Source organism: Prionailurus bengalensis, chromosome A3, assembly GCF_016509475.1.
Source record: "Prionailurus bengalensis isolate Pbe53 chromosome A3, Fcat_Pben_1.1_paternal_pri, whole genome shotgun sequence".
NCBI lineage: Eukaryota > Metazoa > Chordata > Mammalia > Carnivora > Felidae > Prionailurus > Prionailurus bengalensis.
Window position 1 is genome coordinate 109,388,421 of NC_057354.1, and position 140,610 is coordinate 109,529,030.

Below are 140,610 nucleotides of genomic sequence, written 5' to 3' on the forward strand. Positions count from 1 at the left end.
AAATGCAAGTTGTTCTTTGCCATTCTTCTGCGTAGACCTATCTCAGTGTTTCACCATCATTTTGGGGTAATCCCCAAGCCTTAGAATGTCTTGTATCATAAGGCCCTTTGGGATCCAGCCCCTGCCTGCTCCCTAGCTCTGTATCCACTGCTCCCACCTGGCACCCTGCTTTAGATACACCCAACTACATGGGCTGTGTCGCCTCATGCCTTCAGGCCTTTGCACATGCTGTTCCCTCTCCCTGGAAAACCCTTCCACATCTTGTCCTCTCAGCAAACTCCTATTCATCCTTTAACGTGGACTCAGATACCACCTCCTCAGCCTTCCCATGAAGACTTAATCATTGCCATTACTCATCTCTATTTATATTGTTACTCTTATCAACTCTGTGGCTGGAATGAGCCCCTCACAATAGGATCTTCTGCCAGACGCTGAACATCTTTAGGGCAAGAACTGAGTCTGATGCCTTTTCCCAGCTCGGGCCCCTAGCACAGGGCTGGACTCATCCTGGAACAAAATGGAACAGATTGCTGAGTCAAGTTACACTGGGGTGCAGGGGCCCTCTGCTGTGGGTGCACTGCCTATCACCTGAGGAACTGTAAAATGCCCATGTCCTGGCCCCATCCCATCCCGCAACCAGGATCTCTGGGCGGGGGGGGGGGGGGGGGAGAGCGTGGTTTGGTTTTCTGTTTTTTTAAAGCTCCCGTGAAGCCAAGCTTGAGAGCTACCGGTGAGGCAAAGAGGAGGAATCTGGGGATCAGGGGACCGGAAGCCCAGACCACCACTGAGTCATCCTATGATCTTGGGCAAGTCAGTTATTCCTCTGGCCTCGTTTTCTCATCTGTAAATTGGGAGTTCCAAAGCAAAAGCTTCCCAAGACCCATTCCACATCACTGACGTTTCCTGAAACATCATTAGGCCTTCGCAGGTTAGGGCGCGTGCTGGGCACCTGGCTTGGTTCTGCTCTTCTCCTGACCGGTGAGGGGAAGACTGCTCATCCCTCAGCCTTTCCCGTTCTTCCCTCCACCACGTGTCCTTCTGCCCTTCCTTTCCGGCGGTCTCCAGCCTCAGGAAGCAGCTAGGAGCAGTTGGGGACGCAGGTGGGCTCCCAGCCCATTTGACACCGCTGAGCTGAAGCGGGATTTCAGGAGCCATGGGCTGGGGCCACTTTCAAATCACCGGAGATGATTTCTTTCAGGAATAAGTGTGCTTCACACACCACTTTTTCTTTTCAAAATCTCAGGCTTCTCTTTGGAGAGCACATGTACAAGGATATAATTAACAGTGAACTAGAAATATAAATGGTGTTTCCCTGGTACTTAGCTGAGGGATCAGGAGAAGCGGGACTCTGGGTGGGGAAGGTCACTGATTGTGAAACTCGGGCTTCTCTGCTGGGCGTACGGAGATTCTCCAACAGTTAGTCCCTGAGCATAAGAACGGCTTCTTGCAGCCCCTGCAAACAATTTCTATCATCGGCAATCCAGTGTGTCCCGATCACAGACGAGACTGTGTCGTGTGGTAATAAGCAAAGACCGAGCCCACGACGCCTCCATTTTCATTAGAAATAAATCTTGTCAGCCTGTCCTCACAGTCAGTATGAATTTGATGTCTTGCAAATAAAAGCAGCTCTAACTTGAGCAGACACCATCCATTATCCTGCCATCTGTTGTGTCCCGGTTTCCATTTCGGGATAACAGAAAGATAGGGCTTTCTTGAAAGCTTGGCACTGTGGGTGCGGAGGAAAACACACTGCCTTCAAAGGATTTTATACTGGGTCTCCCGGATTGCATACCATGAAATCAGCCTTGGGTCTGTATAGTCCCCAAATTGCCGGGTTTTCCCATTTTGACTATTTTGTGTCCTTCGTGATGATTAGGGAGGAGGAATAAAATCACTTTTCCTTTCTCACTTATCTGCCCCTTTTAAGGGTCATCAGTTCCTAACCCTGGCTGTGCATTAATTTTCTGGGGAGCTTTGGGAATGTCCTGATGCCAGGGCGGCCCCCATCTTTCCAAGATTTGGATTTAATTGCCTAGGGTGGGCTCCGGGCTCCTATAACTTTGAAAAGTTCCCTAAGTGATCCTAATGCACAGTCACGGTGAGGACCACTGGGCTGAGCAGTGTGGAGCTTGGTCTGCCCTTGTTGTACAAAAATAATTCACAGATGTTGAATATGCTCTCATGAATCTTTTTTTTTTCAGATTCAACACTTATTACACCATGGAGGGCAGACACTATGTGTCATATGGTTCTACCTTATGCTTTGGAGTTGACCTCTCTCCAGCCCATCAGTCTCCAAAACCTGTTTCTATTCTATTTATTCGTCTATCTGTCTCATAAGTACGTATTGTGCGCCTACTTTGTGTGAAAGGGTCTTGGCTGCCATGTGTCTTTACTAGTCTCCTTTTCAGTGTTTTGCCCAAGTGAGTGCTTACAGACTCTATGTGCCCCCAAATTACCAGGGAGAGATTCCTGGTCTCTCCATTGAGTTTGAATTTAGTAGATAGAGGACGCAGCTAAACTGATGCTATTCATTCTAAATAAGCCTCCGGGGTGTTCTGAGACAGGCAGGGTGTTTGTCTTCCATAGCGCTGGCAGAGCGATCTTTCTAAAATGTAATTCTGTGTCACTCCCCAGTTTAAGATACCGGAATGTCCTCCCATGGACTGTACGATGGAGCCATATTCCTCAGTTAACAGGAATCACCCGTTGTGATCAGCTCTGCCCCGCTTTTTGGGTTGTGCTTCTGCCTGTTCACGTCTCCAGGAACCTGTGTTTCTGTTCTGCTGAGTACTCGCCGTTCCCCAAACACCCACCTCTGTGCCTGGAAACTTGTCTGTTCTAGTCCCCTTTTTTTTTTTTTAACTTTTATTTTATTTTATTTATTTATTTTTTTAGTTTATTTTGAAAGAGAGAGAGAAAGGGAGAGAGAGAGAGAGAGTGAGAGAGAGAGTGAGCAGGGCAGGGGCAGAGAGAGAGAGGGGCACAGAGAATCTGAAGCTGGCTCTGTGCTGACAGCCAAGAGCCCGACACGGGGCTTGAACTCATGAACCACGAGATCATGACCTGAGCTGAAGTCAGACGCTTAAAGGACTAAGCCAACCAGGCACCCCTAGTCCCTCACTTTTAAACCAGACCACCCCACCTCGCGGCTGCCTCCAATAAACAGGAAGCTCTGTCTCTTCTCCATCTCCTCTCTCCCTCTGTTCTGACAGCTTCTGACCCTTTGACTCTGTTGTCAACTGACGTGGCCTTTGTCAGTGATAACCTCCCAGTTCTCTAACGGGCTTGGCTGGCCCTCCTCTCTGGCTCTCCCTTCTCCTTGTTTCGCTTGACTCTTAGGTTCACGGCCAGCTTGCCTGGCCCATGCCCTGGAGGGGCCCATTTTGGCTCGGGTGAGCAGGGATTCAAACACATTTGCTTTTCACCTGGAATGCCCTTTCCTCACTTCTTGGCCAGCGGAGCTTCTCAAGACTTCGCTCCAAAGCCACATCCGCATAGATACGCTTTCCAGTGTTCCCAGGAAGAATGAGTGGCTTCTTTCTCTGGACTCTCCGGGGACTCTGGGCACACTTGGAACTATCCTTATCACACTCTTGCTGACCTACCACTCCTTGAGGCCGGGAACTTATCTTAATGGACCCGCTGCTGTGCCAGATCTTCAGTGAGTGCTTCTTAAATATTTGCACAATGAACAAAGGCTTTCTGACTTCTCCTCTGCCTCAGGTTTACATTCTGGGCTCCAGGTGCTGGCTGCCTAGGGAATGCTAACCACAAATTGCACATCAGTAACAACAAAGTATAGAAATGCGCCGATCCTAATCGGGCTGTGCGTCTTCCTTCCTGGGCTGGGTCATTCAGATCTCTTAGGTGAATTTATGGCCTTATTGCTCCAGGATTAATTGCTCTATGTCCTGCACACTTTGACACTCCTGCTCCACATCACCCAACCTTAGGAATTAGTTCACCTTCTGAGAGTTGTGCACTGAGTGGTAATCCCAGATGAAAATTAACCCGAGTCCCTCTGCAACTTGTTAATAATTAGAAGCAGGGAGAAGCTTAGCAATGCTTCATATATGTATTGTTAAAACCAAGTACGTAATCCTAACAGATAAATAATGCCACCCTTATTCTCACAGTGAATTTCAGCTTTTTCGTTTTATTACTCACCTCACTGGAGGCTGACCTGTGAAAGTATAGATCTGTGTTAGGACAGGTTATAGTTTATCCGAGGGTTGTTTTTGCTGGCTGGGCTGGGAAGAGCTCATTATAGGAGTTTTGCTGTGACCTGGTCCCACAGCATGGCCTCTAAGGACAGTGCTGGGCTATAGCCAGGCTCCAGTGGATTCTGTAAACTTTTAAAAGTCATGAGGGGTGGGGGTGGCTGGGTGGCTCAGTGGGTTAAGCAGCCGACTCCTGATTTCATCTCAGGTCGATCCCAGGGTTGTGAGATCAAGCCCCGAGTTGGGCTCACCTCGGGGCATGGAGCCTACTTGGGATTCTCTCTCTCTACCTCTCTCTCTGCCCCCTCCCTGCCTCTCTCTCTCTCTCTTTCTCAAAATAAATAAACTTAAAAAAAAAAAGTCATGAGGGGTGTAAAATGTATGCCCACCTCTCCACTTGAGATGCAGTACAAACATGAGAAAAACACAAATGATGACCAGCATTATCTGGTACCAGACAATAACTGGATATTTAGTGACAAGGACTAACTGTTGCTTAGAAATTGGAATATTCTCCATTAAACAAATGTTTACTTATTTATTTTGGAAGAGAGACAGAGTGTGCACGAGCAGGGGAGGGGCAAAGAGAGAGGGAGAGGGAGAATCCTAAGCAGGCTCCACCCTCCACGATCCTGGGATCGTGACCTGAGCTGAAATCAAGAGTCAGACACTTAACCAACTGAGCTGACCAGGTGCCACTATTCCCCATTTCTTTAAAGTAAGCACAATTCCATGCAGAAACAACTTTAATGATACCTTTTCATTTTATAGGCATTGTCTGATTGAATCTCTATAGCCAGGTATTATAAACTCTGTTGGTAGGCAACGAAAATAAAGTTAAGCATTTTGGCCAAGATCACAAGAAACGTGGATGTTGCAAGTAGGTTTCCAGCTCTAAACTTTAATATTTTCTACACAGTGTGGGATTCTGTTGGTGGAGCAGCCAGAAGTGCCAAGCGAACTGCTGTGGCCAAGGTCATGGGCTATATGCCCAACTGGTTCACTTAGCCACATGGAAAAAAGGACTATATGTTTCATCATCCCTTCCAGTACATGTGGCTTCAAAAATATTTCATTGGTGTTTCAGGTGTTTCAGGCAATCAAACTTTACTGAATGTCTCTTTTATGCTAAGCTCTGTGCTTGGTGCCAGAAATGCAGTCTTGCCCTCAAGAAACTCAGACTTTTTTCTTTTTTCTCTTCTTTTCTTTCTTTCTTTCTTTCTTTCTTTCTTTCTTTCTTTCTTTCTTTTTTGACAGAGATCATGTGTGGGCACCCAGTGCAGAGCCCAACACAGGGCTGGATCTCACAACCATGAGATCATGACCTGAGCCCAAATCAAGAGTTGGATGCTTAACCTACTGAGCCACCCAGGCGCCCCCAAACTCAAACTTTAATAGCAAAGACAAACAAGTAAATACAATGTGATAAGGACTTTGATAGAGCCAGGTGAAGCATCTCTAATTCAGAATGGGGGTTGGTGTCGGCAAGAGTTTCCAGGAATCTTCTGACCGCACAAATCTTAGACACTAGTTAGCTAGCCTAGTTGGAGGCAGCCGGGGAAAGGCATGACAAGAAGAGGGGACAGCTCGTGCAGATGTGCATTGTAGTGAAACAGCATGGCATATCTGGGCAACAGCAAATGTTCTAGCATGGTGAGAACTTGGCATAGACAAGGTGAGGTGGGAGAGGTGGGCGGGGTCCAAACTGAGAGTGGCCTTGGGGCCCTGATAAACAGTTCAACTTTGTCTTGACTGTTTTAATCAGTCATGAAGGATTTTAAATTCAGATGGGGTGTATATTTCATAAAGTCCCCTTGGGAAATCATACGGAGGAGGAAGAGTTGGGGAGCAAGCCTGGATAAAGAGCCCTGGATGACCCAGGGTGCAGGCAGGAGGGGGAAATGGGGAAGGCATTGCAAAGGGACATCACGGAAGACAAAGTTGAGCCAGCATCATGACAAGGCCTCTGTGTGCCATACTAGGTGCTCATCATGCATTGTCTCAAATCATTGTCACGTTAACACCAGGAAGTGCGTGTCAACTACCCTCGTTTACAGATGGTAAACCTGAGGCTGCATGTCACACAGCTATCAATATTGAAGCAGGTGTTTGATCTCAGCCCTTAATTAACTCCAGAAACTGTGAGCCTAACTCCTCCATGATAACTGCCTTTTGTTGAGGACTGGCCTCATCCAGAATACCGAACGAGGTCTTTGTCTAAGACACAGGGCCTCTTCAGACAGGGCAGCTCAATTGTTTTTTTCTCTATTGTACAGTGACAGAAAAGGGATCTTCTGTAACACAAGGCAATAATTGGTAAGGATTCCACAAGTGGCTGATCTAAAACAGACTGCCGCCTCTATCTTTTGACACGGCTGGGATGCACCAGGGAAATGCTTGTTTTGCTAAGTGGGACTGGGAGATTGGTAGAGCTCAGGAACAAGACAGGGTGACAACCCCTACTTCATCTGACCAACTGTGAGAATTCCCTTCTTGGGGGGCTGGCATGTCTTCCTGTGACGCGCCATGCCCTCACCCGCATCAAAGGGCCGCAGTGGAAGCCGCCATGTCACAAAGTGGACCAATGAGCGCCTTCTGAAGATTTAGAGTGCAGTGAGGTGGACGTCTTCCTTCCAGTGGGTGAAGCTGCAAAATGAAATAGTCCGTGTGGGCAGCCACACATAAAGTCACAGATAGGTGCATATGGTCTCTCTTAGCCAGAGCACATGTTTATACCAGGTCTGCAGCTGTTTTCAAAAGGCAGCCCTGCCTCAGTGTGGCTTCTTAGTCTCTGAGACCTGACAGGTAAAACAGGTTGGCTACTTCTGGTTCTCTGTTATAGTTGGATATCTGAACAAGCTGGGATTCTAGGAAAGGTCCAGTAACTGTTCTTTCTGGTTGTCATAACTGACTCGTCTTCCATTTCTGTCCAACCCTCTATGTAAGAAACTAGAACCTGCCCAGTGGAGGGGCTCAGTGGTGCCCAAATGCTGGGTGTGGTACAGGGAAGCTTCAGGATTAGTGCATGCCCAGTGCCGACAGTCAAAAGCAAGGAAGAAATTAGATTGTGTTCTCCAGGGGCCCAAGAACAAGGCACAAAACCCAAGAGATCTCAGTTTGTTTGTTTGTTTATTTATGTATTATTATTTTTTAATGTTTATTTTATTTAGAGAAGGAGAGAGAGAGAGAGCACGAGCAGTGGAGGGGCAGAGAGAGGGAGACACAGAACCCCAGCAGGTTTTTGGTACTGACATTACAGAGGCTGATGTGGGTCTCTACCCCATGAACTGTGAGATCGTGACCTGAGCTGAAATCAAGAGTCGGAGGCCCTACCAACTGAGCCATCCAGGTGCCCCTCAAACAGTTTAGAAACCAAAATTGAGCAAGGGGTCAGAGCCAGATAGAAAACAAAGGCAGACAATCTAAGGAAGTGGCTGCCAATGGGACCAGCGTGCCCAACTCCCATTTATTGGTCTCTGACTTGTGTGCGTACGTCCATTTAGATGAAAACACTGGTTACAGATGGGCAATTCTAGCAACCATTCAAAGATTAGGTTACCTGATGTACAAGAACCATGGGTTTAGGGGAGGACCTTAGGTGTGTCCGCACAGGGGAGGCACAGAGGAGTGTCAGGTTAAGCAGGATCCTTAGCCCCAGGAAGCTCTCTGCTTCTCCTTTCCTTGGCTTTGGAAGATGCCCAGCCATGAAATGGAACACAATCGAATACTGTTCCATTCTATGTCAACTTGTGTTGAAGTGACAGGGAATTTCATACAACATCTTTATTTATCCAAACATTTGACTAGTGTGGGTGAAGATAAATAGCATTATCTGGGCTCTCTGCAGAGGTTCACCAAACATGAATAGACACAGTTGCCTAAAAGCATGATTTTTGTTCTAATAGCTGTCTGGCACTCACTAATCAAGCCGGTTGAATAAATAATGCCTCTCTCTGACACTCACTTTATCAAGCGTGATGTCTGCGTGCCTGTGTCTTCTCACAAAGAACTGTTTGGTTTTTTTTCATGACCTGAGCAAATAAAGTACAGAAATGGTTGTCGAACCAACAAGCCTAGGGGCCCCGTGCTGCTTTCTTGTGGGGAAGGAGCCAGCCGGTTCCCCCAAACAGTGATGGGAGTCACTCTGGGGGTCTAGAGAAATGGGTGTGGCCATCAAAGGAGAGTCAAAGTGAGCCAGTGGGAGGTGGGTGAGGAACTCACTTAGTGAGCCCTCACTTCCTATGTGGGAAGCAGACCCTTGAAGTTCAAAGCCTAGCTCCTTTTGTTTTACCATTGCTGTCAAGATAGTTATTTAATAACTTGAATCAGAGGGAAAAAAGGTAAGGTGTTTGCAGTGCCTAGAAGTTGAAAGACATCCTTTGTTTTATAGTCGTGAGTAGCAGAGAATGCAACGGAGACCATGGCCGACTCCCCTTTCAGCTATGGAGAAGTAGCGGCCGGTCAATGATTCGACAGACACCCGCTTCTCATTTCCTTTCCTCCAAAAGGAGGATATGGAACAGGTAGCAAGGAACACCTCTAGATCCTCCCTCGAAGCCTTTCCCCTACCTGGCAACAGGGCCACCCGGCCGCTGGGCGGACCTTTCCACACGTTGGATTACACCACGATCTTGAGTAGAATTCTTTGGGGGCCCTCATCCCCTACGAGACAAGGTCCACACTCAGGCTGGTGTATGCTTTGCTCACATCCGAATATAGTCCTACCTGCCTCTTAGCCTCAGATCTCTGGTCCATCCGTAGATGGTTCTGAGATCACAGTAGGCTCTTGCCCCATATGCCTATGAGCATGCTGTCCCTTATCTGGATTGTTTCTTAGTCCAGTTGACTGATGTCTACTCATCCTTTAAGACCCAATTCAGAGGGTGTTACTGAGAGGCTTTCCCTGACCCTCCTGACCCTGTGCCCAGGAAGACCGCTCTCTTCTGGGCTTCGCCTTGCCCACACACAGTCCTTTATTATCTCATGCAGTACTTAAGTGCCACTTGAATGTCTCCAACTCACCCTCACAGTCCCCTAGGCCTCACTAGGTTGTGTGCACAAGTGAGGTCGCATTAATACTTAAAGCCAAATCTGACTGGCTGTTTATCCCTACCAGGATGGTGGCAGGACCTCAAGTCCCCTTTCTGGGTCCCCTTCCATCTAATCTTTGGGTGAGGTCTCAGGTGAGGTCCCGCAGTTCTGGGGGAGGCCACAACTACCCTGGCTCCTGGAGATGCTGGCGTCTGGGTACCACACCAGCCCAGAGGTTGGTCACACACTTGTCCTTAATTCTACCCCACTGACAGCTCTGGGAAAACAGGAAGGAAAATAGAGACTCCTCTGCTTGGCTTCTAGCCAGCCCACAGACACAGATCTGTTCCCGGGTTTCCTTTTCTGTTCCCGTTTCTAGGGGCTTGCCCTGTCAAATGACAGAGGCACCTCCTAGCCCACCCCTCGTGAGCCAGCTTCCCTCATCGCCACTGGCAAGGCTACCTATGCACACAGCTCTAGCAGGCAGTGTTTTTGTAAAAAGTACAGCATGAATGGCACCCCCTGGAGTTGTCCAATAGCTCTGAGTGGATCTGCTTCCCAGGCTTCTTGGGAAACTCGGTCTACAGTAAAGCCAGAAAGGCTACAAAGTTCCTGCCTCTCTCCTGTCAAGGCCCTCCTTGCAAACTCTCACTGAATATTTTGGCTTTTGCCTCTTCCCAGCATGCTTGACAGTGGGGGAGCCTACCCCGCACCCACAGATTGGGGTGCCCTCTGGGGCCTAGTTATCGAATGCATATAGAGTCCACGTCTGACTTCTGTTACACAATTTACGTGCCTGTCTCCCAACTAGGCTGTGTACTAGGTTCTGCGTCGTTTTCATCTTTATATCCCTGGAATCCAGCCACCGTCAGTAACTGGTGAGTGAGCGGATGAATGAAAAGCTTTAGTTCTATAAGGCATCAGTAGGTGATTTCTGAAAACTTGCCAGCTCCCCATGTGTTGGGCTTTTCCTTTCATCTCCCTGTGGCTTCCCTGAGACCCTGACCATGACCCCGTCCATTCCCTCCCACCACCCCCGCACCTGAGCCAGGTGCGGCTTAGTCTGGTGGTTCTCAACCATTGGATGCACATTAGAATCACCTGGGGAGATAGAAAAATATTCCGATGCTCAGCCCCCAACCCAGACCAGTCAAATCCAGCGTGCAGCTGGGGTTGAGAAACTCCACTACCAGCCTCCCAGAAAGTCCCCGATGATGTTCTCTGAGGTGGCAATGTGTTCAAAAGCAACGCTTGGTGTTCACAGCACTTGGCCTCCACAGTGCACATGGAAAGTCCAGAAGAGAGCAAACAAAAAAGCAGGAAGGGAATAAAATAATGTTTATGCTCCGGATAAGAGCTCTGTCGTAATACACGGGGCAGCTATCCTGGGAATCTACTGTGAGGTCGACAGAAGTAGAAGTAACCAGACATTGCTTCTGCCCTGGGACTTTGGTCCTGCAATCAACCGTTGCCCAATCTTCCATGGATCTTTCAACCACCGTGTGACGAACGTATGCCTTCCCTACTGGTTACAGCACAGTAGCATCCACTGTTCACTTACCCCCCATCGAAGCCCAGGCTGGCCACCATCCTTGTCAGACCCAGGTGACCTCTAGCTTAATTGGCACTGGTGTCCTCCCAAGAGGTGGAGCTGAGGTCGCAGCTGATTCCTCACGGCCTTGCACCCACTTTGGGGGCAGCTGGGTAATTGTGTAACCATTAGGGCAAGGAGGCCATTCCCTGGGGCTGCGCCCACTGACTTCAGAGCCAGTGAAGCAACTTAATTGTGAATTTTCAGCCACCACTGTGGCTGTGAGCCCCTGGAGCAGTTTCTACTTGAAAAAGTACTCACCGGCTCTGTCATCATGACCCCCTTTTCCTCGACTTCCTTTTGTCAGGAGCCAGAGACTTAATTAAAAACGCTTCACCTTTTTTGGAAAAACTTGCGGTCATTTTAATGGGAGCTCCTGAGTTGGGTTCTGTCCAGAGACGCAGGTCAAAAAACAGTTACCTATTATTTCTCGGGATCATAGAATGTCAGAGGTGGAGTTAGAGCTCACCTGTCACGGAAGTTCTCAAGCGTGGTAACACATTGGAAGCACCCGAGGGGTTTTAAGAAGTACGGCTGACTGGGTCGGACTAATTAAACAGCACCTCCAGGGACCGGGTCGCAGGCACCGGTGTTTTTAAAGCCCCCTTGGATACTAATATGTAGTCAGGGTTGAGAACCATTCGCTGATTAAAATTCCTACATTTTTCATTTGGGAAAATGAGGGCTGGGGTGTTGGGAGGCAAGTCTGAGCTCTTAGCCCTGCTTGGATGTCCAGTGTGGCCAACGAGTCAGAGTAATAAACAACCATCAGGCAAGTTCTGCTCTTTTCTGCCAAGTAGATCTCTCTGGACCACTTGCCTGCTCTCCCTTTACTTTCCCCTCACTGACTTTACATTTCGAAGTCAGAAATCTCAGAAGTTCTAGAATCTCTCTTCTTTCTACAGCAGAGGCTGCCTGGTCCAGGACCACCCAGCAAGTGGCTGTGTCCGGGGTCCCATTTGCTGTCCTCATTCGGGAAACTGCGGAACTTGAGCCCTCACCAGGGGGCTGTCGGAAGGACTGTTCATATTTAGTCCTGTTTCAAAGCTGGAGGTTGTGACATTTAAAACTGTAGTGGTTGTAACTTGAGGAAAGCTCGAAATGTGGGGGTTTTGTTGACCCCTTTTTACTCTGTAGGTGTGAAATCATTGTGACGATACCGCAGGGGTGGGGTAGTAGATGGGGAGGTGGTAACTGGGCTGGGACTGGGGTGAGGCAAGCAAAGGGCCCAGGGGGCAAAAGTGAGGGAGGTGTTTATTCTCAAGGTTGTGTAAAGGCCTCCTTCAAAAGTGTGCCCTACGCCCCTCATTTACCTCATTTGCGACACCCTAGACCTGGCTCTGAGGCAGGAACGGTGAGGGCAACGGAAGAGGGAAATTGTGTCTTAGCCAAAGAGCTCATTCGAGAATCTATTTCACATTAAATATAATTGGAATGCTAGTCAGTCAGTCCTAGCCTGCCTTAGGCACCGAGTCCAGCTTCCCTACTCTCCAGGTAGAGAAGCGGAGCTGAGAGGCACCCGAGGATACTGGGGTTCTGCTGAGGAAAGCCCACCTCGGCTCCCTTCTGGCTGTGGTTCGCTCAGTCTAGCACCTGCTGCACCAGCCCTATGTAGCCTCTGGGCCAAGGTGGCCCCTGGAGAAGCCAAGCAAAGAGACTCCTCAGAAGCAGCAAGCCTGAATATTTAATTTGTTATTTTCGTTCCTTTGACTTGGGAAGTAACTTCAGAAATAAGCCTGGATCTGGAGGCTTTGCACCTCTGCCAGAGTGCAGCACAAAACAGTCACACTGATCAGGGCGTGGGAAAGTCTCTCCTCTCATGCATAGAAATGCTCAACCTCTTGTTCCTCTCTGGTCCCAGGGTCTGTGGTTGGAGGCTTATACTCTCTGTCCAATGTGAGCTGCAAATTCCTCAGGCATTTAGCACACTGAGGCCTATGGAACATTCCTGAGAGCTGGATGCCTGCCCTACCCCTGGAACACATCCCATCCAGGCACATCGGGGATCCCACCAGTTCTGAGATATGTGCCTAGACCTCTCTCATCCAGAGAGGATGCTCTTTTTATTGTCTGCATTTGATAACTACTCATCCCGTGACTTTTCCTGTATTATTAAATGCATTAGTGCTCAGCATGGAATCACTGGTGAAATCTGGATAAAGTCTGGAGTTAATAATAAAAATGTAGCAATGTCGATGTGTTGGTTTGGACAGAAGCACCCTGGCTAGGCAAGACGTTAACATTAGGGGAAGCTGGGTGAGGGATTGTGCAGGAGCTCTTTGTGCTATCTCTGCAAATTTTCTATCAGTTGGAAATTATTCTGAAATCCAAAAAATATTTTAAAAAATGCGTTAGACGTTTTATCCTGTAGCACAGTGGAAAGACTGAAGCTTTAGAGTGAGAATCTCGACCCGCCCACTCAGTAGCGGAGAGCTCTTGGCCAAGCAAACTACCCTGGGTCTGTTTGGCCATGAAAGGCAGGTAGGTATGTGCTATGTGGTCAGGATTGGACTTGCCCACTGAAACTGATCCTCTTCCTCTTGTACAGTAATAGAACCTGGCTGGCCACCTTGAAGTTCATTATGGTCAGGTAGCTGTTCTGCCCGGAGCCAAATACCTGATCAGATTCTGGAAGCCGGCAATGGGACTGACTAATGCTGAACACACCTGGCTAGGGGAACCCACATCAGTGGGGCTGCAGGGGAGTTTGGGTACTAGTGGTTGTGGCTACGGTGTTCCATGGTAAATCACCTGGGAGCCGTGAGGAAACCCACATGCCTAGGCCACACCCTGGACCAGGAAACTCAGAGGCTCTGAGGGTAGGACCTGGGCTTTAATATTTTTTCAAGTTCTCCAGGCAACTCCAACACACATCAAAATTGAGCACTAGTGAACAAAGTCCACTCTTGAGTTTCTGAATAGTACGCAAACCATGCTTTTGGACTTTAGAAGGTGTTTCCATATCAATCAATAATGGGTGTGTTTGGGAATGCAAAACACGCTGAATGAAGTCTGGAATCTCACACCGAAGGGCCTGATGTAAGAGGATTTAGGAAGTTAAATTTCCTCATTCTGACCCCCTTCCAACCCTGCTTCACCCTCTTCTCGTTGTCTAGAACCAGCGTGACTTTTCCAACAGATGAAATCACCATTCTTTGAATCACTGTTTTCTGGATCAGAAAATTAAGTGGGCTTTGGTAAGGCCTTAGAGAGAGAGTAGAATTTGTGGAGTCAAGAAATAACTTTTACCCAAACAAATGTGACCATTTAGAAAAGTACTCATACGACTTGTATGTGTCCATACTAGTTGGAAAAATACAGCAAAGTGCAAAGAATAACGTTTCAATCACTCGTATCAATTTCAGAGATATAGATCATTAACATTTTGGTAGATTTAGTTCCCCTTTTTTATTTACATAAAAGTGGGATAATGGTGAATACAAAGTATTGTACCCTACCTTACCACTTATTATTACTGTTTTGCACTAAATATTGTTGAAATCCTGATTTGAGTGGCTACATAATATTTTATCAAATGATTGTTTCATATTTTATGTAACTGTTTTTTTTTTTTTATAAGTGCCATTCCATATTTTCCCTTTTAAAATTTCCTTTTAAATTTCCAACTGGGTGGCTCAGGTGGTTAAGCGTCTGACTTCACCTCAGGTCATGATCTCATGGTTCATGAATTCGAGTCCTGCACGGGGCTCTGCACTGACAGTGTGGAGCCTGCTTGGGATTTTCTCTCTGCTCCTTTACCACGCTCTCTCTGTCTCTTTAAATATATAAAAAACTTAAAAAATCCCTTTAATAAATTTATGTGTTAAATGGCTACCTTTGGCCAAATGTCTTTAAGATTTCCTGTGTGTGTGTGTGTGTGTGTGTGTGTGTGTGTGTGTGTTTGAGGCTGCTGCAATCATCTGAGCACTTGCTTCCTTGCACAGCAAAAATCTGCTCAAGCATATTGTTTGGGAAAGTCTTGCTTGTTTTCTTAAAGAGGTCTGGAGGCCCTAACAAATACCTACGGCTTCCTTCTATTCATTTCACATATTTTGGTTCAAAGATTTCATAACTCCATTCTCACCCTAACTATTCCCTAGGGCATAAGAGAAAAAGGAAAATATTTTTTAAAGGGCAAGGATCGTAGTCTTTTGTTGGCATGTTCCCCAACAAAGCCCTGTGTACACTTAAGGCTCTGTATAAATAAATGACATAAATATAGAGCTTGTAGGGGAGGGTTCTTGCCTGCTGTTTTTCTGGGGCCCAATGAAACTGTTTCGTTCATATGTTCATGAACTGAGGCTGCTTGTGTTTTGAGTTGGGACCAAGCAGAGACGTATTTGAGTGTTTGAATTAGACCAAGTCGAGACATGCAGATATTGATTTTCACACATGACCTCATTTGAGAATTGGGGGAAGAAGATGATGAAAGATGAAGGGGAGAAGAAGAAGAACAAATACAAGGAGGGGATGAAGTTGCAAGGGCCATAGAAATACCATGGCTTAATTTCCTGTGCATCCAGTTCCCTGGAGATCCTGTTAAAATGCAGGTTCTGATTTAGTAGGTCTGTGTGGGGCCTGGGCCTCTGCATTTCTAACAAGTTCCAGGTGAGGCTGGTGCAGCCACGCGGCCCTCACTTGAGAAGCTCGGTCTTCATGCGGGTTGTATCATTTTAGGACCAGTGCAAAGGCGCTCTCTTTCATTGTCGCTATTCCTATGTGCTGGTTCTCTCTCACTTCTGCTACCTCCTTAATCACTGATGATGCTCTTTCGTGTTCATGTTTTACAAAGGTGCCTCAACGCCGAATGGGACTTGTCTTCACTCTCCCTCTTTCCAGCAGCTTCTCCTTCCCATCCACCATGATTTTCGATTTCTCCATCTCATATCCAGCCCTTTCTTGGCTTGAATCACTCATTCAATTCTTCCGTCCTCACTCTACCAAACCTGGGTTTATTTCTCTAGAGATTTTCATGCACAGTCTTTGCCCCAAGAACGCCTTCCACCTTTTCTTTCTCGTCCTATCTCAGAACAAAATTGCAAATGGAATTTCCTAGCGGTGGATGAGTTTAGAGTAGACCAAACTTGTAGCCTTAGTGGACAGCTTTTGTTCAGCTCCCAGTTCACTTCTTTATGAAGTAATGTTCACCACAATATATGGTTTCTAGAAAGTCTGCAGGAAGACCGGTGTTTTCCCTAGAATGCAGTTCCTAGTCACCGTGGTAAATAGGCATATCCAGACTTGCAGTCAATGAAGGTCTTTAAGATTCCCTTTGGATGAGACTAATCCCAAAGGCTGCCTAACCTCCCTATAAATAAGAATTTTACAAGGCTTATTGCCCAAATGTTTGATTCTCCTGGCTGAAAACAGTGGTTTGAGTGTGAGTCACTGACCACACATCGAAATGCCTGACACCATCCCTCCAAACCCACTCGGGGCCAGTAAACCGTGATTAAGCTTACAGAGCTGAAACAATCCTTTCCAGACCTAACTATGCATTTCACTCACAAAAACTTATAGCTGTTTTGGCAGTAACCTCATTATATTGTTCCATGGTGTGTCCGTTCAGAAACAATACAATATTATTTAAAGGTTGGCTTATACACCATTCTAGCAAATGGAACTATTAACTGGTATTTCCACAAAGTTATGATATAATGGTAAATGACACTTGTAACGAAGAGCCCAGAGCACTTGCTGCAGTGTCTTCTGAATCTTCAAAAAAAAAAAAAAATTTTGACTTTTGCTCAATAATTTTGGGGGTTAAATATATTTGGAGTTTACTCTTGGGGAATTGGCCAGGTATACCTAATGATATCTTATATTGGCAGATCAATTTGCCGTTTACCCAGTATTTTAAACAAGAAAACTTTATAATCCACAGTCTAAAGTGGAAGGAATTGAGACGAAGTGACTTGCTCAGAGTCCACAGAAGGTAGTAAGTGGAAAAGCCAGGACCCGGGATCCAGGTCTCCTGTTTTCTTTTACGGTGGTTCTTTATCTGATTAATCAGAACACCCACTTCTCTTTGCAACCACTGATGAATCAAGTTAACTGAATGTTATCCTGAGTCTAGAGCAAGACTGTAAACTAAGGAGACAAATTTGGTTTTACCTCCATGTACACTTTGATAGAATTTGTATATCCAAAGTTCACATAGGACTTGTTCTCTAAAGTAATTTATTTAAAGCTGATATGCACCTATTACTTTATCTTTTCTTCTCACATTGTTTGTGAGTTGAACAAGAAAAAGAAAATGGCTTGTTATGTCAGAGCCATAGTCAATGTCAATTCAATTTGATTCAACAAACATTGGTGAAGTATCTGGTGTATGTCATGCAGAGTGCTGGGCACTGGAAGTAGGGAGGCGGACAAGACACGGTCACCCCCACCTGGAGGGATTTACAGACTTATAAAATCAGTGAGTCTAATAAAGTGGTGAGGAGACTACCGTAGTGGCCCAAGGAGGGAATGGTCAACTGGGGAAGGCAGGTTGCTGGGGGGCGGGGGGATCTGATTCTTTTTTTCGTGGGGGGATCTGATTCTTAAGGATGAAGAAGCAATTCCTAGGCACCGGTGTGGGCAGAGATTATTCCAGCATGAGGAAAGCTGACACATGGTCAAATAGTTGCTAGATCAACCCAGTCGCTAGCAATCTAGATGCCTGAAGTTGAATGTCTAGAGGTCTTGTCAAGAGATAGGGCCCAGCCAGGTCCTGTGTGTCACCCTAATGGACAATGGTGATTGGCGTTTACCCTTCAACAAGGGAAAGCCGCAGAAGGGTTTTAAGTTGAGGAGTAACCAAGAGCACAATACTTGGCAATTCTGGCTTTTGACTCTCATGAGGGCCCTTCCTCCTCTTTTCTCATTGGTTACCTTTGCTCTCTGCAGAAATGTCCTTTCTGCTGTGTAGTTAGAGAGCAGGCATTTCCAGCAAAGCTCCTAAGAGCCATCTTAGTCAGGGGCTCACCTGCTCACACTGCCATTTGGGGTCCCAGATTGTATATACCTGTTTTATTTACCAGACTTGACCTAAACAGTCAACCACATTACTTGATAATCAAGATAAAAGAAGTAGAGACTTCCCACTAAACGAGACGAAGTGGGAATCCCTGTTGCAGATGCTTAGATATTCTAAGCTTGAGACTGTGCCCATCTTTGGTGCTGCAAGATCGGTGAATTTCAGAGGTGAGTAGATTAAGTTTGACTTCAGGAGAAAGTCATGATCTGCTTTCTGACCAGCTGCGGAACAGCAGGTGAAGTAGCATCAAAAACAGAAATGTCTTGGGGCACCTGGGTGGCTCAGTCACTTAAGCGTCCGACTTTGACTCAGGTCATGGTCTCACAGTTCATTTGTTTGAGCCCCTTGTGGGGCTCTGTGCTGACAGTGCAGAGCCTGCTTTGGATTCTCTCTCTCCCTCTCTCTTTACCTCTCCCCTGTTCCCACTCTCTCTCTCAAAAATAAATAAATAAACATTAAAAAAGAAAACCCCAAACAAATAGAAATGTCTTCAGTCTTTCTCTACAACCAGGGACCTAGCCTTCTCGCACAGGCTCCTAGAGGAAGAGAAGCATCCGGACCCACCCGATGCCTAAATGGCTCCCTCCCTGGCCATCCCAAAGCTACAGAGGCTTTATCAAAAGCAGCTCCAGGCTCTTTCCCAAGTAGGCAATTTCATATCTCTGCTTCCATCTCTGTCTTCCTACTTTGTCTTCTGAGTGTCCAATCCAGGCCCCCGAGGTCACTTCTTACCAACTGCCACTTGGTTCCAATCAGTGTGTGTGGTTCAGCAGTGTGTGGGGGGGGGGGGGGGGGAGAGGAGGCAGTTAAAGATGAAGCCACTGGGAGTACCCTCCTCTGCTCGAGGGACAGCACTGAGGGCCACTCTACCCTCACTCAGCCACCCACAGTCCACTCCTGCCTGGTCCAGCAGAGGAACAGTCATCACATGTCATATTTGCAAACTGTTAGATGAGTAATGAAAGCAACCTCACTCTGTTTGGCCTGATAGTTTAATGTCTTTTTTCCACTTATTTGAGGATTATCCGGAACATCAACGCAGTGCATACAATATACAATCATCGATGGTGTGTGCAGTACCTACAAGGTACATTTATTTCACAGGCAATCAGGGTTCTACAAATTTCATAACTTCAATTACTTAAGTTGTTTAAGTGGAAAAAACTTTTTTAAAGGGATAGCACCTTAATTTATAATTTAAAGAATTTGCAAATATAACTCATCTACCTGTGCTTCCCTCACTAATATTTTAATTATCTTTGATTCTTCCTTTGAAGGATGAACATTTTGGAAGTACATGCTTATCTCTTTTGAGCCTTTTATCTTGTGCCTTTCTTGTCTTTGCTGAAATTTTTGGAGAAGGATATTAAAATTTGTCATTACCAGTACTGTGGGCTCTCAATGGGGCGGAGGGAGAAAATTGCAACTGATGCTGATTACGGGTGAGGGGGAAATAGCTGGGGTATAGGGGAATGGCAACAGACTCCCCCTCCCCCAGGAGTAGAACCCATGGTTCAAACCACTAAGCTTGGGGAGTGGTACTAAGTGTGATCTGGACAGGGCTAGTCCATGGGAGAATTGTATCCAAGTTAAGCAGGTAGAGCAGAGGGTAGGATATCTAAGGAGAGTTTGGGTGTACTATGTATATCCAACATGTTTATCCAACATGTCCATCTGTCCTGGGGAAGAGACAGGAATGAGCAGGGCCCCAGCCAATTGGACCGGAGCTCAGGAATGGGCCCTAGTCCCAACAGGGAGCTGGAGAGGAAATTGGAACCAGAAATCATGGCAGAGAACAGTCAGACAGATGGACCATATGTGGTTGCTTGGGATAGGGAGACTGCAGCTCCCATTTCTGTGGACACCCAAAGGCAGATTCATTCTTGCCAGGAGCACTGGACACTGGGCATGGGGCTCTTTCCAGCTCCCCGTCAACAGCAGAGAAAGCTGCAACCCTGCATTGCAAGCCTGCCTTTGCATGGGCTCAGAGACCAGGCTAAATGAGCCTACAGATCTTGGAGCTCCTTTCTTCCTATTCTGAAAAGCTTTCTTTTCTCTTTCCCTCCTTATCTAACCATAGATATTACCATCTTACATTTACAGTTGGCACTTTACCAGTTACAAAGCAATTTCATACATACTGCCTCAGACAGAATCTAATACCAGCCTGAAAGATGAATCAAGGAGGAATTACTACATATGAGGAAAGGGAAGTCAAGTAAGTGCCCAAGGTCACACAGTGAATCCTGTTATTATGCACCCCCACTCAAGTACAGGACTGCCCACATTCTGAGATGAATTCTGAGGATGTCTATAGGAAGCCACTGGCCCAGAAAATCTATGATTCTGATGAGTTGCGTGTTGGGCACTGGGAGCCTTACCTGAGTGAGTTCCCTGGGCCCTTGCTTCTTGGGTCTTTAGTCCTCTAACTGGGCTTTTCCATCCTGTAGTAGCTGTTTCTGAGATGTACCTGCCTAAGCTCATCGGGCTTACTTGCTCCCCTCTCCCTTGAATGATGCCCCTGGAGTTGGACCTAGGTCCTCATAATTTGCCTGCAAAGCCTATACCTGTCTCTTGTAAGGAAGTGGTAGGCTAGTTATCTCTAGATCCTTTAGGGCTAAGGGCCTGGGGGAGCAAACACTTGGGTACATCCTGCCCCACATTTTATTCCCTTTCATGAGGAATGTCTTGTGTGTCCTTTTTGATGGTTTAAAAAGTATGCCTCTTTTATAGACGGTGGTCTTGCTATTATGATGATCTCTCTCCAAGAATCTTTGCTCTTTGTGGGGTATGACAGTAAGTGTTGATGCCACACGTGCAAGTGCTGAAAGGTGACAATTAATTCATTTAAGGTCACAAACCAAGTCAGAGATGAGACAGAAACAGCCTCTAAATCTTCTCTTTCCTCCTAAATTCTGTCTTTCTCCAAAATGACAGGCAACACTGGAGAGTCCAGATTCCTCTTCTATTCAGCTGGGACAAAGAACGAGTTATAAATCTCCTGCAGTAAAAAATGCCATGAAAATGATCAAAAGAGACATGATGTTAGCAGTCATTCTTTTCTCATTGTTTGGTCTCCTTCTTAACATCTAAAGCAAGCGCTCAGAGAAGATACTAAGGGTGGGGCGGGCACAGTTCAGAGTTTTACCAAATGCTCAACATCACTACCTCCACCCTCCCACTGCCTGGTTCCAAAGGTCCTTATAACTCTGGATCTCTGGACTTTGTTAGGGGCCCAGGATGGGCCTCAGACAGGGATGCTAGTCACGGAATTAGTAAGCACTTCTGTGCAGTAGTCTGAGCATTGGCTGCAGTGGGTCTCAGGGGCTTTTTGACTATGTTTGAAAGTGGACCGGACGGGCTTTGGCATGGAAATAATGAGGAAGAAGCTAAGCCAGGATGTCATCCCAGCTGCAGTCTAGCTTTGATATGATCCCAAAGGAGCACGGATGGTATCACAGAGCTGGTTCCACCTTGAGATAGGGCTGCAACTGTTTGTATAAGGGGCTACTCCATGTCAATCAGACATTGGCCCACTGCCCCAAACGGAAGGGATGGTGCGATCGCCAGGACAAGGGACTCCCATGCAGTGAAAAGCAATTCTCCAGAGATGAGGCCAGCAGTGAGCCCTTCACAGCTATCCAGGAGGGGGACCAACAAAGTCCATCTGGTACAGGGGGATGAATGGTGATCATCAGAGGCCATTTGGCAGAGCTGAAGCCATAGAAATACCTATCATATTTTGGCTTTCTGGTACTAGACTGAGCAGGTCTTATTGGGGGACTGATCTAGGTTTTGTGAGTCCTGAAGCTTATTACAATTTGGGGAGCCTTCTCTAAGAAAAAGGACACAAACTATGTCAAAATTAGGTTCCCAGCCTGTGCAGATGGTAGGTCCTGAAGCTAAAGCTGTGTAGTCCCATCCATCTCTGAGTGTTTTTGCTTCTTTGTGCAGAAGAGAAGACTGAGGATCAGAGTTTAAGGAAAATTGCCCAAGGACATCAGTCAAGGAAGTGGCTGGAGCTGGAGCCCTATCCTTCTGGCTCATAGTCCAGAGCCTGCTCTGTGATAACACCAGTCAAGCCCACAGCAGAAGGCTGCTAGGAAGGTCAGGAGATAACAAACGGGAACATGCTTTGTAAGCTCTCCCTGAAGGGTCATGTGGCTATAAGGCATTATGATTAAACGGACAATTGATCTGGGAGACGGGATGTTGCCAAAATGAATAACTTGGTCAAAGACTATATATATATATATATATTCTCTCCTCCTGCGTTTTCCACACTGGTTTGCTAGGTTTATACAATAGCAAGTATCTCTGGCTTGATTCAAACCTGCGAGCTCCCAAAATTGGCATGAGTAATAAATTGATAAATCTCCCAAGCTTGTGGCTCCTTGCCTGAGCATGAACACAGAACACAAAAACTTTATCATAGAAAACAAGAGCATACCTCCTTATCACTCTGCCAGAATGAATAGTTGATGAGCCCTCAACGGTTCTTAAGAGGCTGAGGAGATAAGAGAAGTAAGGGGGAGGGGGGTGGTCTCCTGAATGTTAGAGTAGCTTCCTAAAAACATTTTCTCTGTCCAAAAACTGCTGCCAATGGGCACAGATAACTCTAGGTCTTGGATACTCTAGTTTATGCCCCATTAGTTTTTCTTCACCCAAGTTTCATCAGCAATGAGTCAAAAGGGCCCACCAATCCCCTGAAGGTAACTGAGGGTCAATAAACTGGGATTCTGTTGAGCCCAACCTAGCTCATTTGCATATAGTCATTTGCACTATATAGAGAATTAAGGCATGAGGGCTTGAAAATTTGCCCTTTTCTATTTTTAAATCACTGATCTGGGCTCCTTGCATGAGTAGAACTTACTAGTGGCATGCTCTTTCTCCATCCTCTCCTAGCCTTTCTTGGTTTTCGTACAGCAAGGCCATTTCCTTTAAGTGTGTCTCAACTTCTGGGGCCCTGGTGCTGGGGATGGGCCTTGTGGGTATTCCCTGTCACCACTTTGTTTATAGAGCTACTCTCTGCTGGAGAGTGGAGGAAGGGGTGTGGGTAGGAGCTGATGGGTACAATGAGACTGTTTTCAAAATCTTGGGAGTTTAGAATCTTGCTGCTTTGAAATGCAACTTTAATTGCCCAGATTGTATGTTGCAGACCAATCCCTTGAAACAGAAGTGAGCCATTCAGTGAAGCTAACATGTGGGCCAAAGAGGGAACCACATCTTTGGAATTTCCCTAACTTTTTTGCATCCCAGAATTCTAGGTCAAGGGCTGCAACCAGCAGGCACTTAGATGTTACATTTAAGGAGGTATTTGACTATTTACTTTAGAGAAGCAATAACCCCAAAGCCAATTGTAAGGAACTCCGAAATTAGAATGTACGCTGCTTAGACCTTTGTCTGTATCATGTGACCCTGCTTGCTATTGCGCCAAAGGAACAAAGAAGAAAACAAATTGATTTCCTCTTTCCCTCGGAACAGAAAATGCACAAACATGGGATATGGGGTAGAAGGTCTACACTTTCTTTCTGTGCTAACTTTCTAAATTTGGCCAAGATCAATAAAACGGAAACCGCTCTCGTCAGTAAAATGGAAGGGACAATGGGAGTCACTGTACCTGAAAAGAGGGAAGTTATGAGGATTGTGATTAGAAATTGTTGAAGTGTAAGAGAAAAAAATAGCTTCTACTGGAACGAATAGGACTTCAGGTGACATCACGGACATGACCCCTTCATTGTCCCCACCTTTCCATTTCTAACACTAATCCTGCTGGAACAGGTCACGTGGCCACAAAGCCCATGCCAACAGCCCTTCTCCTCTCAGCACTCCTTGGATAGTAGTAAAAGTAACTGCAGCCAGTGTTTATTAAGTATGTGCAATGAGCTTTATCATCTCACTTATTTTTCACTATAAGCCTTTGTGGTATCATCCTTTTTCAGATGGGAGCCCAGGGGTGAAGTCACTTGCCTAAGATTACACAGCTAACAGAAATATAGTTCTTTCACTTTTTCTAAGTGTCCTCATTCACTCTGGCTCAGATCATCTTTTTGTTGTTGTTATTTTGGTCTTCTGGTCTTTTTCTGAGGTTTCCACCTTAAGCTGCCTGTTAATTTCATTGACATATCTCCAAATTCAAGGAGATCCAGTGAGGTGAATCCTACCAGATTGCATACTCTATGAGAATAAGGAACTGTGCCCGCCATGTTCATGCCTATATCCTCTGACACATAATAGGTGCTCCATACATATATGTCATATGAAATATTTGTTAGTGAAAGAATATGTCCATGGGGATTTGCTTTTGGGCTGAGGTCAGTCTTCTTGAAGCTCTGGGTCTGGGTTGACTGTTCCTGGGAAGTAGTCTCTGGGATTTGAAAGGTCTGGGCAGGCAGATCCCTCCCCTCCACACCCCCCAGAGCAGCCCTGATAGAACTACAGAGACAGGATCCATCCAGAATATATGGCTGGGTTCTGAAGACTGTTTGGAAGAATGCATAAAACACCATAAGGTGGAGTAATTGTTCAAAAGACATATGTATGTCTGTGGTATTAAGGCCAGAATGAAATTTCTGCTGAGAATCCTCATAAAGAGATGATGATTATACCACGTCTTCGATGACATCCATGCAGGAGACACCATGGAGATATTCTATGGCTCTTTCCTGTGGCTATACTCAGTGGAGGTGGATGGTAGTTTCCAGAAGTGCAGTCAGAAGTCAACAGGCCCACCTCTTGGATGCCACTGAAGAGGCAGCCTTCTCCCTGTTTCTACTCATCCCAGTCCCCCTGATTGATTCCTTGTAGGGGCTTTGCCCCCTGGAACCAGTTTGGCACCCTGGAGGAGGCTTCACTCTTAGATTGTTCTAAAAGCAGCCCTAAAAATCCAAACACATGCCTTCATACACCCTGTGCCTTCTCTCTGACCCCTTACTAATCCTGAAATATGCTGAACCCAAAAGACCATTTTGCTTGGAGGGAGACAAAATAAGGAATAGTAATATTTGCTTTCTAAATAAGATGATGGAAAAAATGCAAAACAACCCAGCAATAGCCGCCCATTTTGCAGCTGGTGTCCTTTGTTTTGATGCAAATTTAAGACAGACCCTGGTTGGTAAAGAGAAAGTGGCAGCACAGGATCTGGTTCCCCAGAAATGTGAGTTTTCATTCTCTTTGGTGTGCTTTGCTGATGCCAAAGGCTTTTGGAAGAGCCACTTATTCAAAATCAACACTTACAAAATTTTCCAGCCCACGGGGAGTCTTACAATTTTCTTTGGAGCAGCAAAATAAATTCCAGACCTTATCATTTTGTCATTTAAAGTCCCCAAATCTAGAGCCAGTGTGATTAGGGACGCTGGCAGAGTCAAAGGGAAAAAGCTCTCTCCCAAGACCTCGCGTCCCAGTGAGTTTGCCAGTTCTGCCTGTCTGTCCAGCAAGAGATTGTGTAATCCCAACGCTCCTGGGAGCCTACCAGTGCTGAAAGAGCCTGCCTGGTACTTTAATCTAGCCCAGCAGGTACCCCAAACAAAGAACTTCTTCATTGTCCCTCCCCAGAACCAGCTTGGACCACATCGTGCTGGATTTAAAGCTATAAACCAGCCACCAACCAGCACAGGAGGCTCAGAGACAAACCTCTTCTTATTTGCGGAAGTCAGGACTTGTGAGCTGACTACTGTTGCACATCCCCAATGAGGATGGCACCTGAGGGTGTGACCTCCGAGTACAGCATGGCAAATGTAGGATCCACTGAAGGAAGAGCCTCTGGCTGGAGCAGGTGACAGAACCCTGTTCCCTGAAGGAGGTGGTGTCCTGGAGGTTGGGGAGCTCTGATTCCCCTCGGAGCAGCAGTGTTACCTGTAAATTCTAATCTCAAGGAAGTCTGGAATGCCCTGTCTGAAAGAACTTATCTTTTAAATATGTCCGCTGTTACGACTGTTTCTTGTTGAACAAGCTGTCCAGTGTTACAAAGAGTGCCCTCTTAAAATGTAATTACTTTATGGTAGGTTCTGCCTTAAACATGACCAGAGCTTTTTTAAAAAAAAAAATTATTTGGGGTGCCTGGGTGGCTCAGTTGGTATTTATTTGGGGCGCCTGGGTGGCTCAGTTGGTTAAGTATCCGACTATTGATTTTGGCTCAGGTCATGATCTCACAGTTGGTGAGTTCGAGCCCTGAATTGGGCTCTGTGCTGATGGTGTGGAGCCTGCTTGGGATTCTTTAAAAACAAAACAAAACAAAACTAACAAAAAAAAGTGAGTTTATTTATTTGAGAGTGAGAGAGAGAAGGGAGAGAGAGAGAGGGAGCACATGAGCAGGGGGAAGGGCAGAACAAGAGGGAGAGAGAGAATCCCAAGTGGGGTCTGCACTGTCAGCACGCAGTGATCATGACCTGAGCCAAAATCAACAGTCAGATGCTTAACTGACTGAGCCACCGTGGTGCCCCTAAACATGACCAGTTTTCTAGAAGTGACAATCAGGAGCAGGGAGGAAAAGGCTGGGATGGGGGTGGGAGCCCAGAGCCTGGACAGGGCAAGGCTTAGATGGGAAGAGATTGAAAGAGAAATATTTTGTTTCTAGACCTCATTGCCTCCCAGTGCCACCGGTAAGATAAAATAATGCGACGGGATCCCTCTGTCGTAAATGGGTTGAGGACAGAGCCAGGCTGGGAAGGAAAGGGGAAGAAAGAAGGAAGGAGGAGAAAGAAAAGGGAGAGAGGGGAACCCTTGGTGGGGGGTGGGATTGGGGCTAGTCTCAGAGTGTGCAGGGGGCGGTGGGGACATGCCCAGTTTTGCTCTCTCTTCCCCCCACAGCTCTTGGCTGCTGATCGAGGGTCCATGGATGTGTCTGAAGGTGCAGGCCCTGTGGTGGAGCAAAAGTGGCCCTGTCCCGGATGGTGGACGTCCTGGTCCCTGTCCTGCATTACCTGGCAGGGTGACCTCCAGGGTTTCTTATCTTTAACAGGAGGGGCTGGCAGAATGGGACAGTTCTCCAATTGTGAGAGGGTGATGATTTGAAAAGGCCTGGGATTCCACCACCAGCGGGGAGCAACCCCCTGCCCAGAAGACGTCCTAGTTAACCCAGGGGAAGGCCAACTGTAGGGGCCCCGAGTTCCCATCCCCGAGCCTCGAGCCTTCAGCCTCCAGCCGCCTCGCTTCTTGGCAGAAAGTTTACAGGAAAAGTGCTTGGAGACTGCTGCTAGTCTTAATTCCTTTCTTTAACCTTGAGATAAGAATGCCTTTGTTTGAGTCTCAAGCAAGTCTCAAGTTATGTAACTCACTCTTATTAAAACTCTCCCTGACTGTTTTATATTCAGCCTTTTAGCTGCCCTGGTTTGCGGCTTTAATTGAATAGGTGGCCTTGTATTGATGCTAAGTTTTTTTGTCTTTGTCTTTCAGATCTTGACAGGATAATCACATGGGTTTGTTTAGTAAACACGGAGGCGGCTCCACAACCCAGCTGCCTGGCAAAGGGCCTGTGACTGCTCTGGGAAAGCTTTGCTCCTAGCACAGGGCTTCAGGAAGAGTTTTCAGGGGACCCAGTCCCAACTGAGCCAGATCGGCCTCCTTTCCAAACCCATAGCCCCTCAGAGAGCCAGACAGTTTTGCAGGGGAGCTGTCTGTCGGTGCCCGCAGGGGAACTTTGCATTGGGTAGTTGTATGACTATGCACCCAACAGCCACTACTGAGGCGCTGGGCTTGCTGGGACGGATGTGTATGTAAATTAAAAAAAAAAAAAAAAGAGCCTGGAGGTATGTTGGTAAAACTAGAAGTTTCCTTGAACCCTCATGTTCTGTCCTGCTAAGCATTTGGGAGGTTCCCATCCATTGATTAGCTACTTGATGTGCTAGGTACAGGGATGGGGTAAGGAGATGAATAAAATAAGACCTGTTCTCAAGGAACTCAACCAGTCCAGTGTGCGGCTGGGGGGGACATGCGAGGACACACAGGTAAATGACTAACTCTGATACAGTGAGGTTGGTGCCTTAACTGGGTGATGCACTCAGTGTCATGGGAGCAGTAATTGGAGGAGGAGGAGGAGGAGGAGAAGCCTTCGGCTTTATAGAATACAGGTGCAACAGGGGTTTGACAGGAGAACGGGCGGAAGGGCATACAGGCATGAGGAACAGCAGGTGCAAAAATATGGGGCCAAGAGAAGATGTGGGTGTCACCAGAACAGGAACACGTTGCTGGAGGTTTTTACAGGTGCTGAGAAGGTAGTGGAGGTGCAGGAGGGTAGAAGTCTTGGAGGAGCCATGGGGACTGGGGCTGGGAAGGTTATCTGGGGCAGGATTCCGGAAAACCTGGCTCCAGGGCCTCCTAAGGCAGAGAGAAGGAGGGAGTAGGGCAGCCCGTAGAAATGTAGATCCCAGACTTCCTGGGCTGGTGAGAAGGACCCTGAAGTAGTCAAAAAGAAGCATATTTACAAGCCTCTGGGTCCTGATTGTTGCTGAAGCTGATTCTAGAAATTTGTAATTGCGTTTGGGTACATTCAGGAGTAGGGGCAGGTTTGGAAAGATCTTTTAAAGAAAAAGAATACCAACTTTGATTACAAGAGTGCTGGAGTGCCTTCCCGGGCCCGGAAGAGCCTTGTACAAGCAGGGCACTCTGAAGCTTATCTTCCATTAGCCTCAAAGTGAACCCACCCCTGGAAACTGAGTGGTGTTTATATAAAATACTGCAAGTCAGAAGTAAAGCCTGATTTTATGATTTCATAGCTATTCCCCTGGGAGAAAAGTCTTTTGCTGCCAGTTATTTCTCTTCTATAAACAAGTCTTAGTCCTGTGCCCTCTTTTCTACCGACCCCCTTTCCCTAGCTGACCAGCTTCTGGCACAATCCATGATGTTTTCTGCACTTGAGCCCCTACCTGCTTTTCCAGCCACCTCTCCTATCGCTCCCTGCTCCAGCCCCAGGGCCTCTCTGTCTGGTCCTCGCACATGTCAAGCTCTTTCCTATTTTAGTACTTTGGCCTCAGCCTTCCCTCTCTGCCCGGAGCACTTTTTTTCCAGAACTTCCTCCTCACTTTCAGCACACAGCCTCAATGGCCCCCTCTCTGACGTCCCTGCTCACCCAACCTAACGAAAACTCCTAGGCACACTCTATTGCATTGCTTTGCCTTATTTTCTCCATGGCACCTTTTCACGAACCAAACTCACTTACTTATTTATTACCATGGAAGTACAGTTGACATACAGTGTTATATTGGGTTCAGGTGCACAACATTCAACAACTCTATACATTACTCACTGCTCATCACGATAAGTGTCATCACCACCTATTGCCACACAACATTATTACAATATTATTGGCTGTCAAAGTCATCTTGTTTTCTTTATTTACTTTTTGACTTTTTACCATCTATAAAACTACCTCCTCATCACATGAGTTGCTCGAACACTGGGACCTCGTTTGTCTCGCTCACTGTGCTATGCTTTGAAACAACAGAGCTTACTGGTAGCATTCTTATGTAATTATAATACTTTGCATCTGCGTAGCCCTTTCTAGTTTCCAAAACATTTTTACATACATAAGCTCACTTTTCCCTCCAAACAACCCAATGGTGTAAGTAGGAGAGGGATTGTGTTGGCTACATCTTAAACGTGAGCAAATTGAAATTTAGAGGGGTGGAATGACTTGTTACAGTTTTCCAGCTGATAAGTGACGGCCCCAGGTCCCCTTCCATCAAAACCAACTCTCTTTTCCTCGTGGCTCGCATTTTGCTAAGACTTGTTTCTTCTCCCGTTCCCCAGAGCAAGGGAATGCATCCACGTAGGGATTGAGAAAGCACCTGTCCCTGTCTCTCTGAGAGGAAAGGAAACGAGAGCACATAAAGATTTATGGCAGACAGCCTAACCTTCACCTGTGGGCTGAGCAGAGAATGAGACTGATAATAATCTCCTTTGGACAATAACGACACATTCCCTATGTGCAGCGGAATTGTGTTATCTATCATGAAAACTGAAAGGGACTTGAATTTTCATTTTGATTTAATGTTGAAAGCATCAACTGCTGGGCAATTTCACATATTTTACCCTTAAAGGCAAACCTATTATTAAATGGTGATTGAAGAATGAAAGCCAAACTTGCTATTTTTAAAAATAGAGGTTTGACAGGTAATGTTTTTCTAAAGTTGTCTAGAGAATCAGTAACAGAACAGGGAGTTCAGAAACCTGCAATTCCTGGTCCCAGTCAGAGACGACTGGCAGTCAATTTCTACAACTCTTCGGGCTTTGAATCTCGACTGGTAGAGATCTTTAGAAAATAAAATGTTGATGCATTTGAAACACTTGATGTGACCCTTATATGGATTACTTTATTGACAAATTACATAGAAATGTGTGCAAATCACAGACCCAGATGGGGCACCTGGGTGGCTCAGTTGGTAAGTGGCCAACTCTTGATTTCAGCTCAGGTCATGATCTCATGGTTTGTGAGTTCGAGCTCTGCATCAGGCTCTGTGCTGACAGCTCAGAGCCTGGAGTCTGCTTCAGAGTCTGTCTCCCTCTCTCTCTGTCCCTCTCCTGTTCCAGCTCTGTTCTCTTTCTCTCAAAAATAGAATAAACATTAAAAAAAAAAAGTGTGCAAATCACCTACAGCTCAGTGAATATGCACAAAGTGAACATTCATTTGACCACCTCCCAGATCAAGAAATAAATCATGATTATCACTCCTTTTTCCTGTCATTCCAATAACTACCCTCCCTGAACAAAGGTAACCACTATCTTGAGTTCTACCACAATAGATAAATTTTATCTGCTTTTGAACTTTATACAAATGGAATCATGTTGTATGTAGTTGTCTTTTTTTTTTGGGGGGGGGTCTGGCTTTTTTTGCTCCACATTATGTTGGACTCATCCATATTGTTGGGTATAATTATGGTTTGTTTATTCCCAGGGCTCTTTAGTGGCTTCTTGCCTGAGTATGTGACATATCTACTCTGCTATTGATGGCCATTTGAGTTGCTTCCGGTTGGGGGCTGTTATGAACAGTGCAGCTATGACCATTTTTTATGTCTTTTGGTGAAAATATATATGGATTTCAACTGGGTATAAATCCAGGAGTAGAATTTCTGGATCATAGGATATATTTATATTTACATGTACTACCGAAGGATTTCCCAAAGTGGTTTTACTGATATGTTCTTCCATCATTGATGTATGGGAGGTCCAGTTGCTCCACATTCTTTTCAACACTTGACATTATCTATCTACTCATTGTAGCTATGCCAGAATGCGATCGTTTATTCATTTTTGAGAGACAAAGCATGAGTGGGGAGGAGCAGAAGAGACAGAGACAGAGAGAGAGAGAGAGAGAGAGAGAGAGAGACAGAATCTGAAGCAGGCTCCAGGCTCTGAGCTGTCAGCACAGAGCCCAATGTGGGGCTCGAACCCACGAACCATTAGATCATGACCTGAGCTGAAGTTGAATGTTGACCAACTGAGCCACCCAGATGCCCTGCTGGTGGGTTTTAATATATTAAATTTTAATTAATTTAATTTGTTATAATTTATTATATATATACATATATATATATATTAAAGTTTATCTATTTATTTTGAGAGAGAGCGGGTGAGTGACAGAGAGAGGAGAGAGAGAATCCCAAGGAGGCTCCACACCGGCAGTGCCAAGTCCAATGTGATGCTCAAACTCATGAAACGCCAGATCATTACCTGAGCCAAAACCAGGAGTCAGACACCCAACCAACTGAGCCACCCTAGCGCCCCAATTTGTTATAACTTAATAAATGTATTTGCAGAACGGTACCTAAGAAACCCGAGATTAGGTAAAGATTAGATCAACTTTGTTTCACAATTATATTCTTACGTTCTCTAATTCCTTCATATATATAGGTTCAGCCTACCCAACAAGATGGCAAGTCTCCTGAGGTCAAGGGCTTTGTCATAAAGTTCTTTCACATTTGTTATAGCCCTTAGCACAATGCTGGGCACAGAGTAGTTCTGGTTGAATTGGGCTAAACTAAATAATGGAGGCAAACCCACTACAGTCTATGGAATATCTCTCTGTTCACAGATCCTTGCCAAATCGCTGTTTTCAGGCACTTCATAGGGTGATGCAAGGATCCGAGAGGAATTCTACAAGATGTCCAATTCCTTGATGTTCTACCAGGACCTACATTCCAGGCACTAAAATTCTTTAGGTAGAATGAGCCCTTCTATTTTCAACAGGATTTTCCTGAGGCATGTTCCTTAGGCCACCAGAAAGTAGAACAGACAGAGACTGTCTTACCCTGAGTTATCAGGAGGAAGCTGTGTTTGTGCCCTTCCGTGCTTAAAGGGGTGCTTTGGACTCAAAATGTCTGATCTTATTACACTAGCCTAATTTCCCTATGGCTGCATCCAGTTTGATAGAAATTTCTCCAAAGGCCACAGTAATCTCTGTGAAACTCAGTTCCCTGTTTGGCTGATTTTTTTTTTTTTTATCTGTCCTAATTTTTAAGTACTATTTCTGTCATCTCATCAGCTAAAGGATCTGTACTCAATTGCCCATTTCAACATGCAGCCTTGTATCATGCTATGCACATTTTTGTTCATATTGAATATCGGCTATTTCTGGACTGAGATCTTGAGACTTTAAGTTAGTACATTTGAACAGTTCTGATTTCATTTGGAAGCAGGCACTCGCTGAAAATAATTGGTAAGAATATTCCTCCACTCCCATCCCTGGCCTTTCAGTTTTGGACTCTGACTGTCAGCAAGGAAGATAGGTATTTTGGATGTGGTCATTAAGTGAGGGTTAAAGAAAGAAAGAAATGGCCCTCAAGAAACATGTATAGAATGCTGACAAAACAGAGCCAGTTTCCAGACTCCATTTGGGCCACCTACTGTCAGACCTATCCAAGTAAGAGTGTGTGTGTGGGGTGTGTGTGTGTGTGTGTGTGTGTGGTGGGGCGGCGGGGGGGGGGGGGGGGGGAATGGTATAAGAAAGGAGAAATCCCTGAAAAGAATATTGTGGTAAGATCCCAAAAGCATATCAGTTAGTAATTGTATACAGTCACTAATGGGAACAGCCTTGTTCTACGAGCTAAAATCATGATCGTTAGGTAATCAGATCTAGTGCTCTGGGGCCTCCCCCGACACGGTGATTGTTGTAGACTAGATCAGGACATAATAGCATGTTTGATTCTTTCCTCCTTCTCTCCTATCAGGGCTGGCCAGTCGCCCAAGATTTGCGGGGAGAGGGAGGAGGGCTGTGAGTTTCAGAATGTTTTTTCCTCGGGGATGGGCCTCATGTCTCAGCCTTCCTAGGAGATCATGTCTCCTGTTATGTGTTATGCACACGTATGTCTCTCCCTCCATATGTGCATTTGTTCTTCAATCTCAGGCTGAACTGGCTATGACTTTTGGGTTTATCAAATTCAGGTGCATCAGGCAACCCCATGCATAGTTTTGATCAGGTGGTCAGGGGCCATTAGCTCAGTTGTTTGGGTTGGATCAAGCAGGCAGCATGAATATGAAATGGAGTCTGCAACAAGCTGGAGAATCTACTTCCCTTCCCAAGGAGGGTCATAGTCAGCTTCAGACAATGGTTATCATGTGATCCCATGATCAGACCTTTTGATTTTTTGAGAAAATCCAGAAATCCAGATTTTTAAAAATGTAATTTCCTGATTTTAAAGGTTTGTAATTAATTAACATTAAAAAAAAATCACTTTATAGGCTAACTATGTAAGGATAAAATAAGACAAATCTGTAGGTCTCATTTGGCTCCCAACCCTAGGCCTCCAGGTTAAATTGATTTTCTACAGAGAAAAATCCAACTTATTCAAGTTACTCTAAGTTATGGGAGACTATATCATAAGAATATGTGACAGTAAGATAAACCGGATTTTCAACTATGCGTTAAAGCCTCATAGAAACCCAAGACCTCTATTAAACAGCCCAGGTCAAGGAATGAACAAGAACAACATTTGACTGATTGGTACTTACTGAGAATTGGAAGGTCCTTTATCACCATCAATGGTGTAACTTATGCTCCTTCTTCTTTTTTTTAAATGTCAATTTATTTTGGGGAGGGGAGCAGGGCAGACAGAGAGGGAGACACAGAATCCGAAGCAGGCTCCTGGCTCTGAGCTCTCAGCACAGAACCTGATGTGGGGCTCGAACTCACGAACCATGAGATCATGACCTGAGCCAAAGTCTGACACTTAACCTACTGAGCCACCCAGGGGCCCCTTTGATGCTTCTCGGTCGGTGGCAGGTTTCAACATAAGCTGCTTATGGTTCACATTAATTTTTCTGATACTTGTAGAATTCTTGCCTGGGTCCCAAGGCTTCCAGTCTGTTCCTAACCTGTTTGCGAAGGCCTTCATTACTTCAGTTATGCCCAACTTTGGGAGTAGAAGGGGGAAGGGTCCTTTTCCTTGTGGCAAGTGGATTGCTGGGGCAGGAGGAGCAGCTGGTAGGTCAGGGTAAATTTGCAAAGCATGTTCTTATCTATGACACCGAATATGGCTGTCTCTCCATCAGCCATTTGTTCCTTCTTCCTTACTAACACTATCTCAACTTTGTTCAGGTATCGGGCAACTTATGTGCTTCAGGGAAAGCTGATTTCAGCCCAAAGCAGGGTGGATCTTGACTACATGGAACCAATCATGGCAAGGCCATTTTCCTTGTCAAAGATCAGTGTAGGAATTGGCATGGGTAGTAATTTTGAGCAGTGGGATTGCAAGAAAGTTTAAAGGAAACTTAAATGAAAATTTGAAAAACTAAATTTAAACTTAAAATGCCTTCTGAAGTAAAGAGTTTCAAGGCAGGAAATGGACCCTCTTTTATTCACACGGCTGCATCTCTATGGAGCTCTGTGTTGCACTTACAACTCTGGCAGCCAGTTTGCAACTATGGAGGATAAATGTGTGGACAAAAGTCAACCTTTTGGTTGGAGGAAGGAAGAGCAGAGGAAGATAGACATAGAAAATTGGAAAACAAAATGCAACCGGATGTCTTAATGATGTCGTTGAACAGTGACAGAGATTACCAACTCTGAAACCGCTCTACCTTTGAATTTAACTATTACATGAGATGCTACATTCTCGTTTTTGTTGTGGATGTTCCTGGTTGGGTTTCCTATTATTTTCACCTTAAAGCATCCTAATGGATTATCAATTATTATTCCGCTTGGAGTAATAAAAGAGACTAGCTGTCCCTTCAAAATTAGACTGTATCCTCAAAAAAGCATTTCCTAGAAGCAACCTGTGAGTTTTAATGTTGCTCTTTTAGCTCCTAGAAGAAGCCTCTGCAGTTAACAACAGTCTATGTTGGAGGAATCTGCTAGACTTGCAGATGTGATCGGAGGTCTCAGTGGCAGGAGAGAAGAGCTATTTTGGAAACACATGGTGGACTAGTAGTTTGTGCCCAATACCTATCCTTACTATACTACCTGGGGAGTAAGGCAGTATATTTAAAACACTCATACTCATTGAACTGCAAATGATGTACATTTCAAAGGATCCACTGAACTCACGAAGTTGCCTTTGTGTTGTGATCACTATCAAGGAGCCCAGAGTAGACCCCCTGGGGCGCAGTCTACCAGATCCCTCCCCCCAGCCGCCGCCCCCCCCCCCCTACAGATCCTGCACTTACCTCTGGGTGTTTCCCCAGCAGCATGTCCCAAGTCTCTCCTCTATTGCAGTACTTGATGCTTTGTCCTTTATGTTCCCTTCCCACTTTTGTTGTCTGTACGCTTCTCCCCTTCCCTGCCACCCAAGAGGGGATAGGTGGCCATATTGCTTTAGCGGGTGCCGGGGAAGATAGAATAGAAACCAAGGTCATCTTATTCTTCGTTTCCTTGCTGTGGGGTTTGGGAATACCCTCATTTATTGAGCAGATGCAGATTCCCTGGAATCATGTGATTCTAATACATGCCATTTATTCTCTTTATTTGGGGTTCCTGAATTTATTTTTTAATTTTTGATAGAGAGAGAGAGAGAGAGAGAGAGAGAGAGAGCAGGATGGGGAATCTGAAGAGAGCTCTGTGCTGAGAGCAGAGAGCCTGTTGCAGGGCTTAAACTCACAAACCGTGAGATCATGACCTGAGCCGGATGCTTAATGGCCTGAGCCACCCAGGCGCCCCAGGGTTCATGAATTTTTGTTGCTGAATTTCTCTTTCCTCCTTCCTGGTTCTCAAAGGGCACTTCTTTGCTTCTCAGCCTTTTCTTACCTTCCTAAATTGAATTTCCTCTTAACTTCCTCTTCTTATTCTTGACTGTTCACAACTAGCTCCTTTATCCCCAAATATCTCTTTTCCTGTTCTGTTTTGTTTTGTTTTTTCCACCAGAGACCTGTTATTTTCCTTCCAACCCTCCTGGAGCGTCTATGTGTGCATCAGGAATTTCGGTGGTGTCCTAGAGCTGTCCTGTCTTAATTTTGGGAAGTTACCACATATCAGTCTTCTGCCCATAATGTTTAACGTCCTTCCAGAGCGGCTACCGGCGCCTCCCTTCTCACATAGGCATTACGAAAGATGTTAAAGTTGCTCTGCAAACAGTTTTCTTCGTTAAAATATTAGGCTGAAAGATTTTGTGTGTTTTTTTTATGCAACTGCAGCCTTTTTTTTTTTTAAATGTTCATTTATTTTTGAGGGAGAGAATGCATGCAAGCAGCGGAGGGGGAGAGAGAGAGAGAGAGAGAGAGAGAGAGAGAGAGAGAGAATCCCAAACAGGCTCTGCACTGTCGGAGCCTGACGCGGGGCTCTATCTCACAAACCATGAGATGGTGACTTGAGCTGAAATCAAGAGTGGGATGCTCTACAACTTTTATGGTGAGAAGTAACCGCTTATCTTGTCAAGAACAAGTGCCCTACCTATAGTCCTGATCAACTTCCCCTAGTGTTTCTTCAGTGCATTTGACAAATCCTATCACTCGCCATCATTCAGGAAGAAATAAAAGAAAACATGAATGTGTGTGAGGACAGAGTTCCAATTTGGGACAGAGGGTGTTGTTGGTCTTGACCTTCAGATTTAAATATACCCATGACTAAAATCTAAAAATGCTGTTTTCCAGATGGACATGCACATTTTTGGTTCTACATACTTAAAATAAAAACAGGAAGAAAACATTTAACCCATGCTGAAATTCTTAAGTATTTTTAACATCTGTTACAGGGCAATTTTGCCTTATTGCACTAGAGCCAGAATACAGCTGGCGAGGACAATGTTTCTCCTTCAAGTCCCTTTTGGCTTTGCCCCCACTTTCATCACGAGCGCGCGCATTGTTTTGTGCTGGGTGGGTCAAATATCCAGTGCTCTTGCAGAGAGGACAAGTAGGATTAATGAGGAGTCACAACATCTGGAAGGTGCTGCAGACCCTTGGTTAGAGGGGAGAGGCCAGAATCTGAGGAACTGGCTTCCTGAGACTTCGAGGCACCCCCGGCAAGAGGTGAGAGGAAGAAACCGCAAAGTCTTTTGAGAATCTTTAGGCACAAGCAGAACTGTTTGGAACAAAGCGTGGCGGGGCTGGTTGGAGCTTGATCTCCCCGCCTCTGTATGGAATCTTCTCAGCTGTGGTGCCCAGTGGACCAGAGGCTCCAGGAGCATCAGCAGTGTGCATGTTTGGCAGCGATCCTAGCTCTCGCCATGGGCCCTGTCAGCACCAGCAAGGATGTGGCTTTGTCCTTAAGAGTTCTGAGGGAAGTGGAGGCTGAGGGCGGGGTGCTGGAGGAGATGGCATGGGTGGGCAAACAGGTGCGCCGAGCACGGATACTTGCTCAAGGGGGGATGGACCAACCAGTCTGTAAGTGATAGTAGCAGGTTGCTTCCCCTCCCCTTTCAGTTTTATGGCAACGAAGGTACATGAAGTTTAAATACATTTTCAGGTGATCCTGTCACAAAGTCAGAATTGCAAGCCAGAGCCCTTACTGCTTCAGTTTCTGGGTTATCCATAGCAAGTGTGGTTATTTCTAAGGATGAATTTCCATGGATTAAAATACGCAACACACATTGTGCTGGGAGTGAGCCTACCTTTAAGATGCTCCAGAGGCTTCTGGAATGGAGCAGAGAATGGGTATGGGATTTGGATGTACTTGGCCTCTGCCAGGGTGGCCTAGTGTAGTATCCACAGATACCCTGCCCCTCCCCAGCTCGCGGGCTCTCTCTCTTTCTCTCAAAAACAAATAAACATAAAAAAATAAAACAAAAACAAAACAAATAAAAACGGGGATGGTAATAGTACCTCAGATTTGGAGATATCGTGAAGCTCAATTGAAAAAAAAGTGATATATATTATCTTATTATGGTATTGAGAATTACCAGACGTATGTAAGAACCTGATAGACCTTGTTAATAAGTCTTACTAGAGGATTCCAGGGATGTTCCCATGATGTGAAAATCTGACTCTGGTGTCTTACACTCCATTGTTTCTACTCCCCCCTAGAATAATAGCTTAAGGAACAGGCTTGCAGACAGAGTGGAAAGCTTACTCAGGTGACCGTCTGACAAGGGGTGGGGGACGTGGACGTGCCTGTGTCCCAGTGCTCTGTGTGGGGTCTTGCTGGGCTCTGCGGTGAGGCGGCTTGGCCAGTCGGGTCACTGGGCACCTTGCACTCATCTGTGACGTTGCAGTCGGTCTGCCTGTGCTTTGTTCTTTGTGTGTCCAGGACCCAATGCACATTTTTGCGGATTCGGGCCACCTTGGTGAGACATGCCTGTCTGAATCACAGCTACAACCTTCATCTGATTCCTGGTTTAGGTTGAACACTCTGTACTCACAGTCATGACCTTTGGTTCCCAACTCAGCTAACTTTATTACTGGTCCTTCATAGTATCTGTGGTGACATCCAGGTCCCATCGCCACCTAACCCCCATGCACCGTTATTTTTAATCTGCTGTGAGTGTTTCTTAAAGGAGCAAGTCCACTCTGTGCCATAGGTCCCTCCTGAGTTCCAGATGAGGGAGAGTGGAAAACCCACCTCTGCTTCCTGTAATCCCTTCAATCTGTTTAACTTCCACTTCCTGGATACAGGCTCTAGAGGAGCAAACTAGGACACATATACCCTTTGTCTCTCTAGTCCTGCGTTCTCCAACTCAAAGGTGATAGGAACATGTAAAAGAAAAGAAGTAAAAGAGTCCTACAGTGGCCGGCTCCAACCGTATGTGGAGAGTAGAGGGAAAACATTGTTTGAGAAGTATGGAAGAAACCTAGTCTAGGGGGAAAATCCTTCCAATCACGAGATGGGTAAAATCATAAAAAGAAGATTTTGATCCCATCAGTAACAATGAGAAGTGGAATTTCTCTCCTGTCAAGAATCTGCTGCAAAATGCAGCATATGCAATTATAAATGCCACATGCGTTTTCAATTCAGAGTATTTGAGACTAGTCACTGAGAAGAAAACTTGATATGCCCTGAAATCTGACACTCCTGCACAAGAGAGACCTGATAGAGATCTACCCGAATTTGACAATAATCCTAAAAATTCACATGACATCAACACTAAAATGTTCAAGGCTGACAGAGATTTTTTAAAACTACCAATAAATAAATTTATGAACTATGCAAGAAGAAAAACTAAATTGTCTTTCCATTTTGTCTTCAGAAAATGATATCCCTAAATTGGTATATTATGAAGAGCCAATCAAAGACTGAATTTTAGAAAAAAAGTATTTTTTATTTTATTTTATTTTTTTAATTTTTATTATTTTTAAAAATTTTTTATGTTTATTTCTGAGACAGAGAGAGACAGAGCATGAGAGGGGGAGGGGTAGAGAGAGAGGGAGACCCAGAATCGGAAGCAGGTTCCAGGCTTCGAGCTGTCAGAACAGAGCCCGACGCGGGGCTCGAACTCATAAACCGTGAGATCATGACCTGAGCCGAAGTCGGTCACTCAACCGACTGAGCCACCCAGGCACCCCGAAAAGTATTTTTATTTTAGAAAATTTTAGAAAAAAAGTATTGGAAATGTATGCCATAAAGTTAATTAATAAAAATATTATTTTTCTGTATGTTTGTGGTATGTGTTAGCTTTATAAAATTTGTGGTTTCTTTTTTCAATTCTAACATTCTTTTTTTTTTTAATGTTTATTTATTTTTGAGAGAGAGAAAGAGAGACAGAGTGCGAGTAGGGGAGGGACAGAGAAAGAGAGGGAGACACAGAATCCAAAACAGGCTCCAGGCTCTGAGCTGTCAGCACAGAGCCTGATGCAGGGCTCAAACTCACGAACCGTGAGATCACGAGCTGAGCTGAAGTGGGATGCTTAACCGATTGAGCCACCCAGCACCCCTCTTTTCTCATTCTAAATCAACATTTATGGGGCTTCTGGGTGGCTCAGTCAGTTAAATGTCCGACTGTTGGGTTTTGGTTCAGGTCACCATCTCATGGTTCGTGGGATTGAGCCCCACATGGGGCTCTGTGCCGACAGTGTGGAGCCTACATAGGATTCTCTCTTGCACTCTGTCTCTGCCCCTCCCCCTCTAGTTCTCTCTCTCTCTCTCTAAATAAACTTAAAAAAATTTAAAACATAAATATTTACTTTCACATCTAATTTTGATTCAGAATTTGTTTTTTTTTTTTTTTTAATTTTTTTTCAATTTTTATTTATTTTTGGGACAGAGAGAGACAGAGCATGAACAGGGGAGGGGCAGAGAGAGAGGGAGACACAGAATCGGAAACAGGCTCCAGGCTCTGAGCCATCAGCCCAGAGCCTGACGCGGGGCTCGAACTCACAGACCGCAAGATCGTGACCTGGCTGAAGTCGGACACTTAACCGACTGCGCCACCCAGGCGCCCCAGAATTTGTTTTCTTAAAGAGGTTCCCCAAATTCGTAGATGCTTTAGGTGCCACAAATCCTGGATCAGCTCCTGATGGGTGCTGCATGGCCAGTAGTCTAACTGACAGTGGCCACCAATGGATATTTGAGCACGCCTATGGGAACATGTCCTGCAAATGAATGCCATTGCACACTTGTATTCCTGTCAAATAAAACAAGACAACGACAACAAAAAATTAAAACCCATTCTTCTAGACAGCAGAAGCAAGCAAGTAATTTTACCAAAGAGTGGTTACCATGACCCTGAATTCAGTGTTTACTGTTGTTACATATTTGCTTATTGTTTTGCCGCATATATATGTTTATGCATTGGTATCACACCATGTGCATGCATTCTCGTTATCTATTGTATAACAAATAGCTCCCAAACATAATGCCTTAAAACAACAGTCATTTCATTATGTCTTATGATATCTCACCTTCCTGGAGGACGATCAGGACAAGCTTGAAGGATAAATATTTGCCAGGCCGATCAAGTGCCAGTGGCATTCCTTGCTGACATCTCAGCTCCAGGAAAGAATGGTTATGGGAAATAGAAAGGAGGAGCTCACGTTCTGAGCACTTGTACTTGAAGATAGTTCCCAAGAATATGAGGGAGGGGAGAAGTGACGTGGGGCTTGGAGAGCCGTATGAGGTGAGGTGCAGATCTGTCAAAATATAACGATGAAATTTCTCCGGTGGCAGTGAATCCAAGGATTACATAGGTTACAACAAGGACAATCAATTCTAAGGACATTGTCAAGGTGGAGTGTTCTGTCTGCCAACTAGCCAGTCAGATTTTGGGAGCTTGGAATTAAGCTTGGGTGTGAGATAGGAAAGGTTTGGCTGCTTTCCAGTTACAAATGAAATATGTTGATTGTTATAAGGCCAATGTAGATAATGTCCTAATCTTAAAAGAAGCTAAAATATGCAATTCCTTCAGGGAGGCCTGGATTTCCCACTGACTTCAAAGGCATTCCTGAAGGCTAGGGGTGATGGTGGTGATGTTAGGTGTGCCCAGATAGGCTGCTTCTGCTTGGGGAGGGTATCATTTCCTGCCTTGTTCTCAGATGAATTGAAAGCACATGGCAGGGTTCCCCCTAAGCCACAAGCACGTTTTCCGTATCATGATGGTTCATTCACTTCCTTGTTATTATTTTTGAAAAGATGTTATAGAATATGATAATAATTCCTAAGGAGTTCCGGACGGTGTTCTTTTCTCTTGCATGCTGATCTTCATTAAAAACCGGGCTCTATGTGCTCTCCTAAATATCCTCAAGCAAATCTAGTTCACAGATTTGGATTTTTGTGGCTCCTATTATTCGACTATTTTAGGGACTACAAGATACCTATGAATTCTGTAGAAGTTGGTCGTTCAAGTAGATGGTCCTGTTGCATTTAGGAGCGTGCTTCTCAGAGTGCTCGGGGACGCCCTTGTCCTGGACTTTGAGTGGCGTCTGCCTCCACTCCAGCAACCTGAAACAGTTTCCTGGACATCCAGAAGCTGCTTCTAGCTACTTAGTGGTCTGTACAAATGGCTTCTGATTATAGAGTTTTCAGCTCCTAGCCTTTAGACCAGTGTGTAATCCGGAGATACATGGTTAAGAACACAGGCCCTGGAGGCAAACAGAACTGCATTTGAACTTCAGCTCTTCCGTTTGCAAGTTATGTGGCCTTGAACAAATTATGTGACCTTTTGAAACCCCAGTTTCTTTTTCTGTAAAAGGCTGGTGATGCCAATAATACTTGCCTCATCAAGGTGTTTTGTAGATTAAGTGAAATTCTGAATAGGTACTATTATTATTAATTGTGTCCTTGCTTTTCAGTCTCTTCCTAGACTCAAAAGAGCTGCTTCATTGGAGCAATAATCATGATGGCTACCATTTATTACCGTGTGCCAACCACTGGGCTAAATACTTGATCTACGTTATCTGTAATCATGGCAAAAATGCTAAGAAGAAACCATTACTTTACAGCAGAGGAAACTGAGGGTCAGAAAGGTTAACTAACCTTCTCAAGGTTATAAACCCAACCTGCAGAGCTGGGGTCTGAATTCCAAAGTTGGTGTTCTTTTCACTAAGCCACACTGATGCTAACGTATCCCAGTTCAAGTCGTTCTCTCTCGGGATCGATATGGGTTGCAGAGGTCATTGTTTCCCTCTTGCTCTGGAGAAAAAATGGACAGCTACTATTAAGCAGCAAGCCCAGGGGAAACCCAATTGCCCACAGTGTTCCATATGGAGCCATTGCCTTTCAAGATGCAGACAAATACGAGACAAACACGGTTGTGTTGGAGAAGCATGTACTCACGTCCAGGCTTCGGCAAGTATTAGCCTCAAGGAAGCTTTAATGTTCTTGGTTTGCTCTCCCTTTTTCCTTTTTCTTCTTTTAAGTGGTTCCCCAAATTACTTATTTATTTAAGGGAGAGAGAGAGAGCGGGCGGGGGTGGGGGTGTGGGGTGGCTAGGGAGAGAGGGTGAGAGAATCCCAGCAGGCTCCATGCTATCAGTGCAAAGCCCATTGCAGGGCTCGAACCCACAAACCATGAGATCATGACCTGGGCCAAAATTAAGATCATGATCATACCTTAACCGACTGAGCCACCCAGGCACCCCTTGGTTTGATCTCCCTTGTAGAATATAACCAAACAACCCTGGCTCATCAGCTTTGAATCTAAGTAAAATCTCCCTGCCAATCAGTAACCCTGAGTCCCTATTCTTATCTACATCCACTCTGGTTTCCCTCTTCTGCTGCAAAACATTTCCTCTCTGGCCTCTCCCTCAAAATGTTTAATCCCAAAGAAATCCTCATGGTGGCCAAGCAGTTTTCTAGCCACAGTCCCGTGCAACTTCCGGCATTAATCAGTGGCCACTACCGCTGAGCCTGTGGAGTCCACCAAGGGATGGCAGTGATTGGGTCAAGCTCAGTGGTTCCTAGTGCTCCCCGACGCTGCCAGACCCCAGGCCAGTCCCCCAACCTTGTTCTTCTGTTCGTCAGCCGGGCCCTGAAGCAACTCTGTCTGTGCGCAGAACTCCACGTGGTCGCCGGGAAACGGCTCATTCATCTTCTGTCAGCGAGTCTTACGCGAGAAAGAGAACATCTTCGCGTGAAGGATCAGCAGCTCGCAAGCATGGCGTAGCTTAAATTACACTTCTAGGAGACACAATGCTGATGACATAACAAGGTCTCTCTGTAGATGCAGGGTGCTCCTAACGCAGACAACTTTTTCACTCTCAGAGAGTTAGTCGTCTCGTGTCAGCCTCAGCAATACCCAACACCTGTTCTATTGCAGCCACTATTTTATCTTGGTTTACCTGTTCCCCGACACGAACCCTGCCCCATCCATCCGATGCCCCCTAAACCAAGGGGAGAGTTTCGGCCACTGGATATCCAAATCTCTACTTCTTACTGGGAGGAACCGTCCTTCCACCTTCCACTGTTTCCATGAAGGTGAAAAAGATCATAAGGTCAGTTTCCGTCAGTTCTCATACTCTCGGGACCTTGTGTTTTCCTTCCATAGAAAACTCAGCAAGAATCCCTGAGATAGGAGAGTGGGAGGTTTTCTTTAGGAATCACTGCCTTTTGTCTCTGAGAAGGCTTTTTTTCTTTCTTTTTTTAAAATAAGGATTTGGCCCATCTTCATTCAGGCATAGTAACCACAGACTGGGGGTGGGGGGGGGGTGGGGGCAAGATGCACAGAACACCAAAAGGAGAAAAGTATATCGGAGGAAAGGAAAGGGAAACACATGGGGAACCAGACTGACAGAATTGGATTCCTTAAAACCGAAGTGAGGGAAAACCATAACGTCTCTACTACATGATGTTTTGAATCTTCCAAAAGAACACCTACGCACAACAGTAGAGAGTAAAATGACTTCTCAGGTAAGCTTACAGGTCAATAAAGACTGCAGTAGCATTTCTGTTGACTATATAAGCTTTAATTTAGCAAATGATCTATGCTGTTCTGCTTATAAACTGTTTATTTCTACGTGTCTTGGCAAATTTTTAGTGAGTAAATGACAATGTATAAATCTTTGTGGAATGATCCTTTTAGAGCTTTTTTCTTTCTTTGGTCTTTAAAAAAAATATAAGGTCTTGGGCGCTTGGGTGGCTCAGTCAGTTAAGCATCCGACTCTTGATTTTGGCTCAGGTCATGGTCTCACAGTTCGTGAGTTCGAGCCCCACATTGGGCTCCTCTCTGACAGTGCGGAGGCTGCTTGGGATTCTCTCTCCCTCTCTCTTTGCTCCTCCTGTGCACGCGCACATGCTCTCTCTCGAAATAAACAAATGAACTTAAAAAAATAAAAAAATACTATATTCTTCAGGCCAATAATAAAGCAGAAAATGCCCTGACAAAACAAGCATCCCAAGCTGTATGTCACTCAGATGTTAGGAGGATGCAACTTAGAAGTTGATAAAGATCCTGCCATTGATGTCCAGATGAGGGAAAAGGTTATTATTCTTTGATTGTGGTGGTGGTTCAGGTCCCAGAACGGGACCTAGAACCCTCGGACAACCTTAGTTACTCAAAGAATATTGCCAAGCATGGAAATGCTATTTCCTTCGTTCTATGTGACAACTGGAAGAGACTCCTGATTCAGGTTAAATATATTTAGATTGAGTCCATGGCTTTTCTGTACATCAGCTTTATTCTTCCTGTTCAACTTTTCAGGGAAATCAAGCAATTTCCAGAGGTCCTGTAAGAAAGGAAAAGGGAGTGAGTAATTATTAAGAGGAGAAGAGGAAACGGGGAAGGAAGTTCTCCAATTCTCCTCAAAAGCATAGTGATGACATATTCACAACTGAACATCTGAATGCACGATTTCATCCATAATAGGGGATTATGTACGAAATCAGAATCAGCTGGAAAATCCAGACTGGATGGTTCGAGAATATGCTGAGAGTTTTCCTTCTGTTCTAGGGACATAGAATAAGCTGTGAAGAATATCCCAAGGTATTTTAGCTGTGTTCTATATAAAAGGAACAAGCTACATATCAGAAATGGAATTTGAGAGATGTTGGGCCATTAGTTACCCTGTTTAAAATTTTTCTATTGCTAACTTGTGCAAATATTTTTTTAGATATTTATTTATTTTTGAGAGAGAGAGAGAGTGAGTGGGAGAGGAGCAGAGGTGGGGGTGGGGGAAACAGAGGATCTGAAGCAAGCTCTGTGTTAACAGCAGAGAGCCTGATGTGGAGCTCAAACTCATGAACCACGAGATCATGACCTGAGCCTAAGTTGGACGCTTAAACGACTGAGCCACCCAGGTGCCCCATGTGCAAATATTTTCTAAGATTTCTTCCGAGAAGGAAGTCATAGACATTAGAATGTCCAACTTAGACACTTTCTTTTGAAATCAAGATCTCTTCTATCCTCTGTCACAGAAATTTGTTAGAAGCCCAAATGAGCCACTTGCAAAGTAATTTTTTAAAATAGTTTGGGCAATACAGCAGGACTACAGAAGATTTGTAAAATAGAGAATAAATATAATCCCTGTATCATCTTACCAGTTTTTAACATACCTCCTCCCAGTTTTTCTATGTCCATACATGTCTTTACATAGTTGTAATCCACTTTTTTCCTCCTTGACATTATAAAAATTTTCTTCTGCCACTAAGTTGTTAATGGTGATTATTTTTAATAACTGAATAGTGAGACATGAAGTGTAAGTTTTGATCGATCTTTGATCCAATTAAAGAGATATGTTTTGTCCTTTAAAAGAAACAATTAAAAAAATTTTTTTTACATTTTTAAAATTATAAAACCCAAACAAATCAATTTTGGAAATAATTTTAAAATTACAGAAAAGTTTCAAGAATAATAATAAATATTGACCACCTATAGGTTTGATATCCAGATTCACTATTGCAAATATTTTGCCCCATGTGCTTTATTGTTTCCTTTTTTCCTTTCTGGTTTCTGCTTTCTTCTTCTTCTTTCTTCTTCTTCATCTTCTTCTTCTTCTTCTTCTTCTCTCTCTCTCTCTCTCTCTCTCTGTCTCTAATATTTTCTAAACCATTTGAGGAGAAATTTTATACATGCAGGCTCTTTAAGATACTCCTGTATGTATTTTATATAAATAAGAAATGCTTTTACATTTTACAATGTAAAGCATTGTACAATGTAAAAGCATTTTACAATGCTTTTACAAATAAGAATATGCTTTTACAAATTTACTACTGATATGGTACTTTTACCTACCATCTGTATTCCAATTTTGTCAGTTGACTCTATAGTGTCCTTTATAGCATTTCCCCCTCCTGTACAGGATCCAGGCCAGGATCAGATCAATATCTGATGTAGTTGGTTGTTATGCCTTTTCAGCCTCCTTTAATCTAGAACATTTCCAGTCCTTCTTTTTCTTTTATGACACTGATGCTTTTGAAGAAAATATCCCCCCCCCACCCCGTTTTGAATAGAATGTTTCTTGTTTTAGGTTTGTCTTAGGTTCCCTCATGGTTAGGTTCATGCCAGATTGGCATACTACATAAGCGATGCTGTGTTTTTCTCGGGGCATCACATGTGGAGGCACATGATATCCACTTGCCTCCTCACTGGTGATGTTAAATATTTTTTTCAGTACTCTACACCCAACATGGGGCTTGAACTCATGACCTCGAGATCAAGAGTCACATGCTGTCTCAACTGAGCCAGTCAGGCACCGCTGGGGATGTTAATTTTAATCACCTAGTTAAAGTGTTGTCTAATTTCCATTTCTATTTTTCTCTTGCAATTAATAAGCAGATGTGAAGAGAAACTTTAAGACACACAAATATTCGACCCTAGATTTGTCAAATTTTCACCCCAAGATTTAGTATCCATTGATGATTCTTGTCTGACCCAATCTTTGCTGTCATGGTTGCAAATTGATGAGTCTTTAACTCTAGCACGGTCTCCACATTTACCAGTTGACCCTCAGCATTCTACTGTAGACAAGAGTCTTCCCTTCAGCTGTCTGTCTACCTCCTATCTATCTATCTATCTATCTATCATCTATTTATCTATCTAATCTGTCATTGGTATAGACTCATAGATTCTTATTTTCTCTATTTTCTATAATTCATTGTAGTCCTTAATTGTGTTGGTCCTTAAATTGTTTCAAATTTGGCCAGTGGGAGACCCTTCTGTGTCTTTTTGATATGCCCTATCTTTTTTTTTCTTTGAGTACCTCCTTATTCTGTCACAAAATGATGGTCATACCAGTGATTTCTCTATGGACTCCTGCTTCCTTTCAGTAGGGAATCATATTAGAGACCAAGTTTGGGCATTGGGTATGATCATTGCTACTTGGGTGTCTTTGCTTATAGGCATATTCTGTGGATAGGAAAAGGAAATATATGCACGTACATATACATATATAATCTGTACGCATGCATATACGTATATATGCACATTTACACTTACATACACTCATGTATGTATTCATTTTTATAAAGCTTCAGTCCATATCAATACCTTCAATGTAGTCTATCCCATAGGATTCGCCTTGCTTTCCCCCTTTCATTATTTGTATGACCCTTCTTCCACATTGAGAACCCTGGCTCTCAACAATATCAACACATTTACTCATCTATCATTCAGCTAAAATATGTTTATATATTTACTCATATCTAAATACACTTATATACTATAGAAATATATTTATATAGATTGATGGTATATATCAATATTATATACATCTATACTATAATCTATAATACACCTAAAATAGATTCAGAATTGCTTTGCCCATACCTCTACAAAAACAAGCCTACTAAAAAGGCTTCAGGATTTGTTTGCTGATCTCCCCCTACCCTGACCAAGATTGAGAAATGTTTATAGTCTGATTCTATGTTTGTAAAGTACGTGGATTAGTTGGCTCTTTTTTCCTCTTCAGTGCAGTTATGTTATTCATTTAAATACTTTTATAATCATTTATTTGGTTTGCTTTTAGTTTTAGAGACCCCTTCCCAACTTTAATTTTTTGATCATGTGAAACATGTTTTCAAGAGTCAACACTATATAAAATGGTATAGTGAGAAAAGCATCACTCCATTCTGTATTCCTTCTGCTTTATTCCCCACCCACCACCCTTTCAGGGAACTATTGTTTTCTGTTTAGCCTTTCGGAGCTTCTTTTTGGACAGATAAGTGGATACACGCACGTTTTCTTATTTCTCCTGTCACTCAAAAGGTAGCATACCACAGATGCTCTTCGCAGTTTGATTTATTCATGTAAGAATATCTCTTGGGAATTACTCCCTATCAGTTCATAGAGGTCTTTCTTTTCTCCATTTACAGCAACGAATTACCCCATTATGAGTATTTATCATAGTTTATTTAACTCATCACCTATGCCCGGATAGCTCGTTTCTAATATTTTGCAACTGCAAATAATGCTGCAGTGAATAACCTTGTGCAGTTTTTTGTGTGTGTGTATTATTGGAGTTGTGCCTTCAGAATTATTGCCCAGAAGTGTGATTGGCAGGTCAAAGTGTAAATGCGGATGAAGTTTGTTGGACAATGCCAAATTCCTCTCCATGGGGGCTGTACCATTTTGCATCTTCAGTGAGAAAGCAGTGTGTGAGTGCCCGTTTTCCCCCATGTCCTTGCCAACACGATGTAATCATAAGCTTTTGAATTTTTGCCAAACTGATGGGTGAGAAATGGTGTCTTAATGTTGTTTTGAGTTTCTCTTATTATGAGCGAAACTGAACATTTTCTCGCATGTTTAGGGTCCATTTTTATAATGCCTTTGTCGCAAATTGTCTGTGGACCTCTTTTGCCCATTTATTCATCGGATTTAAAGATTTTGAAAGTTGTGTATTTGGAAGACATAGCTTTTAATACAATTTACACTAACGGAAGGCAGAATCCCAAAGTACCTGCTGTGGATAAGCTATGGTTTCTGCCTTCCACGAATTCACAGTGTGTAAAATGAACACTATCACAATGGATATGAGCAGAAACTCTGGACCCAGATTACCTAGGCTTCTTCAAAGGCCAGTCCTGACACTTAGGCACATTTTAAGCCTCTTGGAACTTTAGTTTTTTCTAACTGTAAGATGAAAATATTCAGAGCATATACCTCTCAGGATTGTTTTAAGGATGAAATGACTTAACACATGATAAGTACTTTGAAGGGTGGCCGGAACAGTAAACATTTCATAAATGTTAGCTATTTAGCAGTCAAAAAAATGCTCTGAAACCCACTCATCTGAGCCCATAAGAATTTTGTTTTAAATAGTTATAAAAAATGAGGACCTGGAGGTTTTGAAACGTTAGGTGAATCAGTGGTAGAACCAGAGTTTTTTAAAAGTAATCTCTACACCCAGCATAGGGCTTGAACTCAAGATATTGAAATCAAGAGTCATATGTTCCACCACGGAGCCAGTCAGGCAGCCCTGAATAAGACAGATCTTTGAGCCCCTGGGGCTCACTTTCTTATACTGGAGGGGTCTGTGTGGGCTGTAGGAAGGAAAAAAAAAACCAAAAAAAAACCTAAGTAAACTAATTTTGTCTGTCTTCTTCATTACTCGTCATTCAGCACACACAACAGTGTTAGAACTCATTTGTCAAATGAAAAAAATGAGGAATAAATGACTGAGTAGTGAAAAACACAGCTCGATACGTAGTTAGGGCCCAAATCATGAAAGGCCTTGCCAACTATTCTGAAGAGTTTGGACTTTATCCTGAGCAGAGAAATCACATCACCCAACTTGCATGGAAGAAAACTTAAGCCAGTGGCTGCATGGAGGACCCACTGTAGAAGGGCCCCCAGCAACAAGCCACCTCGGTGTAGTGGGAAAGAAATGATGAGTGCGGAATCAAGAGGGAGTCTGAGGGGATGGAGAGGAGAACTGGACAGAGATTTAGAAGTCAAGACTGACTTTACACACGCTTGGTGTAGAAGGGAGGGTGGGGGAGGGACAAGTCTGCAGTAACACTGAGGTTTCACTGTGATGAGAAACTGAAGAGGGATAGCTGACCGGGGAAAACAAAGAATGGATTTTCCAACACACACAGATATGAGGCGACCGTGGGACAATGCTCAGTCTCTTGACTGTACTCGCATTTAGCTTCTCGACACTCCTTGAAGTCGGGAGCTGTGTGGGCCTGTTCGGGGCACTGTAGTAGCATTCTGTGACATTAATATAGTGTCTGACCGTGGAAAGGATACCAGTTAGGTCGATGACTAGGAGGAGTGCAGCCTTAACTCCCTGGGGGTTCCTGATGGGGGTGCACCCAGTAGTAAGTTCACTGCTGACTCTAACGGAAAGTTTATTCTTTGACTGCAAAAATACTCACTTTTGCATCTTTTTTCATGCCCAAGATGATACCTTGCAAAAAGCAGATTGTTGGCAATACTAGATAGATGCCGCATAGGGAGATTATGAAAGGAAATCCATCATCAGGCCAGGCTTATGGCTTGAGCTTAGGCTGCCCCAGGGGTACTGAACCAGGATGCAGGGAGTTAGGAAGTCCAGGAGGAGCTTCAAGTCCCTTTCCATAAAGACAGAGAACAGATGAATAAACAGACAGCCCAATGAAAACTCCTCTAAAATGGCACCCTGAAGCTTTCATGACACCAGTGCTTTCCAAGAGATTGTGCAGGAGGTAAGGCCGTGATATTTAGACTTTTGAGAAGACGTGGACAAGACAGCAATTCAGATACCTGGACGCCTGTCTTTACCAAGGAAAAGGAGTTTTTAATGCATTGGTGATGTAGTAGAAATTCAAAAGAAAAGAGACTGTGTTTCACAGAAGCTTCCACGGACTGGTGTTTATTTTAAAAAGTGACCTGCACTTTCTGCAGGATATCACTGGATCCTCACAAGAGGGTTTCATCATAGTTAGGAAAGGACCTACTACAATTCATTTTCTGATGACAGTGCTTTCTGGCTTGTCCCTGCAAGGTACTAGGGGCAGGAAAAGGTATGCAGTCAAGAAGATACGGGGGAGGGTCTCATAAGCAGATGGGAGCTATTGCAAATAAACCATAGGATGGTCTCTGGAGGGGAAGCAACATTAGGGACTTGGGCGAGGAAAGATCAAGAGGAAAAGCAGGGCAGAGCAATAGCTTAGGAAGAAGGCAGGTAGGGTGGTATCCCCCACAGAAGGTGGCGGATAAAAAAGAGAAAGAAAGGCGTGCGAAAGCAACCGCACGTGCAGGGCACGAGTTAAGGATTATGAAGAAGAGCTGTAAAAAGAATTGGGTTACTGAACTGGGAAGGAGGGACTTGGTTCTCTGGAGATCCCTTCTGCGTTCACACAGACCAGCCCAGCGCTAAGGGGGTGTGGTACTGAGCTCGCAGCCGTGCGGATGCCAGGTGACCGCGGTGGGGGCGCCGCCCAATCCCATCCAGTAGCGGGAGGCCAGGAAAGCCTAGGGACAGGCTGACAGTCGGGCAGGGAGGCTGGCAGGGCGGAGGCGGAGCGAAGGCGCCGATGGGCGGGACGGGGGAGGGCGTGGGGAGGACAAGGAGGCGCTGGCTACTGGAGGCGCTAGGACCCGCCAGCGTCCCGCCGGCTCCCGGGAGGTTGATAAAGCGGCGGCGGCGTTTGACGTCAGTGGGGAGTTAATTTTAAATCGGTACAAGATGGCGGAGGGGGACGAGGCAGCGCGGAGGCAGCAGCCGCACCAGGGGCTGCGGCGCCGGCGGCGGACCAGCGACCCAAACACCGGGGTTAACCACGTCTCGTCCACGACCTTCCTAGGTACGCGCCGGCGGGGCGGAGGCCGCAGGGTCCCGGTGGGGAGAGGGCGCGGGCCGCTCGGACCCGCGGGCACCGGCCGCAGGCGGCGGGGTCGTCGTCCGCGGCTGGCTCAGCTCTCTTCCCGCCGTCGCGTCTGGCGGCCGCGGGGCCTAACCCCCGCCGCGCCCCGAGCTCCCGCGGCGCGCGGCCTGAAAGGGCGGCCCTCGGGCCGCGGCTCCCGCAGCTGTCGGGTGAACGGGCGGCGCGCGCGTCTGCGCCCGGGCGGCCCGGCCCCCTGCCCGCCCGCCGCGTGGCTGCCGCCGCGTCCGCCCCGACCTGAGGGGGCGGCCTTGAGCCGGGGCCGCAGGCCGGGGGCGCGGGGAAGTCGGCGGCGCAGCGGCTGGGTGCTGGAGAGCTCCGGACGCGGCAGGGCGATCTGTCTGCCGGCGGGCACTCGCTGCCCTCTGTCTCAGAAAGGGAGGACGGAGTGGCTAGGGCTTTATGGGCTCCACGGAGGAGGAGGACGCGGAGCGCGTGGGGGGAGCAGACACCTCGCTGCCAGGTCGGAAAGCTCTCCAGACACCCTTCCAGGAGGGAACCGCAGTCCGCAGGCCAGGGCTGTGCCCCGGGGCTCGCGTTCCGGGGCTCCTCGGCCCCCGAACCCACTCCCGCCGGTTGCGCGTGGCTACGATGCAAGTCCAGATTTAGTTGTTAAACTAGGCTTGTGAGCCGTTTACTAGTCACCCAGACGGTAGTGAGGCCCGATCAGACTGAAAGGTCTGTGGTGTGAAGTCACCTGATCCTTCGCTCCCCGGTTTTGCTGAATGTGAGCTCCTACTGTACGTGTACCAGGAGCGCCCCTGCCCCCTCCAAGACGCATTTGCTTTGGCAGCGGAGTGTTGTGTGTCCCTCTCCTAACACCCCTATTTTTAGGAGTTCAGCATTTGATCTTTTGCTGTGGTGTGAACCGAACGCCTGAAATCCTGATTGAGAATTTTGATAGTACTTAAAGGCATGAAGTTTTTCAAATGCTTATAAACAGTAAAAGCTTACGGTTAGGGAAGTATGGCCGGGGCATAGAGAAGATTTTATAAACTACACTAAACGTGAACTTGTGTTCTTCAGATTCCTCTTTCCACAATCTGATAAAGGTTTAGTGAGATGAGATGTAAAACATTTTGATAAGATGTTATCCATGAAGACACTTCAAGAGAAAAGTTTATGTGAACTATGTATTTCATCATTCATAGTAACCCTTGGACGTGGTGACCATATGTCAGAGGCGATGATAAACTTTAGAGTTTTGATACGGGATAAAGAACAGGAAATAAAGTTTATTTTATTATTGCCTGCCAAAAAAAGCACTTGACAGAACTGTTTACATAGAAAAACCAAAATACAACCAGAGAAGAAGGGTTTTGCTTTAGATCTCTTCTGGTTGGAATTCTCAAATAATTAGTTTTGGAATGCTGATGGATTGATTAATTTAGATCTTTTGGACCCTAGGGGTCTGTAGTGTGTGTGTGTGTGTGTGTGTGTGTGTGTGTGTGTGTGTGTGTGTGTGTGTGTGTAAGCTCTTGTGCTTTATATATATATATTTTTAAGGTGACCGTTTTAGATGTAGTTTCAGAGTGTTTTATGTACTTGCCTTATTAGGAGAAGCATAACTTTATGACTTAGTCATGGTGATGAACATTGTTTTTATTTTGTGGTACATTGGAAAGAGATGTGATTCTTAAGAGTTGATAAATAGGGCTCACTATTTATTAAATGTTCTGTCTGCTACTCAGAGGTGTTTGTGTGCTTTTTTCCCCCTACTCTGGAGGTAGCCCTTCACTTGGTAACGATACCTATCAAATGACTGCCTAAAACCTGCTAATTTGCTCTGAAGTCTCTCAATACTACATTAAAATCCAAAAAAAAACTTCTTAAGATTTGTGTTTAAAGTCCTTGCAGACAGGCTGTGAATGAGTAGGGACTCATCTATTTTTGACTTTGTAGAAGCAACTCTTTGTCTCCCTCTGCTTTCTGAATAAGTAAAGTTGAAGAACTGACTTGGGGTGAGTCAGGTGCCACTCCAGTAGCTCAATCTTACGAAGGTGCTTTGTGTCTCTTAAGAGAAATGCTTACTCTCTTTAGGAATGTACGATCTTTATAAAGTACTTATGTACTCTTGTATTTTAATGGCTTTGTGGGATGATAGGAATCTGTGGATGTGATTAAATCTCCTTAGTAAGGTGTTTCAAAATTCCTGGAAATTCTTTATTTGGTGAAGAAAGATCTGCCTTATAGTTAAGAGGCATTTATTATAGGGAAAATAAACTATGAGTTAAAATGAGATTCTGGCCTTAAGTCAAGTGTGTCCATTTGGGATTCGATTTCAGTTTGCCACTATGTTTTAACTTTAGGATAAAATTTTTGAATATTCACGAGTGAAAGTAACTTTCTTGAAATTGTTAGACCTTTTCCAAAATTGTGCTTTTTCCACCTGTCTAGTATTAAACAGTTGTTAAGAGTACCTGGAAAACTGTCACCTCGTTCCATGCTGGAGTTCAAGACATATTGTGAGAGGGACGCCTGGGTGGCTCAGTGGCTTAAGCGTCCCACTTCAGGTCATGATCTCACGGGTCGTGGGTTCGAGCACCGCGTTGGGCTCTGTGCTGACAGCTCAGAGCCTGGAGCCTGCTTCGGATTTTGTCTCCTTCTCCCTCTGCCCCTCTCCCGCTCGCACTCTGTGTCTCAAAGATGAATAAACGTTAAAAAAAAATTTTTTTTAAATCGTGATACTTTTTAGCAAGATGCATTAAAAAATTGTTTATGCTCGTTTCAGATACTTGTTTGACATGATTGTGAGCAAAGCCTTTAGGCAGGCTCTCAAAGTTAAGAGACAGAAATGTAAGGAATGGGAGTGGAAGTCAAACTTTTTTGTAACGGTGATTTATTGCTTTACAGAAGTTTTCTCTGGGGTGGCTATAGGGAAACACCCTTTTTTTTTCTTTAAAAAAATGTAATGGTATTCTGTGTAACCATTTTAGGGTTCTAAAATCCAGGTATGTTAACTTTCTTGGGCATTATTTAACTTAAGGAAGATAGATGTGAGTATTGAGTTGCTGAACTTGATCCCCCAATGAATTCATTACCCATGTTAAGTTTCTTCCTATCCTTTACTGTTCCCTATCACCTCTAGTACAGAAAGAAGAATGGTTGAGGGCTTTCTCTATAGCTTTAAAAGTGAGTAGTTGAAAAAACTCCACCAATCTGAAAATATGGTGGCAATAGGATAATCCTTGATATTTTATAAAGTGCTTTAAACATCTTGCTTTGATTTTTTTTTTTTTCTTTCTTAAAATCTGCCTTTGAGAGATCCCATTGGAGGGAGTGATTTTGACTTGTCTACAGTCACAGAAACTACTCAGAGGCACTCTTACCCCTGTAGACTTGGAGGAGAGTATGGGTCTTTCTTCCTTGAAAATTATCACAGGCATAATTAGAAATGCCAGGGTAAAATTGTTGAATGATGTCTGAAATCATACTAATGATTTTTTTTTAGTTTTATAGACATTTAATAGCTTACCAATTGATACAATAGGATTTTTTAATATGCAGAAAACATGAATAAATTTTGTTTTACGCAGTCGGAGAGCAACAACTTACTGTAAAACACAAGAGCAATATTATATACATTCCTTTACTGTTTTTTTTTTTTTTTTTTTAAATTGTGTCAGTATCTTCAGTTAACGTTTACAATCTGGGAACTGTTTTCTCCAATCACCACCACCTCTGCAACATTCATATGAAATCAGTGCTTGCTTTCATATCAGTGTCAGATCAACTTCTAACTCGAAGATTTTGTGTTTGTTTCTGTCATCTTCATAGTGAGCCTTAGGGATGCCTGAAGGATAGGCAGGACAAAAAGCAGTTGTGACTTGTAAATCCAGCTTGCCCTCCCCCCACCCTACTGAAAACAAACAAACAAACAAACCCCAAAACCTTTTTCACCAATTTTGTACATGTCGTTTCTCTACCAGGAGATTCTTTTTTGCATCATCTAGATTAATTAACACATTGGACTTATATACAGCTGGACAGAAGGAGTAACCATTTTAAGTGCCTTTTCCTTCAACAATTTTAACTTCAGTTGTTCAAGGATTGGGACAGTTAATGAGTAACGATAGAGCAAGTCACTAAGTGGAGTAGGAGATTTTAAAGTAGAAAGGGAAAAGGTAGAAAGAAGAATTCATAGAAAGAAGTAGAATTCACGAAGTAGAACAATTTTGCTTATTAAGTACATTGAGAAGTACAAAATATTCAGAAGTGCAAAGCCAAGATAACTATTTTACAAATGATTTTTCAAGTTATTGGTAATCCTATCTCTCTGTGTTTAGGTGTACATATATTTGCTAAACTTAGGTAGATTTTTGTAAAATGTGTATTTAAGTAGCCACCCTCACTATCTACTGTGGGATAAATGGCTGTAGGTAGGCGGTTTTATGGGCAGATGATATCTATTAGAAGGAATTGTTAAGTCATGAAAGACTTATTTATACATTCTCTATTTTCCCAAGGAGATACTGTGCATTTTGACTAATTTGGGGTTTAGTTTTCTGACCAGTACAGGTAGGATCTAGGGGATGCCTGGGTAATGTACTATCTTAATAGAAATTATTCATACAAATTATATTTCTGTGACTGGCATCAAAATAACCAGTAACTCTAGTAACTTGTTGGTGAACTATGTAACTTATGAAAGAGCTTATCAAGGATCTATGGTACATTTCATCTTTTTATTGCATAATACTCTGTGGGGGTAATGTTTCTTTAATTACAGAGAAGCAAGATAGTGCAGTGGGAAAGAATGAGGAATCAAAAGCTGAGTGACATCACTTAAACTCTCTGAGCCTTGAAGCCCCGCACATACAGCAGTGATGATAATCCCATGATAGGGCTGTTGTGGGAACAAATGAGATGACAGGTACAAGTGTTCTGTAACTTGTAAAGCTGTCTGTGTGTAAGAGACAGTAATGTACATGTAAGAATGGTGCCAATTCGACTATGCTGTTATATAGATGCTGTTATATAGACTGATTTGCAATCAGTCTCTTCTAATTTTTTTTTCACTGCAGTGTGGACAAAGGTTTATTTTGAGCAAGGGTAGTGGGTACATTTTTAACTTTATCTGTAAAATGCTGATAATGTGTTCATGTTTAGGGGTATTGCAAGTATTAAATGTGATAAATGCGCCTAACCCACCGGCAAACATTCTGTTGATGGTAGTTATTACTATAATGTATAGTATTTAAGATGAGACTCTGAACTAAAAGTTAAGTTTCACAATAGGTGACTTGAAAGACCTTTGTTAGTTTTTATAAGATAAAAATATACATGCATATTTCTCAGCCGTCTTCATTTTAATAAACTTGCACTTTAGAGAATCAGTTAATCATATGGCAAAACAGTCTTCTGAAATTGTCAATTTTTTTTAAGATTATTTATTTTTTAGAGGTAGAGACAGTGTGAGCAGGGGAGAGGCAAAGAGAGAGGGAGACACAGAACTGAAAGCAGGCTCCAGGAGCTAAGTTGTCATCACAGAGCCTGATGCAGGACTCGAACTCACAAACTGTTGAGATCATGACCTGAGCCGAAGTCGGGGGCTCAACCGACAGAGCCACCCAGGTGCCCCTGAAATTGTTTATTTCAATTATAGGATTCAGTATGAAGTAATTTCTTAGTTAAGGTCATGGCAGTTTCCAAGTGGAGTGCATTGACTTTTCAGACAGTAAATGTGTAGAATCTAATGGGTCTGTTATGCCCAAGAGTGCCTCAAGAATGATTGACTTGAAATTATACAAATTGTGAATCCCATTAAAAGCTTTTTTCCCCCTACATGTAATAATCACTTATAGTAGAGCCATGGATAGTGCTTAGGACATATTATTTTAACCAAAGACTTACTTTTGAATTCTATACACTTCTTACGATCATCAGAATGGATTTAGAATGTAGGCTTTAATTTAGAATGGAGGTTTTAATGCTAGCTCTATAATAACACTTTTTCCTTCCTGGTAGGTAATATCTGCCCTAGTAAACTTAAGCAAATTTACAGGGTTTTTGTTTTTGGTTTTTTGATTGTTAAATAGTCTGTGAAGGCACTTTAGAAACTTTAAAGCCTTCTATAAAGAAACTTTTTAAAGGGGGTGAAATTGAAATGCTAAATGAGCTACTTTTTCATATTTGAATGAATGGGTTCATGAGATATTAAAAGTTGGATTAAATTCACTTTTATCAGAATGGGAGGGAGTTGATTTTTTTGAAGTAAGTTGTAGGGAAACTTTGACACGAAATCATCCTTCTTCTGAGATTTTTAAGACCTTTGTTAATCACATCTTCAGAAATCGCTTTCTTTTCATCAGCCCTTTAATTTTAAAACAGTTGTGTCAATATGAACTGTGGAAATTTTGTTTAGAGTTGAGAGACTTTTTATTGCAGGAGAATGGCAGTGCCTTGGGTATTGTTTATCAAATTCTGAAGTGTAGGCTAGAAGTTCTCAGAAAGGTTGAACAATGTTGTTGATGCCAAATGTCTTACAATTAGATATTAAGATAGAAATGTACTGCATTTAAGTTACAGCTGAACTTGTGATTGGTCAGAGCTTTTAATCTAATACAAGTCGTGGATAATTTATACCTTGTAAAAGTTTTAATGTAAAATTTCAAAAGCAGTAAATCTTTATAGACTTTGGAAAATATGAATAAAATAAAAAAGAATAAAATAAAAATAATATCAACTAGTGGTAAGTGATATGCGAAACAAAGGCAAAAGAAAAAATTAAATTTCCTTGCTACTTATAGCCCATTGACAAGTCTTTGAGACAGGCATAGTGACCTTCCTCTAGGAACTCAGCTGCCTCAATGATGACACTTTGCTAAGGGCAAAAGGCAATATTAGCTTAACATTATCCCGATCTCTAGGGTCTTAGAGGATTCTGTAAGTCTACTTTAACATATAAAAACTCCTTTGGAAACTTCTTTTATCTCTACCCCCCAAATACATGTCAGCAATCATCCTCCAAGTATATGGCCCACTGATATACATCTCAAGGATCTCGTGACTAAGGTTTTATTAGACAGTAATAAATGAACTTTTCCTAACAGTAGCTAGCCCCTTTAAGGTCCTGGAAACCTTGTTTCCAAAATTCCTTAGAGACTTGCAGTGTCCCTAAGCCCCCTCCCAACCTGAAGGTATGTAATCAGTCATCCATCACAACCCTAGTGCAGCTCTTTTGCCCATGGAGCCAGTTCCATGCTTTAATAAAACCACCTTTTTGCACCGAAGAGGTCTTAAGATTCTTTGTTGGCCATCGGCCCTGAACCCCAACATTTCTACATCAGTAAGTACTGCTAACATTTTAGTGTACATCTTTTAGTATATATCCTTTTTGAATGCATAATTTAATTTTTCCTAAATTGGGATCTTACTGTAATTTTGTAATTTGCTTTTTCTTTAAAAAAATATTTTTTTAATGTTTTATTTACTTTTGAGAGAGAGGCAGAGTACGAGCTGGGGAGGGGCAGAGAGAGAGGGAGACACAGAATCCGAAGCAGGCTCCAGGTTCTGAGCTGTCAGCACAGAGCCTGAAGCAGGGCTCGAACCCACGAGCTGTGAGATCATGACCTGAGCCGAAGTCGGACGCTTAACCGACTGAGCCACCCAGGTGCCCCTGTAATTCACTTTTTCATTCCATATTGTATTTCCTTGTGTGATTAAATAATCTTTACAACATGATTTTTAAAGTGGCATTAAAAATGGGGATTTTTTTGTGAACAATGCTGGCGAAACATCTTTGTAGATAAATTTTGACCTTTAGGATATGGTTTTAAAAGTAGGTGGGTCAAACTGCCTATACGTTTTCAAGATTGAAGACTTGACTTGACTTGACTTGACTTGACTTTACTGCCGCCAGTAAAGCCAGTGCCCGCAGCATTGCAGCCTCCAGTGAAACCCGTGCCCACTGCACTGCAGCCTCCAGTTATCCCAGTGATCTGTGCACTGCAGTCTGCAGTGAACCCATCAGCAAATCATTTGGAAAGGTTGTTCCCATATATTCTGTGTTCATTTGGGTTAGGTTTGTACTTGTTTACAAATACTTCTGTTCACACGTGGATGTTGTTATTTAAAAACGAATGCCAACACATAGGTAAAAATGAGGACCTTACTGTTGCATTTACATTTCTTTGATTACAGTTGATCTTGAAATTTTAATATGGTAACTGAGTGTGAACTCAGAACTTTTTATTAATTGCATTTTTATAATCTTGGACCATCTCAGTGTTACTCTTACTATTTGTAAAAGTCCTGTTGTGTATAAGAAATTCTTTTTCATATTTGCTTTTTAACTTTGTGGGGGAGGGGGTTGGCGAATAGTGTGTTTTTTTTTAAAAAAACGTTTAAAATGGCTCCATATGAGTGCTTTTCTTAAATAAATCGGCAACTTTTCAATTTACTGATGCTCATCTCTTCTGAATCTTTAGGTATGCTAGAGAGTTTTCTTTTCTTTCTCTCTCTCTCTTTCTCTCTCTCTCTCTCTCTCTCTTTTTTTTTTTAACTGTTTTGAATTCTTCCTGAGATATTGTTTGTTCCTGACTCATTAATGACAGAGTATGTGCATCTGCTTTGGTGCCCATAGTGTGATAGAAGTTCCTAGCTTAGGAGCTGCATTCATATTGTCCCACCACCAAGCTTCAGCTTCCTTAACTAAAAAAACCTACTTTGGAAGTTTTTAGATTAAAAGATAATGTCTTAAAAGCACTTGGCATGTATTGACTATACAAAGAAAGTTATCACCCCTTCAGGATGAAGAGAGCCTGAAAGGGCTGGGACTTGTTTTCTTTTGGGAGAAAAGAGGGGGGGAGTAGGGCAGGCTGATAGAAGACCATTTTTAGACAAAGAACTAGCTTTTTTTCCCTTGATGCTATCAGTTGACATATTGAACACCTACCTTTTGAAAGGGCTTTTCAGTTGTGTGTAATGAGTACCGGTGTGGAAAAGTGTAGAACAGATCCCTGTTCTAAGCTTTCATGTAGTTGGGAGATCAGATAGACCTTATGCATATTTGTGAGTAAAGTTTATCATTAAGTTTATAATTTCAGAAGCAGGAACCCCTGTGTGTGAGGGTGGGCTTTGTCAGGCCTTGAGGAATGAGTGGGTCCTAGGAGGCCGAGTGTAGGATATCCTACTTGTTTGAAGATAGCCAGTATTTGGTAAGTTTTTTTTTTTTTACAAAATAGTTTAAGCACTTGTCTATTTCTAAGAATTTTTCCAAAAGGGATACTTAAAAAGTATTTAAAAGCAATTAGATAGTGGTAACTGAAAGATCAAATGGTGTCAGAGCATGTGTAATAAAAAAAGAATATGGGGCACCTGGGTGGCTCCGTTGGTTAAGTGTCTGACTTTGGCTCAGGTCATGATCTCACAGTTCATGAGTTCAAGCCCTGCATTGGGCTCTGTGCTGACAGCTCAGAGCCTGGAGCCTGCTTCAGATTCTATGTCTCCCTCTCTCTCTGCCCCTCCCCTGCTTGCATTCTGTCTCTCTCAAAAATAAATAAACATTAAAAAAGAGAGAATGTGGGCTGTTTTTATAGCCAAGTTGAGCAAAGAATCGATTTAACTAACTGTATAGTTCCTGGAAAAACTGTCTGAATAGCCCCAAATGTGACTTCTTAAAAACTATGGAGATATGTTTCCCTTACCCCTATTTTTTAAAATTATTTATTTTTGTTTATTTTTTGAGAGAGTGCACAAGAGAACATGAACTGGGGAGAGGCAGAGAGAGAGAGGGAGAGAGAGAATCCCAAGCAGGCTCTGTGCTGACAGCAGAGATCCCAATGTGGGACTCAATCTCCTGAACTGTGAGATTCTGGCCCAAAATCAAGAGTCAGATGCTTAACTCACTGAGCCACCCAGGTGCCCCACCCTGCTACCCCTGTTTTTGAGCCATGTGTATTTATCTACCACAAGAAACTCTGACATGTACTCTAAAAGTTGCCAAACTAGAGAAAGGATGAAAGGAGAATATATTGAGAACGTCTGACTTTCTTATTCCTTTTGTTTTTTCAAATTAGTCACATTTATCTACTTAGAAGGATGTTTGTCTGTTTTGGCACTATTCCTTTCTTTTTACAGCTGTTCTTGAAATAGGAATTTTGCCTGTATTGAGCCGAGTTTGGGATTTGAGTGTATACTTTTGTTTTTGTTTTTTGTTTGTTTTTTGGTTTTTTTTTTTTTTTAACTGCTCCTATAATGAGCCATCTGAGGTAGAGAGTTGTGACAAAATGGAATGTAGCATCTTATTTCCAGAGTCTTGGCAGATACCTATTTGAGATTTGTCATAAAAACCTTATTCTAAATTTAAGCTTGGGTCCCTGTGTATGTATTTTAATGACTCCTTTGCTAACTGGTTATCCCAAATTTCAGTCGCTTTTCTATGGATTTAATATCTTTTAACTTACTACTGAGTTAATTTTGGGGCCAGATTAAACTGTTTGCCTGAGTTAAGGAAACCTACTCTGGTTTTGATGGATTCCTGATCCCTGTGTTAGAAAACCTTAGAGTAACCATTTCAAAATTACTTTTGGAAATGGAAATTTAGTGCACCATAGGTTTTTAAAAACTTATAAGAAAAGAATATATTCCTTATAAAAATATGAAATAATTTAGTGTTATCAGTTGCCTAGTTCAGAGAAGGATGTTGAAGAACTGGCTAGCTCTTGCATTCATTGCTTTCTATTTTTACTGTCACCTTCTGACTTCGGGCTTCTCACCTTGTACTCTGGCTCTTCTAGTTGGTTAATATCTGATTTCCCTGTTTTTTTAGGTTCTCATTATACTTCTTACTCACTCATCACTTTTGGTTTATCTCTGCAACACAGCTTTGATCCTATCACTCCTCTGCTTGAAAATTTTCCATGGCTCTCAGGATAATGCCCCGTATTCTTACCCTAAACTTTTAAGGTTAGCCTTAATCTGCTTTTCAGGGCTCAGAGAGATGCAGCCTTCTCCAGGATGTCTTCATTCATACACTAGTTTAAATAATCGAACATGGCTCTTTCTTTATACTGTTCTTTTGCACTTATTTTGTCGGAGCCTTGAGAGTGAGGACCATTATCAGCAAATTGTATTTCTGAAGTATCGAGCATAATGCCTTGCTCTCTAATTACTACTAGCTTGAAGTGGGTAGGGTGGGGGACCTTTCTCACTTATTCATGACACACTGTGTACCATAAGAAACAATGAATTACACATTTATTTACACGTAACTGTATATGCATGTCTTACTGAAGATTGGCAAATACAGTTTTGTGTCTCATATTTTATTTAAAAAAATTTTTTTTAAAGTTTATTTATTTTGAGAGAGAGAGAGAGGAGAGTGCTGAAGGGGCAGAGTCAGAGGGAAAGAGGGAAAGAGGGAGAGAGAATCACAAGCAGGCTCTGCACCATCAGTGTGGAACCCGATGCATTGCTTGAACTCATGAACCAGGAGATCATGACCTGGGTCAAAATGGAGTCGGATGCTTAACTAAGCCACCCAGATGTCCCTGCATCTCATCTTTTAAAAATCTGCAATTTAAAACTTGCCCTTCTAGAAAGCTTATGAAGAAAAAAAAATTGTTTCCCAAATGTTGGGGGATGGTATAAATGATTTGCTGACTGTATAAATGATTAAATTTTGACAAGGAAACTTTTGGGAAAAGGGAAAAATAGCTATATGCCAAGATTTGTTAATAAAGATGAGAAGTAAACCCCTCTTCCGTTTGTTTGGTTTTTTTTAAACAAATTATATTTTTGGTAACTTTTTTTCAGCTTTCTAGAAATCTTGAGCACGTAAGTATTCAGCTCTGTGTTTATTCAACAAACATGCTCATTTGGCATAGTTGGAAGATGATGAATTTGACGAAGACCTGAGTGTGTATCCAGATTTGATTACTTAGGAAATACGTGTCCTTGTAAATTGCTTAATGTGAGCCTCAGTGTCCTCCTTTATACAAACAAGGAAACTCCTAGCTTACCCAACAAAGTGATTTTGAGGATTAAAGAGATATTATGTACCTATGAATCCAGAGTAGACACTCTTAAGTATTTTCCTCTGTTCTCCAGTAAAAGGTACACCTAAAATACTTATTTTGTACATTAAATTATTTCATAGAGTGGGAAAGTTATTAATAATGTTTTTACTTCTTTTCTCAGATATCTACTTCTTTCAGTTCTTTGCTCTAATAAATGTTTCCTCATTAGGGAAGCATTGCCTGGCCACTCTTGTACGAAGTAGCAACCCCTGTTTCCATTTCCCTTAACTTGCTTTATTTTTCTTTGTAGTACTTGACACCAGCTGATGTCATGTATTTGTTTTCTATTTCTTCATCTTTAGGGTGTAATAAACTAAGGGCAGGATTTTTTTTTTTAATTTTGTTCACTAGTGAATCTTACAATTCTTAGAACCATGTTGTAGGTGTTCAGTGAATATTTGTTGAAGGAGTAAAGACTTAATGCACTCCCACTTCTAATCCTTTAACTCCCTGCATTAGAATTACCTTGGCGGTTGTTAGTGGGGGTGCTAGTAACAAATGTAGATTTCTGGACCCTGCTCCTGATCAGCTTAATCAACTCTGGAGGTGAGATCCAAGAGTGTATTCCAAGCAAGCCACCCAGGTGGTTCTTTAGCTTCAGTGTACATGGGACTCATTGTTTTATGGTGTAGCTTTGGCTAATTAAATATTGGCAGTATAACTCAGGCCCAGCTATAATTAAATTATGGACGGACTGACTATGCTGTAGCAGTTTTTTCCCCTGTTGATCTGTCAAGGGAGACTTGTTTTTCTGTAGTTTTGATTATTTTGGTTACTCTTATTATTTTTGTCCAGAACTCCAGTTTAATCTAGAACTTTAAGGATCTAGAAATTTCTTTCAAATATTAGATATATGTAAGTCCACCTCTCCCAAACAAAATCAAACCCTTTAAGCCCACACATAATCTGTACTTGTCATTTTTTACTCATGAGAACAGATGAACTGATATCAGGGATTTGTTTTAAGTGATAAACATTATTTAAAAATATGGGCTGTTTTTCAGTGTCCTTTCTATGACTATACATCACTGGGAACAATGATTTTTATAAACATTATCCTGTAACATTGAAAGGCAGTTTGGTATAGAGGAAACAGCATGGGCTTAATTAAAGACCTAAATAGAAGTCTCAGTGCATATACTTTTTACCTGTAGAACCTTGAATTTCTTTTTAAAAAACTTCTTTGTCCAGGGGCCACCTCGGTGGCTCAGTTGTCCAACTCTTGATCTCAGCTCAGGTCTTGATCTCAGGGTCGTGAGTTCATTTGACATTTTGGTTTTGAAGTTTATCCGTGTATACACACTTACATCATATTCGTTAATTTCAGTTTTTTTCTGTTTCATGGTTTATTTATCTATGAATATTTAGATTGCTTCAAAAACTTTTTTTTTTTTTTTTTTTTTTTTTGCAATTTCAAACAGTACTTCAGTGAACGAGAAACCTTGTTTTTCTCTTCCTGTGCACATGTGTAAGTATTCCTCTAGCATATAAATAACTTCCCAGCGTGGAGCCTACTCAAAAAAAAAAAAAAAAAAAAGCCCCCAAGCCCCAACTTCTTTGTCCACATTTCATCTCTCTGAAATGGGGATAATTGCTAAGTCTCAGGGTTGTTGAGAGGATTCCTGTCACAGTGCCTGGCCTAAAGTCATAGAGTCATTCGATAAGTATAAGTTCCTTTTTCTGTGGAAGTAAATTCTGAAGTAACTCACAATACTTCATTGAAAACAGTTATAACCTATTTCAAACTTATAAAAATGATAGACAGGTGCCTGGGTGGCTCAGTTGGTTGTGTGTCCAACTCTTGATTTCTGCTTAGGTCATGATCCCAGCATCATGGGATCTGTGCTAAGCCTGGAGCCTGCTTGAGATTCTCCCTCTGCCCCTTTCCCCCACTTGCTCTCTTTCTCTCTTTCAAATAAATAAAGTTTTTAAAAATTATAGAAAAAATATTAAAGATGTCCAAGTGCTCATTGCATAGATCATGTCCTAATTGTTTTGAATCGTTTTTAAAAATGTTTTTAGATTTATTTTTGAGAGAGAGAGAGACAGAAAGAGCGTGAGTGGGGGAGAGGCAGAGAGAGAGGGAGACACAGAATCTAGAGCAGGCTCCAGGCTCTGAGCTGTCACTGCAGAGCGTGATGCGGGGCTCGAACCCACGAGCTGTGAGGTCATGACCTGAGCTGCAGTCAGACACCTAACTGATTGAGCCACCCAGGTGCCCCCATTTTTAGTTTTATTTATTTTTATTTAAACAAAAATCTTTTTTAAGTTTATTTATTTTGAGAGAGAGAAAGAACATGAATGGAGTGGGGGCAGAAAGAGAATTACCAAGCAGGCTCCGTGCTGTCAGCACAGAGCTCTATGTGGGGCTTGAACTCAGGAACCCTGAGATCATGACCTGAGCTGAGATCTAGAGTTTGATGCTTGGGGCACCTGGGTGGCTTGGTCTGTTAAGCAGCCTTCCTTCGTTTCTTCCTTCCCTCCACAGACACACACTTATCTTGAAGTTGGTATACATGTTTCCTGTTTTTTTAATAGTCCTATAACATATATGTATTTTTAAAATAAACAATATACAATACTGTGCTGTATTTAAAAATTTTTAGTAAGTGGCTTAAAGTATGTACTTGTGGTTTGATTTGTTTTTTTATTTGACATTGGTTTTGAAGTTTATCCATGTATACACACTTAAATCTTATTAACTTCAGTTTTCTATTTCATGGTTTATTTATCTATGAATATTTAGATTGTTTCAAATTTTTTTTTTTGCAATTTCAAACAGTACTTCAGTGAACAATAAACCTTGTTTTTCTCTTCCTGTGCATATGTGTAAGAATTCCTTTAGCATATAAATAACTTCAGTAAACATTTTTTTCAGTATTTCGTACTCTAATTCTTTAACAACTGGGACCACAGAACAAAACTGTATATCGCCCCCCCCCCCCAAAAGTACATAAGAACAGATGCGAGACCGTTGGGGGTGTCTGGGGTGAGATTTTCCATAAGACTTTAGAAGAAAATTGAGAAAAACCTTAGGACTTTAGATTGCAGAACCTAAACAGAATTTTTCTGAATTTCTACGTTGTTGCTTAGAGTCCCCTGAGCCATTATTTATTCTAGCATCTCTTAACTAGCTAACAAAATTGACTTCATAAACTGCAGCCTCATTTAAAATATCTAATTTAAATTAACTTCAGTTGAAAAGTGTTTTTCTGATCTCAAAGTACACTTATATTTAAGTGCTTAATATTTGGTTATAAGCTTTGGGAAAAAAAACCTCACATTTATATGTTTGTAGTCTGTTTTACATTTTTCTTAATCTAGATGAATTCATAAAAACATTTTTATGCCTCACTATTCTTTAAATGGGAACAACAAAAATTCTGTGACATCAGTACTGGTTACTGTGGAAACAGTAGTTTTCAAGTGAAAAATAATATGTGAATCTTCTAAGAAAACAACTTTTGTTTCTCTCCTGATTTGACAGTAATTAAGGAAGGAGATGAATTACATTAGATACACTTTAAAAGCATTTTTAGCAAAATGATTAGCAAAACAGGCAGAGCTGGTGTGGGAAAGTGTCTGATACCTGAAATTGTTAATAGATCTTCTGGAATCTTTGAAGTTTTTATTTTTGCAATTTGCATTCTGGTTCCCATTTTACATGACAGAAGTTTAATAACTTTGTGAGTTCTTAATAACGCTATTTTATAGGAGCAAATAGTTAAAACGTTTTCTTGTAGGACCTGATTGGTTAATAGCTGCTTCTCTTTTTCAAAAAAACTGTATTAGGGGCGCCTGGGTGGCTCAGTTGGCTAAGTGTCCGACTTCGGCTCAGGTCATGATCTTCCGGTTTGTGCGTTCGAACCCCGCATAGGGCTCTGTGCTGACAGCTCAGAGCGTGGAGCCTGTTCCGGATTCTGTCTCCCTTTCTATCTGCCCCTTCCCCGCTCACGCTCCGTCTCTGTATCTCTCAAAAATAAATAAACATTAAAAAAAAAAAAACTATATTAATGAAGTCCAAGTTTGTGTCAGTAATCTTATTCTGGGCTGCCTCTGTCTGGGGGAGAGGGAGGGAAGCCCAGCACTGTTTTAAAAAGCTCACCCAAGCTTTAAGAGACTCTTAAAAACAGAACAAACTGAGGGCTGATGGGGGGTGGGAGGGAGGGGAGGGTGGGTGATGGGTATTGAGGAGGGCACCTTTTGGGATGAACACTGGGTGTTGTATGGAAACCAATTTGACAATAAATTTCTAAAAAATAAATAAATAAATAAAAAGCTCACCCAGGTGACTGATGATGGCTCCAGACCAATAATTTTCAACCCCAGCTATGTATCATGTCAGCATATTAAAACATTTTCTGCACTTGTATTTTTAAAGTGGATATCTACGTTCACTGCCTTATTTCGCTGTTTCTAGAACCTTCAGTGGCTAGGCTGGAGGTTAGTTACATCAGAATAATAGCAGTCTCCCAGGAAGAATACAGGATTATAGTTTGGCTTGAAAATTTTTCTCCTTCTGTGAAAACTTTAACATAGGTAGAAACTACAAAATAAAATTAGTTTACATATTAACACCTGTAAAATACGGTGATCCTTGGTACTTCATTAGGTTCTGAGACCAGCAGTGTTGGTATCACTTTGGAATTAGAAATATGCGGTTTCAGGCTCCACTCCAGATTTACTGAATCAGAAATTTGCATTTTAACAAGATCCTCAAGTGATTCATATGCATGTTAAAGTTTGAGAAGCCCTGCTGGAGAGGAAAAACACTAATAAGACCTGGCCCAGTTCTCCCTGCAAACAGAAGTCTAGTCCTGTGTTTTCCTTACCTGTAAAATGAGTGAATTTGGCTGCCTAATCTCTAAAACCCCTGTGAGTGATATATTAGATGTAATGTTAAGTAGTGAGGCTAATTTTTAGCCATAGGTACTAGAACTTGAATGTCCTCATGTATCTTCTAGACATGTATTCTAGAAAGCATATGTATAATCTGTTGATGCTTAAAATACTTGTAGGATTAAAAAAAAAAAAAAAGCCCTTCCTCCCTCCCCAGTATGAACAGCTGTCTTGAGTTCTTTAAGAAAATAACTATTAGTAATTTCCTAATACCTTTTTGTTTTCTTTTTTTTATTTTGAATTTTATTTTATTTTATTTCAATATATGAAGTTTATTGTCGAATTGGTTTCCATACAACACCCAGTGCTCATCCCAAAAGGTGCCCTCCTCAATACCCATATACCTTTTTGTTTTCTAACCAAAATATTTTGGCATGATGAGGTAGTGGATTCACAGGAATTCATTTACAGAGGAGTACGTTTTTCACCATTGGAGACAATCAAAATTATATTTTCCAGCTCCTGAATTCAGGTCAAGAGAAAACATTTTAAATTGAATTTGAGCAATGTCAGAATTATTGGACAGCTCTAATTTTTTTTATTTTTTATTAAAAAAATTTTTTTAACATTTATTTATTTTTGAGAGAGAGGGAGAGACAGAGAACCAATGGGGCAGGGGCAGAGAGAGAGGGAGACACAGAATCCGAAGTAGTCTCCAGGCTCTGAGCTGTTGGCACAGAACCTGACCTGGGGCTTGAACTCACAAACCATGAGATCATGACCTGAGTGGAAATCGGCTGCTTAACCGACTGAGCCACCCAGGCACCCCTGGACAGCTGTAATTTTTCATCACATTGGAGTATAACCTTCATGGGCAATATTCCTTGATGGGGACAATACTAATTAGAATATTTTTGTTCTGGAAAATGATTAATAAGTTGGTTGTATTGCTTTATCCTCTCATTTAATAAATGAAAGTGCTAAGGGGAATAGGCTGCATGTGATTTTTTTCAAAATCTGCCATACTGAAATTATTTACATAAAATTCACTGAGTTTTGAGTACCTTTTGATGAGTTTCGATGAATGCATAGTTTTGTAACCACCATCACCACCACCACAATCATGATATAGAACATTTCCATCATCTGAAAATGTTCCCTTGTACCCCATTATAGTTGTCTTAACTTGGGATGCTATAACAAATTAGCATAGACTGGGCAGCTTAAACAGACATTTATTTTCCGGTTATGAAGGCTGGGAAGCCCAAGATCAAGGTGCCAGCAAATTTGGTTTCAGTCTCTTTTCTGGTTTGCAGATGGCTGTCTTGTGTGTCCTCACAGGTGGTGAAAGAGGTTCTCTCTCTCAAGTCTCTTACTAATCCCGTACATGAGGGCTCTACCCCCGGGATCTTATTACCCCCCCCCCCCCCAACAGGCCCCATGTCCAAATACCATCACATTGGGGATTAGGGCTTCAACATATGAATTTGGGGGACCCACATTCAGTTTGTAGCAGTAGTCAGTTTCTCTTCCCCTACTGTCAGCTCTTGGTAGTTAGTGATCTGCTTTCTGTTACTGTAGTTTTACTTTTTCTAGAATTTCATGTATGTAGACTCAGACAGTATGGCATTTTGTGTGTGACTCCCTTCACTTAGTATATAGCTTTTTAGATTTATAAGTGTTATTGTGTATTTCAGTAATTCATTTCTTTTCCTTTTTTCTTTTCTTTTCTTTTCTTTTCTTTTCTTTTCTTTTCTTTTCTTTTCTTTTCTTTTTTTTTTTTTAACATTTATTCACCTTTGAGAGACAGAGACAGAGCGTGAGCAGGGGAGGGACAGAGAGAGAGGGAGATACAGAATCAGAAGCAGGCTCCAGGCTCTGAGCTGTTAGGACAGCACCCAACACGGGGCTCGAACCCATGAACCGCGAGACCATGACCTGAGTCAAAGTCAGACACTTAACTGAGCCACCCAGGCGCCCCCATTTCTTTTCCTTTCTAAGTAATAGTCCATTGTATGGATTTGACACAATTTATGCATTCTCCGGTAAATGGATATTTGGGTTGTTTCCAGTTTATGGTCATTATGAATAAAGCTACTATGAACATTCATTTTCAGGTTTTTTTGTCATAATGTTTTAATTTCTCTTTTAAGTACCTAGGGGTGTGATTGATGGTTGTATGGTAAATATGTTTAACTGGGGCTCCTGGCTGGCTCAGTCAATGGAACACGTGACTCTTGATCTCGAGGTCGTGAGTTCAAGCCCCACATTGGGCATAGAGATTTTTTGGGGGAAAAATGTTTAACTTTCTATACGGTATTACCAAAAAGTTTTTCAAAGTGGTTGTATCATTTTGTACTCTTTTTTTTTTTTTTTTAACCTTTATTCATTTTTGAGAGACAGAGTGCAAGCAGGGGTGGAGCAGAGAGAGAAGAAGACACAGAATCCGAAGCAGGTTCCAGGCACTGAGCTATCAGCACAGAGCCTGATGCGGGGCTCAAACCCACGAACTGAGAGATCATGCCCTGAGCCTAAATCAAAAGTTGGACGCTTAACTGAGCCACCCAGACGCCCCTAGCATCTTTATTTTCTTACAACAAATTCCTACAGATAGGTTTGCCGTGGTATGAACTCTTTAAGGCTTTAAAAAATACGTGTTAGAATAAACTTCTGAATACTTGGATACTGTTTTCATATGGTTGTAGGGTGTAAATGTTGAGGGCAGGTGCCAGACACCAAAACATTGCTTTTGTCAAACTGCTAATTTTTGTAAATAGACTGAGTAGACTGAATGCAGGCTACTTTCCATAAGAATTTGTTTCAAGTTTTTAGTTGGAATGTGAATAACTTACACTTTCATTGCTTTTGAATAACTATACTTTCATTGCTTTTGAGAAGTGAATTACTCCTTACTTGGTTCTCTCTCTACAAATTTAATTTTGGGTTGAAATAATGTAACGTTAGTAACATTTTATTGTAATGCAGATTTCTAGCATCTTTATATTGCCTTAGTGTGTAATTATGCCTGAAGTTTGCAGACGGATCTAGGTCAGTTCTGAAGTGTAAATTTTGCTGTTGGAATGTATACTGACTGTATGAATTTGGCAGATTTAAGATCAGTGTGTTTAAAGAGCAGTCAAAAAGACAAATGTCTTTTTTTATATAGACTTCTTTTTTTGGAGCAATTCATAGCAAAATTGAGTGGAAAATACAGAGTGCACATGTACCCCCTGTCCCCACACACCAACCAACAGCTGCCCTGCTCCACACCAGAGTGGCACCTTTGTTACAACTGATGAATCGTCACTGACACATCATTATTCCCCAAAGTCCACAGTTTTCATTAGGCTTCATTTATGGGGTTGTATATTCTGTGGGTTTTGGCATATGTATGATGCCTTGCGTCTATCTCTGTAGCATCAGGGAGAATAGTTTAACTGCCGTCAAAATCCTTGTGCTCCACCTGGTCGTGTCTCCTCCCCCCCAACCCCTAGCAACCACTGATCTTTTTTTCACTTAGACAAGTGTCTTTTTGTAGGCCTTGTGGCAAATAGGTTAAGTATACTTAGTGTTAAGTATGGGGAAATAGCTGAGGAACAGTTGATCTGCTGTAGGTATCTTTCAGCTTTGACCTTGAAAGATGCATTAGGCGGTAGAGTGGGGGAGAACTGACTTGAAACAGTGAATCAGGAAAATTTATTGGATGGTCGAAGTCTACTTCAGTCATTTTTTGGCATTGAAAAATGGAAATAAAATCACTATTCTCTGCCTAGCATTTAACTTCAATTTAAAATCTTAGAGCAATGCTAAATTTAAAAAGATTTCCAGTTGTAGGTAATCACTGAATGTTAATGTTTACAGGTAGCCTGATGAAATGTACAATTCTTTTTTTTTTTTAATTTTTTTCTTTTTAACGTTTATTTTTGAGACAGAGAGAGACAAAGCATGAACGGGGGAGGGTCAGAGAGAGGGAGACACAGAATCTGAAACAGGCTCCAGGCTCTGAGCTGTCAGCACAGAGCCCTACGCGGGGCTCAAACTCACGGACCGCGAGATCATGACCTGAGCCGAAGTCGGCCACCCAACCGACTGAGCCACCCAGGCACCCCGAAATGTACAATTCTTGTATTTAGTTGCTTATATCAGTGTTTGATGAATGAAGTACTGTGTCTGTAGTTAGTACAAAAATGGTAGAGAAATCATGATGGGGGAGTAAACTTAGTGAACCGTGTCATTGTGCTCCATCATGCTTTTGAAACATGTTTGCTGCACTTCACTTTAGAAGTCTGTAGCCTAGAAATGGTGACAAAAACGTAGACACCTGCTGCCTGTATATCTGAGGTACCTATCTTTATCCATGCTAATAAAAGAAAATTGGCTACATGGTAACTGTAGTCAACCAATCTAGGTGAAATTTCAAGTTAATAACTTGTTAAAAACAAGTGGTTTGTTTTTCTTTATTTTTTAATGTTTATTTTGATAGAGAAGCAGAATGCAGTGAGTGGGGAAGGGTCAGAGGGAGGAGAGGGAGAGAGGGAGGGAGGGAGAGGGAGAGACAGAGAGACAGACAGGGAATGAGAATCTCAAGCAGGCTCTGTGTTGTCAGTGCAGAGCCCAATGTGGGCCTTGATCTCACGAATCATGAGACGACCTGAGCTGAAATCAAGAGTTGGATGCTTAACCAAGTGAGCCACCCAAGGGCCCTTGTTTGTTTTATTTTTAAGAAACTAATGCTTTCTTTACAGTAAGAACAAGACTGTTTGTTGGTTTTAACAAAATCAGCAATCTCCAAATTTGGTCATTGTGATATTTTAGCACTTACTCATTTTGGGTTCTTTTTAATTAGTGTATTGGTAGAACTTCATACTTCTCACTGTAATTTTGTGATAAATATACTACTCTTGAGTTGCTGGAAGTATTTTCCCAAACTAGTTATGTGATTGTCAGATTTGCTTGTAAAATACCTAGGGGCAGGTGGGTATAAAACTCCTGAGTAAAATGTGTAAATTTCTTTCATTCAAGAAATTATTTATTAAGCACCTGCTAGGTGCCAAGCACTATTCGGGGTGCTGGGAGATAGAGTGACCAACAGGATGATTGAGATTCTTATTTTTGTGGTATATACTTTCTATGGAGGGAGAGATATAAGGCAGAAATGTAAACAAATGAAAAAGGGTTATTTTAGATATTGAAAAGGACTATGGAAAAAAAAAAAACCACAAAACCTGTTTTGTTAAAGTGATGTGGAAGGGTGTGTAGACTGAATGGTCAAGGAAGGCCACACTTACGAGAACATTTGAGCTGAGACCTAGATGATGGAAGATAAAGCCACATGAGTTTCTAGGGACAGAACATTCCAGACAGGGGAGAACACAGGACAAAGATTCTAAGGTGGGAAACAGGTTTGACCTGTTCAAGGAACAGAAAGAGGTCCCGATTGCGATTGCGAGGGCCAGATCACATAGGACTGTGGAGGTCATGGTCAGGACCTTCAGAGTTTTGTTTTTTTTCTGTATATTTTCTGGTTACAGTGGGAAGCTAATTGAGGGTTTTAAACAGAGGATTGGCAGTCTAGAGGGGGAGACCTATAATAAATAAGCATTTACATAAATATTCAAATGATGGGTAGATTCAGATTAGGGGAGTATAGGAGGACTAAACTTGATTAGGAACCTTAGGAAAGATATTCCTGAGGAAATGACGTTTAGGAAATGATGTTTAAACGGAGGCTTAAGGAATAAGCGTGAGTTGATTAGGGCAACAACATGGAAAAGAATATTCCAGACAAAGGAATATCCTCAGTGAAATATGAGTCTAGAAAGAGCTTTAGTAGCATAAGAATCCGAAAAAAGGCTAGCTTGTCTATTCGTAGTTTACACAGGCAAGAGTAGCACCAAATGTATTTGGGGCAGGAGAGATTTGGCAGTGAGTACAGGATTTTATAAGGTATGTGTAGGATTTTAGTTGTTAATGCTCTGTAACAGTGATTTCAAGGAGAGTAATTTAATAACAGTCACATTTATCTATATTATTTTGTTACTACTCTGTGGAATTTAGATTGGTTTAAATTTTTTTTTTAACGTTTTATTTATTTTTGAGACAGAGAGAGACAGAGCATGAATGGGGGAGGGTCAGAGAGAGGGAGACACAGAATCTGAAACAGGCTCCAGGCTCTGAGCCGTCAGCACAGAGCCCGACTCGGGGCTCGAACTCATGGACCGCGAGATCATGACCTGAGCCGAAGTCGGCCGCTTAACCGACTGAGCCACCCAGGCACCCCTAGATTGGTTTAAAGGAGGGAGCAAAAAGGGAGACCAGTTAGGTACCATTCTGTATTTGTATACCATTGAAACTGGAAGTGACAATATCATCTTTAATTAAATATTGATTGCTTTTACTTCCAATGATTCTCCTTTGAAATTGCTTGCTCTTTATATTGTCACTGTTTGTAGCACATTTTGAAATAGTGTTGCTGCTTTTGCTATGTTCAGTTAAAGGTGCCTTGTGATGGAAGAAAAGGCTCTCATAGTTTTTGCAAATCAAACAAGCTAGATATTTCTTTCTAGGGGAAAAAAAGAGCCATGAATGTAGATGTATAATCTTTAAGAATAGTGGTTAGTTGGATAAGGTATTCTTGCCGTGTTGGCTACTAATATGCCACTCCTCAGTGGACTGGCTGTCTCCTGGGAGAGAAGGGACTGTCATTGCACTGAACACAGTAGATACTGTATGTCTCCTTAGATTGCAAAGGGTCATTTAGTAGACGGACTCAAGGGGAGAGTCTCTTAAAAATGTTGGGGTGGGGGAGGATAAGGTCCCTACCAGTGATTTGGCTACATGGGATCAAGCAATTGATAGGGAAGAAAGCCTGATAGAAGTCTCTGAAATTAGCTATTAGGTGTTTTTGTTTGTTTTGTTTTATTAAAAGGACAGAAACCTAAACTTTAGAAACTTGTCTCTGCTGTTGCATATCTTTTTTTAAGTGTTTATTTATTTTGAGAGAGAGAGAGAGAGAGAGAGAGAGAGAGAACAAACGACCATGTGTGTGCTCAGGAGAGGTTTAGGGGGAGGGAGGGAGGGAGGGAGAGAATCCCAGGCAGGCTCTGTGCTGTCAGTGTGACACAGGCATCTCCTGCTGTTGTGTGTTTTATCGTTATTTCTTCATTACTATTCAGTAAAGTTCTGCAAAGATTACCTTGTTTTGGTGTGCTGGGTGAACAAAGGAAGAGTTGATATACCTGTTTTGGGGAGTTAGGTAATTTGAAATGGTAGTTGTGGTCTGTAAGAGCCCAGAGGCAGATGAAACTATAGGATATAACTCTGTACCTCACTGACTATTCATTTTGTGTTTTCCAACAGAACATCAATCCTGTGCTTTGCTTTAATAAAGGAAGCTGTACTATTAGGTTACTCTTACTAAATTAGGGACTCATTAACTTTACCACTAGTGTCGGTTTTAGAAACTTCTTAGGACCCTAGCGTAGCCATTTAAGTTTCATAGTGAAAAATGTTTACAATTCATATGTTTTAATCTTTGTAACTTGGAATAATATCCAGGAAATGCCTACCAGGAAAATTGGAATTTGAATTATTAGGTAAAATTGACCCCCCCCCCCCATCCTCCCCTCGCATAGATCTGGTTTCAGTGTGCATACAGTAGCAGAAATTGTTTATAGAATAATGCAGTGCTTAAGAAACAGCTACTGTTCACAATTAGCTGTTTAGACTTAATAGTAGAGGCTATACTTAGTATTGTGCTTATCTGTGTGTATAGTGGGAAATTTTAGCAATATTCTTGGTCCTACTATAGAGGGAGTGAGAAATCCAATATGTACTTGAATATCACTTTTTGCAGACGATCTGTAACAAAGGGGAAGTTACGTGAAATTTTGCTTTAGTTGTGATCCCTTAGGAGAAGTTTGTAATGCAGGAATTCAAGTAACCTTTTTCTCTTTTTTTTAATTTTAGGTGAGAATCATGAAGATGATGACCTAGTAAACTCTGATGAGGTTATGAAGAAACCATGTCCAGTACAGATTGTTCTTGCTCATGAAGATGACCATAACTTTGAGCTCGATGAAGAAGCTTTGGAGCAGATATTGCTACAGGAACACATACGAGATCTTAACATAGTAGTGGTATCCGTGGCAGGAGCTTTTCGTAAAGGGAAATCATTTCTACTGGACTTCATGCTTAGATATATGTATAACAAGGTGAATAGTGTCTTTTAAATTGAACCCAGTTAAAAACAAAAACAGCCAACCAACCCTGTTTAAAAATAATAGACAAAACACAGTAAGAGCTGTGTCTTTCATTTTACAAAAATCCAGTTCTTGCTAAGACTTCTCAGTTAAGACAGTAATCTAAGTTCGTTTGAGTTCTTGATTCTTCCTCATCTCCATAATTCCATTTTGCGTGCAGTCCATATGGATGCATGTGACTGAGCATCTATGTTACAGGCATTGTAGCTCTAACCCAAGGTGTCTGAGTATATTTTAAAGCCTCTGATACGCTGTTCTCTCCCTTTTGGTTATTTCTTCACGCCTCCCCTTTTTTTGATCACCTTTACAATAATGGGTGAAGTAAGCTGATAGAGACTTTTGTAGAAGTACATCTGTGCTCTTTCAAATAAGTCAGCTTCAGTGACTATTACATTTTGAGATAAAGTCCGGTTCCTTAGTGTGGCTTCCCTGGTCTTCGATAATCTCTGAGTTTCATATCTTGCTTCTCTGTGTCAGGTATACTGTAGTTTTTGCAGTTCCTCAACTGTGTCATGTTATTTCTCAAATGTTGCTATATCCTTGGCTGATCTTTTCATAGGAGGCCTTCCCTGATTTTTTTTTTTTTTTAAAGTAGGGCCACGCCCAGTGTGGGGCTTGAATTCATGACCCTGAGATCAAGAGTTGCATGCTCTAGGACTGAGCCAGCCAGGTGCCCCGAGGCCTTCTCTGATTTTTAAGACTATATTATGTCCTTCTCCCAACTCTCATGGCACTAGTCATTTGTTTCATTGAAACTGCTTTAGTTACTTGTTTTTCCTGGCTAGTTTAACTTCTGTCAGGAATGGGTCTTCTCTTGGTTACCATGTCTCCCTCACCTAACATTAACTAGCCTGCTATAAGCACTTATTTTCTGTTTTGATCATTGAATCTCCCTCTGTCCATAAATTTATACTTGATTTATTTTTAATAAATATAAATCAAATTTATATTTGATTCCAAATACTTTTTGATGGTACCAGGCAATTGTTATTTCCCTCCCCCTTCCTGACTTTGGAATTTTTCCTCTGAAAAAAAGCAAAAAATAATTTTACTTAAATCAGTGTTTTTCTAACAGTTGAAAGTTGGGGTGAGGGAATGGGAATTTGATAGGGACGAAGAAGAAGGAATTGGAAATTTGGAGTGCAGCATTTAGAAGAAAGGGCTTTCCTTACATGGCGTTTGACATTCAGAAGCCACGTGAAGATGCTAGAAATAACACTTTGACAGAGTTATGTAATTAAGCTCTTGTCAGGGTGCTCACCTTTATGAGTTCTATATTAATCTGAAACTGGGTGTGTATGCATCTGCCTTAAGGTAAGTAACAGTTGATTTTCCAGGAAGCTTTTCAGTAAATTCTTTTTGTAGGGATCTCTTTAGGCATCATCAGGAATGCCTGAGTATCAGGAATGTAATTCATATTAAATGACACTATTTTACATGTTTAGCAAATTGAGAAAGATACAGTATTTCATCCATTTAGACTTGATTATTTCCCACAGTTTTACGTCTGAAATAGAGAAATGAATAGTGGCATATTTTTTTTTTTAAAGACTGTGCCTTTAAAGATGATATTTGAGGTTCTGACTCCTTAAGTAAGCTTGTCTATATCATATTTATGTGTGTCTGAGCTGTTCCTGCAAATGTATTTGATTCCAAGTAGGTCACAGACAGAATGTTCAAAGGGGAAAGAAGCTTAGATCATTTGCCTAGCAATGACAGATAAGTTTCACCTCAGGTGCCATTTCTGAATCCATCTCTGATCAATTAGTAGTGGTTGTTCAGAGGAGAGTAGCAGTCCACACATGTGTCATGTGTTTGCAGTTCTTTTCCTGGGGAAGACGCTGAAGCCACGGGAAGGTTATGAGGGCCTGAGTGAGGTTACACATCTGGTTAGTGGCTTCTAGGCTGAAACATCTTTATTAATTTTCATTGATATGCTTTCCATAGAGAATTTATGCTATAAATAATTTATTCTGTTAATTGAAAATGGCATTAAACATTGTTGAGTTTTGGGATAACATGCCTCAGCTTACACTGATTTGGTGGTGGGTCATGCTTTTCCTAAGAGAATGAAATTAAAGAAGGAGATAGTTTGAATTTATTTCATTAACCTATCTGCCTGCAAAGGTGGGATGCTGAGGGAGGTAGGAGATGAACATGGCTTATATTGACTTCATATGTCCTTTTTACTGACCTGGGTAAGGGTGTAGTTCACTAAAGAAGCTAAATACAAATTTTTTACATATGATTTAGAAATAGATGACTGTTTTCATTTTAAGTAGTTAGTAATCGTAACACAAGAGCACATGAACACGAGCTCTTTTCTGTTGGATACAAACAAAAACTTCAGTAGTTCTTAAAACTAAGACTATTCTGAGATTTTTACCAAATCTTTTTTTTTTTATTTTAATTTTTTTGAGAGACAGCAGGAGCAGGAGAGGGGCAGAGAGAAAGAGAGAGAATCTAAAGCAGGTTCCAAGCTGCTAGCGCAGAGTGCAGAGTGGGGCTCCAACCCACAAACTGTGAGGTCATGACCTGAGCTGAAATCAAGAGCCAGATGCTTAGCTGACTGAGCCACCCAAACATTTACCAAACATTTCTAAATTATAGGGGAAAATTCTGACTTTTAGTTCTCATTCTCTTGTGAAGGAAACAGCTTTCTACACAGTTTTCTTTTTTTGAATTGCTACTTATATTTTGAAAATAGGTTGTTTTTAAAGTATAGGAGGAAAGAAATTAGTCTTTTGTAAGCTTAAGAGGGGAACTAAACCTTTTTCTGGAATAAAATTCTCTTATGTATGTTGGAGTTAATTCTATAGTTAGACTCTAACCATGAAATATAACAGAAGGTGACTAAAATTGCTGATTTACTGGATTCATAATGTAGAAGACCTTTTGAACTTCCAAAGATATCACTTAGGACCTTTACTATGAATGCCATATATGAGAAATACCACAAAAATTCAAGTTGTTAGTGAACCTAACAATTTGTAAGTAGAATATTTATTACTTGTAAAAGTCATTCTTAAAAAGCTATAGATGAAATAATTATAAAAATTTATGTGCAGGGGCGCCTGGGTGGCTCAGTCAGTTAAGCATCCAACTTGGGCTCAGGTCATGATCTCAGGGTTTGTGAGTATAAGCCCCTCATCGGGCTCTGTGCTGACAGCTCAGAGCCTGGAGCCTGTTTCAGATTCTGTGTCTCCCTCTCTCTGCTCCTACTTTGCTTGCTCGCTCTCTCTCTCTTAAAAATAAATAAACATTAAAACAATTTTTAAAAGTTTACATGCAAACTGTTAGATCTATTATGTCCATATTTAAAAAAAATCCTATTTCATGTGTAAAAGTAGGCAGTTACACAAGAAGAGATGAAAATCTGTGATGAGAGACAGTATTGGGAGGGAGGGAGACTTTTCCCTGTGAAATAGATACATAGACTCTCAAGTATTCTGTGTCTTTCCCTTTCTAATGCTGATTTGGTTGTTGGGGATGTAGTTTAGGCAAATGTATTTCTTCTTTTGAATTTCCCTTTTTTTCCCTGAAGTATAATTTATATATAGGAAAGTACTCAAATCTCAAGTGTATAGCTTGCTGAAATTTTACATATGTATACACCCCTATTACCACCACCCAGATGAAGATCTAGAACTGTCCCCCCCCACCTGGTTATGTCCCTCCCGGTTAATATCTAACCCCAAACGGTAACCCCTATTCTGAACTCTTGTGTACCCCAGACTGGTTTTTGAACTTCACATGAATGAAATCATGTCATAAGAATTTGTGTTTGGTTTATTTCTTTAAACTATCTATGAAATGTGCCCATTTTTCGCATGGAGTGATCGTTCATTATTTTTGTTGCTTTGGTGTCCACTATGTGATTATACCACATTTTATTTATTCATTTAACTGTCAGTGGATATTTGCTTTCATCTCATAAGTTTTAGTGAGCTGATTTTTGTGAATCCCAAGCTTCCAAAGTAGATAACTCCTGTAATAATAGGAATTATTAGAAAAATGCTGATCAAATTATCATGTAAAGGAATTTCAGTTTTAGGAGTTGGTTTAGGAAGGTCAAAACTGAATTTGGTAGAATTAAATTATATAAACGTTAATACTTGGTATATTGAACACTAAGCATTGGTGAGAGCTGTTAACTGATCTCTTCTAGATAGTTGTTTTTTTTTTAATTTTTTTTAACATTTATTTATTTTTGAGAGAGAGAGAGAGAGAGACAGTGTGAGCAGGAGAGGGACAGAGAGAGAGGGAGACACAATCTGAAGCAGGCTTCAGGCTCTGAGCTGTCAGCACAGAGCTGGACGCGGGGCTCGAACTCATGAACCTGAGATCATGACCTGAGCTGAAGTCAGACACTTCGCTGACTGAGCCACCCAGGCGTGCTAGATAAAGAGAGTCTGAATTGTGTACAGAGTTGCTTGTACTTTTGTATCATTCTCTCTTTTTTTTAAATAACTTTATTATGAAGAATTTTTAACACATGTAAAAGTAGATAACAGTATAATGAATGCTCATGTATTTACAGTTATCAACTCTCAATCTCATTTCATCTATATGCCAACTCACTCTATACCTTTTATATTGTTGTGAATATGTCCAGATATATCATCTCATTTGTAAATATTTCAGTATGACGGGTTTTTTGGACCTTACAGTAATATCGTACATAAAAATAAATAATTCCTTAAGTTAGGTATATATAAGGTTAATATATGGAATCAGTTTTCCAGTTGACTCAGATATTTTAATTTTTTCATTTTTAACAGTTTGCTTAGAGTCAAGAGCCAACTAAATGAGGTCCACATTGTGATTGGTTGTCTTTAAAGTGTTTCTAACTTTTTTTTTTAGGTTTCCCTCCATCTATTTTTGTTAGCAGTTTATTTGTTGAAGAAACTGACTGTTGGTCTTACAGAGTTTCCCAGTCTGGATTTGCTGATTTTATCCCATTAGTGTAATTTTTACATGTTCCTTTGTCCTTTGAATTTGCTGTAAATTGTTATTTAAATCTAAGGACTTGATCAGACTCAGGTTTGACTTTTGGGTAAGAGCACTTCCAAGATGATGTATTGTTCCATGAGGAAGTGCAGATTATCTTTTTTTTTTTTTTAGCTTATTTATTTATATTTGATAAAGTGGGGGAGGGGCAAAGATAGATGGAGAGAGAGAATCCCAAACAGGCTCCTTGCAGTTAGTGCAGAGCCTGATGTGGGACTTACCTCATGAATTTTGAGATCATGACCTGAGCAGAAATCAGGAATCAGGTGTCCCCAGATTATCTTTTAAGATAACAGTTTTTGAATCTTTACTGAATTCTAGGTATTCTGATTACTGAACATTAAATAGGTATTATTTCCCTCAGTAGTCACATTCACCCTATGCAGTAGTATTAGTATTTCAGCTTGATAGTTGAGGAAATGAGGTTCAAAGGAGGTGGCGAGGCTGAGATATAAACCAGGCAATTTGATTCTAAAGCCTTTATTCTTAAAACTACTATGTAAAATGATGTTTGATCCTTTATCTACACTAAACTGTTTTTTTTTGTTGTTGTTGTTAGTGCTTACTTTTCACTGTTTACTTCAGAAGTTGAGATAGCCTGAGAGGAGTGCATGCTTGGTAACTTTTTTGCTGCCCACTGCTATCTATATGCTTAATGAGTAAAGAGTTTTGACCCCATTCATAATATAATTGCTAAAGACATTTTAAGAGAAGTTGTAGATGATATTATTATTATTATTATTATTATTATTATTATTATTTAAAGAGCTGCTCCCAGAACTGCTTCCAGAGATCAGGAGTAAGAACAGTTTTTAAAGATCATATGTGCTGCTACATATAATTTGCCAAAAGCACAAATATCTCCAAATTGGCCATATGGGATATTGAACTTGATTTCACCCTTTTTTTTTTCCTAAGGCTAACATTGTCTGAGATGTGGGGCTTGTGAGAAATGTGTGAATGCATGAAGGCAAACTTGGTTTGTTTCATGTTCCTTTTTTAAGAAAGAAATGTATTTAGAGGATGAACAGTATTTTTAAAAGGTTCTGCCTAGGGTCATTTTATTCTTTGTTTTTTTTGTGTGTGTGGTATAACTTGCATATAATAATAAAGTGCATAAATCTTAGGATAGCCAGTAAATTTTTGTGTACCTATACTTTTTGTAACCACTGCCACTCAGATCAAGAAGGAGAATACTACCAGCACTCTAGAAGGCTCTCTCATTTCCCCTGCCGAGTATTACTATCTCCAATACTCAGAGTCCACCACCATCCTGATCTACATCACTATAGATTAGTTTGGTCTACCCTTGAGCTTTACATAAATGTAAAGCTTTTTACATAAAGCACTTTACATAAAGTATGCGCTCCTGTGTGTGATTTCATTGACTCAACATTGAATCTAAGAGATTTATCCATGTTATTGCATGATCCAGTAATTGTTGTTTGTTAGTGCTGAGTGGTAGGTTATTGGGTGAAGATACCGATTTATTTACTCCTTCTTTTGAAAGACATATGGGTTGTTTGTAATTTTTGTCCATTATGAATAAACCTACCATGAATATTTGTGTGCAAGTCTTGGTGACATAATCACTTATTTCTGTTGGATATATAACCAGGAGTAGAAATGCTAGGTTCATAAAGCCCATTTCACTGTACTAGGGACTGCCACAATTTTTTTCCAAAGTGGTTTTACCAATTTGCACTTCCTTGAGCAATGTAAGAGACTTAAATTTGTTATACATCTTATGAACAGTATTGTCAGTGTTTTTAACTTTAGCGATTCTGATAGGTATGCATTGTGTTAATTTTAGGTCATCATTGTACTCTATACAGGGTCGTGCTTATAAAACTGTTACCATATTTACTGTAGAAACATAGCTTATTCATTTAATTATTACTTTAACTGCATTCACATTTGTGAATTTCACTCATTATATGTGAAGCAATGTATGTAACTTATGTAACAAGCTGTGGAAATTTTAAGTGTTATATTATTACTATTTTTGCCTATGCGAGAAGCCAGCCAAATTTGATCAGAATTTTAAGTCAGGAAAATAAAAATTGGTTCGCTTATTTTTATCCCTGAATATAAGCTAAGGAGTGAGTATAGAAGTTATGTGGACTGTGGACTACCTTTTTTCCATTAGCTCACTGGCTTTCTTTTCCTCCTAGATTTTGATTTCTGCGTTGAAACTAATCTGTTCTTTCACGTGCAGGTTTAAAATTAATGTGAGTAATTTCAGTTAGAAAAACTTCAACAAGTGTTGCCAAAGCTGGAGGAAGCAGAAGCAGAGGAGTCTACAATATATTGTTCAAAGTCCTTATAGCACTGTCTTAGGAGAGGCTTTCTCAGGTGCATTCCTGAATCTATTCCCTGAAAATGTGTCATTTGTAGTCTTTCAAACAGCTCTCCAGCTTTAAGCGCCAAATGTATGTACTGCCTGTTTTGTATTTTCATCAAAAATATGATACTATGGCATCACATATGGGGACTTGAGAGAACATAAATTATTTGTTCTAACAGACGTTTTTCCATTCTGAAGTCTTTGTTCCTTTTAAGTTAAAATTTACTATTTCTAAAGTACTTGATTCTATTTAGGTCATCTATTAAAAGATGTCGTAATAGATGGTTAACATAAACACTGATTGCTCAAACACAGTTTTAAGACATTCAGGGAGTTAAACAGTCTTGTATAATTTAAATTTCTTTTATATTAACGGTCTCTGGTGAAGAAATACGTTATTTTATTTATTTATTTATTTATTTATTTATTTATTTATTTATTTATTTGAGAGAGAGAGAGAGAGAGAGAGAGAGAGAACAAGCGAGCATGTAGAAGCCAGGGCCGGGCAGCGGGTGAAAGAGAGAGGATCCCAGACAGGTTCCATGCCCAGAGCAGAGCCTAACATGGGACTCAGTCTCACAACCGGGAGACCGTGACCTGAGCCAAAATCCAAGAGTCGGATGCTTAACTGACTGAGCCACCCAGATGCCCCAAGAAATACTTTCTTAAAGTCATTAACCCCCTGCCTCCCTCCCTTATTCTCCCAGACAGTTTTACTACTTAACTCACGAGTTTTACTTCAAGAATGTTTCGTTCTCACTATTTGAGACATTTTTAAAAAAAGAACTAATAGGATGCATTTTCTGTAGATACTTTGGATAATGTTCACCATAATCCTTTCATGAAGAAGCAAGTTTAGGGGTGCCTGGGTGGCTCAGTTGAGTGTGTGACTTTGGCTCAGGTCACAATCTCCTGTTTTGTGAGTTCGAGCCCTGCACCAGGCTCTCCACTGACAGTGCAGAGAGCCTACTTGGGATTCTCTCTCGCTCCCCTTCCCCCACTTATGCTTTCTCTCTCTCTCTCTCTCTCTCTCTCTCTCAAATAAACTTAAAAAAAAAAAAAGAAAGCAAGCAAGTTTAGGAGTGCCTGGCTGGCTAAGTTGGTAGAGAATGCTACTTTTGATCTTGGGGTTGGTTGTAAGTTCGAGTCCTGCATTGGGTGTAGAGATCACTTAAAAATAAAAAATCTTAAAAAAAAAAAAAAAAGCATATTTAAGCCATAGCGTTTATGACATATTGCACTATAGATGGATATATAGCAGAACCTCCAATGGACCTTCCTTTTCCTCCTAGACTTTTGTAGTATTATTGGGTGGATTTTGTATGACTGGGAGTCTTTGTTAAGCTTGTGTACTAAATATATTTGATTTTTTCTTTTTCTTTTAACAGCTTTATTGAGATATAATTGACATACCATATAATCTATGCACTTAAACCACACAGTTTCATGAATTTTTAGTGTATTCCCAGGGTTGTGCAACCATCGCCACAATCGATTTTAGAACACCTTTTTCCCTTCACAGTGAAAAAAATGAAACCTGTATCCTTTAGCTATCACTTCCCCTTCCACCATCCCCAAACCTTTGGTCTTAAGGAACCACCAGTCTGTTTTTTGTTTTTATAGATTTGCCTATTCTGTGCATACATATAAATGAAATATAATATGTGGTCTTTTGGTGATTGGCTTCTTTCACTTAGCACTTTTAAAGGTTTGTGTTGTAGCATTATCATGTTTCATTCCTTTTTAAGACCCGATAATCTGTTGTATAGATATACCACATTTTATCAGTTAATGGATATTTGGGTTTTCCACCATTTGGCTTACAATGCTATAATTATATGAATATATACTAATATATAATATTTCACTAATTATAATACATTAGTATATAATCATGTTAATGAAATGAGATAAGGATCTAGCTTCAGTTCTCTTATATCTGCTTATCCAGTTGTCCCAGCATTTGTGGGAAAGATTATTCTTTCTCCATTGAATGGTCTTGGCACTTTTGTTGAAAATTAGTTGATCAAACTAATTTCTGGACTCTCAATTTTATTTTTGGACTCTCAGTTTTATTTTATTGGTCTATATAGGTCTGTTCTTATGCCAGTACCATACTGTCTTGATTACTGTTGCTCTGTAGTAAGTTTGTCTATTCTCGGTCCCTTGCAACTCCGTATGAATTTTAGATTTAGCCTGTCAGTTTCTATGGGAGGTTAGCTGGGATTCTGTTGGTGATTGGGTTGAACATGAAAGATCAACTTGAGGAGTATTGCCATCTTAAGTGTTCCAGTTCATGAACATGGGATGTTTTTCCCTTTATTTAGATCTTTATAATTTGCAGAGTATGTGTTACTTCTTTTGTTAAATTTATTCCTTTTTTGATGCTTTTACATTTGGAATTGTTTTCTTAATTTCATTTTCAAGATCATTCATTGCAAGCTTATAGAAATACAGTTGATTTCTTTTATGTTGATCTTGTATCCTGCAACTTTGCTCAATTCCTGCGTTAGTTCTGATAGTTTTTTAGTGTATTCTTTAGAGTTTTCTGTATACTAGATCATGTCACCTGTAAATACAATTTTAGTTTTTCCTTTCCAATCTAAGTACCTCTACTCTCTCTTTGAAGTACCTCTGGCTAACTGTCCTGGTTAGAACCTCCAGTACAATGTTGAGTACAAGTGGTAAGACATCCTTACTCTTTTCTTAATCTTCAGGGAGGAAGCAGTGAGGTTCTCACCATTATGTATGACTTCAGCTGTAGGAGTTTTTTTGAAGTTCCTGTTTATTCGTAGTCTGTTGGGAGGTTTTTTGTTTGTTTGCTTTTGTTTCTTGTGGTTTTTTTTTTATCATGAACGGATGTTGGATTTTGTCAAATGCTTCTTATGTATCTATTGATGAACATGTGATTTTTCTTAGCTTCTTGATATGATTGATTATATTGTTAATGTTTTAAATATCGAGTCCATCTTGCATCCCATGGAATAAGTCCCTTTTAGCTGTGGTGATAATTCTTTAATAAATGTTGTTAGATTTAACTAGTTAATGTTTTGTTGAATATTTTTACATATGTGTTCATGGGATATATGGATCTGTAGTTTTCCTTTCTTTTAATGTCCCAGAACTTTTTTACCTTCCCAAACTGAATCTCTATACCCATGAAACTCCCATTTTTCCCCTCCCCCTCCATGGACCATTTTCTTCTGTCTCCATGAGTTTAACTACTCGAGGTACTGCCTATGAGTAGAATCATAAGGTATTTGTTATTTTGCGGCTAGCTTATTTTACTTAGCATAATGTCTTCAAAGTCAAGGACATCTTTTAACTAAGTTTTTAAAATTCTTTAGTACGTACCTAGGTTAATAGACTTGTCCTTTGTCTGAGCTTGTGACTTGGGTCAGTCATAATGTTATCTATTTGTGTAGCCCTAAAGGGAGGAATTGGACATGGGGGTAGGTAAGATGTGAGACAGTTTTAAACTGTTTTAAGACTCTAATGCTTCTTAATTTGTTCTAGAACTTGCGGAGTATTCTTACATATTTTAAGTGAAAACACTAAATGATGCTTGGTGGTCAGAATGTGTATATTTTTCTATCCACTCATTTGGGTGTTATTAATAACCTACTTCCTAAATGAGGTAGATTTATAAGATTAAGATATTCTTTTTCTTTTTTTTTTAATTTAAATCCAAGTTAACATGTAGTATAGTAATGGTTTCTGGAGTAGGATTTAGTGATTCATCACTTACATACAACACCCAGTGCTTATCTCAACAAGTGCCCTCCTTAATGCCCATCCCACATTTAACCCATCCCTCCACCCAACACCTCTCTGACAACGCTCAGTTTGTTCCCTGTATTTAAGAGTCTCATATGTTTGCTTCCTTCTCTGTTTTTATCTCATTTATGCCTCCCTTCCCCTATATTCATCTGTTTTGTTTCTTAAATTCCATATATGAGTGAAATCATATATTTGTCTTTCTCTGACTGACTTGTTTCGCTTAGCATAATACATGCTAGTTCCATCCGTGTTGTTGCAAATGGAAGATGGCATTCTTTAAAAAAAATTTTTTTTAACATGTATTTATTTCTGAGAGACAGAGTACGAGAAGGGGAGGGGCAGGGAGAGAGAGAGACAGAGACACAGAATCTGAAGCAGCCTCCAGACTCTGAACTATCAGCACAGAGCCTAATGTGGGGCTCGAACCCACGAACCACAAGATCATGACCTGAGCTGAAGACAGATGCTCAACCGACTGAGCCACCCAGGCTCCCCTTCATTCTTTTTGATCGCCAAGTAATATTCGCCATTGAATATCATACCACATCTTCTTTATCCATTCATCAGTCGATGGACATTTGGGCTCTTTCCATAATTTGGCTATTGTCGATAATGCTGCTGTAATCATGGGGGGGCGGGGCACATACCCCTTCCAATCAGCATTTTTTTTTATCCTTTGGATAAAGTTTACCTAGCTGTTGTTTCACTTTGTTACCAAGGAATGTTATCTTTCCTATGGTGAAGTAAGAATTTGTGTCTTACTATTTAGAGTAGGTAGGGGTTCTTATGTTGATAGTTACATTGGTAAGTCTTTTTGGCAAGGGCTTATGTTTATTTGTGGTATTTCAAGTTCGGGTGTTTTCAGATTACTTTTTACCATTGAGGTTTATTCTAAAAGATCTTCCCTTTTAATTTTACTGGAGGACTGATTATTTTTGGAATTTTGAGTTTTAAGGCTTTTTTTTCTTTTTTTGTGCCTCCACAGTACTAAATGGTACCAGATTACTATTTTTCAAGTTCTTAGATTTGTTTTTAGTAATTTACGACAAATAGTATCAGTGAGGCTGCTTCTAGAATTAACTAGAATGCTCCTGGAGGGCAGGAATGTTTGTTCTTATGCACTGCTGTATCCCTAGAACCTAGAACAGTAGCTGGCACATGGTAGGGTGTTCAATGAATATTTGTTGAGTGAATGTATGAACACATTTTATGTAAGTTATCAGTATTTAGTATGATACAGAGATAGACTTCTTAACTTCAGGTTTAAAAATAGCAAAACTTATTAGTTGGTATTAGCTAGGCTCTCTGATTTGCCTTTTCTTTGATCCTTTTATTGACTGATCAGATCAGTTTAGTTACAGGGTAAACTAAGAAAAGATGATAATAGATTTTTTTTTTTTATGAGACACTAATTTTTTTTTGAGACACCAGTTTTTTTTTGTTTTTTTGTTTTTTGTTTTTTAAGTTTAGGTTTGAGAGAGAGTGAGCACACATGAGTGATAAGGGGCAGAAAGAAAGGGAGAGAGAGAGGCGGGGAATCCCAAGCAGGCTCTGTGCCGACAGTGTAGAGCCCATCGGGGGGGGGCTTGAACTCACCAACCATGAGATCATGACCTGAGCTGAAATCAAGAGTTGGATGCTTAACTGACTGAGCCACCCAGGCACCCCTGGGACACCAATTCTTTTTAACGTTTTAGAGAGGGTCAGATTAACAACCGTGTTAGCCTATGATTTCAATCATCTCTACTTCTGAAAGTTTATTTTTACTGTCTTGTCTGTGTAATTATTTTGAAGAATAGGAAGAGGGATATTTCTTCCATGTTTCTTATGCTCAAAAAGGAACACATTGAAGCTTAATAACTAAAATTTCTTATGTATTCATTTATTGAATAATGTTTCTTTTTGAGAGAGCAAGTGCAGTGCATGAGCAGGGGTGAGACAGAGAGAGAGGGAGACACAGAATCTGAAGCAGTTTCCAGGCTCTGAGCTGTCAGCATAGAGCCCAGTGAGGGGCCCGAACTCATGAACCGTGAGTGAGATCATGACCTGAGCTGAAGTCGGGCGCTTAACTGACTGAGCCACCCAGGTGCCCCTAAAAAAATTTTTTTTAACATTTTATTTATTTTTGAGAGAGAGCGTGTGTGTGCACACAAGCAGGGGAGGGGCAGAGTGGGGGACAGAGGATCTGAAGCAGGCTCCACATTGACAGTATTGAGCCCAGTGCAGGGTTTGAACCACCAACCACAAGATCGTGATCTGAGCCAAAGTCAGACACTCATCCAACTGAGCTACCCAGGCACCCCTTGAACAAATATTTTGAGTGCCTGCTACAAGCCAGTAATTGTCATGGAAATGTGGTTCTATGTTTTGAGGGAAAAAAACAGAAAAAACTTCCTTCTTCATGGAACTTATTTATCTTATTTCTCTATCTCCTATATGAGAATATAAGTAAAAGGTAGAATGAAAACAGATGTCTCTAACAGGGTAGATTCTTTTAAGTTATTTATGTAGGTTGGACCTTTTAAAAATAATCAGTTTGTTTAGTGCCACTTAAACATTGTTAGCGGAATGAGAATCCACATGTGAGAGCCAAAAATGGGCTGAGATACTTTGGTAGGAGCAGTTTGGTAAACAGGTGGAATTTATAGCCTGTGCTCTTAAGACTCACACAAGAAATGCAGTGTAAAGCTGTGTAAAGATAACCATCTGTAGTTATAATATTCTTTAAGAGTTCAGAAACGTTGGGAGTTTCTTGAATTGCTGGCTCAGTTCAAGCAGAGAACAGGTAGAAAAGATAGAGCTATACTAAACAACTTAAATATTTGGGAATAGTGACCTTTTAGGTATGGTAGCAACAGGAATTATGTGTGTGTGTTAGGGCAACTATCGGGAATATTGGGAGCAGAGATAGGAAAAGTAAAGGTTGGTTATGTTCAACAGATCTCCAGATAGTCCTATAGGTAAATGAAGAACTACAGATGGCTTTTTTTTAGGACAGTAGCATGATTCCATCGCTTGTTGGGAAAATTAAATGACTACGGAAGAATGGGTTGGAGAGTACAGCATGGAGGTGTAAGAAAATCTATTTGGAGCATCCAAAATATAGTCCAGGGGCACAGCCCCCACTGGGCTTGTTTAGGGGGTACCATTAATCTTCTAATCCCCGTGAAGGGTCCCTTCTGAAGCACAGGTCCTTAGTATATAGTGAGAATGGAGTTGTGCTATGAGGCAGCCTTGTCACCAACAGAGAGATGAGGGCCTTACGTTGAAGGTTCTGAAAGGTGAAGAAGAGAATTTTGTGATTGGTAAAATTGGTAACCTACTGGGGATGGGAGTTTTGTGGAATAATTACAGATGGTTGGAAGTTTAAGGCTGATCTTCACATTAGGTGGTGGCCTGGACAGCACTTTTTTTCCCCAGCCTTATCTGTTTTTCATAAATTTCTACATCCCTCGTTGGGCCTACCTTAAACATCTTTACTCCTAATTTGAGTTGTTTTGTTATTTGTTTTGAACTATGTATCTAAGCTTATCAGAAGTATTTCTGAAACAAAGGAATTTTTCCTATGGGGTACGTTGAGTAAAGGTTGTGTGGGCTTTAAGTATGCTAAAGTATAGAGAGGTCTTGATATCTGTCAAAGGTACTCATGTATTATGTCCAAGATTTACTTTTCCAGATAAATTATCTTACAAGTATTTTAATTTTCATATTATTTCACAATTTTTAATTAGAGCCATTTAGCCCTGTGATTTTATTTAATTTAGTTTAATTTATGTTATTTTAAGTGTTTGAGAGCGAGCGAGTGTGAGCAGGGGAGGGGCAGAGAGAGAGGGAGAGAGAGAATCCCAAGCAAACTTGGGGCTTGGCTTGATCCCACAAACTGTGAGATCATGCATGACCTGAGCCCAAATCAAGAGTTGACGCTTAACAACCAACTGAGCCACCCAGGCGCCCCTAGTCCTGTGATTTTAGTTAAAACATTTTATTATGGGGGAAATTTTAAACATATCCAAAGATAGAATAACATCATGAATCCCACTGGATGTGTCAACATTTTGCTGATCTTCTTTCATCTGTATTCCTCTCTGTGCTTTTAGTTTTTTGCTGCAATATTTTAAAGCAAATATGAAGCGTATTTTTCACCATAAACTTGAGTTTTTAAAAGATAAGAACTATGTTATTGTTAGTATTACCCACAATACTCTTATCATGCCAAACAATCATTTTTACTCTGAGTTAGCACCGCCTAGTAAAATAGTGTGAGTTCAGATTTCCCTTTTGGTTTTGAAAAAGACTTTTTTTTTTCTTCTTACAATTGAATTGTTTGAATCAGGTCCAAGCAAGTCTTGTGGTTATTTTTAAAGTAGATATTTTTTAAAGAGAAAAATTAAGGCAGTGTGAAAAGCATTTTTAGTATAAGCTATTCTAAGAGAGCGGTGCTTTTTTGACAGCCATTCTCTCTGGAATTGAGTTGTGCTTATCTGTACAAGAAGATGTCACAATAGCTGGCATCTATTTTTTATGCTTTTTAAACATAGGAAATTTTCAAAATGGGAAAAACTGGGTGTGGCCTCACTTATATAGAAATCTAGACAGCAAAAATCTGAGATTTGAGAAGGTTCGGGTTTGTAGGAGACCGCATCTCTCTAAGACAAAGCACCTCAGGTGGGATTTGGGATTGCTCTCGTAACTACTTGCGTACTGTTACTTTGTATCTTATCTTGCTGGACTTACTTACCTGCCTTGCCTAATCTATAAAATAAACAATGGGTGATTTCTTACACTTCTCCTCAGTTCTTTATTTCTTGTGTTTTATTTTACATTTATGCTTGACTTTAACAGGATTCTCAAAGTTGGATTGGTGGAAACAATGAACCGTTGACTGGCTTTACATGGCGAGGTGGTTGTGAAAGAGAAACAACAGGCATACAAGTCTGGAATGAAGTATTTGTGATTGACAGACCTAATGGAACAAAAGTAAAATTCTGTTTATATTTTTTTACTGTTTTTTTTTCCTTCCATATTCTTTTTTGAACTGTTTTCTCATACTAAAGATCAAAACAACACAGAGCTATTAATGTCCAATAACTTTAACCTAACATCTATGGATTATGTCAAAATGTGTGAGATACATAGTGTAGAGTACTTTTCTTGACTTAATTGCTGATTTTGACATTATTTCATTTTATTTTCTTATATATTTTTTTATTTGTCTCTGGGTTTTGTTTGGTTTCGTTTCAAGTTTTTATTTAAATTCTAGTTAGTTAACATATAGCATAATACTGGTTTCAGGAGTAGAATTCAGTGATTCCTCACTTACATAAAACACCCAGTGCTCATCACAAGTGCTCTCCTTTTTTTTCCCTTAGTTTTAAGTTTATTTGTTTTAAGAGAGAGAGAGAGAGAGAGTGAGTGAGAGTGTAGGGGAGGGGCAGAGAGAGAGAGAGAGAGAATCCCAACCAGGCTCTGTCAGTGTGGAGCCTAATGTGGGGCTTAAACTCATGAACTGTAAGATCATGACCTGAGCTGAAACTGAGAATTGGATGCCTAACCAACTAAGCCATGCAGGTGCCCCAGCCCTCCTTTTTTTTTTTTTTTTTTTGTTATTTAGTTTTAGTTTGTTTTTATTTTTGTGAGAGAACATAAGCAGGGGAGGGGGAGAGAAGGAGGGGGACAGAAGATCCAAAGTAGGCTCTGTGCTAACAGTAGTGAGCCTGATGTCGGGCTCAAACTCATGAACCGGCTCATGACATGAGCCAAAGTTAGATGCTCAACTGACTGAGCCACCCAGGCACTCCAACAAGTGCCCTCAATACCCATCACCCGTTTAGCCCATCCCCCTGCCCACCTCCCTTCCATCAACCCTCAGTTTGTTCTCTATGGCTAAGAATCTCTTACAGTTTGCCTCCCTCTCTTTTTCCCCCCTTCTTCTATGTTCCTTTCTTCTGTTTAAGTTCCACATATGAGTGAAATCATAACTTAGTTGTCTTTCTCTTTTTTTGCTTAGCATAATACACTGTAGCTCCATCCACATCATTGCAAATGGCAAGATTTCATTCTCTTTGATGGCTGAGTAATATTCTAATGTGTACACACATCTTTATTCATCAGTTGATGGATATTTGGGTTCTTTCTATAGTTCGGCTATTGCTGATAATACTGCTATAAATGACATTTATCATTTTAAATTTGGTTTTAATAGTCATTACTGATGAGTATTTTACTTAGTATTTTAAACTTTTAAATTCCTAGGTGGCTGTGCTGCTAATGGATACCCAGGGTGCCTTTGATAGCCAGTCAACTATCAAAGACTGCGCAACGGTATTCGCTCTGAGCACCATGACAAGCTCGGTCCAGGTGAGACATGAAGTGCTGTGCTATGATTGGGTCAGATAGTCCTAACACCTTTGCTTTTTCTCAAAATGCCTTTTCATTGGAGAAAAAAGGATTAAAAAATTTTTTTTTAAATAAACATTAAAAAATGTTTTTGAGAGAGAGAGACAGAGTGTGAGCAGGGGAGGGGCAGGGAGAGAGGGAGGAGGACACAATTTGAAGCAGGCTCCAGGCTCTGAGCTGTCTGCATAGAGCCCGATGTGGGACTCAAACTCACAAACCGTAAGATCATGACCTGAGCTGAAGTCGGCTGCTTAATCAGGTGCCCCCCCCCCCCCGCCGAGAAAAAAGGATTAAAGTCAGAGTTATTTACATTTCTCATTGGTTGTGTACATTTCACGCTTACTGTTCTGGCTCACAATGTGAAATTTCATACTTTGGTTATGTAGGAAGTAATAAACCCTTTGGTTTTTCATCATAGCATCTATGCCTTTTTTTTTTTTTTTTAAAGGAAACGCTATTGCATGTTATTTTTAATTGAATTCTGTCATGTAGTTCCCAGATACAGTAAGGTGTACAACATGTCTTTTATATTTTGGCTAACCAACTAAAAAAAAAAAACCCAAGTAATTAAACTTAACATGTATGACAACTAGTACTTGATTATTTGAACTAATGGTGATAGAGGCATAAGAATTAATTCATATTTAACTTAGGAAATGTATGTGATGTTTCTATGATACACTGAGGACTTATAGGACCCGTTTAATTTAGAAAGGGGTAATAAAATCCCTTCTGGTTTTCACTTACTCTATATTCTAATTGTGTTTGGTATTGTATCAAGTTCTTGTCTCTTCAAGCTAGGCCATCTCTTTTCTGTATATAGACTGATGGACTGAATTAAACCACCACATGTCATTTTGTATCTCTTTATTGTCTCTTTGTGAGATCATCTGTGGTTGATGCTTCTCTGACTGAAAAATGAATTATTGAGTAAGGTGGTTAGCCCTAGCTGGTGATGATGTATCCAGAAGTGTGTATGCAAATATTAGAAATATGTGCTCCTTCTGAGATAATAGAGGTTTCTTACTGATGGTAGATCATAAGCGATTCTGTCACAGTGTCTTGGAATTTTTGTAATGCTTTCTGGTTTTCTTTTCTGGTAATATTCAGAACATATGTCTGGTCTCTGTAAGTTCCCATTTCCTTCCTTCTTCAATTTGAAATAGCTGTCAGAATGGAAGGGAATTTGGGATGTTATTCTGATATAAAAAAGGAGTACTTTTCAGCTTGGCTTCTGTTTATTATAGGGCTGGGAGCTCTCTTACTACCAATTAAATGATACTTTGGGGGGAGCCCTTAGAGTATCTTTTCTCCATTTTGTTCTACTTTTTTTCTTTTTTTTTTTTTAATCCTACAAGGTGACACAACTGCCATTTCCTTGAGGCAGGCAGAAGCCAATCGTGGTGCCCCTCGAATTAGCTGGCTCTGTAGCTTACCTTAAAATATAATAAAAGGGAATTCTCTGTTCTGAAGCTTGTACCTTGGTGTTCTCTTGTTTATATATTCGACCTTATGATAGTAGGAGGCCTGGTTTTGGATAACCGCTTAGAGCCACTCAGCCACTTTCTTATCTGTAAAATGAGGATTTTGTCCATCTTAGCTGTGATTGTTGTGTGGAGGTAGAAATAAGATCTAAATGAGATAATGCATAAGAAAGTGCTTTGTAAACAATAAATAACAAAGGTTAAAATTATTTTTATTATTGTTTTCTTCCTCTTTGAGACTACATTTCTCTTCCTTACATAAGTTATCTGGTTGATAAATAAATGACAAATCCTCTTGTCATTTATTCTTTCAACAAATGATTATTGAGCATCTATTAAGTAAGAGTCCATGTGCTAAGTACTAATGATCTAAGGTAAACAGATCCTCTTTTCTCTTTGCTGTTTGCAACCTGGCCTTGACAATGAAAGTCTCTCAACCTGTTTTCTAAAAGCTAAGGCCCTATGGGTAAGAATCGGTTGGTCCTGTTTTTAGATTGTAAGTTTGGCTCCAGTATAATCATCTCAGTCATTAATTACTTTTTAAGTACCATGTTTGGAGTTAGTCAGCTGAGAATGTCATTTTAGGTTTGCTGGCCTATTTTGGCTGTTTATATTCTTGACCTCTGAGTGATTCAGCTAGATTATCACTTATTTGCCCTTAGAACAAATTGTTCTGTCTTTGGAGTAACCCTGTTTTCTTAGACATAAGTTGTCTTTCAGCAGAGGTGACATCTGTGGACACCCACTTTTCTCCTGTGATGACCTATGTCACTTTTTAACCTGACTCAGAAGGATTGGACCTTTTTTTCAAATACAGTCTTTTCTCCAGTTTCCCTTCCTTGACACTACTTATACCTTCAGCTCTGGGCTCTGTGCCTTGGAGAGCCTCCTAAAAAATTCTAGAAAGGGAAAGAGTGCCACCTACTGTTACTTGTTCAGCTACTACAGCCTGGTAAAATTTTCATTTTAAGTTATTTAGACAAACGATTTACTTAAAGTTAAAAAAAAAAAAAAAGAGCCATATTAGAGTTTGTGGTAGTTGAGACACCCACCAAATAACTATGAACTACTTATGTAAGCCATAAACTATATATATAAACTATATGTAAATATAATATATAAATATATGAATATATAAATGAATATATGAATATATAAATATATAAACAAATATAAACTAAATATAAACCATAACACTCACTCGCTCACTCACTCACACTATGATTATACCAGGGAGGAAAATATCTTTGTAGAATTATGCCCCTCATATTCATTGACTTAGAAAAATAATTGTGGGGGGCGTCTGGGTGGCTCAGTCAGTTGTGCGGCCAATTTTGGCTCAGGTCATGATCTCACGGTTCATGAGTTCGAGCCCCACGTCGGGCTCTGTGCTGTCAGCATGGAGCCTGCTTCGGATCCTCTGTCCACCTCTCCTCTCTGCACCTCCCCTGCTCATGCTCTCTCTCTCTCAAAAATAAAAAACATTAAAAAAAAAAAAAAAGAATTGTGAAAGCAATCTTCACTCTATTAAAAAAATGATTATAACATTAAAGAAACTGAAAAGGAGGAAAAAAAACCTTATTACGTGACATACTTTTAAAAATGTCTGCCACTGGGGCGCCTGGGTGGCGCAGTCGGTTAAGCGTCCGACTTCAGCCAGGTCATGATCTCGCGGTCCGTGAGTTCGAGCCCCGCGTCAGGCTCTGGGCTGATGGCTCAGAGCCTGGAGCCTGTTTCCGATTCTGTGTCTCCCTCTCTCTCTGCCCCTCCCCCGTTCATGCTCTGTCTCTCTCTGTCCCAAAAAAAATAAATAAATGGTGAAAAAAAATTTAAAAAAAAAAAAAAATGTCTGCCACTTTCTAGGTCCCTTATGTGTGTATTCATGGTTTTTACCTAATTTCCTACCACTGCTTCCCCGTTAATGTTTATCCTGTTAGGAAAAAAGAGAAAATCCTTTTCATGTGCCACTGGTTAAGCTAATGGCTAAAGTTTCATTTGTGCTAAGGTTATAAAATAACCTCCATTTCTGCAAGTAAAGTTAGAAACAGCTGGGTATTAAAAAAAAAAAAAAAGAATAAAAAGATTATTTTGTTTTAACAGGTATATAATTTGTCTCAGAATATTCAAGAAGATGATCTTCAACACTTGCAAGTATGTATTTCTCAAAGAATGTGTGCCAAAGAATTGAAAATATAATTCTTATTTAATCGTGACTTTCCATCTGGAAGCCCATTTTAGTATAAGAAGATTGAATATTATATGAGTTTAAATTGACGTATGACTTCTTAACTAGAAGAAATTTTAATGTATGCCCAGTCTGTTAGAAAATTAAGTGCTTAACTTTCAAATGATTTTAAAGGCTCTGATGTCTGATACAGAAAGGCTTTACAGATATCTTCTTTCAGTCTCTTTGGGGGCGTTATTTTAAATAACTTGCTTTAATAGTTATTTACAGAGTACGGCAGACTTGCGATGGAAGAAATCTACCAGAAACCATTTCAGGTAAATAAGCATTTTATCCTTTTTAAAAACTTACCTATAAATAGCTATCAAGCCACCTGTCTTTTAAGTCTGAAGATACTTAAAAGGTAAGAGGATATTACAAAAAATTCATTTTTAGCAGCAGATTCAATGGAGTTGAAACTAATGTCATTACCACCTGATCAGCAGTAGGCTCACAGAATAGGAAATAGAACTAATGAATATAGTTTGATCCTTAATACTTAGATTAAATGGTTAGTGTTTTCTCTTAGAGATTATTTAATTCCTAAACTTTAGACAGTCATATAAATTTCTTGTATACATGGTAAACTATTACAGAATAATATTACTGGGTTTTTTTTGGTTTTTGTTTTTTGTGGTATATTACAAGTTGAGGTTAGTCCTGTTATTCTTTATTTTGGTTTCATGTAGAAAAGTTCCAGAATTTATTAGACCTGTCCCCTCCCTCCACCTCTTCAATCTCCATATGTTTTTTATTCCTTTAAAATGTCAGGTACAGAATATTAAGTCAGAAATTAACCTGGGTGGAGTTATTTGAGAAGCATATGTTATGCTTGCTTCTTTGGAGTCCTGTCATGACAGAGATTTTAAAAAAAAAAAAAAAAAAACAAAGTTAATTTCAGATAGTTTCTTTTTTGAAGTAAGTGTAACTTGTAAGTTGACATTAGTACTATTTAGTCGGTTGTGTTATAGGAGGTGGGAATGACTCCACCCTGTTTGCTCATCAGTCTCTGAAATTCTTTCTGTGTGACAGCATTGCTGGTGATTCTCAAGTGTTGGTGGGTTTACATTGATTCTGCCTCAGTCTTGTCTGGCTCAAGTGATCACTTTTATGAAATATCTGGGCAGCTTATGGCTTTTTTGTGTATATGAATAAATACACTCCATTTGGCCTATATCAGTTTTTTTGACCTGGGATAATTTTGCTAATGTCTGGAGACATTTCTGGTTGTCACAGTTTTTGAAGGGAGGTTAATGCTACTGGCATAGTGCGTGAAGGCCAGAAATGCTGTTCAGCATCCAGCCACACACAACTAAGAACTGGTCCAAATACTTAGGGGCTGAGATTGAGAATCCTAAGCACATATGAGTAAAAAATTCAGTCTAAAATTAGATTAGTTGGTCTTTTAGTTATACAACCTTGATTTAAAATTATGATCTGTATGCCCTGTTAGGCCTTTTGTTCATTTTTTAAGACCCTGTATTATTGCTTGTGGTGGCTCTTTCTTTACATACCATGAAGTTCTCAAATGGAGGCAGTTGCTTGGTATAGGGGCTGGGAGTGTTGTTGGCTGAGAGAAGCCCTTGCTATCCATATGAGCAGTATTAACCATTTGGTTACTGTAACTTTTGATAAGGAATGCTTAGGGGAGTGATTGTTAAATTGTTAAAGTAGTGATTTTTTTGTAAAATCTTGTAATAAATGATTTCCACTGTTTTCTTTCTATAGACATTAATGTTTTTGATTCGAGATTGGAGTTATCCTTATGAACATTCATATGGTTTGGAAGGTGGAAAACAATTCCTTGAAAAGAGATTGCAGGTAAGCCCCCATTTCCCAGTGAGGAGAGCATAAGCACCCAGCCAGATGGAGGAGCGGGCTGTCTGGACTACTGCTTAGACTTCCAGTCTCTCAATGTCTTTGGCATAAATTGTGTGTCCCAGGTTAGCCCACGTGGCTCCATACAGAATGGATGAAAAGTAAATTGGTCGTATTTCTGCCAAAGAGGCCAATGCCCTGGAATAGAAATTAAGGAACAAGTATTTCTCTTTAGAACCAACTGTAAATCAGTACTCAAAATATAAAAATTTGAAGGAGACTAACTTTTTGAATTTACTTAGATTGCGTGTGTGTCTCTTTCTGGCCCAGCTGAGCTTCTGAACATTTGGGACAGCCTGGATAATATAGTGTGCATATATTGAACACAGATGATGTGAGACCCTCTCTCCAAAGAGATGTCACTATCCTAGATTGACAGCATATAGAGCTAGAAGAGGGATCTTAAACATCATCTATTTAAAAAATTTTTTTAATTATTTTTTTTATTTTGAGAGAGAGAGTGTGCACAAGCTGGGGAGAGGGGGAGAAGGGAAGAGAGAGAGAATCTTAAGCAGGCTCCATGCTCAGCACGGAGCCTGACATGGGGCTTTGTCCTACCACCCTGGGATCATGACCTGAGTTGAAATCAAGTCAGATGCTCAACTGACTGAGCCACCCAGGTGCCCTCACCCTTCTTTTTTTTTAATATATAATATAACTGGAGCCCAAAACAGTGACGTACCTTTAGTCGCTTAACTGTTGATAACTGGGACTAGCACCCAAATATCCGGACTCCTGGCCCACACAATATGCTACACCAAGGCCATTCCTAAAGAATAACCTCACCAACATGATCCTTTCTTCCTAAAGTTACCCTCCCCTGGAAGTACTTGGGGAAACCCTCAGGTCAGATACTACTCACCTACTCACATACACAAAGAATACATGAAAATCCCATAAATTCATAAGTAGAAGGGTCATCTTTTTTTGGTTAATAAAATTTTATTTCCCTTTAGGATGATGCATTTAGTTTCTCAACCACATTCAGAAACTTGGAGTATAATATAATTTTCTTATCACTAAAATGAGATTAAGCCAATTCCTCATTTTTGGGTTTTTTGAAAGGCATTTCTAGACCCTGTTGTCAGAGATAATTTCAGCCGTCAGAGTTTTCTCTGGTTTGTTCAGAAAAAATTAACACAAAGCACATCAGGCATGTTAACAACTCAGAATCATGTACTTCAAAGACAAGATTTTTTTTTTTTTATCTCATTGACATGATACAGGAAACTGCTCAGATGATGATGAATTTATACAAACTGAACATAGGTGCGTAACAGCACCCATTTTCATCCACTGACCCCCAAGCCCTCTGGTACTGTCCTGACCTGACAGGTGCTGTGTGTACTTTTTATGAAAGGAACCACATACAACATGTATTCTTTTGTGTCTAGCTTCTTTTGCTTAATATTATGTTTCTGAGATATTGTTGCATGTAGTTTCGTTCATTTATTCTCATTGCTATGCGGTATTCCATTACATGAATAGATAACAGTTTCTTCATTCTACTCTTGATGGAGATTTAGGTAGTTTCCAGGTTTTGTCAGTTATAAATGGTGCATTTTTTTTTTTTTTTTTTAACGCTGTTTGAGAAGAGTCTGAGTGAGTATATGAGTTATATTGGGATAAGTAGCTACTAAAAAAAATCGAAGTTTGAGGGGCTGGGTGGCTCGACTCTTGATTTCTGCTCAGGTCATGATCTTATGGTTTGATCCAGCCCTGTGTTTAGCTCTGCGCTGACAGTGCAGAGGCTGCTTGGGATTCTCATTCTCTCTCTCTCTCTCTCTTTCTCTCTCTCTCTGTCTCTCTGCCCTCCCCCCCCCCATTTGCATGCACTTGCTCTCTCAAAATAAACATTAAAAACAAACAAATAAATAAAAGTTTAAATTTAGGATTTTCTTCCAGAAAATACGTAGCAGTCTCTCTTCCCAAAACACTGGTAACTAGCATCAATCATAAATAATCATTTGGAGTAAGTACTGAAATTCCAGTAAGTTTCAGAGGTTCTTTGGACTTTATTGGAGCTTTTTCACTTGAGCTGTTATTTTGCTCAAGGGCTAACCTTTTTATTAGCAAATTAGTACTTTGTTTTTTCTCTTTGCTGTTATAAATACTTTAAAGGCAAATCCTTCATTTATTTACTGGTTTGTACACCACAGCCACTACTTGTTAGTCTGGTGTTGGATATTCTGATTAGTTATTTGTGCATTTGTATTTTTTCATATTTAACATGGGAAAAAACATCTTTTCTAGTTTTAAGACAAAAGTGGGTGGGGTCTTACTAAAGGGGTCAGAAATGCATCTTTAGTAAAATTTTATATTGTCAAAAAACACCCATCTGGAGTAGCATCTGAGTTAAGTGTGCATACTTGTGAGTGTGTGTGTGTTTTCTTGAGAACTTTTTTTCCTTGTTTGTGCCTTTACGCTGTCTCCTTCTGCCCTCAGGTAAAACAAAATCAACATGAAGAGCTACAGAATGTAAGGAAGCACATTCACAATTGTTTCTCAAATCTTGGTTGCTTCCTTTTGCCACATCCTGGTCTTAAAGTTGCAACTAATCCTAGTTTTGATGGGAGATTGAAAGGTGGGAATTCCCATTCTTGCTAAAATCAGAATTTATTTTTTAGAGGCTGAGAGTTAAAAAAAAAAAATACATGGTTCCTTAAATTTTCTGTCTTCTACTGGAAGACATTTTGATGCATTGTTAATGAGGTGATATTAATGCTCTGTGTGGTCTGTCTAGCTTTCCATTGGGCTGTTGTAGACTTGTAGCGTATGGATTAGCGTATTTTATAATGTGGTCTGTTGTTCATCACCGGTGTCCTAAAAATCCCGAAGGCTGAGAACATTTCAGTATTTCATCTGTTTGTAGTCTGTAAAATGTTTTATGAATATATCGTATTCATGTAATCAGATTTAAGTCTCTGTTTTAGGGATGATGTAATTTTTTGAGTATGTCCTAGGATTTGAGCATGATGGCAAAAGGCTGGAGGAATAATGAAATTTTTACAGAATGGCTGGAAAACAAAATCTAGTATTAAAATTTAGTATAATTTCATGAATTGTTTGCCTTTTGAAAAGGATAGTTTAGTCAATACTAATGTGGAATTTATTGTGGTAGTCCACAATTTATTATTTGACCTGAAAGAATTACTGGGGCACGAGGGAAATGGAGCAGGGGCGGAGGGGGAGAGTATATTTTTTCCTAGGAGATACGATGTGTTTGGATAAGGTTTTTTAAATGAATGTACTCGAGGAATAGATCGTGTATACTGTCATTTCATGAAACAATGTTATTAGCTCTTACCAGTGGGGACTTCTTTACTCTGTCTTCTTTTGACTAACATGTTGGTTTATATTTCGTTTCCACTAGATATTGATGAAGACTTTAAGCGAGAGCTTCGAAATCTGGTTCCATTGCTGCTTGCCCCTGAGAATTTGGTAGAAAAAGAGATAAGTGGATCTAAAGTCACTTGTAGAGATCTTGTAGAATACTTTAAGGTAGGAAAACTGCTATGTTAAATGACTTGGTCTCAGTTAGAAATATAGCTGACTTAAAACTCATATGTATGTACAAGAAATTTCCTGTCTTTATTTTACAGCAACAAAGTGAAATTTATAATTTTCCCTTCTTTGCATTGGCTGTACCAATTTTTAAGGATATCTAAAATGATAGCAGACAACTTGTATGTTCTAGACGGTGGTTTTGTTTATGGGATTATCCTCCGTTTCCTCCAGCTCTGGTAGGGAGAGAAGAAGAGCCATTCACCATGTAATTAATTGTAATGCCACTCTCATTTGTGAAGGACAGTGGATATGGGGAGTGGCATTCTGCCTTTCGAGTTCTCATAAAAGAGCCTTCTCTGAGTTCTTGAGGACTTAATAGGAGCAGCTGAAAGTATCAAACTGGTTTCTGAATCCAATTACTTGTAGATTTTTTTCTCTCTCTCTGCTCTTCTTTAGTCTTCATAGCTTGCTTGCCAGAGCAAGACCATTATCAGGGTTCTAGTTATTCATAGTAAGTTACGGATAGATGGAAGGGAAACTATAGTTAACTAAGAGTGTATTTTTGGTCATTTATTGGACAGTTGGTCACTTTCATAGCATTTTTGGTTAGTTGTGAAGTAATTCAGTCAGAAAGTTGAGATGAACAGTTTCTGTATGGACTTGTTAAAAACTGTCATCTTTCCTTCTTACTCTTAGAGCACAAATTAGGTAATTTTTTTCTTGAACTGAAATATCATTTAACTTGATTGAAGTGAAATATTGAGTAAAAATGTCTAACACAACAGTAACAGTAGGGGAGAATTATGGATTCCTTTTCATAAAGTGGGTGGCATTGTATATGTTACTTTTAAATATAACTTTTATGCACGTTGGAATTCTATTTAGAAACATCTCTCTAGGATATTATTTAGCATATGTTTAAAAGTATGAATTATTTTTATATTTAATGGATTTTTTTTCCCTTCGGAAATGTAGAGCCAATTGTTTAACCTGCCAATGTAAAGAGTCTTTTATGTTTTTAGGCTTACATTAAGATTTATCAAGGAGAGGAACTTCCACATCCAAAGTCCATGCTTCAGGTAGTGTGTGTGTTGTACGTATATTTATTTTTGAAGAAGAGTCTTTGGTTTAGAGATAAACGCTGGAAGTGGGATCATGCTTCTTTGCACGCAAATGAATTTCAGATATTTAAGTCAATAAGGGTCATGGGTCCTGAAGTTTTTCTATGATTGCAGACCTTGCACACATAGGCCATCAGAAATAAAGTTGCTAGAGAAGTGTAGAAAACTTCCTCTTGCAGGAGATAGCTTAATAAGGGCCTGTCTAAACCAAACTTCTTCTCTTCTCTGAGTCTGTGACATTGAATGTTTTTAGTAAGGCTTATTTCATCTTGGTATTAATGATTTAGAGCTGCTTCTAGTACATACAGGTTTTTTTTTTTTCTTTTTTCTCTCTTTTTTAAAAGGTGTTCTTTGGGGACAATGTTATTTTAATGTTTATTTATTTTTGAGACAGGGAGAGACAGAGCATGAACAGGGGAGGGTCAGAGAGAGAGGGAGACACAGAATCTGAAACAGGCTCCAGGCTCCGAGCTGTCAGCCCAGAGCCCGACGCAGGGCTCGAACTCACGGACCGCAAGATCATGACCTGAGCCGAAGTCGGACACTTAACCGACTTTGCCACCCAGGCACCCCTGGGGACAATGTTATTTTAACCTAAGTTTATTTTTTTTTCATTCATGTCCGTCACTTCTTACTAAATTTTACTAATTTCATTGTGTTCATACTGTTAATTTTTCACCCAAATTTAGGTTTTATTTCTTTCAGATACATACCTAGTTTATGTTTTTTAAGATTTGCTATTTTGGACAATTTTTCAGTTTTATGGTGGATTGAATAGTATTTTCTTCTAAAACTCCTGTAGTAAGCAGTTTTGTGGATTTAAAAATCTCTTGTGTCATACTGATATGAGAGAGCAAGCATATGGGTAATTTTTAATTCTATACATCTGGAGACTTGACACTTCTTAGGGTATGTCTAATTCTCTACAATTTCCTGAGCATGTGTGCTATTTTTTTTTTTTTTTTTACAAACCCATTTTAACAAACCTAAGCAAAACAAAATTGGACAGGCAGTCCCATTAGAAGCCATTACTATATCCCTTCCATTGGAAAGGAAAACTGGAAGTTGATAATGTTTTCTCTGGTTCATTTTCAGACTTGTTCACTCTATAGACTTTATTTTGTTAGTCAGAATTTATAGAGCCGCTGGGCATTTTTTGCATAAAATTGGCACATTTTGTTTTATTTTTCTAGGCAACAGCTGAAGCTAATAATCTTGCTGCGGTAGCAGGAGCAAGAGAGATCTATTGCAAAAGTATGGAGCAGGTTTGTAACCAACATTTACATTTGACACTAAAGTGAGACAGAGGATTTTTACAGTTAAATAATTGAAATAATTTGTGCTCCTTACGTACTGTCACAATACATCATTCACTGATTCCCCTTCATCATCTCTGCTGGAAATAACTAAGAAAATAATTTTCATGTTTAGAGTGCACGATATAGGTGGCAAGTTACTACGTAAATCATACTAAAATAGTTTTGACGCATGATTCAGAGTGCTCTTATTAGCAGCTTCTGATGTAATATTAGTTTAAGGCCAATGACAACTTCTGTGCTAAACTTGCTAACTAGAACGTTAAAGGACCTTTTTTATGTGTTCTCTTTTACCCACTCTCTGCCCAGAGTCTTGTGAAGTCGGGTACAGATTTTTTTTTTTTTTTGTCTTTACTGGTATTAGTCATACTTGGAGAATTTATTTTACCCGAGTCCATTAAACATACAAGAAATAGGTTATGATTATGTACGAGATATTATGAACAAGTTTAAAACTGAACCATGTAGATGGCTTGACTTTTTGAGACTAAAAACTGTGAACCGGGAATGTTTTTTAAGTGTGAATTGTTCCTAGCCAGTAATCTGTCTTGTACTCCTCTGTACAGGTATGTGGTGGGGACAAGCCTTACATTGCACCTTCAGATCTGGAGCGAAAACACCTGGATCTCAAGGAAGTGGCGATCAAACAGTTTCGTTCAGTAAAAAAAATGGGCGGAGATGAATTCTGCCATCGTTATCAGGACCAGCTTGAAGCTGAAATTGAAGAAACCTATGCAAACTTGATAAAGCACAATGATGGCAAAAACATCTTCTATGCTGCTCGTACCCCGGCCACACTGTTTGCAGTCATGTTTGCTATGTACATAATCTCAGGACTGACCGGCTTCATTGGCCTAAACTCTATAGCCGTCTTGTGTAACCTTGTCATGGGGTTAGCACTGACATCTCTTTGTACTTGGGCATATGTAAAATACTCTGGGGAGTTCAGAGAAATTGGAACAATGATTGATCAGATTGCTGAAACACTATGGGAACAGGTTGGTATCTATCTTTTGGTTTTTCAGTGACTAATCTCATCCCTGTGACATTTCCCTACCCTTCTCCTGCAGTATTCGCACACCTCCTTTTCCTTTATACGAGGAATGTCAAAAGGATGTTTTCTGTTTTGTTTGGTTATGGTTGTGTAATCTGAATATAAAGTATGAACTGAGTAATTTTTTTTTTCTTAAAGTCATAATTTTAGTGTGCTTTGATTGGCTTAAATCTGTAATATCTTTGGATAGATTCTTAGTCAGAGGCCTGATTATACCAGACAATGGGCAGGGCCAGAGTCTCTACGGACTTTTTTCTTAGAGGAAAGAAAATATAATCAGTGTAAGAAAGAAATTTGGAAGTGCAGTGCTTTAAGAAAGCAAAAGAAGTGTCTTATTAACCCTGGCAAGAAGCAATTCATGCCTATATTTGAGGGAAAATATTGATATTCAGGTCTTTGTTGCCTTCCGTGAAGATAGTGGTGATTTACTGATGGAACAACCTGATAGGGATTTCTTTTACCAAAGGAATTTTGTTTGCTGTCCGTACTATGGAAACACTAATGAACAAAACAAAGCGCCACAAACAGAGAACCAGCTTCTCTTAATGGTAATCTTTGACTTCAACCAGAATTCAAATCATAATCTTTTACCTCAAACCAGAATTCAAAGTCGGGCCTGACAAGAATCTACTAAGGGAAGCCATGTTGAATGTCCACCTGTGTGCTGGAATTCCCCGGGTTCAGAAAATTCCGTTCAAGGATGTTGTCATTAAAATGATCATCGTGAAATACTTGAGCATCATGTCAAGGATCAGAATGAAAGCTGCAGTTAGTATTGATGGACAGCATAATAGGCATTTTCAGATACCACTTCTGGGCATAAGAAGTATTGGGCTTATTTGGAGGTCTAGGACATGCAGGTCCATGTTGGTTTTGCCTTTAAATTTAAAGACGGAAGAAGTAAATCATTTTTTGGTGAAGGTTGATTGGGCATTGACTTTTCTTGTAACAGTGTCATTATTTTATGAAGTGACCCGCCATATTAGTTTGGATTTTGTATTTATTCTTTAGAGAAATTTGGATCTGATTTGGAAGCTTGTGTTTGGATATTTGTTAAATTTAACCCTTCATTTAAAAAAAAAAACCTCACTCTTGATATTCCTTTGATATCTTCTAATAGAGGATGGATTAAAAGCTATTGCAGCCTCGCTTTTTTAAAAAAAAATTCTCTACTTTAAAATTGTGGACCATCACTAATTTTCTGCAGCATGAATTTTAATCATTGTGCGATGTCTTCATTTGAAAACCAGTCATCCTCCTATATCATGCTCCGGTAGCACTGATTCTAGGACCTTAGAGGTGCCATTATTACAAAACAATTAAGTGGAAGAGTCTAAAGTGTAAAATTACCAGCGTAGGTGAGGTAGGTTGATCACTAGTCAGAGAAGATATGTGCTGTGTCAACAAACCTTGCCTAAATCTTCTTGCATTTCTCTTTTCTTTTGCTTCAGAGGAGTCCCAGGAAGGTGAGAAACTCACAGTCGCAGATTCTTGTAGTCTTAAACGCTTTAACTTCAAGGCGCTCTGAGTCATTGTCCTAACGAGTCACTCCATGTTTTAGGTGTTTTCCAAACTGTTTGAAGTTACTAGACGTCGAATGGTCCGTCGTGCTCTTTCATCAGCACAGCGACAGAGACTGTCATCCAACAATAACAAGAAGAAAAATTAGACAGTATTTTTAACTTTTTTCTCTATCTGAAGTTGTTCACCCTTAAACATGTAGGACAATAAGCAGGACCGTCTGGGCCGGTCTGCATAAATGCTGTATACTTACCAGATTTGATGCTGCATAGAGGGTATGGAATCGCACGTCCATCTCATAGGAATTGTAAATGGTTTGAGTAGGAGGAAAGTAATTTTTGTTGCATTATAAGATGTCTAACTGCATTATTTGTAGCATCATAGCTTTTTTGGGGAGAAGCATCTTTTTTATTTCCCACATTCCTGGTTATTTTCTTCATTGCTTTGAATTGAATTTTTATATCTATTTTTCTATGTACCTCTTTTTTTACCTCATGTTTTTATTTGTTTTGCACATCTCTCATACCACAGGTATTGAAGCCCCTGGGTGATAATTTGATGGAGGAAAACATAAGGCAGTCTGTCACAAACTCTATCAAAGCAGGCCTGACTGACCAGGTGTCTCATCATGCCAGATTAAAGACAGACTGACAGTTCATCTCCTCATGGACTCCACTCTCCCTTTTTTTCATGCTTGCTGTACAATGAGAACTCAAATAAAAATAAACCAAAGTTTACAATCAACTGTAGAAGTAGTTTAGTATAACTGGCTTCACAGATGGCTGCCACAGAGTGTGAAAATTGTTTGTTGGTTTTAAGCATTCTGTTCTTGGCTCCTAAGACATGGAGATTGGCTGAGGAGCATTAGTTTATCATGCACATTTGTGCCATGTTTCTTTTTCTTTCTTTCTTTCTTCCTTTTTTTTTTTTTTTTTCCTTTTTACTTAATCTAATGTTAATGAAATTTGTCTTATGTAAAAGGATATTTCAGGGAAATATTTTAAGAAATCTATTTAGAGTCTCTTTAACACCAGTGTCCCATTGAAATTTTAATTTCTAGTGAAGTTATGAATCACTGTATCAAGAATCAGATCGGGATGACAATGAAGCCTTTATTGAGCCACTACATTAAAAGTATATATTGCTTTACTGCCTTCAATACCAGTATTACATAAATGCATGTGTCAGAAGTCTCACAGAAATTACATGACAACTCTTGTAGCTAAGAAAGTGATTCTGAGGTGTACATTTGTCTTGCCTTTTTAAATTTATAAACCTGCCCTAAAAGGAGATGCATATCTGGGAAACTGAACTGTCTTTATTCAGTTTAGCCTTCGTGTACATAAAATATGCCATTAATTTTATTGGGGGAGAAATTCCATCCAAAAATGTTGCCTACAGCTATGAGTTCAGAGTGTCTGTACAGTGTGTAGCTTTTATTTTCTAAAACCACAGATAGGGCATGTATATGAATTATAAATATATAAATACGATTTTGTATTAAAAGTTTTGTAGTTTATGGCAAAATCTGGTTCTGTGGTAGGCTAAGTGCAGTCCCTGTGAAGGAATGTTTGTGGCTCATGTCAGTGTGTGAATGCATAGACAATTTGAAGTTTTTGATATATTTGTGATATTTATCTTCCTTGAGCACTGCAGTCTCCCCACCCCCCCCCCCCAAGGGAATTCAATGGGAATGTTTATCGTGACTTTGTTCTCTGTTGCATTTTAAAGTTATTTCCTGTAATTTATTTTCAGTACATAATTAAAAATTTGTTGTATATATAAAATGAAACTTGTGATTCTTTTTTAAGGAATCCTTCAAGTATGTATTCCATTACATAAACCATATTTGTTCATACTGAAAAGAGCATGAGCAGGAAACACCCAAGTGAGAGCTCTAAGGTATTGTACCCAAAGCTAAGCTTGTAAAACTCACTTTTCTTTGTCTGTCTCTGTTAGGGAAAACTGAACTGTGATTAGCCTAGGTGTAGCTGGGGATTTGTTCATTTCTTTTCTCCCTCTTTCTCTTTCTCTCCCTTTTTTCTTTCTTTCTTTCTTTCTTTCTTTCTTTCTTTCTTTCTTTCTTTCTTTCTTTCTTTCTTTCTTTCTTTCTTTCTTTCTTCCCTTCCCTCCCTTCCCTTCCCTTCCCTTCCCTTCCCTCCCTTCTTTTTTTTTCTTTTCTTTTCTTTTCTTTTCTCTTCTTTTCTTTTCTTTTCTTTTTTTTTTTTCTTTTCTTTTCTTTCTTGTTACATGTAAGGCTAACATTTTTGCAATTCTTTTGTAGCCTTCTTTATAAACACCTATTAAAGTACCTATTTTGGTTGTTAAGTGAAGAAAATTCAGATGTTGAGTTGCATGCCTGAAAGCTCTAAATTTACTTTGGTTGATATATCTCCCCCCACCCCCCTTTTCAAATTCTGATTTTATATGGCTTGTATTTGTTTCCATCTGTATTAAATTGCTACTGACTCATCTGTTCTTCTTAAAACATAATGAATCCACCTGAAAAGTCTTTTTATTTCTTCTAACATCCTGTTTTATGAATGCTGTGGACTGTTTTTATGAATGAAAAAAAATAAAAGGTTTGTTGTATAATAGCAATTCTTCTGAAATTAAAGGCACACAAATTCACTTTAAAAAAAACAAAAAGTTGTGAAATCTACACCATGGATTTGTTAGTTTTTCTTGTTGGAGAATGTGTTTTCCACAAAGAAGATACAATTCTATAAAGGATTCCAAGAAAAAACACTTCGGTATCAGCCGGAAGACTGTGAAAACTATTAAGGAGCAATAAAAGGGATTAAAGACAAATACAAAGCTATTGGCTGAAATAACTTGGGTGTTAGTATGTTTTCTGTGGTACAATTTTGTAGTAACCCACGTAATAAGGTAGGTTTTTAAAAAATACTTAATGACAAGTGATTTCCTGGTTAAGACCCAAGTAATTTTGTGGAACGGACAGTCGTTTACAACCTACCGAGTCTGCCTTACACATTTCTCCTGAAGATAGCTAGCCGGTCGGTCATCCTCACTTGCCTGAACATACTCTATCTGTGAACTTGAATAGCAGTGTTTCGCTGGTGAGCATTGTGTTTTCAGCAAACTCCGACCTGGACTTGCTTTAGTTGTTTTATTTCCGGAATGGGGCAGACCAGGGGCTTCATCTTGCTGGAGATGGGAGTGCTGTTGGTGTCAGTTACGTTGTTTCATTATTATGGGATCAAAAAAGAAAAGGTTTGTCCTTGACTTGGTTAAAAACCTGTTAAAAATATGTACCGTCAAGGGTCAGAAAACACGGCGGTGCTGCTGTTAGTGGTGCCCTGTATAGATATAAGAAATGGCCCTTCACAAAGTTTTTTAAAGCACTTGCGGGAACTGGCTCTTTGATCGGCCGTGTATCTGCTAACGGAGGTTGCTTGTGTCTGATCTCCACACTATTAGGCTTCATTCGTGGTCTGAATTCCCAAACTTTGGTCAGAATCCACCTGTGCACCTGTGTTTTACCATTCCCATCACAGTTGCGGGATGATGATAAAAATCAGCCTAGAGAGCTGTCAGCTGTGCGGCTGGCAGCCGGCGCTTACCAGTCTCGCAGGGTTTGCTAACCAAATGGCTGGCTGTCTTGGATTCATTCCGTCTGGAGCCTCTGTCACAGAACTTTGGGGAGCCTTCCAGTGGGCTCCTGGGCAAACAAAGCTAAAGTAGAGCTGAACCAAGCAGGAGAGAGAATTGCTACTTTCTCCACCCAAGTCTTAGATCCTAGGGATTTATCCCCTTTCAAATTGGGGTTTTTGCTGTTTAGGTTGAGGAACTGATCTACCCTTGACATCCTTCAGTGCAACTGAACAAGTCCTGTATGTTCTTTTAGATTTGTGACTTTCTGGCTTCTTTGGAGCCGAAGCTAGCAGTTGGCCAGGTCAAAAGTGCCCAAAGATAAATGCAAGCAGGTTAAGAAGAGGGGGTCACAGCCTTTGTATAACCCAGTGAAGCACTTCCACGTATGTTCGCACTTTTCATCCAACAGCCCTGTGAGGAAGCTAGGAAACCACGTTATCACAAAAGCGTCTGGGGGCACCTTAGGCTTGCAAACCGGGATGCTAGCACACGCCTCCAGGGTTTCAATCCTTCAGAAGTTTCAGACCCAGAGAGTAATGTTCCTAACTCAAGAAGAAAACTCTGTCTTGGTGGCATTCTGTGAAGCACCAAAAGGTGGAGGAAACATGATTTTATTATACTGAAACAAGGTGGAAATCACGTGTAATATCACCCTTAAAAGACACGAAGCAAGAGGTGAAATTTTCCTGTTCTTTTGATTGTGCACCTCAAAGGTAACTTCCTGGGTGTGCTATTGAAATCATCCCCATGCTTATCGACACATCTGTAGGTGCATAAAGTACACTCTTGATTTTTATTTTACACAAAAATAGAATGACCCCGTATGTGATATTCTGCGCCCTTAGAACACATTTTCCTAAGCCACTAAGTAATTCTTTAGTGCTCACATGATTGATTCTTCTGAGGGTCGAAGGGGTTTTGAGGAGAGAACATCAGACCTTGGATTGCTGCTGTGGCTTTCTTATTTTTTACGCGTTTTCCCCACCACAGGATTGGTGAGAGAACCCAATAAGAACATGTGAAGGGTGTCTGGGAAGCACATACAAGAATAGAAAATGTGCACTCTCAATTTTTCTTGTTCTAAGGCTGCATGTGCTGCCTTCATTTGGCCAGGAGTCAGATAAACTACTTCCTGAAGCTTGGCCATCACTAACTTTTTTTTGGGGGGGGGGGGGAGGGCTCATTTGGGCCTTCGTGTATACTTCCCAGTCACAAAACATGAAGACTACCAAAAAAACTTGGAAGAATACTTGCCTTTCAATTCCAGGAAGAGGAGCTAGACCTTGGAGTTAAAACTTTGACCCCAGCACCCCTGCTTTCCACTTGTGAATTTGGGTAAGCGCTTTGGAACAGCCTCGCCTCGGCTGCTTTGTCTATAAAATGGAGAGAATGCCTATCCCTCAGGGTTGCTCTCAGGATGGGGTGAGAACCTATTTTGAATCCTTTTTATGGTGATGATGTTCGAGAAAAATGCATCTATCTTCCCAATCCTACCTACTTTTAATTTTATACCTTCTGCTTCCTGAAGAGAAAAACAGGATAAATCTTAGAAGGTGATGGTCATTGCTATCTTGTCTGTAAAAAAAATGCAGTGTCAGTAAGTCCCTCAACTAGTTTAAGCTCCTTGGAAAGAATAAGTCGATACTTTATGCATTCTTTAATCTTTCACATTCTCCACTATTCTTGTGCATGGCAAACGCACGGAATATTTTAACACGCGCTGGACTGGTCCACTTCATCCCCTCCGCTCACGTCCATACTTGTACCATCTACTGTAAATGAACCAGGTTGTCGTTCGGCAACTGTGGACTCCTAAATATCCATGTGTTTTCTCCTCTTGGCCTCAAAATGCTAAGGAACATGATTATTAACTAAAAAATACCTGGTAAAATAATTTTGGCGTAGGGTGAGTGTGGTCTACCCTTAACAGATCTGGATTATCTTTAGAACTTTAGTTATACTGATTTGATCTGATGCATCTTAAGTATCTGCTCTTTTAAGTTGTTCCAAAATTTGGTTCACAAGCCTGTGCAGTAAGGAGTTAAGAGTTGTTCTTACATTTATCGTGTCTCTAAGAATGTTGATGTTGCTTAGAACGCTTAGGATTCCTGGGAGGACTGAAGCCCTTACAAGAGGCTAAACAGCAACAACAACAAAACCCAAAACCAAAAAATCAACCAACCAAATGAAAAATCCAAAAACCCCCAAACTAATACATTTAACATCTAAATACCGCCAGTGCTGGGGTAATGACTTTGGGGTGGGTCCTCTTTACCTTCATGGCAGGGGTGGGGCAGAGAGAGGGAACGAAAGAATCCCGAGTAGGCCCACACCCAGTTCAGAGCCGAAATAGGGCTCCATCTCAAGACTGTGGGGCTCGATCTCAGGACCGTTGAGATCCTGACCTGGGCCAAAATCAAGAGTCGGATGCCCAACTGACAGTCACCCTGGCGCCCCATCCTTCGTTTTGATAGAGGAGTCCTCTTGAGTCTCAAAGACGTTGTCTGTGTTTACCAAGGGGGTGCGCTCCGGGATCGGAAGCCGGGCCTGGCTTTAGAGTCCAGAGAGCCAAGTACTTGCCCACCTTATCACAATGAGAAGCACGCATCGTCCTCCACGGGCAGAGGAAGGAAGTGGAAAAAAGATCAACAAGGAGGAACACAGCCGGGCTCCAGTGCAGGTGAGGCCGGTGTGGGAACGGTGGATGTGGCCCCGGGAGAGAACTGTAAACACAGACGGTCAAGATTGCCGAGGGCCCACGTGGGCAGACTTGGCGGTTAGATGTTGAGGATACCCGAACCACTCTTCCAGACTTGGAAGACATCAGTTAAGCGGTAGTTTTAATAGCCTTAGGGTAGTTTCTCAAAGTATGGTTTTATTTATTTTCTTAATCAGAATTGCCTGGAGTGTCTGTTTCACATACGCACCCCTGACCTCCCTCACACAGTGGGTAATGAATTTAAATCTGTATTTCTAATAGGCTTCTTAGATAATTCTGATGCCTACTGAAGCTTAAGAGCCAGTATTAGAGCAGTGTCGTGTTAGAGGAGTAGTTGGATTATAGATCTCTCCTGCAGTTTTTATACTGACTAGGAAAGCTTTCTGCAGAGACGTGAAATGATGTTCTTGTATTCGGTTGTTTAGCTGAGAGGCTGGTGGAGAAGTGGAGAAGGACATGTTGACAGAGGTGGAAAGTGTACTCCTCTCCCATAGGAAGGTGGATCTCCTCTCTCCCAAGTTACAGACCCATTCTTTACCTCAGCCCTTCTTTCAGCATTGCCACTGTGCCTCGCGGGCATTGGACTGAATCTCTCTTTTAAGATACTTTCCTTGGGTAACAAGCTAGGTACTGCTATCATTGTGGTCTTCTTATTTCATTAGGGAAATGTTCGAGATTGATGAGACTTTTCATAGCGTTGTTTGTTTTTTCATCCGCCTTTGAATGCAAGGAAAAGAGCCCCAGGGCTAAATCCCCCAATGTCCATAAATCAGCAGAGAGATTACCTCTATCAAAGTATAATCTTCAGAAAATCAGACATGACTCATACAGGTACATAATGAATTTTTGTCAAATTTATTTGCCTCCTTAATGAGGAAATCGTTAAGGTGGCGAAGCTGGTTCAAAGCATTGGAGCAACGGGAGTTATGTAGGCCACCGGGAAGGGTTTGGAAACCAGTATGCCGAGGGATCTGAGCTCCTCAGAGTAAGTAGCAAAGATCAGCGAGTCTCAGACTTTGTGGTCTTAGGACCCCTTTACAGGCTTAAAGGACCCCAAATGGTCTGTCAATATTTACTTTGCAAATTAAAACAAAAGTTTAAATATTTATTAATTTAAAAATAAACCCATCATACGTTAACATTTTTTAAATGAAAATAAATAAAAATAGCTCCATATATATATATATATATATATATATATATATGAAAAATAGCTCCATATATATATGTGTGTGTGTGTGTGTGTGTGTGTGTGTATATATAGGCATTCTTTTACATGTTTGCAAATAGAACACTTTAACTGGCTTAGAGGACAGCTGGATTCTCATATCAGCCTCCACATTCATATGTTACAATATGTTGTTTTGGTTGAAGTATATGAAGAAAATCTGGCCTCACATGGTTTTGCAGTTGGAAAAGGAGGACCTTCTAGAATCCCCAAAGTGCATGCTGGGGACTCCCAGAGGTCTTTGGATTACATTTTGAGAACCACTGCCCAACATTAAGAAATACCCTTGGCAGGTATGTTAGACAATGCCCCTGTATGAATTTGCAAGGACATGCTGTACTGTCTTATGCTTTCTTTCCAAGTTGGGGATAGTTTTTCTTAATACTTTGAAGCCCACGTCTTGTTCCTGCCACTAGGAACAAGTTGGGCCAGACAGACCAAATTCCACTTGTAAACAGTAGGAATTGGAACTACTTGTAAACCCATTTCTTTAAACAATCTGCCCCCGCTCCCCAAAAATCTTTTTTTCCCCATCAGTAAAAAAATGTGTGCAAGAGATTTTGAAAATATGAAGTACTTTGAACTTGTCAGAGATGAACACCGATACCTTTTTTAAGGCCTTCCAGTCTGTTATCCGTGTTAGCGTGTCAAAGTCCGTCCCGTTTCATTTGGTACCGTGCTCTACGTAACGCCTTTTTGAAACTGCATTCTCCATTTAATATATCATGAGTCGTTTTTCATGAGAGTAGATCATATTCTAAGTTTTTTTTTTTTTAATGGCTACATTTTATTTTTGTTACGCTTTATCTAGTTTTGTAACATTGCATATTTTGACATTTTCATGTTCGGTGTGTTAATAACACAGCCATGGATGACCTTGTACCTGCAATCTTGTGCTGGTCTCTGCTAGTAACCAGGAGATGGGCACAAACTCCTGGAGTTAGAAAATCCCTGCCCTCTAGAAGTCTCGTAGCAACTTACGTCTTCCCCAGCGGTACCTGAGACTACGGTCCCAGCGCCAGTGGCTCCGGGCCAACCCCATCAGGCCTCACTACGCGTCTCCCCCATTCGACATCAGAAAATGAAGTCATTTATCTTCACGTTGCTTCACATATCACTAGAGCCAGTGGTTCTCAGCTCTGACTGTGTATCAGGATCACCGCACCCCTGGAGCTTGTGACCCCTTGTCCTAAAAGTTCCCTCCCCCAGGTGGTTTTATTGTGCAGGTGGGACGGAGAACCACCACGTGCTCTTACCCCAACCTTACCTTTCCCTGCCTTCCTGCCCCTTTCTTCGCACTCTGTATAATCCAGGGTCTGTTATTAGCGAATTCGCTGAAAACTTTATCTCTGTGTGGGTTTTCTCTTCACGTCTCTCCAGAACTGAAACCTGGTTTCCTTTTCCACTCCCCAGCTCGATGTCTGCCACGCAGCCTGCTCGAGGCTGGTGTTCCCCACACCCTGTGATCTTCGGGTCCTAAAGGAGAGTTCCCTGTCCTTGCAGTCCACGGCTGACTTCAAATCTCTGTTGAACAACAACAAACGAAACAGCTTCTTCACAGTTGTCAGAATTTTCCACTCATCACCCCAACGTACCATGGGCAACCTACCCACTATGCTGGTGCTGTCCCCTTTTGTGGTCATTCTGGGCAACCTCACCTCCGATACGTGACTCCACCGATCCCACAATTGTTTTCAGTTCTCAGGATATCTCCTCCCCCTCCATCTCCACCCGTTCATAAGTCATAGCCTCCCACTGTAGAATTCCCCACCTCCTAAATCTAGAATTTTGACAGCAATCACTTGTCAGCCTTTCTCGGATTCCCTTTCAAGACATTCTCTGATCCTTTCAAATCTCTCTCCTCCTTTGGCCCCGCTTTCCGTACGTGTCATCCCGTGTCACCCCCTTCTCCCTCTCCATGGTGCAGTGGCCCAGCACTACACGCATTCCTTCATACACGTCCTTCGCCCCTTTGTGGCACCTGTACCTCTACTCTAGCAGCTGAATATTACTGGAGGAGATAACAGAAGGCTGCTGGCTAATGTTCCTTAAACTGCATTACCGCAGATCTGAAATGGGTACTCGGTCCTGCCCAACAACCTGACCACACTTCTCTGGTAAATTGAGGGGCTATTTTACACCTTCTTGCTCCTCAGATTATTAAAATCCTTTCTCTCCTCTACTTCTGCTCTGCTGACTTCACCTTACATCCCACAGACATACAAGAAGACTATAATTTTATCTTGCCACGAATGATCTATGAGCGTGACTCTAAATGTGCCCAGATGATTCTGTATTTCTCTCTGTTACACAACGGATGGTGTCCCTGTTCATATCTGAGGTCTACTCTTTTCTATGTGCTCCGGAATCCATTTTCTTGAGGACTTTGATCCTGCAAATATCCTTTTTCTTTGCGTCTCTCTGCATCATCAAATTCTCTGCTACTGCATCATTTCTTTGGGCTTTCCAGACACTCCTTAATATCACCCAACTTCAAAAAAGCAAAACAAACAAACAAACAAAACCTTTCCCTTATCCTGTCCTTTCCCTTCTAGCTATAGTCCCTTTTTTTTTCTATACAGCAAAATTTTCTGAAAGATTTATATACACAGACTGCCTCTATTTTCTTACCTGAACTGACTCCAAGCTGGCTTGTCTCCACCAGTTCATGGGAACAGTTCTGATTAACATTACAAAAGACATCTTCGAAGCTAACGGTCTATCTAATATCAGAGTCTCTCAGTAGCAGTCCATATAGTTGATATAGTTGACTACACCCTCATTGAAACGCGTTCATGATTATTCCTCTTACCACACTTGTCAGTCTCCTATTCAGTGCCTTTTGCTGGATCCCATAACCACCATCTTTACACTGGTGACTGTTACATCTGTATCTCCCACCCGCACTCTGTACTGAACTACACCACACCTCCATTTGTATGTCCGTGTCAATTTATGCCAAGAGTAGAACTACTGATTCTCTCCCCACGCCATCCTACACACTCGGAAGTGTTCTGTCTCAGTCAACATCTATGTATGAGTTCTCTTCGATTCTACCCTTTCTGTCATCTCCACATTCAACCTATCCTAGGCCCATTGGTTCTGTTTCAGAACATATCCTCAATCTGATTTCTTCTCTCCAGCTCCCCTGCTCCAACTCTGGTCACACACCATCCTCCCTCTTCGGCTCAAACTGGTCTGTTCACCTTCTTACCGTCTGTTCTCCCCAAAGTGGTCAGAACCACTCTTACTCTAAAGAGAGAATCAATCGTACTTTGCTGTTTCATTCTCCAGGGAGTTCCCCTTGCTGCTGAAATAAACCTCTGGCTCCTTACCATGGCAGAGAAGCTGGCCCTTGCATATCTCTGTGAGTTCATCTTTTTCCTCATTTCACTGTGCTCCCGCCACAGAAGTGACTCTACCCTTAATCACATGAAAACCGTCTCAGGGCTTCGATGCTTATTGTTTATTCCACAGGAATGTTCTTTCACCAGATCTCCCTTCCCATCCTTCAGATCTCAACCCAAACATTAGTTACCTCCTCAGAGGCACCTCCTAACCACTGTTATCCCAGGAGTGCCATTGCTTGACCCTATTCTAGCATTTTCTCCTCAGTACCTGATGTCTTATTTGTTTGCGTATTAATAGGTCTTCCTATAGTAGTATGTTAGCTTCTAAAGGTTAGGGATTCTCTTTGTCCAACTGCCATGTTTCTAGCTCTTTGGAGAGTGCCTGGTTGAGTCAGAACACAATATTAACTACTTGAATTGTCTGTAAACACTTCTTTTAAAAGGTCTTTTAAAAATGTTTATTTATTTTGAGAGAGAGAGAGAGAGTGCGAGCAGGGGAGGGGCAGAGAGAGAGGGAGAGAGAGAGAATCCCAAGCAGATCATGTGGGGCCAATCCCATGAACAAGATCCCATGAACCGCGAGATCATGACCTGAGCCAAAATCGAGAGTCAGACTCTCAACTGACTGAGCCACCGAGGTGCCCTGTAAACACTTAAAAAAACCCAAAAAACTATATATATATATATATACAGTTAACCTGTTTAAAGAGCTATTGGATGAAAGAATTGCAGATCTCTCTGCCACAGCAAATGGTCACGAAAACACCCTCAAATCACAACCTTGGAAGGGTCTTGAGAAGTAAATGGATAAACTTAATATTGACAAGAACAGTCTTATAGCAAGTATACTTAACTACACGTAGTTGGCAAATACCTTCGATGCTTAAAAAGATACTATACATACATTAAGCGAAACTCTCCCAAATCCTTCAAGGGCAATGTAGGTAGAATAGTGGAGAAAAGGCTTCAGGGAGGGGCAAGAAATGCAGGAGGCACCATGCATGCAGGTAAGCTTCACACTGGTTTGACTCCAGTAATATTTCCCAGGGAAGCTGACTCTCGCGTGTCGGCAAACAGCAGTTGTTGAGTAAATGTCAACGATGTTACTTCAGGGCTGTTTGTGGTGTCAATATGTGCATCGACATTTTTTAATGTCACAGTGTCATATCTTTCCTGTTTGAGGAGGTGTGGTGCCGGGCAGAGGAGATCAAATGAAGAGTTAATGTAAAAGTCCATCAAGAGATGCTTAAAGACACGATTATGAAGATTTTCAAACATAAAGAAAGTAGAACAGTCGAATGAACTTCCATGTGCCTGTCATCCAGATTAGATAGTGACCAGCATATAGCCAGCCCGGTTTCATCTATATGCTGCTACTCCTCCGTCCCCAGACTCCATTGTTTTCAAGGACGTGTCAGATATTTCATTATTTCAAGCATCTCAGTATGTATCTCTAAAACATCAGGACTTTCATTTTTGGCAACCTCAATACTCTTATTTTTTCTAAAAGAATAACAGTATCGAATAGCCAGTCGGCATTCAAATTTTCCTAGTTATCTTTTAAATATCTTCATGAGGCCAAAGTCCCTGACCATCCACTACAAGAAGTTGAACTTACTTGTCATGGGCATTGCCCTAGTTGTGTGGCACAGGCTCTGGATAGATCTTGCAGATTTCCTCAAAAATTAAGGGTGATCCATTTACCTTGCCTCTTAATCCTTTAAGAATTGCACATCTAGGCTGAGTCACTGGGTTTCATTAATTCATCAGGGCATTTATTTTTATTTTTTATTTGAGAGAGAGAGAGCGAGCAAACATGTGAGCAGGGGAGAGGGGCAAAGGGTATGAGAGAGAATCTTAAGCAGGCTCCACACTCAGTGACTCCGGGACCATGACCTGAGCCTGAATTCAAGTGTTGGACGCTCAATCAACTGAGCCACCCAGGCGCCCCAGCTCTTGGACAGTTTCTACATCACATCCAATGGCACTTGATTATATTTCCTGTAGAACTGTTCTGCATATACTTATTTGCTGACTCCTCAATGAAACCTAAGCTTCTCCAGGGTAGGTATACTGAAGTATCAGATGTCAAAGTCAGCCCTAGCATGACTTATTTCATATTCAATAAATCTACCTCCAACTAAAGATGATGCCTCTCTGTCTCATCCTTGCCTTCACTAATCCTTGAGAGACATATGGATAATCATTGGAAGGCTGGTAGAAACAGGGGTCCCTGGAGAAAAGGATGAAAGATAACACAAAGAACTTTATGATCTCAACTTGTTCTGCCATCTTGGAGAAAATCATATGTGTTCTTTTCTTTCGTTCTTTTTTTAATCTCACGGCTTTTAGTTCCTAAGCTCTCAAAGATTTATTTCTTGGCAGTAACATTTAGAAAATCTACTTTTATCCTGAAGTCTGAATATTCCAGTTTTATTATTTTGATCAGCCCAATGGAATTATTAGGGAGAGAACACCAGCCATGTTGATTGCTACCAATTTATTTCAAACATTTGTGAAGGTAGAATCACAAAACATCTGCACTAGTTTTTTCCTTGGGCCAATATGCTCTTGGTATTATGCCTATGCAGAGGCTGTAAGCCCATCTTTCTTACCTGTATGTTTGCTCGTTTGGCACATATCTATTGAGTGCCTGGTGTATTCCACCTCTGCTACATGCTGGGAGCACAGTGCTGAACCACAGGCACAGCCCCTTTTGCCACAGCCTTTATATTCTGCAAGCACCCCCCAAATTTGGCCCCATCTCCTGCTGCTGTTAGGAAGTCCTGTCATTTATGTAGAGTACAGCAGGGGGCAGATGAAGGCCGCCTTTCACAATCGGTTGTGGCGCCCTAGCATTTCAGCTGTAGATTAGAATTGTGACTTCAGTTTTTGAAGGAAACTAGAGTCTGGTTTTGCATTTTGCTCATTGCTCCTCTGACTTTGGGTACCTCTGGTACGAAATTTGGGAAAAGGCGAAACATTCCATCTTTCAGAATCAGTATTTTTCTGGAATAGTCGTGAGAGAAGCTTGCTAAGGGAAGGAATTCTACTCTGGATGCTTTCAAAAATAAAGACTATTCAATGGGTTTAATATTAATTTAATGTTTTCTGTGGAGCTGAATTTTCATTTAGGTGTTTGCTCAGATTGAACTGTAGCTGCATTTTTATTTTTATTGTAGAGAAAGGGTAAAGAAACCGTGATTCCCAATTAGCTAATCTTGTTCTTATTTCAGCAACAGTAGCTCTCCATCCTCAGATTTTGACAGTGAATAAGAGGAAATTTTAGAAATGCAGAGAAAGCAAACGTGTGTGTATGTGAGTGCGTATGAGTGTGTGTGCCTGTGTGTTTTACATACTATTGTGACCTCAAGAGTGATATCAGAGGGGCAGGGACAAAGAAAGAATCACGGATGTGGGGTGTTAAACTGGGGGCAAAGACCTCAAGAGAATATTCTAATTTTGGACTTTTTAGTGCTATGCTAGATTTGCTGGGTGCTTTTAGGCAATCGGTATTTATCTGAGGTCTGAAGATAGATACTCATTTGAGGTATGAAGATAGAGTTTCCTTTGAAAAGGAAAATCTGAGTCAGAGAGAGCAGAATCACCTGAGCAGACACCTTTTTTTCCTGTCCTCCTGTTCTGCTACTCCCTATGGGACAAACACAAGAAAATCGCACCAACTCTCCCTGGCTATGGATCCCTAGAGAGGTAGTGGGGGAGTAGAAGGGGAGGGGGGGTAAGTCAATTTCTAGTGAATGTGAGAGTGAGTCACATCTAATATTCTGTGGAATTATTTATCTTCCCCACTAGACAGGAAGTTCTGTGGAACAGGGTCGTGTTTATCTTGCTTGTCATTGACTTTCGTGTGCCCATGTCATTTTTCATATGCCAATACTTTAGGGGCATAAATAATAGTCTTCCCACTGACTTCACTAAGGAAACACTAAAGAGATTAAGAAACATGGATAATCCCAGCCATGAGTTCTTTTTAAAATGTATGTGTAGGTGTGTGTGGGTGTGGGTGTGGGTGTGGGATTTCTAATCATCTGTCCCTGGTCCACCTATGAATATGATGGGAAATGCAGAGGAAATAAATAGGAGTAGCTACATAGACTCTGAAATGCCTTCCAATCTAGCCATCTAATATTCTACATTCTTTGAATTAGAAGGGCCCTACTCTGACGCACCCAACTAATTTAGGATTCCACAGTGTCCCTAAGGGAAGTCACTCATATTTTTTGGAACATTCACCATATCTTGAGGCAGCTATTCCACTACTAGACAGTTCTTGCTTCTTTTTTTGGGGGGGGGGGGTGGTGTTGGGGCAGATGTTTATAGAAATATGGAAAAATACAGGAAATAATATAATGACATGCATATGCCCACTGACTAAGAATTAACAAGCACCAATGTTTTGTCCTTTTTTGCCTCAGCTATCCACCATTGGGAAATAACTTTCCATGGGTCTCTTACCTTTTTAAACATCTGCGAGTGGACTACTGGCCGCTCCTTATTCTGGACTATCTTGTATAGAGGTTTGTAATGATATAAACCTCTATCTTGTATAGAGGTTTGTACTGTGAGCAGCTATGAAAGATATAATGCCCTTCAGAGTAAAGGGCAAGTTTCTTCCAACCTTGGAAGATAGACAGTGTGTTGCGTTCTGGAGCAAAGAGCAGGTATGCTTAATGCCCGTTATAAAACAATCAGGTTCCTTAAACTCAGGATTCCGCTCCTGTAATCCAACCACTGCACATCTGGTCCTCTTCACGCTGCCTGTGGGAATCAGGGCTTCAGAGATTGGCACACACATGCTGGTCTCTCGCTGCTGCTAGTGCTGCGAATAATAAGCTGTGTTTTGGGTCACCTGGGTGGCTCATTTGGTTAAGCATCCAACTCTTGATACCAGCTCAGGTTATGATCTCACAGTTTGTGAGATTGAGCCCTGGGTCAGGCTCCGTGTGCTGACAGCATGGAGCCCGCTTGGGATTCTCTCTCTTCCTCTTTCTCTCTCTCTCTCTCTCTGCTCCTCTCCCACTCATGCTGCATGCTCTCTCTCCCTCTTTCTCTCTCAAAATAAATAAACTTAAAAAAATACTGTCTTGGGGCACCTGGGTGGCTCAGTCAGTTAAGTGCCCGACACGGTCTCAGCTCAGGTCATGATCTCACGGTTCGTGAGATCAAGCCCTGTGTTGGGTCCTGTGTGAACAGTGTGGAGCCTGCTTGGGATTCTGTCTCTGTCCCTGTCCCCCTCTCCCCAACCCTCTCTCTATCAAAATAAATAAATAAGTAAGTAAATAAATATTTATTATTATTATTTTAATGTTTATTTTTGAGAGAGAGAGAGAGACAGACAGAGAGACCGAGAGGTAGTTTGTGAGCAGGGAAGGGGAAGGGAGCAGGAGACACAGAATCTGAAACAAGCTCCAGGCTCTGAGCTATGAGCACAGAGCCCGACACAGGGCTTGAACTCATTAACTGTGAGATCATGACCTGAGCTGAAGTTGGAAGCTTAACTGACTGAGCCACCCAGGTGCCTGTAAATAAATAAATGAATTAATAAATAAATATTTAAAACAAACAGACAAAATCCTGTCTTTTACATCTGATCCAGGAGTTTTGTGTCAGCATCTATTGAAACAGTGGTGGGTTATTTTTAAACTATCCTAGGCAATGAAAAAAGGTAGAAATAGTTCCCACAATAATATTAATATTAAAGCTTGATAAAGGTAGAAAAAAGAAAACTAGACAAATTCACGTATGAATGTAAAGGCTAAAATACTAAAAAAAAAATAGTAAGCGAAATTCAGTAGCAAATTATAAAAAGAATGAAAGGAAATTAAGTCAAGTTTATTTCAGGTATGTAAAGATAGTTGAAAATTTGGAAATTTATCAAAATAATTTCCTATTTAGATGAAAAGGGAAAAAATCTTCTATAACTATAGTTGGTGAAAGGCATTTGATAAAATCTAGCAACAATTATTAATAAGAAACCCCATGTAAAATAAGGGTGGGATAAGACATTTTTAACATGATAATGACTATATCAAACTATGAAATAGTAAAGCTATTTTAAAATCAGGAACAAAAAAAATAAAATAAAATAAAATCAGGAACAAATAGCACTGAAAGCTTTTACCATTACTAAGTGTATTTTGGAAGTTTTAACTAATGTAATATAGCGGTCAAATATGTAACATATTGGAGGAAAGCCAAATACATTATTTCTCTTTTTTGCAGAAATATAAATATATATTCAGAATTTAGTGACATTAAAAACCTACTAGAATGAAAAGGAGAATTTGGTAAGGTGGCTGGATGTGATAAACATATAGAAAGGTCAGTAGCTTGTCTCTAAATAAGCATATCCAGTTAGAAATAAAAACTACAAAATACTTAGGAATGAATCTGATGCAATGGGTAAAAGACATACATTAAACAAACAAACAAACAAACAAACAAACAAAAAACTATAAAATCATGTCCAGGGACATAAGGCAGGATTTAGAAATGGAGATACATACCAACATAAGATTTAATTTGCAATTTAAATATCAATCCTCTAGGCACTTGGGTGGTTCAGTCGGTTGAGCATCTGACTCCTGATCCTGGCTCAGGTCACGATCTCACGGTTCGTAGGTTTGAACCTACATCGGGCTCTGTGCTGATGGCGCAAAGCCTGCTTGAGATTCTGTCTTGCCTTCTCTCTGCCCCTCACCGGCTTGTGTTCTCTTTCTCTCTCTCTCAAAATAAATAAGTAAACTTAAAAAAAGTAAATCTTTATTAATAATCTATATTAATATGCAAGTTTAATTCAAAATTTAATGGAATGAAAATCATTATTTTGAGTAGGTGGAGGGAGTTACACAAAAAGATATTAATGTTCCTGTGCAAGAGTAAATGTCTGAGAGGAACTGAGAAGGATGGCTTGCTTTAACAGGTAGTATAACTTAAAACAAAGTTACAACATTTAGACAGCCAGGAAATGGTGCTGAAATAGATCAATGGAAAGAAGAGAGTCAAGAGCAGACCCAGTGAATATGGAAACATAATGAATTCTAGACAGGACTTTCAATTCAGTGGGAGAAAGAAGATTAACAAAAAAATCAGTTGTACCACGTGTACATGGGTGTCCATTAAGACAAAAGAATCTATACTTCTCATTCACACCTTACTGAAAAATAAGTTCCAGATAGATTTATGATACAAATCTTAAAATGACATTAGAAAAAAGGCAATATTAATAAAAGTTTGGAGTTTCAGTGTGTTCCTATATTCTTGGCCCAAGACTGTCATGAAAACTAGATCAGGAGCGAGGACTCAATGACCAGCCAAAGTATTTCTCTTCACAGACGTTTAGATTACTAAGGCCCTGGGGAGGCCAATCTCAGAGAGGCAGTCTGTACCACGGAAAGATCAGGAAGTTGAGACAGACAGACAAGGGTCAGAATCTCAGTTGGGATCCATACTATAGGTGGGACTTTGGACAAGCTATTTAGTTTCCTTAAATCTCAGTTTTCTCCTCAGTGAAATGGGTATAATAACTTTAAGAGGTCATGCAAGGATTAAATTTTCCTCTGTCTTTAAAAAAAATTTTTTAAATGTTTATGTATTTTTGAGAGAGAGAGAGACAGAGCATGAGCAGGGGAGGGGCAGAGAGAGAGGAAGACACAGAATCTGAAGCAGGCTCCAGGCTCTGAGCTGTCAGCACAGAGCCCGACGCAGGGTTCAAACCCGTGAACTGCAAGATTAGGACCTGAAGTCAGACCCTTAGCCAAATGAGCCACCCAGGAGCCCCAAATTTTCTTCTGTCTTGTAAAGGGGCCTAGCTCAGTGCCTGACATATATTTGGTATTCAGTAAATGCTCATTTCCTTCTTTCATTTTCAACTTCTGACTATTTGAAAGGCATCAGATTTTGGATGTTTGTGAAGAGTGTCATTACACTACTCTGTGAATAACAGCAAAACCAATATAGAGACCCCAATTTCAATTCTTTTGGTTCGAGCTTTCTCTGGAAACCTGAGAATTTTTAATACTGGCAAACCAAATTGATGATTCTGCCTCTTACAAAAGAAAATTAATAAGCATTAGCTCTTCTGAGGCAGACAAATCACAGGAAACAAAAGTTCCACAGTGTTTCATAATCTTATGACAAACACCATCTGAGTTACTTACAGTTCCTGGATGAGGAATCTTTTCCTACGAGGATTCACTGGCCAGGCCCAAGTTGGCTATGTCTCCTCCTGGTTTTGTCGCTTTGCTCATACGATTTGTTTGCACTTTTGCCTATTATGAGCTTAGCCATCTCCTGATTTGGTGAATTCTCAGCCCTTAGAACCAGTCAATCTCTACAGAGGATCCCGCGAGGCTTCCTGATCTGGCCACTAACTGTTGGCGTTCAACTCCAGCAATGACATGCCAGGCTGAAGCTTAATTCTTTAGAATATTTTTTTTGGCTAGCTTATGGCTCAGCTTCCTCTGTTCATCAGGGAGCGGTATCTCTGAGGCTTCTCAGGGAAGTACCACTCCTATCATCAACTTTGGGATTCAGGGTCTGTCCTGGGCCCCAGCAAAGCCCTCTGACCTATCCCTGATTCAGGTAAGTGCTCATGTCTCAGCCCTCATGGGTGTCTTTTTCTTTCTCTCTGTAGGTAAGTTTGTATCTGTTAATAAGAGACTATGTCTTGTTTGCTCAGTGTCTAAATAAAGATTATTTGGGTAAAAGGAACAGATATTCCAACCTCCATCCCACTCCTTGCTTAAACAGAGGGATTTATTATACAATGTCAAAGGAAAATCTCTTGGACATCCAAGCACAAGACAAAAAGTGCAGCCGGCCTGAAAACACAACTGGAATATTGGGAACAGAGATTTCTCTCTCTAGTTGTAAGCCTCAGATAATCTTTCTCACCTCTATTTCTCCATCTCCTGTCTCTGGTGGCTTCTTGGACCAATATGGCTGCCCAGCCATGGCTCTACATAACACTTCTGTTCAATCACCTACTTTCATTTCATGATTTTTAAAATCTCTGTGACAGCCCAAAGACTGCAAGAGCCTGATTGGCAGCTTATCAGCCAATAGACTGACAGATCCGTCAGCCAATAGCTTGGTCCAATCAATTTTGAACAAAAGGCATGGTTGGGTAATAATCGGCTGTGGGCCAGAAGAGGTTTCTGAGAAGGGGGCTTGGTAGATCAGGTCAGCTACCCAGGAACTAGCTTGATAGCATCCCTAGCCCTTCACAATGAAATAAGGCCCAGTAGTTTACAAAGTGCTTTTACATACACCATGTTAATTTTCTTGTTTGCTTGCTTAATGTATTCATTCAACATTTGATGACATGGCCTGTACCAAGAACAGGAGTAGGTACCACAGTACTAGGTTCCATGTTCCAATATGAGTATGTTGTCCTCCAGGCAGTTCTATTAGGAGTGGGGTTGCAGGATAAACAAATAAGCAGAGAATGTGATAGAAGGGCACTGATGGAGAAAGTTGGGTTGCGAGGGACAGTAAAGAAGTACATAAATTGTGCGTGGAAGTGAAGGGTACAAGTCAGGAAGATTATTTTGTAGCTTGATCATCTTTACACATCACAGAAATCCAGAGGTTGGCAAGGCAGGTAAGAATGTCACCTGATTTGACAGTTGAGATAACTAGGACTCAGAGGGGTTGAGTGATTTGCCTGACACCACATAGCACTGCAATCCAGGCTAGATCCAGATCTTCTGACTCCCGGTTCAGTGCTCACTCTTTTCGCCCGAATTTCCACCCCCCCCCAACCCGCCCCCACCAATCCAGGCTTGCTCTGGCAAGGGATGTCTGACTCACAGACGGCAGGGGTGGGCAGTGGAGAAATCAGGCCGATCTTCACTGTGCCTCTAACAAGTCATACATTAGGAAGGATACAAAAGACATGGAAGACACTCTCTTTGCTCATAGGTCTTCTTCTGGGGTGGGCTTGGCAGTATTGGAAATCTCTACCCAAGCTAGGCCTGGATGTGCAGACCCTACTAGAGATAGCTGTTCTAGGTAGATGATTAGCACGAATGGTGGTGGTGACATGAATTTGGTCTGGGAGGATCTTGGGAGGAAGTTAGGACAGCTGGAGGTTTCAACATCCCTCCTGTGACCCATCCACTTTTCTTATATTTGGCTTCCTTCTTGACCCACATCCCTCCTTTCTGCTGCCAAATAAGTGGTGAGGTCTATGTCGTGTGGACAAGAGTCACAAAAAGTCACATGCATTTTTCAGAATGTGCATCCATGCCCTTTCCCATTATTAGGAAAAATGCAGTTTCCTTGAGATTCATCTTACCACGTTTCTTGCTTTGGCTTTCTTTCTCTTGAAGTGTGGAGCCATCTGTCACATCTGTGATGGAGATATAGAAAGCACTTCTTTACTTTAAGAAGATCAACACCGTGGATATGATAACCAATGGCAGCTGATACTGGGCCTTAGAGCTGGGGAGGCCATGGGACTGGTGGGGTCCAACGAGAACACATGCCAAGCAGGAGGAGCTCTGCTTCTCTGCACCCATCTCTGACTGCTGGGGAAGCATCATCAGCTCTTCCTATTTTTTAAAGAGAAGCTAGAAATCTGAATTGAAAAATTTTAGGCCAAAACTGGCACACAATCTCTTAAAAATACAGCTAGAACAAACAAAATATGATTTGGTTTGACAGCAGGTGGGTTATAACTTCTGAGTTACTTGTTCTTTAAAAAATCCCTCCCAGGCACTCACATTCGGGTATTCTTTCTCAAAAACCATAACCTTAATCTATTCATGAGACAGTATCAGACAATCCCAATGGAGGGAATTCTATGAAACATGTGACCAGCACTCGTCAACATTGTCACGGTCATGATAAACAAGGAAAAGCAGACTGAACAAGTGTCACAGATCAGGGCAGACTAGGGACACATGATGACCAGATGCAGTCTAAGATCCTGGAATGTTAGTGGAAAAATTGGTGAAAATCTGAATAATGTCTGGAGTTTAGTTGATGGTATGTTAATTTCTTAATTTTGACAAATGCAGCATAATGAAAAATGGTAACATTTTTGAACAGTGGGTGAAAGGTATATGGCAACTCTCTGTGCTACATTTGTAACTTTTCTGTAAATCTAAAATTATTCCAAAGTCAAAAGTTTATTCAAAAGGAAAAGTCCCTTCCAAGCTCGAGATAACCTTTGGTTGTCATGGTTCTGCAAATGAGGCTGGGTCTCCAATGTCAAAACACATGCTGTCCTATTGGTGTTCCTTCTTTCAACCTGTGAGTGCTTAGCACAGTGTTGCGCCTTACTGTCCTTTCCTTTTAGATCACAGGGTTCCAAGACTCCTGAAACGGGCCTGCAGGTTAGCCCAGAAGCATACAGGTGGTCTGGCAACTTTGCTATACAAGATGGCGTCTCTCTTCCTATTAGTAAGAGAAGGTCTACTTTGCAGTCATGCACACTGCCGCCCTCCCACTGGAACTGCCTTGCAATGGCTGGAGTCGGTTTGAAATTCACAGGCAGAGGCTTAGGTGCACTCCCAGCGCTGACATTTTGCCTGAGGATATGGAGGTTTGACCTGAAAGCCAGGCTGTGCAGCTGGATCATTTTCTATATGGCTCCTGGCTTGGTGTCGTAGGATCCAAGAAGACCCCCTCCTTTCTAAGACAACATTCCCAGAGTCAGGAAAATTGGCGAGGCAGACAGGGCTGAAGTGAGCTGTCAGGGTGAGTAAGGGGCCTGCATGGGAGTGAGAAACCCTTACAAATGTTTTCATCTTCCCGGAGGAGTTAAGTTTCTCTAAATTTGTGGTCCCTCCGACTCCACAGGAATTGTATCTTTCTGCAGTGTTCCCAGGCAATTATTCCTCCTCACAAAGCTGAGCCTCCGCTTTCAGGACCCAATCAAGTGGCCACAAATCAAAGATAGCTTGGACTCATTCCACTAATAGCATTGGAAAGCCATTAGCTGAAGTTGTTTGAAAAGGGAAGTGGCTCAGATATCTCTGGGCTCACAAGGAAAGCTTCTGTAATGTCATATTATGGTTACCAAATGGCTTAGTGGACTGAGGCATCACATTTCTCATAATGAGAGGTTATTTATTGCACCACTGAACCAACACACTCTCCCTTGCTCACTTGCACAAGATAAGATGAAGAGCCCTTTCAAGTTGAATTACGTTTAAAAGGAAAAGCAACACACATGCTCCCAGCTAATGGTGGGGTTTAGCTCCGGCTGTGTAGGGACGAAGTGTAGATGGCTCCCTCTGTGGGTGGTCGGAGGGGCTCTGCAAGGCTCTCCTTGCCCCAGTCTCTAATGCTTGCGGATGAACTCCCTCGGACCATTTCTTTTGGGTAAGGCACTGTTTCCAAGAAAGCCTTTGTCAAAATGTTAAAAACGTGTTCCATTCAACGTCCTCAACCTAACAGGAGCTCCTCTTTCTTAGGGGGAACTTCCTCCAGCGCCCCCTTCCCGTGGTTCCGACCGGCTGTCAATCCCAGCACTCCCAGCTCTCGCCCGCCCACGGAGGGGGCATGGGTCCCTCCCTCGGGGCACAGTGATTGGCTAGGGATGGGCACATGACAGAGCTTGGGCCAATCAGAGGCCTCTCCTAGGAGTGATTTGAGGAGAGCTCAGAGAGGCAGCATTTTAACCCAAGAGGTTGGAGGGAGGGATCGGAAGCGAGGCTTCCAGAGAACCTGTCTTTGGTGGCACAAAAAGCCGCATGTCCACTGGACAGAATGAAAGCATGTGAGGTAAATAGAGAGGAGAGACAGAGGGAGGGCTCCTCATGGCATCGAGGCCCAATTCTAGCACGGGGAACCGAGATACGTGTCCGGATGCTCCAGTATCCTTCCAATAAAGCCCTTTTAAAATTAAGCTTGTTTGTACTGGGCTTCTACCACTCGCGGGACGGAATAATCTGACTAACGCAGCCATCCATGTGCCCGTCTTCTACGGCTTTCCGTAAACATTTCTGCATGACGGGCAAGTGCAGGCTGCCTCCCCCTGACGCTGGGCCCCCAGGTGCCAGGTGCCTCTGCTGGTCAGGAGTGGAAGGCAGCAGAGGAAGGAAAGTAAAATGCAAACACGTTGGCCTCCTGGAAGTGAAAGCGAAGGGCAGACACGTGGGCTCTTCTTTCTGGGGTTCTGGGAAGGGTCTTTGGAAGAAAGGGCTCTGCAGCCAAGGTAGTTGTGTGTGGGCGTCCGAGGCCTGGGAGCTCAGGCCGAGTGCGGAGGAGGGAGGGAAGCAGGACCCCTCCCACCCCCCCAGCCCAGGCTCCCCCCTGGACTCTCCCAGCGGCCCCCAGCCCTTCCCCAACCCTGCAGCCTCTTTACCGCCCCCCAGATAAGCCAGGAGGGAACCGGTCCAGACTGGTTGCACCTCAGCTGGCCTTTCTGCTCTACCGTGCTCCACCCCGGGGTGGTCAGGAGGGGTGGTCAGGAGGGGTGGTCAGGAGGGTCGGGCGGTGCGGTGTAGATCCCTGAGCCCGGGGGTCCCGGTGGCAGGTGCTCGGAGGCTGGTGGGAGGTGGGCTGGGGCCCAGGCCCAGGGTCCGGAGAAGCACGCGGGGGCGGAGAATAATGAACTCCTTCGTGACTCTCTCCGCAGGCTTTCAATTACAAATCATCCTGGCATTGGTTCAAAGTGCCCCAACAGCCCCTGGAGCCCTGCGGCTGGGCAGAGCGGCCCACGTGGCTTTTTCGATCTCCAGGGTGTGACAACGTCGCTGTGGCCTTGGCAGTGATGGAGGAGGGGCGCTGGGAACACGCTGGAAGACAGGCATCGAACTGAAATCAAATTTATCAGCACACGTATTCTTGGGTCTTTGCGCAGGTATGTTGACAGAGAGCGCTGAGCTGGCAGTGGGGTGGGGAGCGCTCCCTGACGCCAGGCCCTATGTGCCAGTCCCGCACGAATCATTTGGACGTTGGGGGAGGCAGAGAAAAGTAAGTCATTATTCCTGAGTTCCAGGCAGTGGGCGAAGCAAACACTAGAGGAAGATAATGTGCTACAATACAGGTTTTGCTCAGATCCTCCAGAACATTCCTCAGAGCAGAGAGGTAGGTGTAGTGGCCCAGCTGCGTGGAACTGGTTCCTGCAGGGCAGTGGGAGAACCAGGCAGGAGGACTGACCTCCGAGTCCCGGGGAGAAAGCTCAGGAAGTGATGGGAGTCTGCAGTTTAGTGCCCAGGAGTCGATGGAATCTGATGGAAACAAAGGGTCTGTGGGAAGGGCTGGGCATGAAGGGGTGGTGGGTGTCTGAAGGGGTGGTGGGATCCGGGAAAGGCGGATGGGAGGAGGTAGACCCTGAAACTACCCCACAGCACTGAAGCAGAGGCTGTGGTCTTTCATTGTGAAACCTGCGGCTGATGGCGGGAGGGAAGAACATTCCCTGAGAAGGCATGGAGGGCCTGAGAGCGGGGAGAGGGAGTGTTGGCTCCCAGCTGCAGGTGCCAGGCCCAGGGTCCCAATCTGCTCCAGCGCTCCACAGCTGGCGGTGGCCGGTGCCCAGATGTTTTGATTAGAAAGAAACACTTTTCAGGCAACCTGAAGAAGTCCCAGGAAATCTATCACTGGAAGAAAATATCCTTCTAGGGTTTTGATGTAGGTGGAGGGAATGCAGGGTGGAGTTCAAGCTCATGTTTGCACCGAAAGGAATGAAACGGTACATGGCGTCCTTTCAGACGTGGCTCGACTGTGTTTGGGAATGCCTTGGGCTCTAGGGTATAGGGGAGGGTAAAATTATCTCACTGTAATTTGAGAAAAAGCGTCTATTTTCTTATTCCTTGAAGAAGTAAAAATAAGGCATGTGTGTGCGTGCGCACGCTCGTGAACAGCGGGGGTGCTGGCTGGGCTACCCGAGGACAGGACATCTGATAAAAGGCTCTTGTTCTATGAGTTATTCAGTCAGTTGCTTTTGTCAAGTCTTTCAAAGTCAACATTTCCAAGCCTCACAGCAAGGATGCCACCAGGGCTGTAGGAAAAGACATGCCATCTTTCCCGGTTCTGTTCTCCTAGCGCTCTCTTCTCCCCTCTGTGATGTCTTCTTAGGAGGGAAGAAATTGGTCAAAGGCTGGAAGGTTCAGGACACTGCATCAGAACCCCCTGTGCTCCCCTAAACTCCATCTCTGACAGTTTATTTTCCAAACTTAAAAGGTTTTGTGGACTTACTAGAAGCCAGGTGTTCCCAAGAATAGAAAACATGTTGTCTGGAAGTCCCCAAGTGCCCAGGGCTGGCAGGACATGGTGGTAGAGGGTCTTGTCTGGCTGTTGAATGTATGCTCGTGATGCCTAAGGGGGAATCCAGGACGTTGGGAATGTGGCCGGAATAGGCAGCAGACACACAGAATGAGGGAGTTTGACTCCACTGTCTTCGAGCCCTGGAGACAAGTCTGGCTCTGGGAATGCCAGGATCATGGTGGGAGGCGTTGGGTGCCAGAAAACCTAGACAGGGACAGACCAGAGAGGTGTGGGTCCCTGGGGATTGAGCATGTTTCAGTGAAGCCCCAGTTCACTCCTCAAAGTCTGGGGGTGGAGAAAATTCCTCCAATCTCACCCTTCCCTTTTAATTTCCTCTCTGGGCCTCATTTTCCTTGTCTGATGAAGAGAGTGAGCTGGATAATCTCTAAGGTCTTTTCAGCTCGAACCTCCTGGGTAGGGCTGGCTACATAATTTCTTGGGCCCAAGGCAAAATGAAAATGCGAGGTCCTTGTTCGAAAATCAGGGGAAAAGGACTCTTCAAGGTCTTAAAAATATAAAGCATTTCCTTTCTCCTTTGTTCTCTTGAATAGTCATGATGTTTTTCATTTACTATTTAATGTTACTCCAAGTAAAGACCAATTAAAACTTATATTATTAGCGTGAATTTTACCATTCATCTTTATATTGTGTAATGGCAGTTATAAATTATAAACTATAAGAGCATTGAAATTATAGGCAAAATCATGCAATTCATGTTTTGTAGCTTGCGCATGCACATATATTATTTTGTTTTAAGCAGAACAGCAGAAGCACTACACACAACTAACTCAGCTGTTTGCACTTAACTTTTTAAAAAAATTTTTTTGAAATGTTTTGAGAGAGAGAGAGAGATAGTGTGAGCCAGGGGAGGGGTAGAGAGAGGGAAACACAGAATCTGAAGCAGGCTTCAGGTTGTGAGCACAGAGGCTGATGTGGGGCTCGAACTCACAAACCCTTGAGATCATGAACTGAGCTGAAATCCTAGGCCTAACCGACTGAGCCACCCAGGTGCCCATTCACTTTACTTCTTGATATGTGCACATTGTCCTCACGCTCTCTATCTTTGCCTTTCTGATGAGTAAAGAGGGCATAAGAGGAAGAGGAACAGGGGAGGACTCATTTTTTCCCTTTCCTTCCATGTTGCTATTTTCAGCCTAAGTGGTTGATTAAGGGCAGGGAAGTAACATGAGTAAGAGAGCAAAAAGCTGATTCAGAAAAATATCACCTGTTTCTATAAAAAGTAACAAAAAAGGAACCATCACAGAATCTTGGAATATACAAAGATGTTACAAGAAAAAAAAAAAGGAAAGGAAAAGTAAAAACAAATATCAAAGTACACACTCCAGAAAAAGTGTTGCAGTCTCGCTGGTAAAAATGACGACTGCGCTTTGGAATGGCCAAAATCTGACAACACCAAATGTTGGAGAGGATGTGGAGCAACAGGAACTCTCATTTGTTGCTGGTGGAAATACAAAATGGTACAGCCACTTTAGAAGACAATTTGCTGGTTTCTTAGAACGCTAAACATACTCTCACCATACAATCTAGCAATCCTACTCTTTGGTATTTACCCAAATGAATTGAACACTTATGTCCACACCAAAACCTGGACACAGAAGTTTACAGCAGCTTTATCCGTGATTGCCAAACCTTGGAAGCAACCAAGATGGCCATCAGTAGGTGAATGGATAAATAAACGATGGCACATTCACACAATGGAATATTACCCAGTGATTGTAAAGAAAGAACTGTCAAGTCACGAAAAGACCAAGGAACCTTAAATGCACATTATTACTAGGTAAAAGAAACCGATCTGAAATATGATTCCAACTATATGACTTTCTGGAAAAGGCAAAACAATGGAGACAATAAAAAGATCAGTTGTTGTCAGGGGCTATGGGGTGGAAGGGATGAGTTGGTGGAGCACAGGGGATTTTTAGGGCAACGAAACTATTCTATATATTATAATGGTGGACACGTCATCATTCCTTTGTTAAAACCCATAGAATGTACAATGCCAAGAGTAAACTCTAATGTAAACTATGGTCTTTGGGTGGTAATGATGTGTCAATGTAGGTTCATCAATTGTAACAAACATACCACTTCTAGTGTGGGATGTTGATAGTGGGGGAGGCTATGCATGTTGGGGGGTGGGGGCCATGTGGGAACTCTCTGTACTCTCCACTTGATTTTGCTACGGTCTTAAAACTTCTCTAAAAAAAATAAAGTTTGTTTAAAAACCTATGACAAAATCCTTTGGAATTAATTTCAAAAATAATCAAATCAAGAGCCCAAAGCAGAGATATAAAAGATCAGGGAGCTGTATTGCAATAACAAAGGTTGCTGAAATGTAAATATGTAAAATATAAATGACCAAATAAAGTTCAAGAGAAGATAGAATATCTATATAGACCAATTATAGTAAAAGATATAGAGAAAGCTGTCAAACATCTCTCATCTCCAAAAAGCACAGAACCCAGAAATTTTTAAAAAAGCAAAAAAACCTATGATTAAAATTAAGGCTATATTGCATAGAACATGAAGGAAAACAGATACTGCTGAATATAGAGTAGAGGATATAAATGAAAAATCTGAGCAAGATGATAAGAAAACAGAGAGCTTTGATGATTAAGAGGCACTACCAGTCTGCATAACCCAGAATAGACTCCTCCCCTTTTGCCTTCTGTAAAATGAGTTTTTTCTTTGTATAAATTGACCAATAGATCAAGTCGGGGGCGCCTGGGTGGTGCAGTCGGTTAAGCGGTCACCCTGCCATGCATAGCACCTTCCTGCCCATCACAAACACTATTACACGTCCCGCACAACTTTCGAATGTCCCATGGCACATTAGTGTAAAAAACTCACTGGCCATAGCTTGAACCTAGATGTGAACTCCATTTTACACAGAAATACAAATACTTTTTTACATGGTAATAAAATACATTGAGTTTTCCAGGAATGCAAGTGTCCTGTAAATCAGTTCACTGTTTCACTTTCAAGTAATAGTATCCTGACTTTTTGCTGATTCCTTGTAGGTGTAATTTGAGAATTACACATTTTTGCTTTTCACTTAAAGTTTTCCTCCCTCACCACAGGCCCATGAGGAATAAGTCTGTGTGGTAGAAATATTTAATGTACAACACATGCTGAATAATATCTTGAACATATATTTATAAGGTAAGATTTATGAAAGACCAATGATTAGTTAATAGACCACATGCCTCGAAATGTTGGCTACTTATACCTGAATTTCTCACACAGGAGAGGTATAGATTGGCCCCAGATTCTCTAGAAAATGCTTACATTTTATATTTCTCTTATGATGACAATCTAAAAAGGAATAAGCAAGCATGTTCTGGATTACTCAGGCACTCACCTTCTGATAATTACTGCCACCAATTTAGTACATGTGTTTAAGGTTTTGTTCATGATCATCTTGGGAACCATAGCATGGATTTAATTGCTGTTGGCCAATGATAAAACAGTTAAGAAATTAAGCGTCAGACACTGAAAAAATTGATTTATCTGAAATACCCATCTCTTTAAAGAAACACATAGATGAGATCTTACTCTAGGTCTCAATCTAATTGCTTACTGTGTTTTGCATAAAAGATATAAGATGGTGGATGTTAGTTGGGTACCACTGGTTTAGACTGTGCCCTCCTGAGAGTCACCCTATTCCAGAATAACTGGGACTAGCAATTTGACTGAAGACTATGGGCAAACAGTTCTTTGGCAGAATTGTCTCCGACACACGCATTCCTCATGTCTCTATGTATTTCCTCTTCCCTTTCTGCACTCTTGAAAGCAAAACTCTTTCAATAAAGCCAGTACAGCCCTCTACTGTGAGATCTAGACAAATATGTTGTCCTGACCTCAAGCTCTAGCTAACATAATTTGAAATGTAGTTGATAGAAAGGCTTACCATTAATACATTAATGCTCTTTAAGAAAGATAAACCATGGCACCAGGTCACTCTGTGGATACAGATGTTTCAAGTTAAAAAAAAAAAAAGGCTTCCTATTGCCTGTGAACTATTTTCCAAATATATATCATGGAGTCAGGACCCTATAAAGGTGGGTCTTGTATCAAATCCGGTGTGGACAGCACACATTTGTGATTCTGGAGGTCGCACAAGAAGCCAGAATACCGTGACATAAATAAGATAAAAGTTTATTCCTTTGTCATGTGTCTAGATGTGAGTGTCCAGGTGGTGGGCAGTTTTTCCATCCTTCACTTATGGATTCCATATCTGGGTCCAAGGCTCTACTTGTTGCCATTTGCATCCGGAAAGAAGAGGAACAAGAGAGGTCTCAGGTAGGGGGCTTGGTCTTTAGGATGTTAGCTCAGGATTTTAGCATGTCATGTCAGTTCATGCACTGTTGGCTCAGACCTAGTCACATGACCGTACCTAGCTGCAAGAGAAGCTGGCAGTTGTACCCTCTAGCTGGGTAGCCATGTTCTGGGATAAAATTGGGTTTTTCTTAACAAAAGGAAGAGTTGCAAATGGATACTAGGAGGCAATGATCAGTCCCTACTTTGGGCCATGTCTACCTTTACTTTTCCTATGTTCTAGCTGTACAAATATACTACCTGGATATGTGCTTTGTCTCCTAGAATGCGGGCCTTTTTGCCCATGTCTCCCTCCGTCTAGGACATCCTTTCCCTCCTCCACTTATAAACAAAGAGCCAGAGGGAGAGAGGGAGAACTGAGAATTTGGGAAAACTTCATGGACAAAGTAGCATGTTATTTTGTGCCATGAAGGATACATATTTTGACAAGTGGAGAGGAAAAAATGTGCCCCAAAGGGAGGTGTGACCACAAAGACCCAGAGCCAGGAAACAAAGCACATGTTGGGGGTAATCAATGGTATTACCCATGATATATCTTCTATTTCTTTGTTTCTTTTAAATTTGTGAATTTTATTTATTTATTTACTTATGAACGTGTCTTATTTGTGAATAGGTTTTGCCTTTCATGATAGTTTTGAAGCTTCTTGAAATAAGGCTCAAAAGTTGACATTTTGTGTTTGAACTCCAGCTCTGTCACTTAGGAGCCTTGTGACCTTGGCAAAGTTACTAAAACTTGCTAAACATGGTTTTTACCTTCAGTAAAAATGGATGAATGATATTACCTGCCTGAGGATTACAGATACTTTCTGTGAAGACTTTAGCAAAGTGTCTGGCATGTAGTATGTGTTCAATAAATAGGAACTAGTATTACTATCGCTTTTGTGTTACCAGAATCTCTCATATTCTGTTTGCATATAAGCGCTAAATAATTGTTGTCTTGAAATAAGATAT

At 41.3% G+C, this 140,610-nt stretch overlaps 1 protein-coding gene across 4 annotated transcripts; it reads left to right on the forward strand.

Moving 5' to 3' along the window:
• Window positions 1-52,159: 52,159 nt before the first annotated feature.
• Window positions 52,160-111,748, forward strand: ATL2 (atlastin GTPase 2). 4 transcript variants are annotated; one of them, XM_043604141.1, is made up of 15 exons: window positions 52,160-52,315; window positions 77,221-77,465; window positions 93,493-93,627; window positions 94,903-95,007; window positions 98,631-98,681; window positions 98,976-99,032; window positions 100,483-100,575; window positions 103,078-103,216; window positions 104,006-104,133; window positions 105,162-105,218; window positions 106,454-106,525; window positions 107,143-107,574; window positions 109,082-109,096; window positions 109,192-109,302; window positions 109,683-109,792. In XM_043604141.1, the coding sequence occupies exons 1-14, from the start codon at window positions 52,198-52,200 to the stop codon at window positions 109,297-109,299; spliced, it is 1,755 nt and encodes a 584-aa protein (XP_043460076.1). In that variant the 5' UTR covers window positions 52,160-52,197; the 3' UTR covers window positions 109,300-109,302; window positions 109,683-109,792. The 4 variants fall into 4 exon arrangements, with proteins under 4 accessions (XP_043460076.1, XP_043460075.1, XP_043460077.1 ...); XM_043604140.1 differs by having other exon boundaries at window positions 52,161-52,315; window positions 109,192-110,938; XM_043604142.1 differs by lacking the exons at window positions 109,082-109,096; window positions 109,192-109,302 and having other exon boundaries at window positions 52,164-52,315; window positions 109,683-111,748.
• The last annotated feature ends 28,862 nt before the right edge of the window (window positions 111,749-140,610 follow it).

Excerpts from the sequence above, each read along its gene's own strand:
- ATL2 (XM_043604141.1), top strand. The coding sequence starts at position 52,198 with ATGGCGGAGGGGGACGAGGCAGCGCGGAGGCAGCAGCCGCACCAGGGG. Across the intron at positions 103,217-104,005 it reads TTTTGATGGGAGATTGAAAG|ATATTGATGAAGACTTTAAG; the intron begins GTGGGAATTCCC and ends CGTTTCCACTAG. Across the intron at positions 104,134-105,161 it reads ATCTTGTAGAATACTTTAAG|GCTTACATTAAGATTTATCA; the intron begins GTAGGAAAACTG and ends TTATGTTTTTAG.